Source organism: Martes martes (genome assembly GCF_963455335.1).
Source record: "Martes martes genome assembly, chromosome: 3".
NCBI lineage: Eukaryota > Metazoa > Chordata > Mammalia > Carnivora > Mustelidae > Martes > Martes martes.
The window spans coordinates 77039295-77146278 of record NC_137890.1 but is presented as its reverse complement, the minus strand read 5'-3'; the positions used below and the strand labels follow the sequence as shown (position 1 = coordinate 77146278).

Genomic DNA, 106984 nt, shown 5'->3' with positions numbered 1-106984 from the left:
AACCACTGCAAAAGAAATGAAGAAAGCTTTTGATGGGGTTATTAATAATTTGGACATGGCTACGGAAAGAGATCTCTAGCCACAGAGAGCTTGAAGGTATCTCAACAGAAACCTCCAAAACTGAAAAACAAAGAAAACAAAGATTGAAAACAAAAAACAAAATTGGAGCAGAATATCCAAGAACTACCGGACATCTACAAAAGGTGAAATGCAGACACACGTAATAAATATCCAAAGACGAAAAAAAGGAACATAAGCAAATATTTGGAACAATAATGTCTGAGATATTCCCTTGAATTAATGTCATACACCAAAAGTCAGACCCAGTAAGTTCAGAGAACACCAAGCAGCATAGATGTCAGAAAGACTGCATATCATTCTCAAACTATAGAAAGTCAAAGATAAAGAAAAATTCTGAAAAAGCCAGAGGGAAAAAAACAGTCTACCCAAAGAAGAGCAAAGATAACAACCACATTTGACTTCTCTTCAGATGTGATGAGGCTGAACAAGCAAGAGAAGAGTAAAGTGAAATAAAGACTTTTTCAGACAAATAAAAATTGAGGAAATTTGTTGCCAGTAGAGCTGCCTTGGGAAAAAAATGTTAAAAGATGCCCTTTCGAGAGAAGTAAAATGATACAGGTCAAAAACGAATCTACTTAAGGAAAGGAAGAGCATTGGAGAAAGAATTAGTGAAAGTAAAATAAAAACATTTTCTTATTCTTTATTGATGTAATAAAAAATATTTTGTTCAAGTATGTGTGTACACACACGTGTATGTGTGCATTTATGTATAATTGAAATGAAGGGGAGGACAGCAATGATTCAAGGGATGGGAGGGAGGAAGGAGGAATTATAAAGTACTCCCACTACCAAAAAAACCCCACAAAACTATGCTGCAGAGGAATATTACATAACAAAAATGTTGATGCTAATTAATGAATGAAAAATATGCTGGCTATAGAATGGTAAGATCAATGTGACTCTGTTTTGTAACTTTTATTTGTATAAACAAAAAGTTTACATTTTGGGGCACCTGGGTAGCTCGGTTAGTTAAGTGTCTGTCTTTGGCTGCGGTGATGATCCCAGGGTCCTAGGATCAAGTCCCACATTGAGCTTATTGCTCAGCGGGGAGCTGGCTTCTCCCTCTGCCTCTGTCTTTCCCCCTGCTTGTGCACTCTCTCTCTTTCTGTCAAATGAATAAATAAAAATCTTTTTTATAAAAAGTTTACATTTCTAGATGGGAGGATTGTGGGTGACTTTTTGTAATTCCTGTGTTTCAGTTTTTCTCAGTCTGAAGTGATTTCGCCCCTCAGGGGATATCTGGCCATCTCCGGAGACATTTTGGGTGATCACAAGTGGGTGCACGTGTGGAGAGTGGTACTGACATCTAGTGGGTGGAGGTTAGCTCTGCTGCCGAACATCCTACAGAGCACCAGACACCAACCCCGCCCCCCGCCGCACCCCCCCATAAAGAATTACCCAGACCAATAGGTTAACTGTGAAGAGGTAGAGAAGCCCTGCTTTGTGTCTCCCAGGGGTTCTGTAGTAAGCAATTTCACTTATTGTAACTAGAAAATGCTCTTTGTAAAACACCACCATCATTTTTACATCATCTTTCTTGCTGTGTTTGATGCTACAAAGGCTTACCACCTAAATTTTCTTCTCTAATTAAAAATTTGCCAGCATCTCATTATTTATTTATTTATTTATTTATATTTATTTTATTTTAATATTTATTCAACTTGTCTTGGTGTTGGTTTGTTTTGGTTTGTCTGTTTTTTGGTTTTGTTTTGTTTTGTTTTGTTTTGTGTTTCGAACGCCTGCTCTGCTCCAGACAGATTGCCAAAGCAAATACTTATTAAACACAGCAGTCTTCGTGGTGAAATTACTTACTCCTGTAGGTATATGTGAAATAAGGAGAAGATCAAGCCACCTAGACACCAGTGTTGGTACAGTATCTCATCCAAAAGAAACACAAATCCTGCTTTAAAACAAAACAAAACACTGAAAACTAATATAGCTCCTTACTGAAGATCTCTTGAGAAGATAGAATAGGGTGAATTATACTGAATAATATACATCAAGACTCCCTTAATAAAACTTCTTTGTATACTGTTTCTCCCACATTTTTTTGTCATTTTCCCTATTTCCTGTTCATCTGCAGTTTGCCCTCACATACCAGGCTATCCTCCTCCACTCTTTCCTCTTATCATTTCTCACTTTTTTCTCTTTTACCAATTTTCGCGGAGAGGTAATAACAGTAACTAACACTTACTAAGGGATTATCAGGAGGCAGAAAGTGTACCAAATGCAACACCTGTGTTATGAGGAAAATACTGTTCCTTTCCTCGGTTTAAAGATGAACAAAGTGGAATACAATGAAGTTAAGTATCTTGCCCAATATCACAGAGAAGTTAAAGCCTAGATCCATGATGTAAAGCCAGATAGTCTGACTCTAGAGTCTGTATTCTTTTTTTAAGAATTATTTTTATATAATGTATTATTTGCCTCAGGGGTACAGGTCTGTGAATCATCAGGCTTACATACTTCACAGCACTCACCATAGCACATACCCTCCCCAATGTCCATAACCCAACCACCCTCTCCCTACCTCCCCACTCCCCAGCAACCCTTAGTTTGTTTTGTGAGATTAAGAGTCTCTTATGGTTTGTTTCCCTCCGGATCCCATCTTGTTTCATTTTTTCCTTCCCTACCCCCACGACCCACTGCCCTGCCTTTCAAATTCCTCATATCAGAGAGATCATGTGATAATTGTCTTTCTCTGACTATAGAGTCTGTATTCTTAACAGCTATTCTATACTGATTTGTTTTTCAAAATCTATATATAAGTTCCACTTATGATAACATAATAGGCTAGGAAATGACCCTGTCTTTAAAAAAAAAAAGAATTAAAATAACAAAGTAGAAATCAAGTTCTGTAAAGCATCAGGTAACTGACAAGTTAGTGAGAAGGTACAAGAGCAAACTATAAGAAAATGTATACCTAGAGAGGTAAGCAGGATAGTGAAATTGTGGCAAAAGGGCCATTTCCATTTCTTACAGGACATGAAATTCAAAAGTTAAAATCTAGGGCCTAATGAATGGGGAGTCTAATGAGGTACTCTTCCTACATAAAGCCAGGGCCATATAAAAATACAACCAACCCAAACCATAGAATACATCAGAAAATTTGCATTGACATTGAGAAATTGCCTGTCTTGGATATATTACAACCACAAAAAAGTTAATAGATGGATTTGCAACCTATATTCTTACTACCTAAAAAACTTTTCCCAAATGTCAAGCTGTGCATATAATTGAAAGTGCTTGGAATTAGTAGTGCCTAGGAATCTTATTACAGCAAATACAAATACAAATACAATACAAATACAAATACAAATACAAAATACATCTTATTACAACAAATACAAATTCTTTTTGTATTTTTTAAATACAAACCTCTATGATAGGTTTCAAATAATTCTCACGATTAGTTTTCAAAGGAAAATAATTCATCACAACAACAAAAAAACTAGAACACAAGGAAACAATTCTCAAGAGATCATTGGCAGTTACAACCTGATGGCAATAAAAGATTTTATAATTATCAGGCTTTGTTTATAAAGCAACTGTTTTATTTAAAGAAATTAAAGACCTTTAAAACATCTGCAGTATAGGGGAAAATGATTTTTGAATGATACAGCAAATATGAAGAAGAACCAAATATAAGTTCTACAACTGAAATACAAAAATTGGAATGGAAAGCTCATTGGGTGAGTTTACAGATTAGACAAATTAGAAAAAGAATTAGAAATCTGGAAGTTCCTAAAAGAAGATTATCCGCAAAGAAAAGGAATACAGAGAGACAAAAAGATTATATGAAAAGAGGTTAAGAAAAATGAAGGATAGAATTAAAAGATCTAAAGCAAACTTGATCATAGTTTCACAAGAATAAGAGAGAAGGAGAACGACTGGGGCAAAGATGATATTTGAAGAGATAATGCCTGATTTTTTTTTTTTTCAGAATGCATGACAGACACCAATCCACAGAATAAAGCAACCAATGAATTCCAAGTATATTAAAAAGAAATCCATCTCTAGACACAGGTGAGTGAATTACAGGTTCACTATGGTGAATTCATTATGGCAACACCAAAGACAAAAATGGGGATTTTAAAAGCATCCAGATAGAAGTACAAATTACCTCCAACAGATCAACAGTTAAACTTCCAGTAGACTTCTTATCAGCAATAGAAGCCATGTAACATTGCAATGGTATCTTCCACATACAGAAAGAAACAACTGACAATCTCAAGTACTTTTCCCAGGGGCACCAGGCTGGCTCAGTCAGTAGGGCATGCGACACCTGATCTCAGAGTTGTAAGTTTGAGCCCCATGTTGGGTGCAGAGATAACTTAGAAAAAAAATCTTTCAAAAAATGAATATAAATAAATAAATAAATAAATAAATAAATAAAATACTTCTCCCAGGAAAAAAATATCTTTCAGAAAATAAGAGTAGGGGGGAAAATTCATTTTTCCAAAAAACAAACAAACAAAAAGATTGAGTTTGCCATGATCCACACTAAAGCAAATTCTAAATTTATACTTTAGAACAAGGAAAATGATCACAGATGGAAGATCTAAGCTACAAAAGAAATGAAGATTTTTTAGTGTAAAGAAATGAATAAATGGGGCACCTGGGTGGCTCAGTGGGTTAAAGCCTCTGCCTTCAGCTCAGGTCATGATCCCAGGGTCCTGGGATGGAGCCCCACATCGGACTCTCTGCTCAGCAGGGAGCCTGCTTCCCCCACTCTCTCTGCCTGCCTCTCTGCCTACTTGTGATTTCTGTCTGTCAGATAAATAAATAAAATCTTTTTAAAAAAAAGAAATAAATAAATGTAAATAAACACTGACTGCATAAAACCATAATAATAAAGTTTTATAAAATTGAAAAGCAATTTAAATATATGAGTGAGGACTGAAATAAAGTATCTTAGGATCCTTGTATCACCTTGGTAGAAAGTAGGAATGCTAGTTAACTTTAGTCTTAAAAAGTTGTGTTTAGGGACGCCTGGGTGGCTCAGTCAGTTAGAGCATCTGATTTTTTTTTTTTGGCTCAGGTTATGATCCTAGGGTTGTGAGATCGATCCTGCTTAAGATTCTCTCTCCCATTTCCTCTGCCCCTTCCCCCATATCCCCACCCTACTCTCTCCTTCTCTCTCTCTCTCTCTAAAAAAAGAAAAAAAAAGAGCTGTTTATATTTTTTAATTGCTAGGGAAACTGCTTTTAGAAACAGCATATAAGTTCCAATTTAATAGAAGATGAAAATGGAATTGTACTTGCCACAGTATAAAAATAATGTCAGATGTCAATGAACAAATTTAACAAAATATGTGTAAGATATTTATAGAGAATGTTATAAAACTCCATAAATGGATGGATGGAAAGATATATTGGGGTATATCTATCTCAATCTCTCTCACTCCCTCTGCCAACACACACACACACAAGACCTAACTAAATGGAAGGATGCACTATATTCATGGAATAGAAAACTCAATTTTAAAATATATCAATTCTTCCCAAACTAATCTATCTATAAATTCAATGTATTCCCAATCACTATCCTAACAGGTTGGTGTATGTATATATTTTGGGGGTGCAGGGAAATTGTCAGTATGTATGTGTAACAAGCTGATTCTACAACCTATATGGTAATGTAAAGGGCTAAGAATAATTCTGAGGAAGAACAAGAAGGCAAGACTTTCCCAAATTACAGTACTTAAGGTGGCATGTTGCAAGAATAGGCAAACAGAATGAGAGTCCAGAAATAAAACCACATATATCTGGTTTATGAAAAAATGTGATATTACAGATCAGTATGGGGAAACTCTCTTTTCAATAAATGGGGCTGAGAAAATTTGCTGTCTATATGGGTCAAAAGATGAAATTTGATCCTGACCCCACACTATGCATTCCTATGTTGATTAAAGACCCATATGTGAAAGGCAGCATTATAAACATTTGGAGGGTAGGTGAGAAGAGTCTCATGACTTTATTATAGAGAAAATTATTTAAAACAGACTATAAAAACATTGTAGATAATAAATTGAACAGTACTTAAATTGCACATTTCTATTCCTTAAAAAAAAAAAAAGACAACGATAAAGCAGTACAAGGACAAACCATAGAGTGTAAGGCAGGTTTTTAAAAAATATTTTATTTATTTTAGAGAGAAAGAGAGCATAGGGGGAAGGAGCAGAGGGAGAGGGACAAGCAGGCTCTGTGCCGAGCACAGAGCCCCACGTGGGGCTCAATCCCAGGACCCTGAGATCATCACCTGAGCTGAAATCAAGAGTTTGAGGCTTAACTGACTGTGCCACCCAGGCACCCAGAGTGTAAGGCAGTTTTAATACATATAATATACAAAGGATTCATATTAAGAAAATATAAAGAACTTCTACAAATAAATTAGAAAAAGGCAGAGGCTCCACAGAAAAATGGGAAAAACATTTAAACAGGACTTCACAAAATAAGATAGCCAAAAGTTCAGTAAGCATATGTGAAAGTATTTAGCTTTATTTTTAATCAGGAAAATTCAAAAATGTTGACACTAACATGTTTTGGCAAGGATGTATAACAGCATGGACTCTCAGACCATGGTTGCTGTTAGAGTGTAATTTGTTACAAAGCCTTTCAAAAACATTTTATCTTCCTCTTATCCAGTGGAACACATAAAAAGCCTAGGAACCATCAGCTTACTCCTAAACGTGGATTCTAGAGAATTTTAAGCATATGCAATAAGATACATGTATAATGTTTATAGCAACCCCATTCTAATAGCCCAAAACTGTAAACAATAGCAACAGTAAAATAGGTGTATGGTGATATAGTCATAAAACGGAATGCTATGCAGCAGTGGAAAGGAACAATCTTCAGTTACATATAACAAGGATAAAACTTAAACATAAGGTTGAGCAAAAGATGCAAGGCACGGGGCACCTGGGTGGCTCAGTTAGTTAAGCATCTGATTCTTGATCTCGGCTCAGGTCTTGATCTCAGGTTTGTGAGTTCAAACCCCACTCTGGGCCCCATGCTGGGTGTGGAGCCTACTTACAAAATAATTTCAGAAAAAGATACAAGGCACAAAATGCTGCATATGGTATGATTCCATTTATATTACAGTTCAAAAATAGGCAAAACTCAACTATGTTTAGGGGTGAGCATGTAGGTGTTAAAACTGTAAAGAAAAGTAAAGAATATATCCTTACAATAGCTAGGATAATGGTTACCATTGGAGTGTGATTGAGGAAGTCAATCACTAGAAGTCACTTCTTTTTTTTTTTAATTTTTTATTTTAATAAACATATAATGTATTTTTATCCCCAGGGGTACAGGTCTGTGAATCGCCAGGTTTACACATTTCACAGCACTCATCATAGCACATACCCTCCCCAATGTCCATATCCCCACCACCCTCTCCCGTCCCCCCTCCCCCCAGCAACCCTCAGTCTGTTTTTTGAGATTGAGTCTTTTATGGTTTGTCTCCCTCCCAATCCCATCTTTTCATTTTTTCTATTCCTACCTCCCCCAACCCCCCCACATTGCATCTCCACTTCCTCATATCAAAGAGATCATATGATAGTTGTCTTTCTCCGATTGACTTATTTCGCTAAGCATGATACCCTGTAGTTCCATCCACGTCGTCGCAAATGGCAAGATTTCATGTCTTTTGATGGCTGCATAGTATTCCATTGTGTATATATACCACCTCTTCTTTATCCATTCAACTGTTGATGGACATCTAGGCTCTTTCCACAGTTTGGCTATTGGGGACATTGCTGCTATAAACATTCGGGTGCACGTGCCCCTTCGGAGCACCACGTTTGTATCTTTAGGATATATACCCAGTAGTGCAATTGTTGGGTCATAGGGTAGCTCTATTTTCAGTTTTTTGAGGAACCTCCACACTGTTTTCCAGAGTGGTTGCACCAGCTTGCATTCCCACCAGCAGTGTAGGAGGGTTCCCCTCTCTCCGCATCCTCGCCAGCATCTGTCATTTCTTGACTTGTTAATTTTAGCCATTCTGACTGGTGTGAGGTGGTATCTCATTGTGGTTTTGATTTGTATTTCCCTGATGCCGAGTGATGCGGAGCATTTTATCATGTGTCTGTTGGCCATCTGGATGTCTTCTTTGCAGAAATATCTGTTCATGTCCTCTGCCCATTTCTTGACTGGATTATTTGTTCTTTGGGTATTGAGTTTGATAAGATCTTTATAGATTTTGGATACTAGCCCTTTATCTGATATGTCATTTGCAAATATCTTCTCCCATTCTGTCAGTTGTCTTTTGGTTTTGTTAACTGTTTCCTTTGCTGTGCAAAAGCTTTTGATCTTGATGAAATCCCAATAGTTCATTTTTGCCCTTGCTTCTGTTGCCTTTGGCGATCAGACAAAGGCAAAGAAGAAGTCAAACTATCACTCTTTGCAGATGATATGATACTATATGTGGAAAACCCAAAAGGCTCCACTCCAAAACTGCTAGAACTTATACAGGAATTCAGTAAAGTGTCAGGATATAAAGTCAATGCACAGAAATCAGTCGCATTTCTTTACACTAACAACAAGACAGAAGAAAGAGAAATTGAGGAGTCAGTCCCATTTACAATCGCACCCAAAACCATAAGATACCTAGGAATAAATCTAACCAAAGAGGCAAAGAATCTATACTCAGAAAACTATAAAGTACTCATGAAAGAAATTGAGGAAGACACAAAGAAATGGAAAAATATTCCATGCTCATGGATTGGAAGAACAAATATTTTGAAAATGTCTATTCTACCTAGAGCAATCTACACATTTAATGCAATCCCTATCAAAATCCCATCCACTTTTTTTAAAGAAATAGGACAAATAATCCTAAAATTTATATGGAACCAGAAAAGACCTCGAATAGCCAAAGGAATATTGAAAAAGAAAGCCAAAGTCGGTGGCATCACAATTCCAGACTTCAAGCTCTATTACAAAGCTGTCATCATCAAGACAGTATGGTACTGGCACAAAAACAGACATATAGATCAATGGAACAGACTAGAGAGCCCAGAAATAGATCCTCAACTCTATGGTCAACTAATCTTCGACAAAGCAGGAAAGAATATCCAATGGAAAAAAGACAGCCTCTTCAACAAATGGTGCTGGGAAAATTGGACAGCCACATGCAGAAAAATGAAATTGGACTATTTCCTTACACCACACACGAAAATATACTCAAAATGGATGAAGGACCTCAATGTGAGAAAGGAATCTATCAAAATCCTTGAGGAGAATGCAGGCAGCAACCTCTTTGACCTCAACCACAGCAACTTCTTCCGAGAAGTCACTTCTAAGTCGCTTGCAGTGCTCAGTTTCTTGATGTGAGTGGTGGTTACAATGTGGTGTTTAGAGATGAGAGTGTCTAGTTATACAGTACTTGTATACTTTGTGCATTCTTCTGCAAGTATGGTATTTTCACAATTGGGAAAATCTATGGAGTAGGAAATTTGAACTTTTTTCCAAAATAATATACAATGCTTTTAAAAGTTCAAGAGTAGCATAAAGCCTATAACAAAATTTGGTTATCTCATGCTTCATCGCTATTCCTACACATCCCCAAAGCACTCATTTTGATTTTTGCCTTTTTCTCTGTTGTTTTTTTCTTTTTTTTACTTCCATATGTCTAAGTAACTTAGTTATGGGACTCTTTCCTGATTTTTTTTTTTCAGTTTCAGATAATCTCCGTTTACTTCCTTCAGTAAAGGTTAGAATTTCACTATCTTACAACATAGGTACCTGCTCCCAGACTTATACCTGCTCCCTCCCCTTGTCCTCCAAGAGTTTTAACACTTTTTTTTTTTTTCCTGGCATCTACAAGAAGCGCTTAATTTTTCCTTTAGATTTCTTTTCTAAAAAAACAAAACAAAACAAAAAACAAAACTGAAACAAACTTTTATAGAGACAGTGCAAACTTCAGGTGATAATATTCAAGCATGTTCTTTTATTAAGCATAGGATGGGAGGAGAGGAAGGTGAAGCGGAAACATTCAAGCAGGATAACCTGGAGGCTGGGAGCCTCCACGATCAGGTTGCTTCTTGAAACTGCAAATGAGGAATGAGGGGAACAACTTTTTTATCCTCTGCCCCCACATGTCCTGTATAGTCTCTTGGACACAATGCTTCCTTTCTTGCCCGCCAAGGTGTCTAGGGAATGATCTGCAAAATTCGTTTGTAATAATCTATCAAGAATTTTTGGGCAGCTTTGGCAAGGGGGTTGGGCCAGCCCTTTGGGACCCACCAGCTGTGTCTAGCCCACCGATTTCTAAGTGTCACTTCTCTCTTGGCTGGCTGGAACAGGGGTCCCAGAGCTCTCTCCCCCAGTCACTGCTGTGCCCACTCAGGCTTGGTCAGGACGAGTTTTAACACTTTAAACAAATTAAATGTACATTCATATTGTCATGATTATTCTTATATACCGCTCACTGTTAATCCAAATTAAGTACACTACTTAGAGTTTCTTTCTTATACAATCAAAATTTTGTCATGGCTCAATGGCCACTCGGAGTAATTTGCTTAGCCTTCTTTGACTCTTGTGTTAACTAGTCTCACACTAGATCCACTATTCCTCATGGTTAACTCTGGCAGATAATCTTTCAGTTCCATTTTTTCCCCTTGAGACATCTTTCTAGATATCTCTAGGGAACTCTTCTGCTCCTGTTCCACTCTGGTCTAGTTATTCTCTGGGCCTACCAAACAGATACTATCTTTGGGACTCCCCTTCACCATCAGCGAGGGAAATGTCCTAATAAGTAGCACCTGGTTCTGATTTTGTGGCTCTCATATGGCTAGGTATGCGGTACAATAAAAATAAACTAATTTATTTATTCATTTTGGCTTCCCAAATTATCTCTATTCACTCTAGAGTCCTTCTAGTTTTGTTGTTTTGGTTTCTGACTTTCATGTCACAATTGTTCTCTAATATCTGATGATCTTTGACCATCCTTTCAAGATATACAATGTTAATTAGAAAGAATCTTTGTAGGAGAATTTGACAATTGGCAAACTAAACTATAGAGTGATGAGGTAGACGTTTTGTTGGGGATCCCCCATGTCATTATTTAAAGGGATTGTGTATTTGAGGGGCGCCTGGGTGGCTCAGTGGGTTAAAGGGACGGTGCATTTGAATGGGCACAAGGAGTTCTGGGAACAGATGTCTTGTTAGCAACAGTAGCAGAGCCTGAGTAGAAGGCCCAGTCAGGCACCACATGCAAAATCCAAAGAATCCAGGCCATTTGCTTCTTTGTCAGTAGCTCTACCCCTGGCGATTACTGCAAGAAACAAAGAGCGCTAATTCCTCTGTCACTACAAAGGGGTGGTTCACTCAAGGGAAATAAAGAGACACCAGAAAGAAGAGTTTCATTCATTTAGATGTGTTTTCTTATTAATGTTCTTCAAGCATATGGTCCAGTTTAAGAGGACTTCAAAGCACAACAATGTTCCTAAATCCTCTCTTTCCCTCAAAAAGTGGGAGCACAATAAAATTAATCAGATTAAGTATTCCCTGCTGTCTTCATCTTATCACTTATGTAAATAGGGCACATATAACAGTTATAAGTTCACCTTTAACTTCACCTTTCCAGTGAAGGAGTCAGTCCACTGAGGCTAACCCAAAGGAAGACCAGACAGCCAAGAAGAGATCTACTTTTTAGGGTTAATTAGACGGGTGAATATCAAAATACTAACTTGACCATGAGAAATAGACTTTAAAGCAAACAGTAATGAGGTCAACATATTCTCTTCCTATAAAGGTATGCAGATACTTTACAGTGGAGAAGTTTGCTTAGTTAGCATGAATTCAGAGCAAGGGAAAAAATGTTGTGGATAGGCTGTTCTCATTCAGCCAAAATCTTGATGCATCTGTAAATCCTATTGGGAGGAATGAACTGCAGGACAAGATAGTAGTGTTTCTGGGCCAGGGAAGCCTCTGGAGGCAGCCCTGAAGGTTCATTATTATAGGGGTATATCAAGTAGCCCTAATTTAGGCTTTATTGCTAAAAAAGCCTCCCTCTGAGGGTCCTGTTGTTTCTTTAACTATGCCATTTGGCCAACTAAGTTCCTATAAGTCATGGTCTAGACACCACACTGTCTTTCTATGGAGTCCTTAAATGTTAGTTCTTTGATTAGTTTTGTTTTGTTGCATCTAGTTATAACTTCCTTTGTCACCCAAGTTCTAGGGGACACCTAAATTTTTCCTTATATGTGCCAACAAAAACAACTTACAATAATGATGTGACTAGTTATTGGGTGACTTTAATGAAATGGCATTTTCTTAATTAACGATGGTAGTTTTTTGCATCAAAAATAACAAACACAATAAAGCATTAAATAAACAATCATGATGCTTTGAAATAATGAGGAATCAGAATCTCCTGCATTCCTTTCTCCCTAATGCTTAACGTTTGTTTTAACACTCTTAAAAAAAAAAACGAAAACACTTACTTCCCCTACAAAATGTGTGAGAGTTGTCTGAGACTATGATTGTCATGTGAGATAACATTTATATTTTAAAAGCAAATGTTGTTGCTTATAATTATGTTTACTATTTGCCACCTAATGAGATATTATAAGAGCAATTATATTTCTTAATTTGGTTGTTTCTTAAATAAACATAAGTCATTGAAAGAATAAGAATATTTCATTTGACTCCATTTCTTAACTTTTATTTTTAGGTATATTATTGCAGAAGATGAAATCTATGGTCAGAATTCTTTCTGGAATCAAAGCTATCTAAATTCAAACCTCATTTCTGCTGTTCACTATCTGTGTGAGTTTAGCAAAATTATTTAATTTCTCTACCTCTCGGTTTACTTATTTGTAAGTAGTAATACTTACCATCATCTTCTCCACTGAGTTATTTGTGTTAGTTAAATGGTGTAAAGAAGAGAAATGCTCAAGCTTAGTGGCTGGCCTCAATGAATGCTCAATAAATAATTGGTGTGAGCACGTGTGTTTTAAAAATGCATCCCAGAATCCCTGGAGATGTCTGCGTACCTGCTGATCCTCATTCTTCCTCTTCAGCCCTGAGTTTAGGAATTTATTTGGATCAGGCTGTGTTCATTTGAGGAGAATGGGTGACGGAATAAACATTTGTTCTTATTGGAGTGACTGTACCTTGTATGCAAGTGATCACACTCTGTATTCCGTACCTGCAGGTGAGGACGTGCACCTGGCCCAGCAAAGTGCATGTAGCCAAGTTAGCCGATATGCCTCAGTCTCATACTTGGAGGGAGAAATATTATATTTCCAGAGGTTAATATAACTCTCATTGTCTCCGGATTTGAGAGTTCGGAGGCTGGCTTGCTCCTCATTCTGTCTTAAAGAAAATTACTCATCATTTTTCAGTGTATCCTGATGGTGTGACTTTCTCTCTGAATCCTTTAGATGAGTAAATATTGATGATTTGCCCAAGTGGTATCCATGTCTGATCTTTCTGTCTGTTCACACTGGCTATTAACATTGGTGGATACAGTGGTCAGTCGTGCTCTATTCTGCATAATCCCTTCATTGAACACTGGATTCTTATGGGGTGAAACAGGCAGTAGCTTTTTCTTCACAGTTACCCTTTAAGGTTGCTTTGTTGGCTCTCCTTTTACCTCTCAGTAACTTTGTACTGATTACTCTGGGTTTTAGAAAAATCTTATTTTTAGGAGTCAAGAGTTTAGTTTAACATAAATATAAATTTGCCCCTCTATCCTATTCAAAGACTCTTTTTCCCTATACCTCCCTGGTTTGATAACAGTGGGGTTGATTTCCCACCACAGGGTGGGGGGAAATCTGTTCTGCCACGTTTGTTTTGCTTTCTCCCCATTTGCTCACTGGCCTTTGCTCCTTGAGAGCTGGGTCTCAGATTCTTGTGTGGCAGATGCCTGAATGCCCCTCTGTTTCCCTTGGGCACTCAACCAGTTAGTTAATCCTTCCCCCATCCTCTGGGACCTCCAGATCTTCTCAGTTCCAAAATAAGTGCAACTCTCTCCTGTTCATTTCCTATGAACTGTCTAGCTGTCGCTTTCTGATATACTTGAGGCCTGGCTATTCCTTTTCTTCTAGATTCACTTGAAACTTCTCTGTATTCCAAGTCTGTCTCCCATGTCTCAATAACAAGACCTACCAGTAACTCTGTCTTCCCACATCTCCCCGCACATGTACACACAGTTGTGCTTAAACTACTTCGAGAGGATTTCTATTCCTTGTAACCAAAAGAGGTCTAATCAAGCTGTGGGAAAACTGATCAAAGAGAATTGAGAGAAATTTTGTGCATGCTATGGAATAGTCTTATGAATGTATTTCTGTTTCATGACAGTGGATACTGAGTCCATCAGGTACAGTGAATTGTTTCGTTAAAATGTGAGAACAATAAATGGAGATACATTCTCCCTCTTTGGCTCCTGTGTTTTTAAGACTAGAACTCGACTGTGCTCTCTGCTAGCAGAATAAAATTAGATAACAGGATATTTTGTTTTTGCCTTTATCACTGTATTCCAGTCCTATAGATAATCTGGACTTTGGTTCATCATGGCTATTTCCTGTTTCTTCAGTAAAACATACAAAATTTATCTTTTAGTGTGGGTTCCTCCTTAAACTGGTATATTAAGTTTAGCTATGAATAACATAGACCCAACTATGATAACTTAACACAGAAGTTGATTTTTTCCTTTCATTTAAAAGAAGTCTGAAGGGGGAACTGGGTGACTTAGTTGGCTGAGCATCTGCCTTCTGTTCAGATTGTGATCCCAGGATCCTGGGATGGAACTCCATGTCAGGCTTCCTGATCAGTGGCAGAGCCTGCTTCTCCTCTCTGTCTGTCCCTCCCCCTGCTTGAGCACTCACTCTCAAATAAATTGTTTTTCCAAAATCTTTTTTTTTTAAGATTTCATTTATTTATTTGACAGATAAAGATGACAAGTAGGCAGAGAGGCAGGCGGAGAGAGAGAGGAGGAAGCCGGCTCCCTGCTGAGCAGAGAGCCTGATCCGGGGCTCGATCCCAGGACCCTGGGATCATGACCTGAGCCAAAGGCAGAGGCTTTAACCCACTGAGCCACCCAGGCACCCCTAAATAAATAAAATCTTAAAAAATAAAAGAAGTCTGAATGTAGGCAAATCATGGCTGATATGATAACTCAATTATACTATTTTTCTGCTACACCCTCCTTAGCATATAACTTTCATTCTTAAGTTTCTCACAGACCAAGATGGCTGTTGAGACCCAGCCACATGTGTAAGTACCAGGCAGCAGGAAAGAAAGAGGAGAATGGCAAAAGGGATGTATGGCAGCTACTCCTTTAAATGAGTCGGATTCATTCATGAGGTGAGTCTCATTTCAAGTTTCCCACATACACCTAATTGGCTACAGGTAAATGTTTCCCACAAAACCAGGATTTTTTTAAGGAAAAAGGGAAGCATGAAAATGAATGGCAACGAGATAGTTTCCCTTATTTATTTTATGCCAACATTGCCAAGTTTCTTTTCCCGGTTTTATTCTTATACATTATCATTATCAGCTCATGAAAGCAACCTTTTCATGTCCCATCATCCACACTCACCAATAGGAAGGACATAATTTCAAACCAAATGACCACACTTTAAATATAATTAGCTTCAGGATGCCTGGCTAGTTCAGTTGATAGAGCATGTGACTCTTGATCATGGGGTTGTGATTTTGTTTTGTTTTGTTTATTTGACAGAGAGAGAGAGATCACAAGTAGGCAGAGAGGCAGGCAGAGAGAGAGGGGAAAGCAGGCTCCCTGCTGAGCAGAGAGCCCGTTGTGAGGTTTGATCCCAGGACCCTGAGATCATGACCTGAGCCAAAGGCAGAGGCTTAACCCACTGAGCCACCCAGGTGCCCGGGGTTGTGATTTGAACTCCATGTTCATGTTGGGTGTAGAGATTACTTTAAAAATTTTCAAAAAAAATAAATAAAATTAGCTTCATGTAAGACTCCCTATATTGCTTTTTATTTATTTTTTTTTTCATTTCTTGGGTGATGAGTGAAAATTTTATCAGGAAACAGATCATTATTAGATCTATTCTTGGAAACTTTTGTTTTAGATTTAGGCTCCAATTTTTTAGTATGAAAAAATTCAAACCTATAGGGAAGTTGAGAGAGCAGTACAATGAACAACCATCTATCTTTCTCGTAGAGTCAGCAGTTATTAACATTTTGTCGCATTTTGACTATTGATCTAACTTTCTATAAATTTTGTTGTTGTTGGATCTTTTGAAACTTTAATAGGATTTTTATAAAAAGTTAGGACACTATATAAAACTTTAAAGTCAATAGATCCCCAGGAATAAATTCAAGACAGAGGTCAACTGATTATATATAGGCTTTAAATTATAATTTCTTTCTTGGATATTTCAGAGGATCAGACCATACATATTGCAGATCCACTTAAATAGACTTAAGATTCCAGCTTCCTTTCTATGTTAGAACTTCTCAAATGATACTTCTCGGAGTTATCCTGATCTGAGCATACCACGGAAACAAGCTTCTTTAGCCATTTCAATGCAAGTTTAAATTAATTTTTTTTTTACAATGCTATTGCCTTTCAGATAATTCAGTTTGATTCTGACATTAGCAACGTCACCATACAGCCAGTAAAACTGCAAAAGATGGTTTTCTTAGCATGATTCACATAATATTAAAAAAACAAGGGGAAGGAATGTGGTTTGTTACATAATTTAGAATCTGAATCATTTGCTTCATCCTTGGAAAGTGGTAATTCCCATAGAATTGATATATGGATTCAGGTCCATTCAGGTCCCCCAATGTCAAAGAGGAATATGTGAAACATCCTTCGGAATAGAATGTGTTATTCTAAATAAGGACAGTTAAGCCAAATGCTTGTGCTACATGGTTTTGCCTGGATGCATAGACTTTAGGCTTAAATAGGCATGAAATTTACATGGACATTTTACATCAAGCTTTCCATTTAATAACCACATTACTGGCTTATAGAAACTGCTTTCTTTGGAGTTTTATTTCTGTAGAATAAAGGAGATAAAGTGTTTTCTTTTTGCTAATATGAGAAGCAGAAGAAGTTATATGAGAAAAGGTCTTTGAAGTCCAGTCTTACACTCCGTGTATCTAGAACCATGTTATAGATTGTAATACTACTGTTCATTAAGTAGTCCACTTTCCAACCCTGTAGCCCTCCTCTCTGTGGCAGCTCAGGGGTTACTTCTGCACAATTTAAACTACTCTGCCAGATACAAGACAAAAATGCCATACTAAAACTTTTATAAAGTTAAAGGAATACTTTATCAATTTGAATGGCTCCCCCCAAACTCAAACTTTTATCTAACTCATATTTCTCACTACTTGCTTTTATAAACTTATTTATATTTTATTTATTTAGCTTTTTAAAAGTAGCCTCCACACCCAACATGGGCTTGAATTCATAACCCTGAGAATCAAGAGTTGCATGCTCTACCAACTAAGCCACCCAGGTGCCCCTTATAAACTTATTTTTAAAACTGTTTAAGATTTACAGAATGATTGCAAAGTTAATTCCTATATGGCCCACATCAGTTTCCCTTATTATGAATATATATTAGTCCCTACTACATTTTTACATGCACTTTCCTTCCAGCTAACCTTACATGTTTTATTAATCAACATATAAGCTGTATGTGCCAAGCATTTTTTTACAAGATTTTATTTATTTATTTATTTATGTGACAGAGAGATTGCGAGAGAGAGCACAGGCAGGGGGAGCAGCAGGCAGAGGGAGAGTGAGAAGTAGGCTCCCCGCTGAGCAAGGAGGCTGGTGCTGGGCTCCATTCCAGAACCCGGGGATCGTGACTTGAGTCGAAGGCAGACACTTAACTGACTGAGCCACCTAGGTACTCCTAGGCCAAGCATTTTGAACTTACTAATTTTATGTTGATATTCTTCAAAAGTTTTGGAAAGAATACACAATGGAATTAAAAGATGTAGGGAGCCACATTCTATCTTCCTCCAAAAATCATCGGGATCTTTTTTTTCCAGTCAAAATACCCTACATTTTTTCCTCATAGTCCTCTTATTAACCATCTTACAAGTTATCACTGATAATAGCATTTTCTAGATCACTGAAGCTCTAAAACCCTCGATATTTCATTTTTTTCCTAGTCCTGTTCAGTCACTATGAAATTTTTCTTTAAATTACGGTTCAAATACGTCACTTTTTAATTATCCTTATGGTGATGTCCATAATATCTAAAATGCTATTTAGGTTTTTTAATTAAACAAACACAGAGGTAATGTGTAAGTGCTCAGGCTGCCATAACAAAATACTACAGTCTGGGTGGCAACAGAAATTTCTCACAGTTTTGGAGGCTGAGAAGTTCAAGATCAAGGTGCCCATCAGCTCTCCTCTCGCCTAAGAAGGCTGCCTTTTAGCTGTATCCTCAAGAAATGGAGAAATAGAGGTCTCTAATGTTTCTTCTTATGAGGGAATTAATCCCATCATGAGGACCCCACCCTCGTGACCTCATCTAAACCTAATTACCTTCCACAGGCCCTATTTTCAAACACCATCACATTGGAGGTTAAGGCTTTAACACATGAATTTAAAGGGACAGGATTCAGTCCACAGGAGGCAACAATGCCCAACCTCAACACTAGAGAAAGTGCTGCATAAGAGGAGTTGTGAGGCCTGAGCTTAGATTTGTCTTACCGAGGACGAATACTAGCCTAAAGGGCCACTGGGTGTTTCATCAAGGCAGTGCAGTGGTGAGAATTATGTTTTAGGAGAGCAAATCTGGTGGTTGCTTATGGGATGAATTTTACTGGAAGAAATCACAAGTAGGAAAACCATTTGCGGGAGTAATTAACAATCTCTGAATAAAGACCCACATTATGATGACAGCACCTCAAATTGCACCAGACATGAAGCCTCTCCTGATGCTTCTACAAGAGGGGATCTCTTCCTTAAATCTACATTTTTCTTATGTTTAGGGGTTGCTCATGGAACTCTTAAATTCCGCACTATATTGTGCTTGTTTCTGTACTTAACCCTTCCACTTGGCAGTTCCTCTGGTAGGTAGCAAAGAGGCGTCAGAGCAATGCAAAACCCAAAGCCAGAAGGCAGCCATCGCGGGACGTCACGCGATGGGCCCGGAGACCCAGACTCCTACCCAGCAGGATACGTTGCAAAAACTTCGTGGACTTGACCACATCGTTTGACGTCCAGGGGGTTTGCTCAGCACCACCAACGGGATCGGCCACCCTCCACCAAAGGACGCTCTCTGAGCCTCTGGGGTGGCAACTCGCAATGACTGCGCTTAGCGGGCTCCAAAAGCTGTGGAGCGGATGAATGAATTGCTATCAGTTGATTTCCGAACTGTCAGGGAGACAAGCTACCCGTCCTTCTCCCGGAAGGGACGGCAGCCAACCGACGACTGAGCACGCCTCCTCTTCTCTAACAGGACTTGCTTGGACTGCTCAATAGGGCCCTCCCCACCTTGGGATTCCGCGCATCCCTTTTAGCAGTAGGGAAAGACATAAGCAATAAGATTCAACAGCCATGAAGTACAGATTACGTCAACACATATGCAAATACAGAACTAAAGGAAACGGTTTAGCTGTTTCTTAACGCCATGCGCCCACCGCTTAAGAGGGCTGGAGCCCCACCCCGCGCAGCCCGCCCCCTCCCAGGATGCCTTGCGCGGGCGCGATCCACCCCCCCCCCCCCATCCCAGGGTGCCTTGCGCGGCGGGCTCGCTCCTGGTGGGTTACGTACGCGCGGCGGGAGCCGGAACGTGCTCTCGGGTGGTTGCCCCACCCACCTCGGCCTTGTCTTCTCTGCCTCTAGGGCTTGAAGTTCCCGCCAGGTCGCGGCTGGGCGAGAGCGATGTTGTCTGGCCCGCCTTGGCTTTGAGGAGAGAGGAACGTCCAGACCCCCTGCAGCTTCCTGACGGCGCTGAGCCCCGGCAGCCATGTCCACGGGGTTCTCCTTCGGGACCAGTACGCTGGGCTCCACCACCGTAGCCCCCGGCGGGACCGGCGCAGGCGGCGGTTTCTCCTTCGGGACGGGGGCATCTAGGTAACTGTGCTTCTTCGCCTTCCCGGTCCGGGTCCTCTCCGTGAGACCCCCGTGGGTGGGCCCCTCCCTCTCCCTTCCCGCTGGGTTCCTTTCTAGCGGGTCTGGGAAAAAGAAAGACAAACTTGCGCAGCGCCAGCCTCATAGCCCTGCCGTTTGGGGGCCTAGTCGGGAGGATGGTCATAGGGTTGTGAGGTCCCCAGAATCCGCGATGGTTCACCTAGTGTCCCTGTCGAGTGGGGTCTGGCTGGGTGAAAGGGCCTGGGATTTCACGCTGAGCCCTAGCAGTGCGGCAGTCTGAGGCATAGAACGAATGAAAGACGTTGTGGGTCATTCTGGGGTTTCAGAAAAAGACAATAGAAAAATTTTAAGGGGGACAGTTACAGTTTTATCGCTGGTAATTCAGAATTCATTGCAGGATATACGGTTTTGGACATTCCACTGCTTTAATGATTTCGTGGTATTTTAAACGAGCTCACATCTTTGTACCCCATGGAACCCTATCCTTTGTTACTGTAGTTTTTTGTTTTAAGTACGTGTTGCAGCATTTCTTGGTGATAATTTTGAACAGTGTGCGTATTAGTATACGTGAGTGTTATGTTGGAATGACTCACATTGTCTTATAGTTACACTGAAAAATGTAGGTAGCATATTTTTCGTTTTTGTGCAACCTGCTAAACCACCGCTTCAGGCGGTGACGAAATACAGCCAGCAGAGGTTTAGAAAGAGACATTTAAAATAGTCAAAGGTCATTTTCATGGTGAGAGATTTAATTTTTAGAACTCAGTCTTTTTAAGGTAAAAGGGGAGGAGTTCATTACATCAAGAAGTGTGCATAGAAAATGTTACAAGGTATCTCCTGAAGCTTGAGGGATGTCATTGTAGAGTAAAAAGCCAAAAATATCTTCCTTATATTAAAAAGGGGAGGTACAGGGGCGCTTGGGCGGCTCAGTGGGTGGCTCAGTGGGTTAAGCCTCTGCCTTCAGCTCAGGTCATGATCCCAGGGTCCTGGGGTTGAGCTCCACTGGGGGCTCTCTGCATAGCAAGGGGCCTGCCTCCCCCCTTCTCTGCCTCCTTGAGAGCTTTCTTTCTCTGTCAAATAATAAATAAAATCTTAAAAAATATATATAATTTACCAAAAAAAGGGGGGGAGGTACAGACTACATAGTCAAGGAAAAAGTCTGGGAATTTCCCTTAATACCTCCTTTTCTCTCTCGCACCCTTAATCAGCAAGGCCTGCTAATTTTAATTACCTAGTTTCCATTTGTTTCACTTCCAGTGCCACCATCCTGTTGCAAGCTCTTGTCATTCATAGAACAAATATTTATTGAACACACTCCCATATAATGGACTCTGTTTTAGATGGTGTGATAAATAAGGGTACTGGCTCTTTCTTCCAGGTTTCCAACCAGTAACCCTTCTCCTATTTGGTGAAAACTATTCCTATTATCTCCTACTTGGATTAGTTCAATGGAATCGCAATTGCTGTCTCAAAAATCTACTTTGATGTCAATCTTTTTTAACACACTATAGTCAGAGTCATTTTTAAAATTCCCATTGCCTTACTTTAATGATTTTTCATTATCCTTGGAATGAAGTAAAAATAAATCTTACCATGATCCACAAGACCCAAATAATCTGGAACCTCTTCAGATTCATCCTGAGCCCATTTCCTCATTTCAGTTTGTTCCAATTCAGTAATACAGACTTACTGGGAAAGGAATTATTTCATTTCAGGTACAGGCAAAGAAATAACTGAAACAAAGTTTCAAAGAAAGATACTTACCCTTAATTTATGTGATGCACTTTGATATTTTCTGTTCTGTTCCATTTCATTTTTTAAGATGCCAGTTATGATCTGCTAAATTGATTTTATACTCCTGATGACTCCTAATCTTAGTTTGAAAAATACTGCTGTATCAACTTGGGCATTTTCTCAGTTCCTCAGGTAGGCTTGGCCAAACCCCTTCCCGCTTGGGGGCATTTCCCTCTCATTAGAATTCCCCTCCCACCTCCTTCCTCATATGCCAAGCTAGTGTCTACTGTTGGGACTCAAATGTTGGCATCTCCAGAGAGGACTTTTTAGATCTGCAAGTGTAGAGGAGGTTTCCATCTTCATTGTATCCTGTAACATAGCACTTATCACAGTTGTAATCAGTTCATTGCATTTTTTGTTGACTTATTTTCTGATCCCAGCAGTAGAATGGAAGCTTCACGAAGCTAAGACCTTTTCATACTTTTTTTTACCCCCAGTAGACAGTGGAGCTCTACACATTTTTTGAATGAATGTATGATTGATTAATCCCTTTCTTTCACTGACTAGAAACTTCCTGAAGACAGGATCTGAGTCTTAAATTTACCACTCCATCCTCTGTCCCTGTGACAGTTCCTGGCACATGAAGAGGGCTTTAATAAATATTTGTTGAATTACTGAGTAAAAAAATTATAGTGGTCAGCTAGAAACATGGACACAGTCTTTAGAAGGGCCTAGATAAAGGGCCCTTGGTTGGTTCAGTCAGAACAGCATGACTCTTGATCTCGGGATGGTGAAAGCCCCACACTGGGTAGAGAGATTACTTAAAAAAAGAAGGAAAGAAAGAAAGAAACTTTAGAAGGGCTTGGATAAATGAATGAAAGGGAGATACTGTCTTAATATTTGTCTGGTGGAGTACTGGTTTGGAGACCTGACTTCCCCTAGTGCCATCTGATGATTTGGTCTCTTTAGGTAAATCATTTTAGGGAAGTTACTCTCCAAGCCTCAGTTACCACATCTGGAACAGAGTTGCTGATGAGTAAAGTACTTAGCATCATATCTGGCACTTGGTAAGTGCTCCATAAATGTTACTTTCTAAGTCCACATTAGGGCATGCTGGAGAAGTTAAAACAATATTCCTGACCTATTGGAGTCAACTGTAACACATTCTGGTGAGCCATTGGCAGATAATAGTGGGTTGAGGCAAAACTTGGTCCTGTCTGGGGTAGCTTTTAAATAAATTTCTCTCCTGCAGAGAAATTTCTCTTTGGCTTTCTTGAGTAAGAAGATACCACTTTGATGTATTTCTTTGGTAATGTTTTCACATTTAATTATGAAACAATACCTTGTGTCTTCAGTTATCTTAAGTTGTCAAGAAATTTTAAATATTTTGTCTAAAAATACATAATTTCAGAAAAAATAAAAATACATAATTTCATTGTGCATCTTTATATATTTATGGAATAGCAGTAAAACCCAATGGGATCACTGAATTATTTGGGAGGGAGGAGAGCATAATAACCATTTCCTTAATTTGAGGTCTTCAGAATTTGCCAATAAAGTTTATTAAAATACCTTTTTAGCTCAGTTGATTAAGTGTTCAAAGTTTTGTGCTTTGCTGGTGAGACCTTGCAACCCTGTTTTGCCAACCTTCTGTACTTCACATACCTATGTTCCTGGAGATCATTTTAAAATCAATGATAAACTTAAAAAATAAAAAATAAAAAAATCAATGATAAACTAAGACACAGGGCACGCTCCCTTTTTTTTTGCCCTCCTACTCAGTGTTGATGACTGATTTCAAGTTCTGTTCCCCTCACAGTGATTGGCTGGCATAATACCGTATAAAATGTGTTTAGTTGAATTTATTAAGTTCCTAATGATGACAGTAATAACATTTATTAAGTGAAGTTAATTCACCACATATAATCTCTTAATCTTTTGCAAAAAATCTGTTAAGTGGGCACAGTTATTAACATTTTGCATATGAGGAAATAGAGGATCAAGAAGGCTAAGTTATGTCACACAAGTCCCAGGACATTGGAGAGCTGGTACTGGAACCCAGCCATAACACCGCTGCCTCCTTAAATTGCAGTGTCCCAGACGTAAGCTTTTTAAAACTGACCTTGGCTTCTCATGATTATGTCTGTTTGGAAGGGCAGGCAGACAGAATAAAGATACCTGTATAGGATGAATGGGAGCTCCCATTATGTTATGTGTTATAATCTCTTTTAACTCTCCTGTACAATTTTTGGAGTGTCAGGTTGTCAAGACTTTTTGTTTATTTTAATAATTTGTTCTCCCACTGTAGATAGCAAATATGAGCCCCTGAGTTTTGATAAGAACAGTTGAAAGTCGTGAACTTTGTTCACATCACTTGCTATTACCAGCTGTTCTTTTTAAGCTTTCAGAAACTCTGAAGAGAATTTCTGCTGATGAACACATAATCTGGATAGAGGGTAATTTTGCTTTGTATTTTACTCTTGCCAGGTTATGTTTAGTCCTTTTCTTCTTCTCACCCCTACCCCAGTTCTTAATGCTGTTTTGGTGACAAGAAAAGTAACTGTATCCCCCTGTCCCTGCCTAAATCCATGAATATGGTGATATAGCAACAGAGAGGTGGCAAAGACCACTTAAAATAACTTTTCTATTTCTGAGTATGTTTTATTTTTCTTTATTTAGTAGTTGGGAAAGAACAAATGTATTTAGAAATGTGAACTATACATGAGTCATCAAGAGGAAAATGATCCACATTCATAGGATTTCTCTGTGGCCATTTTAAAATATGCTAACTCTCAATAAAACTTAGAAAAGGAGAATATGTGATACTGTTTATGATTTTCTTGGGATCTGAAATCTTTTGTATGTGACTTATTTTTAAAGAGAACAGGAAAATATTTGAATTTGGTTGGTTAAAAATAAATTGTTAGTTCTTTTTGTATTCTATGGCAATATATTGAATATGTCAAATGAAAGAAGGTGTTTAACCTTGAAGAGTTAATTTTTATTTTTCTTAAGGAAATACTGGCTCTAGTAGACTTTATTTTGTGTTTTTTTATAAATAAGCAACCCTTCAGTGGGGCTCAATTTTGGAACTCTTGGAAGCACTGCAACTCCTGCAACAACATCTGCTCCTTCAGGTGGTTTTGGAACCGGGCTCTTTGGATCGAAACCTACCACTGGGTTCACTCTAGGAGGAACAAATACAGGTAAGGAGGATTGTCACATTTCAGGGAGTAGGTATGGGATATTCTTTTTAAGGTTCTGGTCTATATCTCTTCCCTTTATAGGGATTGTCATTGGTGTCAGACCTAAAAAATGGTAAATATTAAGATGAAAAAATATGTAGGGATGTGGAATTAAGGGCCAGTGATAGGCCTAACATTGGTTATGATCTATTTTTTTTTTAAGATTTTATTTATTTATTTGACAGAGAGATCACAAGTACACAGAGAGGCAGGCAGAGAGAGAGAGAGGGAAGCAGGCTCCCTGCTGAGCAGAGAGCCCCATGTGGGACTCGATCCCAGGACCCCGAGATCATGACCTGAGCCGAAGGCAGTGGCTTAACCCACTGAGCCACCCAGGCGCCCAAGGTTATGATCTATTTTAGTGTAAAGGAAAACACACATTTAGGGGTTCCTGGGTGGCTCAGTTGGTTAAGGGTCTAACTCTTGATTTCCACTCGGGTCATGATCTCGTGCTTGCAGAATGAGACCTTCTTTGGGCTTTAAGCTCCTTGGGGAGTCTGCTTGAGATTCTCTCTCTCTTTCCCTATTCTTCTGCTGTGTACTGCCCCCCCCCACCAAGCTCTCTCTCAAAAATAAATAAATCTTAAAAAAAGAAGAAAAATTTAAAGAAATGAGATTTTTAAAAAAAGATTTTATTTATTTATTCATCAGAGAGAGTGAGAATAAGCAGGGGGGAGCAGGAGGCAGAGGGAGAAGCAGGCTCCTCACCGAGCAAGGAACCCGTTGCAGAACTTGATCCCAGGACCCTGCGATCATGACCTGAGCTGAAGCAGCCGCTTAGCCAACTGAGCCACCCAGGCATCCCAAGATCTCTTTTTTTAAATAACTTCTTTTTTTGGTATACTTGACACAAAGAAGATACACCTCTTTAAATATAAAGAATTAATTTAATTTTTACATTAGAGTATATAATGCAGTGTTTTACCTTAGTGAAGATAAGTCAAGTTTACCAATTTAGACATTAATTTAATTTAGCATATGTGGGGCAGTCAGCATCCTTTCTTGCTATAGCATTATAATTTACCTTCCTAAGAGACGTTTTAAGTTTTTGTATTATTAAAACAGTTGTTTCGATGGGAAAAGGGCAAGAGGTCAAGGTTTCTGGTAGACATTTCAGTAATAAAAATTTGTTTTTTAATACTTAAAGATACTTGGTTATTATTAAGTTAAAAATATGTTTCAATAATGCTGCCATTTAAAAAGCTTATTTCCTTATTTACTCTTTATTCTCTACCCTCAGGGCCTCTTGGTCTCTGTTACCACTTTTTGCATTGACATTCCAGCTTTGATTGCAACTTTTCACAGCCACACATAGAAAATGTAAGAACTGCAGGAATGCGGGAGCTGCCAGTGAGCTCCTTGAAACAACTTTGTGTGCCAGTGTTTGCTTGGAGTAGCTTTTTTTCTCCTTGCCTAATGTTGTTACAAGCAGTAGTTGTTTGCATTTATAAATCGTATTCCCTATATAACTATATATAGCCTGTAGTATGAAAACCAGTGCTATAGGAAGAACGTTTCTATTAGCGGTTATGGTGGAAGATACTGGTTGTTGTAGTATCATATCCTGAGGATGACTCTAAGTCTTGCCCTTGTAATAAACCCCCCAAAATGTCATCTTCCATTGATGATTAAATTTTATTTCTCTTTTTGTCCCCAGGAATAGCAACAACTATAACTACAGGATTAACTCTGGGTAAGAATTTTTGAGGAAAGATCCCAGATCTGTGGTTTTCTACTCTTCTCTTTCTTAATATCTCACAGAGCTGGGGTATAGAAGGAAGCGTGTAAGGAACCTAATATAGATCACAGACACTGACTCATACAACCTTTCAGTATTGGAGTTTTTAAAAAAGTCAATGACTTTAATTCAGAAAAAAGCCTTTAAATACAAAAATGGTTTTTCTCTGGAGGTTTATTTTACATTGTATTTTTGTAGTCATTTGAACCCTTTTAGTGAAAAAAAAAAGCAACAAACTCTAGACCGGAAGTCTTAGAATTAAGCCCTGGTTGTACCTTCAAATCATTGTGAGGCCTTAGGTAGTCATGTAGTATTTGGCAGCTTTTGGTTATCTGTAAAACAAGGGTAGGACTGAAAAGTTTTTGGATTTCTTTTCAGCTCAAAAACGCCATAGTTCTCTGTAGTGATATGCCAAAGGGAATGTAAGTAGGATGATAGTTAATAATGTCAAAGGAAATGAATGAATGAAAGGACAGTGAGGAAACTCAGTTAAAGCTAAATTTATTAATTAAAATTTGAAATAAACTAAAGATTGGTGGACTTTCTTCATTTGGATGCTACTCACCTGTTACCAGCAGAAAGTGTAACACATCTGTTCACTACCAGAGTTTTGGACAGGATTGGCTTTGGGGCAAGCAGTTGGATTCTCTTATTTTCTGAGATTGTAGAACCCATACAGGATTTCAAAGCACTGTACTCTGGCAGGAATTTCTGGTTGTGGTAAGGGCAATCCAGAAGTTTAATTTCTGGCAGCTGCTTCTCTCAGTGCCTTTAGGGAAAGCCAAAATGCATTTCCTCATTTAATAGTTTTGAGCAGCTACTACTTCCTAACTCTGTGGCCTTGAGTATACATAATGCTTTGAACATTTAGTGTTAGCTGTTGGTGTGGTGATGATGCTGGTGGTGAGGGTGGTACTAATGATGTCAAGAGCATGAGTATGAGCAAGGCATTCAGTGGGTGATGAGGTGAAGGTGACTGGCAGGTATAGTAATACGTTCTTGTATAACCTGATAAGTGCTCTAACAGATGTATGAAAGGCACCAAGGGAAGTAGAGGAAGATAAGAGTAGGAGTTTATTTTGGGGGCAGGAAATATCATTCCTGATGAAGTGCAACAGCCCAGTCATAAGGGGATTCAGGGAAATAGGAAAAGTACTTGGTTAGAGTTTAGGATTCAGAAGTGGGAATGGTAGGGAGAGAGGGGGTGTGAAGAGCAGGTTGGAAATAGATAGGAAAGGTGGTTGTGTGCCACGCCTTTTGACTCTAGTGTAGAGATAGTATAGAGCTAATAAGAGCCTTCAGTCAGAGAGAATCACCAGGGTATTATTTTTTGTTGGTGTTCTCTCTTGTTTTTAAAGTAACTGAAATAATTCCAAGAATAGATTAAAGTTTAGAAGGACTGATAGCACAAAAAGAAATTAAGAGATTATAATTGTTCTTGAGAGGAAGATAACCTGAGCTAAAGGTTTTGAGGATGCTTGTAATCCAGGGATATTTCTGCAGGAGAATCAGCTGGATTTGTGACTAGTAGAATGCAAGAGAGAGAAGGGATGTCAGGGGTGATTATGGTTTCTGGCTTGAACAACTTGAGTGGACCATGGCAGGGGATTTAGGAAATTTTTTGTGTAGGGAGGCGTAGAGGTGCAAAGTGAAGGGACATCCTGGTAGAACTAACCAGTGGAGATTCTGGTAGGTATAGATTTAGACCCGTGTTCCCTGAGATTCTGTAGTTGGGAAGTATGGGAGCAGGCCTGGAGCCATAGGCGGTATCATTTAAGAACTGAACAGAGGAAGGAGATGGACAAAAGCAGACTGGAAGGAGTAGCCAGAGTTGACAGAAGAAAGGAAGAGGAAACAGTAGAGAACAGTGGTTAAATAGCCTTGGAGGGGAGGAATATTTTTCTATTGAGTATAAAGCAAAGGAAGGGTAAGTGCTATTTTAGGTAAATCCAGTTTTAGGTAAATCCAGGGGTAGAACTGAAATTGGATTTCAATATTACCACATTGATGGGACTTTTTCTTGCTTTTCCTAAATCATAGCATCCTCTTCTAAGTATTCACCATGATTTGGTTCCAACTTCTATATTTTCCTTTTTCATACCTACCCACATATCCTTCTAGCTACAAAAGTAGGGTCACGAACTCTTAGGGATCCTGACTGAAACTGGTATAATACATACACAGTTATGGTAAAATAGGATTTGTTTGTTTGTTTGACACAGGAACGCCAACTACTACATCTGCATCTACAACAGGTTTCAGTTTAGGATTCACTAAACCTGCTGCATCTGCCACACCATTTGCTCTCCCTATTACTTCTACCTCAGCTAGTGGTCTTACTCTTTCGTCTGCTCTGACATCAACTCCAGCAGGTGAGGCAGAATGGAAAAAGTCATGTTTTGTGGTTGAATTTTGTTTTGTTTTTGGCTAGTGAATACAGCTATCCACCTTATTAAAGATAACTTCAGTTTTGGAAAGTTTTTATTTTAATCACTCAGCAATTATGATCCTACAAAGATCATCATTGGCTTTAAAGCAGCAGGGGCCATCCTGAAAGTTGACCTCTATTTACAGAGCAAATGTAAAATGTAAAACTATTAATATTCACTTTGTTTTCAAGGAGCATATTGGTGACAAGAAAGGATAAAGAATTTGCATAAACCTTGCCTGCCTTAGGATTCATTCCATTTTGAAGGCGAATTTGGTGTCCTGGATTGAAAATTCTTTATTATTCTCTGGAATCAGTTATCTTATACCATTCTAGTGTTACCTAGAACTCTTATTTGTATCACTAGCATTTGCCTTAAGGTCTTATTTCTCTTTATTCTTAAGTATATGTAATTTTATCTTTAGCAAGTTATTTTTTAGGAAAAATTAGAGTGAATTTTGTCATGGCCGTGAGGGCTGTCTTTTTTGGTGGTGGTGGGGGAATGTTTTGTATTTTCTCCAGTGTTCTTAGAAATGATGTTTCCTTTTGAAGCCTTACAGTTTTACTTTTTATAGCATCTACAGGATTTACGCTAAATAATTTGGGTGGAACAACAGCTACAACTACTACCGCATCAACAAGCCTTTCCTTAGGGGGAGCCTTGGCTGGTTTGGGAAGTTCACTTTTCCAGAGTTCAAATACAGCAGCATCAGGTAATTGATGGTATTCATTTTCTGAAATAGTAAATATTTATATTTAAATTTACTTTATCTGTATTTTGACCTTTTGAACAGACCACTTTGTCTCTTTAACCTGAATGTTTTTGTTTAGTATGAAAACTGAATTATAAAATAATGGTTTTCATGCATAATTGGACATCTTAGCCATATTGTAGAAATAAATTTTTCTGCTTCTTAATATTGACTGACTATATCAAGAAACAAAGAAAGGCCTGTTTAAGGATCCTATAAGCTATCCTAGAGAAATTTATCAATAAATGGAAGTTGTAAAGAAAAATTAATAGACCCATAAATACAGAGAACTGATGGTTGCCAGAAAGGGTAGGGAGGGCAGACAAAATGGGTGAGAGGGGGTTGGTACAGCCTTCCAGTTATGGAATAAGTCACAGGGATGAATATAATCAGTGGTATTGTAATGAGGTTGTATGGTGACAGGGTAGTGACACTTGTGGTGAACATAGCATGTATAGACTTGTCAAGTCACTGTTGTACACTAATGTGACATTGTGTGTCTACACTTTAAAAAATTACCTAAAAAGTAAAGAAGTTAAAATTATATTATCCAGACTACATACACCATTGAATCCCAGCTTTAGACTTATTCTGTGTTATTTGCTTAAATCAATTATGAACAAAAATGGGATCCAAGTTGAAAGCATTTGAGAATTTTGGCCATTAAGGGAAAATCATTGTAAAGACTTTCTTTGTAAAATTTATTTGGCTTATTTGTAGGACTTGGACAGAATGCTTTAGGCTTGACTTTGGGAACCACAGCAGCTACTTCAACTGCAGGCAATGAAGGTCTTGGTGGTATAGATTTTAGTAGCTCATCAGATAAAAAGAGTAAGTAATGTTATGTTCTAACAATAACTTAAATTCCTATGTCAGGAAGGTTTTTAGTTATATGTTCAGTAGTAAAGTTTTTACTTTTAAATTTGCTTTATATCTCACAATTTTTTTGTGTGTTATGTATTTAAGATTTTATTTTTATAGAAAACTGAGTTTTGTATATGCATATGGTTATGTAGCTATCAATGTGTGTATTAATATATGTTCTTAAGTTGGGATCATGAACACATATATGGTATGTAAGTTGATACTTGAACAACATGCTTTGAACTGTTTAGGTCCACTTATATGTGAATTTTTTCCAATAAAAGTGGAGTACTGTAAATGTGTTTTCCTTATGATTTTCTTAATACTTTCTTTTCTCTATCTTATTTTATTGTAAGAATGCAGTTTGTAATACATATAACATACAAAGTATGTATTAATAGACTTTATATTGTCAGTAAACTTTCTGGTCAGCAGGAAGCTATTAGTAAAGATTTTGGGGAGTCAAATTATGTACAGATTTTCAACTGCCTGGGGGGTTAGGACCCTTAATCCCTGCATTGTTCAAAGGTCAACTATTGCTTTATAACCTGTTCTTTCTCTTATGTAATATCACCAATATTTGTCAGTTCATTAATTCTTTAGGAGTGTTTTATTGCTGCTTAAATCAGCTTTATGAATCGATACATCATTAATCAGCCATCATTCCATTATTAGTGTTTGTTTTCAGTTCATATATTCTAGGAAGTATCAACATTTTGAGCATCTTTATGGAGAGAGGCAATGTAGTATTGTAGCTTAAGGGGATGGACTTGAGCTGAAATCATCTGGCTTCAAATCCCCCCAACTGTTTACAAGCTCTGTGACCTTGTTCAAGTTATTTATCCCTCTGTGCTTTAGTTTCTTTATCTGTAAAGTGGGGGAAAAGAACAGTAACTACTTGACATTGTTGGTCCGAGGATTACAATTTATAAAACTTCAGTAGAGCCAGGCACATAGTAAATGCTTTCTATGTGTTTGCTTTTATTATAAATTTTCATTGATATTTTTGATTATTTTTTTTAAGACAAATACCTAGAAACTGAATCATTGGCTTAAAGAGAGGGAGAGTTTTGGAGACTCCTGGTAAATATTGTGAAATTACTTTCTAGAAAGAGTTTACCAATTTATTACCCACCAGCCAGTATGAAAATGCCCTTCTCACTGTGTTCTTGCAATGCTGAATATTCTTTTTAAAAATTACCAGTCCAGATTCATTTTGAAAGATGTTTATTTTTGTTGATTCCCTGTGCATGATTTTTTGTTTTGTTTTGCAATGTCTCTTCTGCCTCTGATGAAAGCATGTTTCACATATTGCATTGAATCCTCTGAAGAACTTAGAATGAGGTAACAGATGAAGGTGTCCATATATCTATGTAAGAATTTTTTATTTGGATATGGTTTTTATTATGTAGACATACTATTCTAGGGTGAAGTACTGTTTTAAAAGCTGGCTATCCTAAAATCCTTTTAAACTTAGGAAATTTAGGATAACTTTGAAAATGAAAATTTATTTTTATTTTTTACTTTTTTTTTTTTTTTCCAAATTTTATTTGACAGAGAAGAAGAGACAGCTAGAGAGGGAATACAAGTGGGGAGTGGGAGAGGGAGAAGCAGGCTTCCTGCTGAGCCAGGAGCCTGATGCGGGACTTGATCCCAGGACCATGGATCATGACCTGAGCTGAAGGCAGATGCTTAACAACTGAACCATTCAGGTGCCCCGAAAATTGATTTTTCAACATAGGGGTCTGTCTCTTGCTTTTACTTAGTTTTCTTTGTAGCCACATCAAAATTAGAAAAAATAATCTTAGATGTTTTAGCAGCTTATTTTTTTAATCAGCTGAAGCAGTCTGGTACCCTTGAACTACTTTGATTTTAGTTATGAAACTGGTTCTCTCTTTATTGTAATTGCTTTTAGGCTCCACGTGAAGGACCTAATTGAGGCAAAGGAGTAAGAGAAATATAAGGAGTTAATCTCCCTTCACTGCCCCCTCCATTTCCGCCTTCCCCCATTGTCTTCCTCTTGTGTTGTGCCTCAGAGTTGAACAAAAGGAGTATGTAGAATAAGTGCACATGACCTGATATACCACATCCAGTTCCTTTTAACCTGCTATACGTGTCAGGGGGTTCTTTATTAATCTAAAGGATTTCTCTGTTTCCCTAGCAGCTGCATCAGTTAGCCTGGCTCTGCTGTATTGGGTCTGATAGATGAAGAAGGGTAGGAAGCAATGTTCTGTAAGTGGGGGAAGCATGGAGTAAGATCTAGAGACGAGGATGATCTTTACTCTTTTGAAGAACTGCTGGAAAACCAGCGAGCTGCAGCATGGGAAGACTGATCTTCCAGATGTCATAAAGGGAAGGGCTGTGTGTGTCATCTTAAAATATTTTTTTTTAAAGATTTTATTTATTTATTTGACAGAGAGAGATCACAAGTAGACAGAGAGGCAGGCAGAGAGAGGGGGCGGGGAAGCAGGCTCCCTGCCGAGCAGAGAGCCCGATGCGGGACTCGATCCCAGGACCCTGAGATCATGACCTGAGCCAAAGGCAGCGGCTTAACCCACTGAGCCACCCAGGTGCCCTGTGTGTGTCATCTTAAAGAGTTTTGTAATTACACGGAGGACAGTTGAGACCCACTAGGGTTTTGATGTGAATAGTATGACATGAGATACGTGTTTGAAGAAGAGCATTCTGGGAGCCGTGTGGAAGATAATGTTCAGCAGGGCAGGAACAGAGATGGAGTGCTGACAGCGAGCTTTTATAGCAGTCCACAGGTATTACAGATGCAAAGCTAGATGGACTAGTCAGGGCCCACGGTAGGCTAAAAACAGGCCTAAGTTCTATATACACAGGTTTGTGTGTATATAAACTTCTGTGAATATAATAAAAATGGAATATCAAAGAAAGAGCAAAATAGTACGTTAATGAATAAAAAAGTTGAACTCTGTGGGAAAAAATTAAATCCTACTTTATCTTACTGTGTCTCATCCAATCAAAGGCTTCCATCTGTAGAACATGGATACCAATTTCAGAAATGTTAAATTATGAAAGAGAAATAGCAAAATACAAAGTAAGGAAAAATAAATTGTAGTTAGATTAAAAAGGTAAACAAAAGAAACCCTGTGGACAAAGGTAAAAGGTAAATGACAGATTGGAAGTAAAATACTTGATGTTTAGGTGCTTATTTTTTTTCACATTTTAACATCAGAAATTGAGATGTATCTTAAAATTAGGGTCTCATTTTAGAAAAAGACACATGAAGTATATGTATGAGACAATTAATATGCTTAATGTTGAAATAGCTCTTAGAAGTCAGTGAGAAACATACTTCAGAGATGAACAAATAGCCAGAATAGACCATTCACTAAAGGAGAAATAGACTTGTCTAATTAATATTTGAAATGTTTTACTTAGTACTGTCAGAAATACAAATTTAGATTATAATGAAGTGGCATTCTTCACCTATGTACTGTAAGTGATTGTTTTAGAAAAATGTACATTGTTGTTGAGGGTGTGATGGAAAAATTACTTATTCATAGTAGGTGGGAAGATAAATTGGAACAGTTGTCTTAAAGGATCAGTTTGATAATACGTCAGCTTTCCTTGATGTAATCTTTGACCTATAAATTTCTCTTTTTTTGGAATACAAACAAAGTCATGCCCAAGTATTTGGAGATAAAGACATTGACTGCAGCAGCATTGTTTATATAGTAAATGTTATATGTTAAGAAGAAGATTGGGCATAAAGGTTCTGATACAGCTATGTCATCAGTATTCTGTGGTCATTTAAAATCATGTTAAGTGACATGAAAAAGACTTAATTACAACATCCTGAGAAAATATGTTAACATAACTTATGGTCATCCTGATCATGTTTAAAAATGTGTGTGTAAGTGCCAAAACAGGTTGTGTAAGAGGAACCATTAAGGTTCTCTGAAGGGATGAAGTTTTGTGTGTTCCTGTATTTTCTTAATTAAGCAGGTCTTATTTTGTAGTGTGAAATAAATTCTGGAAAAGCAGAAAGTGAGTCACTGCATTTTGCTGATGGAGCATTTTTACTTTTCTACTTTTAGACATAAGCTAATAATGATAACCACTAAATAGGTGTTCATGAGAAAGTTGTTGATATATCTGCACACATTAAAAACATCATCTTAAACTGCTGCTTTTGTAAAATATTTAGAGACATCCAGGTAGTCTGACATATTTTAGTATCCTAAACTGATAGAACCTAAGAAAGCATCAAGTAGAACTTGCAGGAGTTAAACTGTGCTAAGCAAGAATATTTTTTATAGAAGATAGTTGAAAAAGGAAGATTCTTGCCCTTGAAAGAAATAGATACAAATCAGCTACATAACTATCTGTTTCTGTGTATACAAACATGTCCCCATAGTATGTTGTGTTTGGAGTTTGTGACAAGTGACCTCACATGATGTCTAAGAGTCTGTCCATTAAATGCTTTGAAGTTTCTGTTTATACCTAAGTTTGTATTAAATTAAAACTTGAATTTGGAATACATTGTTAAATGACCTGTTTTTACATGAAGCTTCTTAAATTTTCTAGGTGATAAAACAGGAACAAGACCAGAGTAAGTTTACAATTTCACTTTTAAAATATTTTATTTGAAGGATTTTATTTGTTAATTTATAGGCAGGTGATACCATTGGAAGTAAATGAAACTATGTAGACATTTAGAAGAAAAATTCTTTGAATCAGTTTTTGTCTAAAATAAAATAATAAACATATGCTCTGGAAAGATTTGGAAGGTCAGATCTTTAATTTTTAATCATTAGGAAAGTTTATCACCAATTCTTTCTGGAATACTTTATGCTCAGTTTTACATATATATACCTTTTATATATAAACTACTAGACCAGTCCCATTTATTTTCTGATGATGAAGAGGGAGAAAAGCCTCCATATACATCATATAGGTTTAAAGATCACTATTTTTACTACCACTTGTATTTTCTCATCTAATTTGCATTACATTAGATAAAACATTTGTAAATAAATGATCAAGTTCATGACTCCAAAATATCTTATGTGTATTTTAGCCCTATTACATAAATGAGAAAGCTGGAAGAGACTGAGGTTTGCTTAGGGTTATATCAAGGAAGTAGTAGCAGATCTGTGACTGAAATTTAACTCATAATTACATTATAGCATGCCAAATTTCACCTATTCCTATCCTCATTAAATATTTATGATTCCCTTAGCCTATCCCTAGGTTTTGTTTTGTTGAAGAATAAATTGAAATTATTAAAATTAAGTAAAATATAATGAGCATCTCGTTATGAGAAGTTTGTAGACTTTCTTTAATGAATGCTTTAATATTTTTGAACCGAAGAAAAGGTCAGTCATAGAATTTTTGAGCCAGGGGAACTTAGTTCAATATTTAATCTCTTGTATTTTCTAATTTTTTTCTTAAACATTTGGTCAGATGCATTTATGTGTACTTATGATAGATGCCAGTCTTTTTAGAAAAGAAATCTCCCTGTCAGATGAATTGTTAAAGCTACTTTAAAGGTCAGGAAACTTAACAGTTTTTTATAAAGAGATTTGAAATCAACCATGAGAGCTATAAATGGGGAATATTTGTTTTACTTCCTCCCCTTTAACACTTAACTGTAGTGGAACTCACCTGTCAGCTTTTTATAATCTCAATGGCTTTAATATATCTGTGGCATTTTTCTTAGGGATAGTAAAGCACTGAAGGATGAAAATCTACCTCCTGTCATCTGCCAGGATGTTGAAAACCTCCAGTAAGTGTGTCAAATGTAATTAGATATATCATGTTCAAGAATGTTAGAATCTATTTTAAGGGGAACATCTCTTCTTCCTCTTAAACATTTTAACTTGAGTAAAAATTTTAATACTTTTGTAAACAAAGCAGAATAATGGGAATTAAAATTCTGTTACTGTCATTCTGAAAAAAGCATGTGAACTGTGGATGAATTTTTAATATTTCCTTTTTAAAACACTAGGACTCTGACCAACCTATAGTAAATGTACTTTTTTCCTGTAGGAAACCAAAGGTGTATTTTTTTTAAATTCAGTTTAATGTATCTTTTTAGGAAATTTGTGAAGGAACAGAAACAGGTACAAGAAGAAATTAGTAGAATGTCTTCAAAAGCCATGCTTAAAGTACAAGAAGATATTAAAGCTCTGAAGCAGCTTCTGTCACTGGCTGCCAGTGGATTACAGAGGAACACCCTCAATATTGACAAGTTGAAAATAGAAACTGCTCAGGTAAACTAACTTACAGTAATTTTATTGTAGGGTTTTGTTTTGTTTTATTTAAGTAGAAATTATTATTTTATAGGTTAATAAGACTTGATACAGATATACTGTAAGAAAACTGTATAGCATGTGTACTTTTTAAAAAAATATTTATTTGAGAGAGGATGAGAGAGAGAGAGAGAGAGAAAGAGAGCATGAGAGGGGGGGAAGGTCAAAGGGAGAAGCTTGCTGAGCAGGGAGTCAGTTGCAGGACTCAGTCTTGGGTTCCAGGATCATGACCTGAGCCGAAGGCAGTTGCTTGACCAACTGAGCCACCCAGGAGCCCTAGCTTGAGTACTTTTAAGTTGCTATGATAATAGTAGTCACTAGTTTGTATTGAGTTCTTACTATTTATGAGGCAGTATTTTAAGCATTTTTTATTAGTCCAGTTTAGTTTTCATGACAGTTCTATGAGGTAGGCCGTCTTATCTTTGTTCTATAAATAAGAATATGGGCAGAGAGGTTGTTAATAAATGGAAGAGTTTGTCAGTAAGTGGAAGAGCTGATAGTCTTAACTAGTTTGTTTCCTAAGAGTGCTTGCTGGCTAAATTGCTATATCGTACAAGCGAGGCAGAAAAATATGTTTTTAAAAATCTGTCAGCCATTAAATAAAAACTATATTATGCTTTTTAAGTATTAAAAATTCTGATGACTTGCCAGTCTTAGTCTTAGTTAAAAATGTTAATGAGGCTCATGTTTTTTGCCATTCATGTGTACTTGTTTTTTCTTTCTATGGTATAATATGTGTAAAATATATAATACATTGTTCTTACCTACATTGTTGGGGAAGAATGATGGTAGATGATTTGTTTTATATTTCACAATTATAAAATATTCTTCATTGGATCATGACCATCTAGAAATCTTTCCCTAAAGTTTTCTCTCATCTGTTAAAGAACTTTATGTGAAACGCCTTTTTAAAGATTTATTTGTTTTTTAGAGGACACCCGCTCACCAGTGGGAAGGGCAGAGGGAGAGGGGCAGAGAATCTCCAGCAGACTCTATACTCAGCAGGGAACCCAACGCAGGGCTTGATCTCATGACAACTGCACCACCCAGACTCCCCTGTGATATGCCTTTTTAAAACATGGGCTTAGGGGTGCCTGGGTGGCTCAGTGGGTTAAAGCCTCTGCCTTCGGCTGAGGTCATGATCCCAGGGTTCTGGGATCAAGCCCCGCATCAGGCTCTCTGCTCAGCAGGGAGCCTGCTTCCCTTCCTCTCTCTCTGCCTGCCTCTCTGTCTACTTGTGATCTCTGTCTGTCAAATAAATAAATAAAATCTTTTAAAAAAAAATGGGCTTATCAGAGTGCTATGCTCTTCGTAAATAAAGTGATACCACGTTAAGTAAAAATTTGAAAAGTGCTTATATGTCCTTTTTATTGAAATATTGACATATAAAACTATATTAGTTTCAGGTGTGCAATGTAATGATTCAATATTTGTATATATTGCAAAATAACCCAACAAATCTGGTTAATATCTACTATTATACTTAGGCAAAAAAACTTTACCTGTTGATAAGAGAACTTTCAGGATCTACTCTCCTAGCAACTTGCGAATACACAATACAGTATTATTAACTATAGTCACCATGCTGTACATTAAATAACTAGGACTTACTTGATTTAAAATTAGAAGATTGTATGTGCTTATGTGTCTTCGAGTCAACTATTAGAGAATACTTTGTGATATTTTTAATAAAAATGTGTTATTAAGTAGCTATTCTAAACTATGAAATTTAAGAGGAATTCAAAGCCTTTATTGTCTGCTTTCAGATTTCCTGATTGCCTACAAACTTCCGTTAAATATGATTAATGTATTCTCTCATGTTTCTTTTCTACTTACTCCTTCTGTATACATCATCAGATATGTTTGTATCATCTTTCTAGGAGGAAGGAAATGTTAGTTATGCTTTTAGACAGTGGAGAATGTTTAGATTCTGATTAAACATTACATGAAATTACAAATTTCATGTGAAATATATTAAATTATATGGGAAGGTACATTAGCACAGTAATAGAGGACATTAGCACAGTAATAAAAGAAATAAATGCTATAATGGGATCCACTGTAACTCTAGCATTAGATGAGTCCATTCATAAATATTTGTTGAATACCTTTTTTTAAAGATTTTGTTTATTTATTTGACAGAGATCACAAGTAGGCAGAGGGGCAGGCAGAGAGAGAGGGGGAGAAGCAGCCTCCCCGCTGAGCAGAGAGCCCAGTGCGGGGCTCGATCCCAGGACCCTGAGATCATGACCTGAGCCGAAGGCAGAGGCTTTAACCCACTGAGCCATCCAAGTGCCCCAGTATTGAATACCTTTAATGTACCAGACTTGTTAATAGTCTTTCAGAGATAAAAACCCAACCCCAAAGATACTAAAAGACTAGTTGTGCAAATGAAATAATAAAAGATTGGGTGGAATATAATGGTGGCAAAAAGAAGAAGAGGATGAGTCAAAGAATGTTTTCATAAGAAAAAAGTCATCTAAATCAATTTTAGAAAGTTTTTACAGGTGACATCAAAGAAATTTGATCTAAGATTCTTCTAATTCAGGAATTAACTGCTCTACCCTCCGTTTAGTGAATTATCGATTGAGAAAATATTCTTACTCCCTTAGTGAGGTAGTTATCAGTATTCTTTAACCCTAAAAGTTTTTCTTCAAAGAAAGCCTTTTTGGGAAATAACGGGCAATTCTGAGGAACAGTGTTGTGATTGCAAAGACCAGAACCTTATGGAAGCAAAGTCTCTTAAATCCTTAATTTTTTGGTAACATAACTCAAGAGTTTAATTAAGAGTTTAAGTATTTAAAATTTCTTCTTTTTGGGTAGGGTAGGTGTCAGTGGTTTGTTGAGGTTGCACATAGTCAATGAACATTTTTAAGGATCTGTTACACACAGAGCACTTCAGCAGAAGTGTTCAGGACCAAAAGACTTAAAATATGCTAGGGGAGAGTGAGTTAAATCAATTGGGTAACATGTTCCAGGGACATGGTATGATAGAGGCACGAAGGGCTCAAGTGGGCACTTTTATCATCTGTCCAGAGTTAGGATACCTTTGTGCTGAATCTTGAACATGAGTGTTACTGGGCTGGTAGACTACCAAGCAGAGGAATAGAGCCATGAAATAGGTATGTTTGAGGATCTTTAAGTAGTTTGGTATCATAGAAGCACTAATTATGAGTCTTGGGTTGGCAAGAGGTAGGCAGGGTTCAGAGTTATAGTCCACAGCCCTCCAGGGCATTTGTCCTGAAGTCAGATAGGATGGAAGACTGAGATGAAGAGTGAAAAGGAGGGCGCCTGGGTGGCTCAGTGGGTTAAAGCCTCTGCCTTCAGCTCGGGTCTTGATCCCAGGGTCCTGGGATTGAGCCCCTCATTGGGCTCTCTGCTCAGCAGGGAGCCTGCTTCCTCCTCTCTCTCTCTCTGCCTACTTGTGATCTCTGTCTGTAAATAAATAAAATCCTTTAAAAAAAATGAAAAGGAAGTGGAAAGAACAGGTAGAGACTGTTAGAGACTTAGTTTGACAGTAAAATGAGGGCAAGAGCTTGCTGCAGGGAATATAAAGTTAAGGTACTTTTTTTCTTTTTTCTTTTTTTTTTTTTTAAGTAAGAGAACTTAAATAGAGATTGAGGTGTTAGCAGAGTGGGATGTAATGTGGTAAAACCAGAATACCAGTCTTGAAAAACCACTGGTTAAAAGATTGAAATTGCACTAAAGAACAATAGAAGGCAATGTAAGAATGGTTAAGTGTGTAAGCTTTAAATCGGGGCTGCTTTGATACAGTTCTCAGGTATTCCAGCTACATGGGTCTGGACAAGTTACCTCAAGTCCTTTTAAGTTCTCCTCTTCATTGGTATAAGGGAGATGTCACAAGGGGGATGTCATGTAGATTAGAAGATTGTTATTGAGGATAGACCATGATATAGTACACATAAAGCCTTTTAGCATAGTGCTTGGTACATAGTGAGTTACCAGAATTTTAACTGCTGCTACATCAGCCTCGACATTATTACTGCTGCTACCTTGCTTTCTTAAAACAGCATTTTCTATATTTGTATATTAAAGATTTATAAATAATAGCAGTCTTTTACTGTAGATGAATTACCTTCATGAATTTTACAGAAGTCCATAGTTCTTTTTTTTTTTTTTTTAAGATTTTATTTATTTATTTATTTGTCAGAAAGAGGGGGAGAGAGAGAGAACATAAGCAGGGGTAGTGGCAGGCAGAGAGACAAGCAGGCTGAGCAAGGAGCCCAGTGTGGCACTCAATCCCAGAACCCTGGGATCATGACCTGATCTGAAGGCAGTCGCTTAAGCCACCGAGGCACCCTGAGGTCCATAGTTGTTAAAGTAGATCAGCAAGTCGTTATAAATTTATCATAAAGTTTTTTTAAATACGTACTTTGTCTTGTTTGGGAAGAGGTTTTAACAACTTGTAAAGCAGGTTAAATATAGCATGTCCTCATAATGTGTGTGGCATTGTTTGAAATTTCAGTCCAGAGAAAATTTTTTTTTTAACTTTTTTGTTTTTGTTTTTTAAAAACTTCTGATCTATTAGGAGTTAAAGAATGCTGAAATAGCTTTAAGAACCCAGAAAACACCACCTGGACTCCAACATGAAAACACAGCTCCTGCTGAGTAAGTAACTGGATTTTCTCACTTTAAGAAAGCAAACCAATCCAATACACGGGCTAAGAATTTTTAGTTTAGTCTGTAGCAGACCTGGGTTAATAAGCACTTAACATGGATTTCTCCATTTAATTCTCATAATAACCCCAAGAAGGCAGTTCTTACCTTCATTTTATTGGAGGGAAACTAACAGCTAAGATGTAAGCTTTTAACCACTATTATGCAGTTATACTTTGTTTACCTGTTACTTACAGGGCCTATTCCACTATATTAAATTTTGCAGGTAGTAGAATCTTATATTTTACCAATAAGGACTTTTTAATTTAAAAATAATTTTATGATAGTCCCTTCTTAAAATAGGGCATTCTAGAAATAGTTGAGCCCTTTTACTTATTTGCTTAAAATGTTATGTTCACATAGGCATTAAGTCTTCAGGAAGAGCAATTAGAAAATGTAGATAAGTTAAAATTGAAAAAAATTCATCTGTAATCTCATTACCTAGGTTGTATATTTGTGAAGTTGCCATGTGATCTCTATCTTGTCTCTTCTTTATATCCTTTTGTGTTGCTAGAGATAATAATAGCTAATATTTATCAGATGCTTACCATATGCCAAGCGGTATGCTTAGCACTTTACCTGCTTTATCTCATTTTCCACAAAACCTCTACAGTTGTTATTCCATTCTTAGAGATGAGAAGCCTGAGGCATGAAGAGGTGAAGCCCTGAGCTTGTGAGTGGTATAGATCTGTCTGACTTCTGATCCCTCACTTTCTCTTTTAACTTTTTATTAGATATAATTTCAGGCTTATAGAGAAGTTTCAAGGATAAAACAAAGAATTCCCATATATCTCTTATCTGGTTTCCTTACATGTTGATATTTTTACTATGTATGTTTTGTTCCTTTGCTCTTTATGTGTATATACATATTTTCCCCCCTGAACAGTTTGAGTTATTTGCAGACATGATGCCCTTTATGTTAAAGTATTTTAGTTTGTATTCCTTAAATGTAATATTCTGTTATATAACCACAGTTCAGTGATCAAAATTAGGAAATTAACAAGGATAGTGATGCTCCTCTTGTTCAGATTGGCATGGTCTGTGCCTTCTCACTGGACTGCCTCTAATATTTTATTCCTCTGTCTTGTTCTCCATGCTGCCATCAGAACTAGTTTTAAAATGGGTGAATTGTATCATTTTCCACTGCAAAAAGCTTCTATAGCTCTCCATTTCTTACAGAATAACATTCAGCTTGCTTTGCATGCTATTATAGGTCCCTTTTTCTCTTTCTAGCATCATCCTCTGGTTGAATTTATCAGAAACCTAGTAGTACTACACATTCTTTCTGTAAACACTATAGTGTTTTCAGATTATAAATATAAGAACCTTAAGTGCTTCCCTGTAAAATCTGTTTGACAATTACACTCTTTTAAAAAAACTTTTTGGGGGCACCTGAGTGGCTCAGTGGGTTAGAGCCTCTGTCTTCAGCTCAGGTCATGATCTCGGGGTCCTGGGATCGAGCCCCACATCGGGCTCTCTGCTTAGCGGGGAGCCTGCTTCCTCCTCTCTCTGCCTGCCTTTCTGCCTACTTGTGATCTCTGTCAAATAAATAAATAAAATCTTTAAAAAAAATAAAAAATAAAAAAACTTTTTGTTTTGAACTTATTTTAAACCTTAAGAAAACCTGCAAAAATGGTAGTACAAAGAATTTCCTTATTTCCCTTCCCTTGCCAACCTTAACATTAACATACATACCATGTAACCACCAAGAACAGGAAATTAACCAAGAATAGAAAATTAATATAGGCATGATATTATTAACCAAGCTACAGAAATTACTTGAATTTTATTGACTTTGCCACTAAAGTGCTTTTTCTTTTCTAGGATCTGATCTGTTTTCTACCAGTGTACTTTTCCGATTCCAGGATCCTATTCACTTTGCATTTAGTTGTTATTTCTCCTTGATCTCTCCCAGTCTGTAACAGTTACTCAGTTTTGTTTTGTTTTGTTTTTTTAAGATTTTATTTATTTGACAGAGACAGACACAGTGAGAGAGGGCACAAACAGGGGTAGTGGGAGAGGGAGAAGCAGCCCTACCGCCAAGCAGGGAGCCCAATGTGGGGCTTGATCCCAGGAACCTGGGATCGTGACCTGAGCCGAAGGCTTAAAAGTTGAGCCACCCAGGCGCCCCAGTTATTCAACCTTTATTTGTCTTTCGTGACCCTGATTCTTTTAAAGAATATAAAGCTACTTTGTAAATTATCCCTTAATTGGGATTTTTCATGATTAGAGTAAGTGTGTGCATCTATTTGTGATAACCTGTTAGTTTTTCTCTCAATAATATCTGTGCTCTGTCATTAGGTTGTCGGACTGAGTCAAAGGCCTACTTAAATAGGGGCATATAGGGACGCCTGGGTGGCTCAGTTGGTTAAGCGGCTGCCTTCGGCTCAGGTCATGACCTCAGCGTCCTGGGATCGAGTCCCACATCGGGCTCCTTGCTCGGCAGGGAGCCTGCTTCTCCCTCTGCCTCTGCCTACCACTCTATTTGCCTGTGCTCTCACTCTCTCTCTCTCTCTCTCTAACAAATAAATTAAAAAAAAATAAGGGCATATATTTATTTGGTATTTTGAATGTAAGGAAAGGAATATTTTTAAAACTTCTATCTGACTCTGTAAATGTTTTCGTGTAGCTACTTCAGAATCTTGGTTCAGCAGTTTGAGGTACAGCTTCAGCAGTACAGACAGCAGATTGAAGAACTAGAAAACCATCTTGCCACTCAAGCGAATAACTCACATATAACTCCTCAAGGTAACATACTTTCTGTGGTGATTTTTTTTATTTTGATAGCACTATTTTTTGGTAAGAGAAGTTAAGGTGTTATTACATAGTAGATATTTTAAATAACTACTAGTAGTTGTCTTATGCTGCTGTAAGAAAATTTCCTTAAAGCCTTGATTAGATCTTTATTTTCTGTTAATAGAAAGTGCATTATTGTGAATTTTTACTACGCTAACCAGGGCAGAAGTCTCAGGGCCTCCTCCCTGCCCCCAATGACTGATGCAGACACCCCACTCTCAGTCTGCTCACTGTGCTGTCTTGTCTTATTCATGTAGTTTTCTCCTCCTAGACTTTGTACCAAAAATTGGACTCAAGTTACAGAAAAATAATACTGATTGTGTTACATAGATATTTGTGTGATAATATAATTTTCTTTTATAGATTTGTCAATGGCTATGCAGAAAATTTATCAAACATTTGTAGCTTTAGCTGCACAACTTCAGTCTATTCATGAAAATGTAAAGGTAAGTTTTCATTACCAGTTCACATATCTGTATATCTAGACCCAAGTGAAGTATTTGCTTATTTGCAGAGCATTCATGCCTATTATAGGACTAGCTAAAATTACATATAAGTGAAAAAAACTAAAACTAAAATAATCCATAATCATGCTCAGACACAATCACAGATCTGTTTTTTTCCCCCTAAAGATCCAATTATTCTATGCAATCAGCTATTTTAACTTTTTTCAGTAATACATTGTAAACAACTTCTTGTGTTAATACGTATATTTCTTCAACATCATTTTTAGTAGTTACATGGGATTTCATTGTGTATATGTGTATAGTTTCCTTACCCAATCCTCTTTTGTTGGACATTTAGGTTGTTTCCATCTATACCACTATAAGCAGCACTACAGAAAATAGTTCTTAGTTAGCAAAATCATTTTGCACTGCTTTAATTTTACATATAATTTAAATACTTATTGGTCATCAAATACTTAAAAATTTTCCCTTTTAAATACAAGAAACTACTTGTGTTTATTAAATAATAAAAATAAAATAATTTGTCACTGACTATTTTGTACCTTGTGTAATAGTTTTTAAAATTTAAGTGAATGTGGGGCGCCTGGGTGGCTCAGTGGTTTAAAGCCTCTCCCTTCGGCTCACGTCATGATCCCAGGGTCCTGGGATCGAGCCCTGCATCGGGCTCTCTGCTCTGCGGGGAGCCTGCTTCCTCCTCTCTCTCTGCCTGTTTATGATCTCTGTCTGTCAAATAAATAAATAAAATCTAAAAAAAAAAAAAAATTTAAGTGAATGTTAAATATAAGTATACTTTTTCCAACTAGTTGGGCAAATATAAATAAATCCTTTCTTGGAGTTATATAGTTAGAAAAATCTTTAAAATTCTAAGTATCCAAACCTGAGTCTAAGTAAATTAGTAACTGCGTAGAATAAAGTTTGAGATTACCATTGTTTTCATTTTTATTTTAATCTATTCATGGTAATAAATGTTTTAAAAAGTTAACCATTTAAATTATACCATGTTTGAAATGAGCATAATTTGGACCTTTTGCTTTAATATCTTTAAAATTCTAAACCAATTTTTTATTAGTTTTAGGGATGCCCGAGTGGCTCAGTCGGCTAAGCGTCTGCCTTCAGCTCAGGTCATGATCCCAGGGTGGTGGGATTGAGTCCATATCAGGCTCCCTGCTCAGCGGGGAGTCTGCTTCTCCTTCTCCCACTGCTCCTGGTGCCCCCTCTTCTTGGGCTCTCTCACCCTAGCCCTTTCTCAAGTTGATACATAAAATCTTAAAACAAAAAAGTCTTAAAGAATTTTTATCAAATATTCTTGAAATTTATAGGTCTGTAATAAATATTACTTTAGTTTTTTAAAGGGCTAAAGATGATTCCTTATTGCTGCTTTGAAGGCTGTGTTGTGCAGATTTCTTTTACTTAATTTTTATTGTGAAAGTTTTCAAATATACGCACATATAAGAAATAGGGCACTACTGTAATGAATGCCCAGCTACTCACCACTCAGCTTCAACCATTACCAAGATCCTGCTGGTTTTGTCTTATCAATTTTCCACAGAGTTGCTTTTCCCCTCTGGAATATTTTAAAGCAAATTCTAGATATATCAGTTGTAAGTATACATGCCTTTTTGGGGTTTTTTTGTTTTTTTTTTTTTAAGATTTTATTTATTTATTTGACAGAGAGATCACAAGTAGGCAGAGAGGCAGGCAGAGAGAGAGGAGGAAGCAGGCTCACCGCAGAGCAGAGAGCCCGATGTGGGGCTCGATCCCAGGACCCTAGGAACATGACCTGAGCTGAAGGAACATAACCCACTGAGCCACTCAGGCGCCCCAGTATACATGCTTTTTCAATGGCAGTTTCTCCTCTCTGGTTTGAAAACTACCCTTTTCAGTAACATAACCATAAAACATACGGATTCACACAAAATCTCCTCTGATCATGTTGGATAAACTAGACCTAACAACTTGACCTACTCTATTTTTTTTTTTTTTGTAATGCACATCCCTAAGAACCAAAGGATGTTCTGTGAGCAGATTCGCTATGTTGCCGTTTATTTTCAGCTGCTTTTAGTGAGCAAACTATAATTTCTAGACTGACTGACTTACAGAAATTTCCAGTGAGTTGGTTTTTTATTTTTGTTTCTTGCGTGTTGTTTTTTCACGAGATAATCTGCTGAAACAGGCTTAAACTACCTGAGCCAACCTGTCTTCAGGGACATTAACAAAATTGGACATTGTATCAGTAATTATATAAATCATGGCTGAGGTCAGTTCTTCTTTTTTTTCCCCCTTTTCCTGAAACCATTTGTCTTTCAAGTCTCAACGGCAAGTCATTATTTTCTAGTATAAGTAGAACTAAAATTTATGGGCTGTTGGTGCCAAACATTGCATGGGTATATGCATATATATATGCACAGAGAAAAGGGAGGATGGACTAGGGGAGATCCATTTTAATAAAATTATTCTTCTGGTATCACATACCCTACATCTGACTGGATTTCCTAGTTTTCAGTTCTTGGTAGGCCTGCTTCAATACATTATAGAGATAAGAAAGTTTGGAACTGGAACATCAAATACTGATGACTACACAAAATAGGGGATGGTAATGTTTAAATACTGCAAATAACAGTAAGATTTCTAAATATTCTTCATGTTAAGACCAAAAGACTAATACTTACTAATTTCTGCTGAGAATGTAGGAAATCTGAAAATTCTACATTTCTTCAAAACATTGTTTAAAACTGATCTAAATTAGATTAAACCTTTAATGAAAAAGTATTTAGTAATTCTGATGTGCAGTAGAATCGCTCCTATTAATGGCTTTAATCAAGGCAGACTTTGCACCATGTGAACCAGTCTACTTTATGAACTTGGTAATTTCTCTTTCTTACTCTGAAATTATAAGTTCACTTTCCCTGCCCCCGCCCCCGCCCCTGCCCCTCTGCCCCAGTTTGGTGACACAAGCTCAACATGAATCATTCTTATTGTAAAATAGTCAGATAATACTGATAAAGTGAAAGCTCTCCTTAAAGCCTCCAAGCGCTCTCTGCTAAGGACCTTTTATTTTAACCTGTGTCACCTACGCCTTTTAAAGAAGGATTTAATAGATAAATATTTAGTACATGTTTTTAGCCTTTTGAATCTCAAAGTTATCAAAAGGTTGGGTGTTGGAGAAATATGAGAAACTGGAGTATTGAAAATGGAATTTTAGATACTACTATGCTTGTTTAAAAGCTTTGCTAACTCATTTTTAAAGAGAGCATCATGGAGCCAGAATATTTCAGGCCGTTTATTGGAAAGACATGACAAAACGAGGGAAAAAAAATACTCGAGAGAGTTATAGAGCTTGCATGCATCACTTCCCACACCGTGCCCCACTTTGATTTGCACTTTAGGGCTAATGTATAAGATTGGTGGTGTCTCATCTGTCTGCGGACTTACTTCCTAGTTAGATTATTCATATAATGCCAAATTCAACAAAGAACTTGACTTATTAACCACCTCTTTTTTCTTTCGTTTAGGTGCTAAAAGAACAATACCTTGGCTACAGGAAAATGTTCTTAGGAGATGCTGTAGATGTGTTTGAAGCCAGGCGAGCAGAAGCCAAGAAGTGGCAGAATGCACCCAGAGTTACTACTGGACCCACCCCTTTCAGCAACATGCCAAATGCGGCAGCCGTTGCCATGGCTGCAACACTTACACAGCAGCAACAGCCTGCTACAGGTCTGAATGCATTCAAGTTATAGCTTCTTACTGTTCAAATGCAGAACATTGATGTGCATTTTTATAAGTCTTCCTTTTGTGTTAGCACTGAAGAAATTTCTATGAGTAGCTGTTCCAGTACAATCTAAAAATTGTGATGGACACAATTATAAACATACCTGATAAAAAATGCAGGGTAGTCTTAGCAATAATTAATACATCAATTAGATATTGAGTATTGTGAATTACTTAATGTTACTTGCTGTATTGCTATAAATGCCCTTTAGAATATGGTGTTTCACTACCGAATTACATTTAAGAATATTAGATTCTAAAATCGTGATTGTATCATTTATTGTTTTAAAGTCAGAGATAATCCAGCCATACTTTGCATTTTTCATATATGATACTGATAGATGGTGCATTCTCATTTCCTCATACATAGTGATTACAGAGTACCCACATTTAAGATGAAGTACATTGTTGACTGAAGGTGTGTTAAAGATCATTTGGTTGTTTTTATGCATAATGACTGGAAACAGAGTACAGGTCCCCTCTTAACCAAATTTGGAAGAAAGTACATGCTAGAATTATATGTACCTTTTCAGAATGAGCAGAACAGTAGCAAGAGCAGGAAAAAGATGTTTTGCGATGTTCTGGATTGCACATTAAGAAGTTTGAATGGGGAAGCTGGGCAGATGATGAAAATAATTGGTGAGATACTGGAGAGCAGATAATTTAGTCCTTGGTTTAATTCCACTTCTAACGAGAGAAACATTTTTGTGGTCTAGTTCTGCGTATGGAGTTTGGTCCTGTGTCTTTTCGAGATTATTGTCTTTGCTACAGTCTGTTTTTTTTGTCAGGCTTGAAGTGTGACATAGAAAATATAGTGTTAATGGATATTGATTTTTACTTTGCTCATTCATAAATTTTTGAGTAATGCTTATTATTCCATAGCATGTGTCTTTCTGAGAGTTCCATATAGTCCAATAGTAAATTACAGTACAAAAAGAGTAAAAAACAGGCGTATCTAGAGTGCATTCAGGCTGCCTCTACTAGGGAAGCATACTCTGGTTTTCAGTATTGGCAGTTTAAAAATTATTCTTCACATTTGGAGATGACAGAATTGACTTACCATCAGTGAATGGCTGATGATTGGTTTATGCCAAATCGTCCACATTCCATGGCTGGACCCATGTGAATAGTGACTCACAGTGGCACTCTGTAGTACTTCTCTAGCTGGCTGGAGTGTAGGATTCCATTCTCAAGTTATGGAGGGGAAAAAATCAGTATGTGACTGATTCCTATCAAGTCAGTATAGGAATCAGTCCCATAATTAATGATTATCAGTTCTGATTATTTAACCAGCTAATCAAACCAACATAGTACCAATTTACTTTTTAGAGCCAATATTAATCCTACAATAGATCAGATAAGCATGGGTTTTGGTTAAGTATTCTTTAAAACATAAGGGATTTCCATTTTAATAAATACAACTTGAGAAAGGTCAGTTCTTAGAGTGTCATGGCATAAATGAATTAATTATATTCTGTGATATACAACTAAATTTGAAGGAAAACCACTTGTCAGGGTTGTTGTTTTTAATTCTCTTATGTAGACAGTCTTGAGAGGTCATGCATTTTGGGCTCATGGACATATGAAGATATATGTTTGTTCTATAAATATGAGTGCCTGTTATGTGCTAGGCTCCCAGGATACATAGGTAAACAATATGAGTTGAGTATGATGTTTGCTCTCTGTCGTGGTGGAGAATGTTAGCTTGATTTAGAGTAATCATCTTGAGGAGCCTTTGCTCATTTAATTTTATTTGTGACTTTTGCCAGGCTTCAGGGAGACTTGACTGCGTTCTATGTTCCCTGCAGTTTTCAAACCCACATAAGGGCTTCCTCATCGGCTGGCAGGAATTATAATTTATCAACCTAAACAGTCTCACATTGTTTTCATTTTGAGTTGTGTGGATTTTTAGAACTGAGAAGCTGAATAGTAGTAATAATAATTTTGCATTATGTTTTCTCTTTTTGTTTCTTCGAAGGCCTCCCCAGCTCTGTAGTGCATTCCTTTATGCATCTTCTAGTCAGAATGTTAGTTATTCCAGTCGTGTTACCACTACAGGGAGATGGATGAGGTTTCTTAGATACCTACTGATTTCATGAATTATAGCCTGTTGAATTTTTGCAGTGTGCTTTGTACTCAGTGACTTCTTATTCTTTATGTTTCAAGACTTTGAGGATGTCTTTTTTTTTTTTTTTTTAAGTGACAATAACAAAATTTAAAGACCATCTAGATTCAGTTAGGTAAAGCTGGTGTGCTGTTTTTATACATCATTGTTGATCTGTGCAAGGTTTGAGTTGACAGGGGTTTTGCTTTTGATTGCATATGGGTTCTTGACTTTATTAATGTAAAAAGTGCAGATAGCCTCTTAGGCTGCTACCTTCTGAAGGTGGCTTCTGCATAGTCTTTCTTGGAGGTGGAGGTATGGATTTAAGTGACTTCTTAACTTTACTTTGGTGTTTTTTAATGAAAAAAAAAAAGTAATAGAGATTAGGCCTGCATGATTTATGGTTATTGCTTCTGAAGGTTGAAGAGAATTGATGAAAAACCAGCAGGCTAATTATGTATGAAATAAGCATCAATACATGGATAAATGACATATTAGTAGATCTTGAGTACACTTGTCCACCAGTGCTTTTGAAGCCTCTTAAAAAGCTTAAGACATTTACATTAGGATTATCAGTAAAATTTTAACTTAGGATAGATTGTTTTAAGCTAATGTGTTGGGATTAAGTTTTGCTGTTGTGTTTTGACACTTTTAAAAGTTCTTGATGTTTACACAATAAAACTATTCTCATGTGACTTAGCTGCTATTTTTAAGGAGAGCTGAAACATTTTGTTAGGAATTCCTAATTTCTAGCTTTTAGTGTAGGTTTGGACATTTAAGATGTAGTGTTAAATAGGAAACTTTAAGTATTTCATTTTAGTTTCTTGTAGTTTTGTGGTTTTGTTGTATTTAACAACCAAAGGAACATTCCCCATTAAATCAGTAAGTAAAATTTTTCAAATTGGGGAAAAGGCATTTTTTTGTTTCTAAGAAAAATTATTTTTAAAATATGACTTAGGAATAATCACACTAATTACATTAGGTATTTTGAGTAATTACTGAAAATTACTAAAAAATTTTAGCACTTTAGTCCTTTTCCTGTGAATGCAGTTTTACTTTTAAGAAAGTAGAATTTATTCTGGAAAATATGAATTACAGTGCTAAACTTGATTTTGTTGTGTGTGAATATATTATACGGTAACTTTTGTAAAATGTTACTCTACATGAAGATTTCACTTTGGGCAATTATTGGGATATATTACTACTAACTTGGTTTTATTTATGGAACTAAGCCTCTCATTGAATGACTATTCAGATTTTGAAACAGAATTCTTGAATTGTTTACGTGACTTTTGCCTGAAGGATTTAGATTCTGCTTTCTAATAGTGAAACTAATTTATATGGTGGCCAGAGTGTAATATATGCTAATACTTTGGCATGGAAGATATTTATCATGAGTTTTTAATATTAAAAAATGTTATACATTTGCCTACTAGTTTTATAAATGATGTTGCCTTCAGAATTTGTGTGAAGGTACAAAACTCAAAAGTATCATGTACCTGTTGTGCAATGGAAAGTCTTGTCATTGTCAGAGTTCTTGATTACCAATATCCTGAATATTGATGATTAGGGTTACTCTTAAAAACAGACCCACACACAACAAAAAGCATGTTATTTGAGTAACTCTTGCGACTTGTAGGGTTGAGGGCTGTGGTGTGCATTATTCTTTAGGGTCTTCCACCAGCAGTGCCTCCTATCAACATGTGACACTTAAGTCTCTCAGTGTTCAAGAAACTGGACGTGTGTTTTCTACGTATTATTTTTGTTAGAAGTAAGAGGGTAATATGCTTAGTTTCTTTTTCCTATAGTAACATTTTACAAAAGAGCTGCTAGGCAGGTATTTTATTCTCAAATTGATCTCAAACTGGATGTAAAAATTTAAATCCTTTTTTAATTTATTTTTTAATAATAGTATAAGAACTCCGGCTGCTATTAGTTCTTATTCTTTATTTTCTGGGTAGAAGCTATTTGAAAAGTCCAGTTTCTGTCCCAGTGTAGCAAAATGCAGTTTCCTCAGTTTTCTTTTTCTTTTTTTTAATGCTTTATAATTTTACACTACCTTTTGAATATACAAACCTCATTCTTCATTGAACAACTTGAAGGCTTTGATTTTTTTGAAAAGTTTAAATTTCAGTCTGTATATTACTTTGGCAGTTCCCTCAACTTTGAGATGCACTGATCACTGTGCTTGAAAAAGACAAGACTGAAGATTGTACTCTGAAATTTATTGAATAATTTTCATAAATTATTTATCAAATGAGAGATTTTTAGATTTTTGTATTCTGCTTAGTTAAAGAAAAAAAAGTAGTTAAAAAGAGAGGCTAGTAAGTTTGATGCTATTCTTGCCAAACAAACTCAGCCAAAATCTTTAAAGTAACAAATGGGAAAAGAATGACTAATTGTTCTGCATCTGAGTACATTTTCCAAAATGTTGGAAAGAAACTTCTGAATTGAAATCTTGAATGTATTGAATCTGTCAAGGTACACAGCGGTGCCTTTGTAAATGTTCATTATCTATCTTATTTAATCAGGTGATAAGTGGTGTAATGTAGCAGAGCTTAAAATAGAACTCAGTTATCACTTTTTGTGAACAAGTTGGAATTGTCATGTTACTGTGTAATTGATTTGCTTTAAAATGAACAATAAATTTAATAAAATAAAACATTGTCTTGTTTTTTATCTGCTTATTGCATATATCATTTATATTTCTTATTAAAAAGTGATGCCTAGTTTTTTGGTACTTACTCTTATGAAGTAACATGATAGTTTTGCCATGTTAGTGTCAGTCTCTTTGATCAGTTGAGACTTGACTCTAACGTTTTAAAAAGGAAAAAAATAAAAACCTTTACTGATTACACCAAGTAATTTTATCAGAAAACAAGCGGGGAGATCGAAAACCATTCTAGAAGTAAAACTAAAAGAATTATAATTTACAATACATTAAAGATTTCAAGTTATTTAGTAGATTAAATTAACATTCATCTGTCAGTGTGGTAAGCCTCTTAATTATGTGGCACAAACAAGTCACTTAAAAAGAATTTTTTTTTTTTTTTTGGATAGGTAAATCGGTTAGTATAGATAAATCAGGCTGGGGAGACATCCTGAAAATTGAGTTTTAGCGAATAGAATTTGTCAAAATTAATCACTGTTTATTTAAAAAATAATTTCATAAAGAAACTTTAATCTTGAAAGAGTAAGGCAAATTTGTTTTTTTTCCCCCCCATTTTTTTTGTTTTGTTTTTGTTTTGTTTTTGTTTTGTTTTGTTTTTTGTTATACCAGGGCCACAGCCATCTCTGGGAGTTAGTTTTGGAACGCCATTCGGCTCAGGTATTGGCACTGGCTTGCAATCAAGTGGCTTAGGTTCTTCAAACCTTGGAGGTACACTTTCACTTTTCTAATATTGCATTGGACTATTATACATTTGAATTTATACTAGCCTGTAAAAAATTTCTAAGAGGGTCTGCTATTTTGGAAGAGAAAGTTCCATCTGACAAAAACAGTTCTCTCCAAACATAATTAGTGCATTCTAGTATTAGATTTAGAACTTAAAAAAATCATTTCATCTTTGGTGAATAGTGAATATAAAAGAGTAGTAAAATTAATTGGTAGAGACGTTCATATTTTCAAAGCTATGTGCTAAAATGTGAACTTGAAAATTACTTAGTTTTAATAAATTTAATTAACTTTAAAAAATCGTGGTCTTAATAACATTGGTTTGGAGTCCAAACTACTTCTGGACATACATCCTACTAATCGTTATCTTCTTTTTTTTGTAAATGAACACTTTAAATGGGGAAATAATTTTATTATAATTGAACAGCATGACTTCTGTCTTTTCCTCAGCATTTTTGGCATATTTGCCTTATGCATACTTGTATATAGAGCAATTAATAGTTTTATAAGTTAATTCTAACTAGTAAGGTAATTCTTCTGCAAGTCATTATGCTAAATACAAACGTATTTGCAATTCTCTGGTATGGGTATTTGAAGGTAGAGTGTATTGTAACAAGCATATTGTCATATAATGAATAAGGTTCCCTTATTTCCACTAAAATACGTCATCATAAGAGGGAAGCCAGTGAGCAATCAAGGTAACGGTGTAGTAGACTCTATTGGAATTAGTAGAATTATGGCAGACAACATATTTCCTATGATCTATAATCCAATTTGCTATTATATTTCTTAGCATTATAGGCCATAACACTGTCAAACTCAGTATTTTAGATACACTATTGCAAAGTAGCCTAAGAATTTGAATTTTATTTTTAGGGCACTTTTAAGAGAATGGAAACAAAGTCTTTACTTAGAATCACCTCTTCATCTTTATATAACAAAAAATATTTATTTATTTAAATTGTACATAGTATTACTAAGAAAAACCATGATGCTCCCTGCTCCCGCTCTGAATTTCTCAATTGCTAACGTCGGCTGGTATGTGACAGGAGCCTACCGTTACTGAGTAGATTTAACGTGGTTGACTATGTTGTAATTATGCAGTTTTTTAATGGTAAAGGTTTGTAAGTGAAACGTTTTGGTAAAAAGCAGAGTAAAGTTACTTTTGGTACTTGGTGTTTAAATTGTTATGCATGCCAGGTTTATTTGTGAATTTAGTCCGTCTTTTTTTGTTCTTATTTTTTAATGAACTTCCCCTAAGTAGATAGGTTTATATCTGTTTGACATCATATTTGGATGGTTACTAACATTACTAGTTCATTTGGGAGAAGAAATACTAATATGATCTTATTCTTTATGGCTTTGTTCTTTTAAAAATTATGATGGGTCATAAATTTAGTCTAGATACATAAAAAAAATTTATTTCAGAATTAACCTGATTCTTCCAAAAGTCTTATGAGACAGAGTAAATCGCAGATTTCTGTAATAGCACTGTATTTGTTAGATCTTTGGTAATATTAGGTTTTACTTGTCACTATCCTTTAACCTATGTTTTACATACCATTGTATATTTCTCTATTACCCTTCCACTAGGATTTGGAACTAGCTCTGGTTTTGGATGCAGCACCACAGGGGCCTCCACATTTGGATTTGGAACAACAAATAAACCCTCAGGAAGTCTTAGTGCAGGTTTGTGTGTTTTTGGCCTGAATTTCAGGCAAATTTAAAGATACAAATTATTTAATTTAAAAGTATAAGTATTGTTATTTCCAGTATCCAAAAACAATCCCTGATTCAGTTTCTACCCCCTGATTGAAGCATGTAAGCCTAACAGATCACATAGTTTTATCTCTCTTATAAACTAAAAGTCAGATTTGTGAAATATTTCTAACAAGACTTACTAGTTTGGTATAAATTGTGTCCTCTTTTAACTAAGTAGAGAGTCTTTTAAACCCAAAGACTAGTTTCATGGTTAAACAAGTCTCTTCATTATTATAAAAATGAACCCAGCGTTATAAAGGTTTTAACCCATTTTTTATCGTTATTTATTTAGGAGAATAATTTTTCTCCCAAAGAAATGTTCTTTAGTTATCTGTCCCTTTGGTTTTAAGAACACCGGGCTTAGAGATGATTGATTGGTTTCTTTGTTCATTTGGGTATATAATTTTTTGAGTCTTTGAGGAGAAAATTCCAAACAACTTCTCCATTTTCTCTGTGTTTGTAAATAATGGCTTGTTTTAATTTTAACATGCAGTGCTTAGGGTTAAATAGCATTTCTAAAATAATGACATAATACTTACTAAGTTATGTTTAAATTGAGGGAATTTTAAGGAAATTCCATATAATATTAAGTGGCATTTAAAATCAGCAGTTCCAGAAGAGTAAAATAACAGTAGAATTCAGTGGTTTGAGGATTATAATCTAAATATGGTACTTTTAAGTAGGCGGTGATAGTTCTTGGCCTTAGTTTTACAAGAGTTCTTACAAAATCTGAACAATTGCTACTACTCTTTGGTATGTTCATTGCCCTGAAAATCGTGGGCTAACGCCTTCTTGGAGGATTTAGGATTATAGGAGTGGGCCCAAGGGTTGTGAAGTCTCTCTTCTACATGTTGGTAATATGTTTCTAGAGGGGCTGAGGAGGAAGGCACCATGGCATATTTGATTAACAGCAAAGTATCTGACAACTTGAAGTTTTGTGTTGAGTTCAGTTATTTGTGGTAAGGTTTCTCTTTCGGCCTGGATCACTAAACTTCTGTCTTTAAAGGTGCCTCTTAGTTGTTAGCTAAATTATTTTCCTGTAAAATTCCATGTTACAAATTTAGGGTTCTAAGATATTTGCTGTTTTTATAGATTATATATTCTTTTAGCTAGAAATTTATCTCTCATCCCCATTTTTTGTATTTGTGTTTGTGATTTAACTTCTGATATGAATATTTTCTTCCCTAAACATAAGGCTTTGGCAGCTCAAGTACATCTGGGTTTAACTTCAGCAATCCTGGCATCACGGCATCAGCTGGTTTGACATTTGGGGTGTCCAATCCTGCCTCTGCAGGTTTTGGAACAGGAGGACAACTCCTTCAGTTGAAGAAACCTCCAGCTGGAAACAAAAGAGGAAAAAGATAAACATATGGGTTGATGTGGTTGAGAGAATTCATAGCATCGTTCATTCTATGAGTCTATTTTTCTAAAATCGATGCAGTAATTAAATTGCATCCCAGGAGATTTATAAAGTTTTGATATTTTTCCCTACTCCGGAATCTGAACTTTGTTCTTGTTTGCCATGCTAAACATCTTTTTTCTTGTGAATTTGAAACCGAGTTGTGTATTTTTCATTATTTTGTCAATGTAAGAAATGTTCTGATTACATCACTGATTAGGTAAAACCTATTTAACCTAGTGTCATAGCAATGTTTTTGTTAATAAGGTTTACACGATGTGAATATATGCACATTTGTTTCTTATACAGATGGTATGAACTCTAAGTCCTATATTAGAATCAGTTTGTTCCTTGATAAAGGCCTTTTGAACTACACTGCAGGGCATCTTGTGAATACATGTGTAAATACATACAGAATAATACACACAGGTGTGTGTTCATATAAAATATATATTTACGACCTACAACTTTTGCCTCAGACTTGTTCCCCTTTTCTAAGGGTATTCTATTTTTCACCTTTTAAGCTTCAAATCCTCAGTGCTTGTAGAATGATGAGCTAGAGGTACCAGGTCATTGCAGTTATTTGCTTAAAGACTTAGTAAAATGATTACTGGTGTAAATATTTGACCACCTCCGCTTCATTGCCCCCGGTCTTTTCCATTTTTGTTTCCACCTTAACCTTTAGCAGCTACTCTGAATGAGGAGTGCTGTAAGAATCACTGATCAGACTTTAACGACTTTTATTATTCCATATACCCTCACATTGCCTATATGAGATGTTTTCTCATATCTGAGATGTACCTTCAAGAGCATATTTGAACTCCAGACTGGTGTCTGGGGGCAAAGAGCTATTAAGCCAAATTGATTCTATGCAGGTGAAGGATGCACTATTACTTTAGTGGAAACTTTTCTAGCTATTCCAATACAGAGTTCTTTCTTATAGGGCTATTGATATTGACACCAAATGGAGTGGTTTATCAGCCTCTTAATGTCTTAAGTAAGTGCTTAATTTGGAATAGAGAAACAATATATTTTAAGAAAAAAAAGTATTCTTTGTAGCAACTATTAACTATCCCATTTTAACAGTGAACCAGAACTCCAGGTAATAACACACAGGCATGTCAGATTGCATCCGTGTAATATTTGTCTATATTAGTATTAGTGACATAGAGTGGGTGAAAAAGAGGGCCCTTGGAAGGAGAACTGCCTTAGCCATGATTTCAGACAGAAACCATTAGGTAGACCTACTTATCTTTCAAGTACAGTTTTCAAATGGGATGTGAACATAGAATTTCATTGAAAATAGTTTAATTTTTTATATAGAAGGTTTTGTACATAATGTGCATCAAGTGAATATTTTCAGAATCATTTTCACCAAGGCACCTTTTTTTCTAAAATAGGTATTGCATATATATATATATACACACACACATATATATTTTTAGTATAATGTTAGTTGGGTTTGGTTATTAAAGTGTTGTTAAATCTGTTCTATTTATCCGCCTATAGCAATGATTGGCTTTTTGGAATTGAAACTTTTGCGCCTTGATGCATTAAAATAAGGAAAATGCTTTGTTTCTGAGCACTGAAGTTGTTTTTATTTTTGCATACTTCTCTAATACTGCAATCCCCAGATCCGGATTTTGGGGAAGGGTAGGAAAATGTAGGATTTTGTGTTTTGAATTACTGTTGGAATTAAATACCCAATTACAGCAAACTTTTTTTTAAAAAGGATGTTGCATTGTGTTGCAAAAATCTGAATATTTATATTTCTTATTTTTTCTTTATATATTTTACATTTTAATATGTTGAACCACTGGAAATTTGTAACAGATCATTTTGTGATAGGAGTTTAAACGTGTTGTCATTGTCGCCGTTGTCTTCACTCTGTCCAGAGCCTATCATTATGTAAACAATAAAATTTATTGTGTCAGTTGCTTTGAATCTTTATAGGTGTCAGTAGTTGCTCTTAATATGTAATTTTCTTTTTATTGCTCTTTTATTCTCTTTGGTCAGTTTTTAGTGTTTTCTTTTTACCAGGTTAAATATATTGCTTCTTTAAAAAATTGTAGAGTGAACACAAGATAGTAAGTTCTTTGTCACTTGCTTTTGTCCTCTCAAGATTACAAAAACACAGTTATTTAGAAGAATAGTGGGTAGAACGTGAAAGTCCCCTTCAACTCCCAGGCCTTAATCCCACTTTCTTCTCTTGAGTATCTACTCTTCATAGTTTGGTGTCTTTCCTTGCAGACCCTTTTAAAAAATGCCGTTTTCCACATAACATGTACAAATGTTCATTCTTTCTTTTTTTCTCTCATTTTTTCTCTCTCGTTTTCTCACATTTTATTATTCTCTCTTAGATCCTTTTTCTAATAAATGGGTTAAAATCTGTATGCCCTGTGATTTGCTGTTTTGTCCTTTAATGATAGAGCACCAGTGCTTTTCCATGTCAGTCCATGTAATTTGCTTTTTATGAACCATCCCATAACATATTCTCTGTAGTTGAGCGATTTGGTTTTTTCCAGTATTTCAGTTTTACAGAAAACCCTGCAGTGAATATCCTTGTATGTGGCTCTTTGAACTTACGCTTAATGTTTTTTGGGATTGATGCTTGAAGAGGAATTCCTGAAAAGGCATACAGATTGTATTTTTTAATACCAGATTGCCTTCCAAATTTGCTGTGTAAGTAATACATTTCTGCAGCATGAGTACCCATTTCCAAGTATTCTCTGTAACCCTAGATATTATCAACCCTAATAATAAGTATTTGTGAGGTTGAGCTTTTTAATATATCCATTTAAAAATATCCATTTGCATGTGAATGTAATTGCCTGTTGATATCCTTTGTCCATTTTTATACCAGGTTATTTAGTAGGGTTTTTTTTCTTAATCTCTGTAGAGAGTGGACACTAATATTTTTCTTGTGAGGTAGTTTGAATTCCTGGAGTCAGCTGAGTTCAGACCCTTGCCTTGAATCTGTGTGGTCATGGTCAAGTCATTCACTTTTCTAGACCTTAAGCCCTACCATCTGAAAAGTGACAATAATAAAGTTGGGTAGTTGTATTAATAATAGAATCTGTTGTAAAGCACTTGGATGGCATGAGCCCCTGATACTTTGCAGGCATCACTGCTCTTACTCCTTACCAGTACCTCACTGCTGGTGAATCACTAGAGCTGGGTGCTTTTGTATTGGTGCCTGATAGGGCCACTGCCCTATCTTACTTTTTTTTTTTTTCGTTATTTGTTTTTGTGTGTGGGGGGGGGCTATTTTAGGACACTTATTCTTTCAAATAAACTTGAGTACCTATATTTTCCTTTAAAAGATTTTATTGGGATTTTGATTGAGTTTTTACAAATAAAATAGATTATAAACCGGGGAGAGTTGACATCTTAATATGGATAGCATGATATGTGCGTTTATTAGGTCTCTTACTTTTTCAGCAAAGTTTTATAGTGTTTGTTAGATACTTGGTTCATTGTTTTCCCTAACAGCATCTTGATTTTAGTTCTGAGTGTGGATTTTTAACTTCACTTGGTACGAGGTCATTCGCATTATTACAGAAGCAGATTAACTGTTCTTCTGTGATGGCACAGTAAACCCAAGTTAATGTCTTCCTAATCTCAAATAGTGTTTTGTGGCAATAAGGGAATTTGAATGGTGCTTTTGGCAATATTTTAATGGGATTTTTGTGTGTGAAATATTTGAGTTTGAATGATTTATCATATTTGCTTTGGCATCCCCTTCCTCTGTGCCTTGTTCCAGTCTCACCATGTATAAACCTGGCTGTACTGTAATTTTTTTTGGAACTCACACCACAGAGTTATTACTTAGGGAACACAACCTTGGGACTTGGTAATGCAGGGTCAGTGTCCTGAAAAGTCTGAGCTGGAGGGCCTAGTTTAAATCTCACTCACAACGGCACCTTTGCCTATGGTATCTCCCATTTATTGAGTGTGTAGTGTGTTCCGGGTGCCACACTCACAAATTTTATATACTTTTCCCTGTTTAATCTCAATATTATCCTATAAAGCAGAAAACTCCCAATTTCTAGATGAAGAAACTGAGGCTTAATTTAAGCAGTTTACTGGAGGTTACATGGCTATGAAGTCATGGAGCTGCGGTTTCCTGTGGTAACAGGAATAGCACACTGATTTCTATGCCTGAGCTCTCCGAGGCACTGAGGTTATAACGACGTTACATGATTTATGTGGAGAAATTCCAAGAATACAATAAACTATAGATCAAGGCAAGGTAAGTACAAAGGGCTATGGGACTTGAGGGTAAATAATCCTATTGAGGATGTAAAGAGTGTTAGGAAGAGGCAGGGGCCGAACTCCCGTAGCCATCTTTTCCCACTGCTTCCCTACGAAGAGGCTCAGAGAAAAGCCAGTCATTCCAGCATGAGGGGTGCTCTGCTCACCTTGAAAATGGTAAGGGGGAGTAATTTGGGCTTTTTGAATCTTAGGACAGTAGGATGCTTAACAAGAAAGCCTTTTCCAGCAAGGCTTGCCTGACTCCTGGAGCCCAAGAGAGCACTACATGCTCAGACTACGTGAGACTAGATCTCTCCTTACAGGCAGATGAACCCCAACTGGCCCAACGAGACCATGGAAATGGGCAAGAAGCTGAGGTGCTCAGAGACAGCAGCAGATGGAGTAGGGACTCCTGGAAAAATTGGTCATGGTCCAAATTGTTTTTTGCCTTTTCCTACTCAATCTAATGCATTTAGATTAATACTCTTCTACTTAACCTGCCAATGAAGCACAACAGGAAACCTACCAGGCTCACAGAGGTTGCAGTGCTTAAGAGGGGGCTGTAAATGTAACTTTCGGAGACCTTGTTTTTGTCATGCTCAACCCCATTTGAATCCCCTTGTAGCAAGTCAGTTTAATTCAGTAAACATTTGTTAATATTTGCCGTATGCAAGTCACTGCTGGGAGTTTAGAGGAATATAAATCTGAGTAGGGTATTTTCTGTGCTCAATAATATCAGCTAACATCCAGTGTTAAGTGCAGACGAGGGCCTACTTTGAAGAGCTTTCCATATATGAACTCATTTATTTCTCAGTTGTATGAGGTGGATGCTGTTAATTTCTTTTTTACAAATGAGGAAAGAGGCACAGAGAAGTTCAGTAACTTAATAGGTTGCTAGTAAGTAGATGGGCCGGTAAGCCCCAGCTGTTTTTCTAGAGTCTAGGATTTTAACTCTTTCTACGTGTAAACAAGTATAATACAACATGAGATTATTAAGTGGTAGGGTAAATATACAAAGAAAAAATTTTTTTGAAGATTTTATTTATTTGACAGAGACACAGCAAGAGAGGGAACGCAGCAGGGAGCCCAATGTGGGGTTTGATCCCAGGATGCTGGGATCCTAACCTGAGCCAAAGGCAGATGCCCAACGACTGAGCCACCGAGGCACCCCTACAAAAAAAAAATATTGGGAACACAGAGAATATAATAATTTGGCTTGGGGAAACTTCAAAAAAATTTTTTAAGAAGGGGCTTTGAGCAATGACTGAGTATGATTTTTTTTTTAAGATTTTATTTATTTGAGAGAGAGAAAGAGTACATGAGAGCAGAGGGAGGGGCAGAGGGAGAAAAAAGTCTTAAACAGACTCTGTGCTGAGTATGGAGCCCAATGTAGGACTCAATCTCACAACCCTGAGATCATGACCTGTGCAGAAACCAAGAATCAGACACTTAACCAACAAGCTACCCAGGTGCTCCAGAACGTGATTTGTTTTTAATGAAGTATTAACAATTTGAATTTAAAGAACCAAATGTTTATTTAATTAAATATAATTTTGCATTTGAACAACAAAAGGGATAAAATAAAAGGCAACTAATATCACTTTGCAGAGGAAGTTTCAGTTACATTTCTTTTTATTCTGATACCTACTGTTTCTCTTCATAGCTGCATAGCATATATGTCCACATTGTGTTTAATAACCAGATCATTTTGGTGAATATTTAGATTGGGTTTTTTTTTTTTTGCTATTAAAAATAATTCTAGTAGGATAGGTGAAAATGGCATCCAGTTTTATTAACTTCTTTAATTATGAGACAGTTTGAACATTTTTGCATGGTATTAGCCATCTTTGAAAAAACTGTAAGAGCTCTTTGGATGTAATCACTTTCTATTTGTAAAGATGGTTGGAAAAACTAACAATTTTAAACCTTTAGTCTTGGATCCAAGACTTTTGGATCTTTTTAAAATGAAAATTATGTTTGTTCATGTTGTTTTCAAACTTTTTTTTTATTATGTTAGTCACCATACATTACAGCATTAGTTTTTGATGCAGTGTTCCATGATTCATTGTTTGCATATAACACCCAGTGCTCCATGTAATACATGCCCTCCTTAATACCCATCACCAGGCTCACCCATCCCTCCACCTCCCTACCCTATAAAACCCTTAGTGTGTTTCCCAGAGTCCGTAGTCTTTCATGGTTCGTCTCCCTCTCCAATCCCCACCCCCTTCATTTCCCCCTTCTAATGTCTTCCATGCTATTCCTTATGTTCCAGAAATAAGTGAAACCATAGGATAATTTACTTTCCCTGTTTGACTTATTTCACTCAGCACAATCTCTAGTCCCATCCATTTTGATACAAAAGTTGGGTATTCATCCTTTCTGATGGTTGATTAATATTCCATTGTGTATATGGACCACATCTTCTTTATCCATTTGTCTGTTGAAGGGCATCTTGACTCTTTCCACAGTTTGGCGATTGTGGGCATTGCTGCTATGAACATTGGGGTACGTGTGGCCTTTCTTTTCACTACATATGTATCTTTGGTGTAAATACCCAGTAATGCAATTGCAGGATCATAAGGTAGCTCTATTTTTAATTTTTTAGGGAAGCTCTGTACTGTTTTCCAAAGTAGCTGCACCAACTTGCATTCCCACCAACAGTGTAAGAGGATTCCCCTTTCTCCACAGCCTCTCCAGCCCTTGTTGTTTCATGCCTTGTCAATTTTTGCCATTTTAACTGATGTAAGGTGGTATCTCAATGTGGTTTTGATTTGAATTTCCCTGATGCCTAGTGATGATGAACATTTTTTTCATGTGTCTGTTAGCCATTTGTATGTCTTCTTTGGAGAAGTGTCTGTTCATGTCTTCTGCCCATTTTTTGACTTGATTATATGTTTTTTGGCTGTTGAGCTTGAGAAGTTCTTCATAGATCTTGGATACCAGCCCTTTATCTATAGTGTCATTTGCAAATATCTTCCTTGTTTTGTTGACTGTTTCCTTTGCTATGCAGAAACTTTTTATCTGGATGAGGTCCCAAAAGTTCGTTTTCGCTTTTGTTTTTGGAGCTGTGTCTTGAAAGAAGTTGCTGTGGTGGATGTCGAAGAGGTTATTGCCTTTTTTCTCCTCTAGGTTTTTGATGGATTCTTATCTCACATTGAGGTCTTTGATCCATTTTGAGTTTATCTATGTGTGTGGTGTAAGGGAATCATTGAGTTTCATTCTTCTGCATGTAACTGTCCAATTTTCCCAGCACCATTTATTGAAGAGACTATCTTTTTTCCATTAGATATTTTTTCCTGCTTTGTCAAAGATTATTTGACCACAGAGTTGAGGGTCCATATCTGGGTTCTCTATTCTGTTCCATTGGTCTATGTGTCTGTTTTTGTGCCAGTACCATGCTGTCTGGGTGATCACAACTTTGTAATATAGCTTGAAGTCAGGTAACGTGATGCCCCCAGCTTGGTTTTTCTTTTTCAACATTTCTTTTTCAACATTTTCAACAGTTTCATTTTTCAACAAAAGGATTTGCGGTCTTTTGGGATTCCACACAAATTTTTAGGATTGTTTGTTCCAGCACTTTGAAAAATGCCGTTGGTGTTTTGATCAGGATGGTGTTGAATGTACAGATTGCTCTGGGCAGCATAGACATTTTAACAATGTTTGTTCTTCCAATCCATGAACATGGAATGTTTTTGCATCTTTTGTGTCTTTTTCAATTTCTATCAGAAGTGTTCTGTAGTTCCTGGAGTATAGATCTTTGCTTCTTTGGTTAGGATTATTCCAAGGTATCTTATGGTTTTTGGTGCTGTTATAAATGAAATCAGTTCTCTAATTTCTCTGTCTGTAGTTACATTGTTAGTGTATAAGAAAACAACTGATTTCTGTACATTGATTTTGTATCCTGCCACATTACTGAATTAACATATGGGTTCTAGCAATTTGGGGGTGGAGTCTTTTGGGTTTTCCACATAAAGTGTCATGTCATCTGCAAAGAGAGAGAGTTTGACTTCTTTGCCAATTTGAATACATTTTATTTCTTTTTGTTGTCTGATTGCTATTGCTAGGACTTCTAGTACTATGTTGAGCAAAAGTGGCAAGAATGGGCATCCTTGTTGTGTTCCTGATCTTAAGGGAAACTCTCTCAACCTTTCCCCATTAAGAATGATATTCGCTGTGGGTTTTTCATAGATGGATTTTATGAAATTGAGGAATATTCCCTTTGTCCCTATACTCTGAAGAATTTTAATCAGGAAAGGATACTGTATTTTGTCAAATGCTTTTTCTGCATCAATTGAGAGGACCATGTGGTTCTTGTCTCTTCTCTTATTGTTGTGTTCTATCACATTGACTGATTTGGGAATGTTAAACCAGCCTTGCATCCCAGGGATAAATCCCACCTGGTTGTGATAGATAATCCTTTTAATGTACTATTGGATCCTATTAGCTAGGATCTTGTTGAGAATTTTGGCATCCATTATTCACCAGGGATGTTGGTCTGAAATTCCCCTTTTTGATGGGGTCTTTGTCTGGTTTTGGAATCAAAGTAATGCTGGCCTTGTAAAAAGAGTCTGAAAGTTTTCCTTCTGTTTCTATTTTTTGAAACAGCTTCAGAAGAATACGTATTATTTCTTCTTTGAATGTTTGGCAGAATTCCCCAGGGAATCCATCAGGCCCTGTAGTCTTGTTTTTTGGGAGGTTTTTGATCACTGCTTCAATCTCATTACTGGTTATTGGTCTATTCAGGTTGTCAATTTCTTCCTGTTTCAGTCTTGGAAGTTTATAGGTTTCCAGGAATGCATCCATTTCTTCCATTTATTGGCATATAGCTCTTGATAATTTCTGATAATTGTTCTTATTTCCTTGGAGTTAGTAGTGATCTCTCCCCTTTCATTCATAATTTTATTAATTTTGGTCCTTTCTCTTTTCTATTAGATAAGTCTGGCCAGTGGTTTATTGATCTTATTAATTCTTTCAAGAACCAGATTCTAGTTTCATTGCTGTGTTCTACTGTATTTCTGGTTTCCAATTCACTGATCTCTGTTCTAGTCTTATTTCCCTTCTCGTGCATAGGTTAGATTTAATTTGTTGTTGATTCTCCATATCTTTAAGGTGTAAAGATAGTTTGTATATTGGGGATTTTTCTGTTTCTTATGTATTGGCTATAGATGGCTATCTCTTTCCCCCTTAGGACAGCCTTTGCCATATCCCATAGGTTTTGGACTGATTTTTATTTGTTCTCATTGGTTTCCATGAATTGTTTAAGTTCTTCTTTCATTTCCTGGTTGGCCCAAACACTCTTGAGCAGGATGGTCTTTAGATCCCGAGTTGTTTGAATTTCTTCCAAACTTTTTCTTATGATTGAGTTCCAGTTTCAAAGCATTTTGGTCTGAGAATATGCAGGGAATAATCTCAATCTTTTTGTACTGGTTGAGACCTGACTTGTGACCCTGCATGTAGTCTATTCTGGAGAACGTTCCATGTGCACTCGAGAAGAATGAGTATTGTGGTGTTTTAGGGTAGAATGTTCTGTATGTATCAATGAGGTCCATCTGGTCCAGTGTGTCATTCAAAACTTTTGTTTCTTTGTTGATTTTCTGCTTGGATGATCTATCTATTGCTGAGAGTGGATTGTTGAGGTCTCCTATTACTAATGTATTATATCAATATGTCAATTTTTGGTTAACAGTTGGCTTGTGTAGTTGGCTGCTCCCATGTTGGGGGCATAGATATTTACAATTGTTAGATTTTCTTGTTGGATAGACCCTTTAAGAATGATATAGTGTCATTCTGTATCTCTAACTACAGTTTTTAGCTTAAAATCTAATTTGTCTGACATGAGAATTGCTAACCCAGCTTTCTTTTGAGGTCCGTTGGCATGAAAGATGGTTCTCCATCTCTTCACTTTCAGTCTGGATGTATCTTTAGGTTCATAATGAGTCTCTTGTAGACAGCATATGGATGGGTTCTGTCTTTTTATCCAATCTGCAACCCTGTGCTGTTTTATGGGAGCATTTAGGCTGTTCACATTGAGACTGATTATTGAAAGATAAGATTTTATTGTCATCATGTTGCCTGTGAGGTCCTTGTTTCTGCAAATTGTCTCTGTATATTTCTGTTCTATAACACTCTTGGGGTCTTTCTTCTTTTATAGAACCCCACCCCCACCCCCAATATTTCTTGCAGGGCCGGCTTAGTGGCCACATGTTCTTTCAGTCTTTGCCAGTCCTGGAAGCTCCTTATCTCTCCACCCAATCTGAATGACATCCTTGCTGGATAAAGAATTCTTGGCTGCATATTCTTCTCATTTAGTGCCCTGAATATGTCTTGCCAGCTCCTCCTGGCTTGCCAGGTCTCTGTGGACAGGTCTGACATTACTCTGACGTTCCTCCTTCTGTACAAGGAATCTCTTCTCCCTAACTGCCCTTAAAATGGTTTCCTTGGTTCTAAGATTTGCGAGTTTTACTATAACATGCTGGGGCATTGGTCTGGCCTCCTTGATCTTGGGAAGGGTCCTCTCTGCCTCTAGAACATGAATGCTTGTTTTATTCCCCAGATTAGGGAAGTTCTCAGCTACAATTTGCTCAAATATATTTTCTAGTCCTCTCTCTCTGTCTATGCTCCTCAGGGATCCCAGTAATTCTGACATTGGATCATTTCATGGTGTCATTTATTTCTCTAATTCTGTTTTCATGTATTTTAAGCTGTTTTTCCAGGCCTTCTCCTGCTCTTTCTTTTATATCAGTTTTCCTTCTAGATCACTAATTTGTTCTTCTGCTTCATTTACCCTAGTATTAAGAGAATCTAGATTAGATTTGGTCTCATTGATAGCATTTTTAAATTCTGCCAGATCAGCTCTCATTTCTGCCCTTAGGGAATCTATGTTGCCTTTAACAGTTTTTTCCAGCCTGTCTTCATAACTGCTACCCTGAAGTCTATTTCTTACATCTTGCTTATATCCATATCCATTAGGTCTGTGGGAGAGGCCATTGTCTCTGGGCCTTTTATTTGTTGGGAATTCCTCCTCCTAGTCATTTTGTTGTGTTGTGTTTGAGAGGATGTATAGCTGAAAATATCAACCACAATCCAGGCAAGGTGCAACCTGGGAAGGTTTGGAACAATGGAAGTCATCACACACACATGCACGCACACACACACACGCACGCACACACACCCCACCCCACCCCCCCAAAAAAGGCAAAAACAAAACAAAAACCCAGTCAAAATGAAACCCAAGAGTACAATTTATAAAGTACAAAAACAAAAACAAACGAAAAGACCAACATATACACAGACACAGTCACACGCACACAAACAAAAAAGGGAACCCAAAATAAAAGGGGAGGTGATGGGAAGGTGGTTATAATCCCTCAATGTGGGTGAAGAAGTGTATTTCAGTTCTTACTGAGTGTATTTTGTTCTCTTTGTTAGAGAACTCTACATCCCAGAGATACAGGGAAATTAAAACTGGTGTTTATATATAAAGGTAGTGCTGAATAGAGAAGAAAGGACTACATTGAAGCTCTTATCTATCTATCGATCTATATATATATATATATATATATATATATATAAAAAAAATATATGTGTGAAAAAGTTCAAGTTAAAAAGTTACTATAGAATATGTTGTATTAAACATCTAGTTGAAATGATAACTAGGTTAAAAAAAAAAGAAACATGAGAAAGAATTAAAAAAAAGAAGAGAGGTAGAAGTTGTATCTAAGAAATATACAGGCTGTGAGGCAACACCAGGAGCTTTATATACTGTTTTCCCCTGATGTTGGGGTTTTATAGTTTTATGGGAACCCAGTGGTTGGAGTCCTCTTCTTCTTTCAGACTGTCTTCTGGGGGAGGGGCCTGCTGTGTTATTTTTCAGTCAGTGCTGCTTGGGTGGAGTTGCCCTCTCCCCTATGAAGGGTCAGGGCTCTGTGGAAACCAGTTTTTTGGCCTTTTGTTCTCTGGGGGCTTTTGGGCCTTTTGGGAGGGTCAGAGCAAAGTAAACTGTCTGCACCCAGACCTCCACCTCAGAGCAGAGAAGCCACAGTCTGCTCCTCTCTGAATCCTCCTGAACACACAGTCTCCACCTCTGTAGGTGCTGCTGAAAACCACAGCCTCCCACAGGCAGTGCACACCCCTGGCGATCCTCTCAGCAGGGGATCCTGGCCCCTCACTTGTCTTTGTACCTCCATGCCACCAAAACTGTGGACAAGCCAGGTCCTGGTGATCCTGGTCCCTAGCAGCTGCCGTTCCTGGGACCATGAGCTCCAGTCCAAGCCAGGTCTTCTTCGGGTGCCAGAGGCAGCAGCGGCCACTCTGGGACAGCAGGCTCAGGTCAATGGCCATGGGGTCCCAGTGTTGGCCCCTTAAGCTCCTGTGTTCTATCTGAGCACTGTTATCAGTCCCTTCCCATCTCGCTGCCACCCCTCTCCAAGCTATCGCTGGTCCCCAGGCACAGGGCACTTTTGCACTGGGGTATTCTTTTCCAGTGGCTAGCTTTTGTGGCTCCCTCCCTCTTCTATTTGTCCTTGGATACCTATGCAATCACAACATCTTTTGTACCTCTGGACTGATGATCTTCTGCCCCCGTAGAGATCCAGACATACAATCTTACATCTCAGGATGATTTCATGGGTGTTCAGTGTGGCTTGGTAGACTGCTAGCTAAATTCAGGGGACCAGTTGAAATGGAGTCCCCCCCACCGCCATCTTGCTGAATATTCTCTGCTTTCAAACTTTCTTAATATTTTATATCATTTCTTATGTATTGCAAATGTTTCACAGTTAACCTTTCTCACCTGTTTATGGTTGTTTTTATTTTTGCTATGGAGAAATTTTAATTTTTTATGTTGCCAAAATTTATTAGTCTTTTTTCTTTCTTAATGACTTCTGGGAACAAGTGAGAAGCCAATGAGAAGAAAAAAAGGGAATTAAGACATTTTAAGTTATACAATTTATAGTCTTGTATTTATTTACCACTGCAACTTCATAATTGTATGAAGTTGCCTTTAGAAGACTCAGCGAGGTGGCTGGTGCCGGGTTATAATTAGAGAATGGCAGAACTGAAAGAAAACTTCGTGCATACCACTTTCTAGAGTGTGTTGGCGGTCGTGAAGTTTTCGAGCATTCCAGTAACATTAAGGTAGGTAATACCATTTCTCTTTTAGAGATGAGAGAAGAAACTAAATAATTTGCCCAAAGTGATGCAAGTCCTAATTGATGATGCTAAAGATTCAAACTCCAATATCCCAGGTGTTCTAGTCTTTTAGAAACCCATTATTAAATGATGGCACTTTCAGCTCAGTGTCATTTCCAAATTTAATGCCCTCTATATTGTTATATTGAGAAGGCAGAAGAAAAGTTAAATCTCTGTGGCCAATGTATTTTTTTTTTCTTTTTAAAAATGTTTCTCCTAGACAGGCATAAAACTTGATTCAAGGACACCAACTCTTAGATAAACAACCTGAGTTTACCTTACATGGTGAACTGTGTAGGTGTCATTATGGAAACTGGGATAAACTATCTTTTAATTGGACATTCTAGACTGAGACCTTGTTTGATAGAATTATTTTATCTTATTTTTGAAATAATCTGTTAAGTTTCTAGAAACTACCACTTTTAGAATCCTTAGGTAGGTAGTGTTGAGCCTATGTAGATGTGGTCTTACTTGCATTTTTTCCCCTAAAACTGTAATTGTGTGTGGGGTGTGTGTATCTGTGTGTGTCTGTGTGTATACAGAAATCAAAATCATTTGTATATAAATAAGATCGAAAATGTATCCTTGAAAGTCATCCTTATTTTTGATGATATATAAACATTAAAAATGTATCTTAATATATTTTTGTATATCAATATTATGTCCTTCTGACTTAATTATGTTTAGTGAATTTCTTACTCTTTTTTTTTTTTAAAGATTTTATTTATTTATTTGACAGACAGAGATCACAAGTAGGCAGAGAGGCAGGCAGAGAGAGAGGAAGGGAAGCAGGCTCCCTGCTGAGCAGAGAGCCCGATGCGGGGCTCGATCCCAGGACCCTGGGATCAGGACCTGAGCCGAAGGCAGAGGCTTTAACCCACTGAGCCACCCAGGCGCCCCGTGAATTTCTTACTCTTGAAAATTGAATTTATTTTCATTTTTTAATTTTTAAAAAAATATTATTTATTTTATTTTTAAAGATTTTATTTATTTATTTGACTTATAGAGATCACAAGTAGGCAGAGAGGCAGGCAAAGAGAGAGAGAGAAGGAAGCAAGCTCCCTGCCGAGCAGGAAGCCTGATATGGGGCTCGATCCCAGGACCCTGGGACCATGACCTGAGCCAAAGGCAGAGGCTTTAACCCACTGAGCCACCCAGGTGCCCATAATTCTTATTTTTTATCAAAATCACATGATACAGTTTAAAGAATCAACTGTTTCAATAAGCCTTGTTACAAAAGCAGCAGTCTCCCTTTTCTCCATTTGGAAGTGACTGTTTTTCACCTTCTGAAGCTTTTAGTCAATTCCGTTTTCAGTCCTGTCTTCACCCCTACTTGCAGAAGTATCAGTAGCTTTCTTGGGGTGCTTGGGTGGCTCAGTTAGACATCCAACCCTTGCTTTCAGCTCAGGTCATGATCTCAGGGTTGTGAGATAGAACAGGGCTCCATGCTGGGCTTGGAACCTGCTTAAGATTCTCCCTCTCTCTCTGCCCCTCCCCTCCCTCTTGATCTGCTAAGTCAGTTACTTTTCCATTCAAGTTCCTAAAATTCCTTTGCTATTAACCTTTTTCCTATTTTCATTGTTTTGGTGGTTTTAGACGATCTTTTATTTTTTAATTTTTATTTTATTTATTCATTATTTTAAAAATTTAAATTCAATTAATTAATGTATAGTGTATTATTAGTTTCAGACGTAGAGTTCAATGATTCATCAGTGTTATATAATATCCAATGCTCATTATATCATGTGCCCTCCTTAATGTCCATTCCCCAGGAACCTCATCCCTCCACTCATCTCCCCTCCAGCAACCCTCAGTTTGTTTCTTATGATTAAGATTCTCTTATGGTTTTTCTCCCTCCCTGACTTCTTGTTTTATTTTTCCCTACCTTCCCCTATGATCTTCTGTTTTGTTCCTTAAATTCCACATATGAGTGAGATCATATAATAATTGTCTTTTTCTGATTGACTTATTTCATTCAGCCTAATACCCTCTAGTTCCATCCATGTCATTGCAAATGGCAAGATTTCAAATTTTTTGATGGCTAAGTAATATTCCATTGTATATATATACCACATCTTCTTTATCCATTCATCTGTTGATGGACATCTGGGCTATTTCCATAGTTTGGCTATTGTAGACATCACTGCTATGAATACTGGGGTGCAAGTACCCCTTCAGATCACTACTTATGCATCTTTAGGGTAAATACCTAGTAGTGCAATTGCTGGGTCATAGGGTAGTTCTATTTTCAACTTTTTGAAGAATCTCCATGCTATTTTCCAGAGTGGCTGCACCAGGTGCATTCCCACCAACAGCGTAGGAGGGTTCCATTTTCTCCCCATCCTCACCAACATCTGTCATTTCCTGACTTATTAATTTTAGCCATTCTGACTGGTGTGAGGTATCTCATTATAGTTTTGATTTGTATTTCCTTGATGCTGAGTGATGTTGACCCTTTTTTTTATGTATTTAGACCATCTTTTAAAAATTTGTATCATTTTGGTAATTTTATTGAATATTCATTTAATTTTACATTTTGACTTTTTTTCCCCTTTGCAGAAGTTCTCATTAGTCCTTTAAAAACTATGCCTGGTCATTTTTTGATAGTCTTTTATCCTTAATTACACTCTCTTTTCTTTTCTTTCTTTTTCTTTTCTTTTTTCTTTTTTTTTTTTTAAGATTTTATTTACTTACTTGACAGAGAGAGACACAGGAAGAGTGGGAACACAAGCGGGGTGGGGTGGCAGTCAGAAAAGGAGAGTCAGGCTTCCCACTGAGCAGGGAGCCTGATGTGGGGCTCAATCCCAGAACCCTGGGATCATGACCTGAACCAAAGGCAGACGCTTAATGACTGAACCACCCCAGTGGTCACCCAGGTGTCCCTACACTTTCTTTTCTTTATGCATTATTCAATTCACTCATTTTATGTTTGTCATTGATAAGTCAAGTGTTTAAAGTCAATAAAGTCTGATTCTTTTTCCTTCTGACTTGTTCTATGTGAATGTCTTTCTCCTTGTGTGTTTCATATTTTTTATTTGTGAGCTCATACTTGATAGGAATTTATCATTGGGAATTCTTTGAGGCTGAAGATGTAGTCCTCCAGAGGATTTGTATTTGCTTTTGTTAGGCACTTGACCCATCTCCACTTCAAAATAACATCTCACTCTGAGGACTTTCTTAAGCCACATATATAGTGGGAATTGAAACCATAGTTGCTTCTGAGAGTCAGTTGTGAGTAATGAATTCTCAGTAGAATTTTCTTTCACTTGAGAGAGCCAGAGCTACAACAGGCAACTTTTCTTCATTAGACACTTTCTTATTTATTTATTTAGCAACATATTGATAACAGGTTGGCAAACTATACCTGTGGTCCAAATCAAGCCTACTTACTGTTTTTGTAAGTAACTTTATTGGAACACAGCCATACCCATTTGTTTACTTCTTGTCTGTGGCCACTTCTGGTCTGCAATGGCAGAGTTAACTAGCGGGGAGAGAGGCCATACAACCTACAAAGCCTAAAATAATCATTATCTTTTGGTCCATTAAATGAAAAAGGTGGTTCTCATTGTAGACATTTGGTGTTCCTGTTCTATAAGGTGTGGGGGGGGCGTTCTCTCATCTCCTTACTTTTGGCTCATATTACTTTGGATGCAGTCAAAGCTACTTTATTAAGAGACTTCAAAACACAGTGGCTTGAACAAGATAGTTTATTTCTCTTTCATATGATGGTCCAAGCAGCAGTCCAGGGTTGATGTGACTGCTCAGCAGACTCAGAGGCCCAGACTCCTAATAGTGTTGTTCTGCTCTGTGGAGAGTAATGTTCTTGTCTGCACAATGGAATATATTTGCATATCAGCTCTTGGGAAGAGGGAAAGCATAGAGAGAAGAACACCTTTTTCTTTTAAGAGTGTGATCTGGAAGTTGCGTATGTCACTTCTGCCCACATCACAGTGGCCAGAACCTGGCTTCAAGTGAGGTTGGGATATGTCTTTTGGTAGGTGGTCAGGCACTGAGCTAAAGCTCCTATTGGTAAAGAAGAAGGGGACAGTGTTTTCTGGGGACAACTGGTAGACTGCACAGGCTCCTGGGCTTTGGTCTGTCCCCTAAGCCACTGCTAAACCCTCTAAGATCATTGGCAACTACCAACATCTGTGCCCCGTCCCTTCCTCAAGTTTTCACTTCAATTTTTTTTTTTTTTTTTTACTTCTAAGAATTTGCCTTTTCTTACTAGCTCAGCTGTGAGTTTAGAAGGTATTTTTAGGGGTGCCTGGCAGGTTCAGTCAGTTAAGAGCATGGAACTCTTGATCTTGTGGTTATGAGTCCAAGCTCCACATTGGGCATAGAGCCCACTTAAAGAAAAGTGTTTAAAAAAATTCTACACATCATTTTTAGGTGTTTTGTAGTGGGAGTGTATTTTAGGAGATCTAATCCAAATATAGATTTTTTTTTTAAAGATTTCATTTATTTGAGAGAAAGAGAGAAAGAGAATGAGCAGGAGGGGCAGAGGAAGAGGGAGAGACAATCTCAAACAGACACCTTGCTGAGCACAGAGCCCCATGCTGGGCTCAATCTCATGGCCCTGAGATCATTATCTGAGCCAAAACAAAGAGTCAAATGCTTAACTGACTGTGCTACCCAGGCTCCCCCAAATGTAGTTTTAAAGGGAGGGCATTTACCTAATTGTTATGGGTCCATATTTGATTGACTCTATCTTATTCCTGATATGGATATAAATTGACCTAGATTGCATCTATCCCAGCAGTGATTTTATTCTCTTTTGTCTATAATCTAGTTTGCATTATTCTTTCTTCAAAATAACTATCCTTCACATAGCTTTTACTTTAACTCTGTTTCTGATGTTGCTCTTTCATTTGACCTTTTTTTAAAAAGGTTTTTGTTTTGTCTTGTTTTGTTTTGTTTGTTTTTTGAGAGCGAGCATGAGCAGGGGAAGGGATAGCAGGAGAGGGAGAAAAGCAGACTTCCCACTGACTGTGGAGCCCAACACAGGACAGATTCCATGAAATCAACACCTGAGCCAAAGTCAAGAGTTGGATGCTCAACCGACTAAGCCACCCAGGCACCCCTAATCTTGACCTTCTGTAACTGTATGTTCAGAGGTTGTGAACTAGAGACCTGCAACTTGACCTGTTTGGCCCACGGGATGTTTTTTGATTTTACATGAAATCCCAAATCTCTCTCTTGTGAACAGACAGTGGACAGATCTGGCAGCAGTGATTGGCCTCCCCACCTTCTCAGGGAGCTGTCCATCCAGAGTGGTCACTGACCCTCCAGTTTACTCTAGTCCCCACAGCCTCCTGCCATCTCTTATGTTCACACCACTTGTTGAATGACCTGCTGTGCCAGTATAATCATTTGCTCTGTTGCACACTGGCCTTGTCCATTACTTTTCTCTCCTTTAACTATCATAGGTGTCCTCTCTATAGTCTCCTTTACTGGTGCCATGACTGGTGGGGAAACCAACTGGCAGGCAGCCAGGCTCCCAGTCTTCCCTACTCACAGAGATGTGAGAGTGACGATAGTTAGTCTGCTCAAATAATCAATGGGAAGGAAATGTATTCACCATCTGGCAAATTTCTCGGTGCTGTGGAAATCCTTTGGCCATCCGTCATCACTTCGAATGCAGTGAATTCAGAATTGGAGCTCTGCAGAGACAGGCAGCTGACAGCAGGGGGTAGGGGAGATGAGGTGTAAGTTTCCTGACCTGTTGGGACTGGTGTTTTGTGTTTTACTACTTTGTAGGTACGTTAATAACAAAGAATAATTCTTTCTAATCATAATTTACATTTTCTATGTAGCTGACCAGAGGGTTGGTCTAAAGAAAAGTGTTCTTTCAAATAACAGCCAAAATAAATACTGTGCCGAGCATTTATTCCTCATGGTTTCCGGAAGAATTCCTCCCATCTTATACACGGCTTTATTTGCAGTTACTTTAGAATTAGTAATTCTCTATATTTTATTTTATTTTATTTTTTAAAAGATCTTTTATTTATTTGAGAGAGAGGGAGAGAGGGCATGAGCATGGGAAAGGTTGGAAGCAGAGGGACAAGCTGACTTCCCAAGTGGGGAGCCTGACTGGGGCTTGATCCCAGGACCCTGAGATCATGACCTGAGTCAAAGGCAGATGCTTAACCAACTGAACCACCAAGGTGGCCCAGATTCTCTATTTTTTAAATCCTATGCTTTCTGATAGTAACAAACATATTTAGAAAGAACATCTATGATAAGTCAAGCAGGAGTGTGTGGTAAGTCATTCTGCCTTGGTTCAGAATTAGTACTTCAACTGCACCGTCTAAAATGGTAGCCACTCGCCGTGTGTGGGTGCTGAGCACTTGAAATACGGCTAGTGTGACTGAGAAACGGAATTTAAAAATTTCATTTGAGGGATGCCTAGGTTTGCACCATCCGTTAAGCTTTGGACTCTCAGTTTGACCTCAGGCTGTGATTTCAGGGTCATGAGATGGAACTCCAGATAGGGCTCTGTGCTGGGTGTGGAGTCTTCTTGGGATTCTTTCTCTCTCTTCCGCCATCTCCTGCTTGTGTTCTCTCTCTCTCTCTCTAAAATATAAATAAGTAAATCTTTGAAATTTTTCATTTGAGTCAATTTAAGTTTGAAAATGGACATTCAATTGAAATATTGGGCAACATTTTGAAGCAACCTAGATAGATGAGTGTTTGAAGCAACCTAGATATATGAGTCTACTTTTAGATGGTAAATTTTATGAAATCTACAAGCAGATCAAGTTTAGCATCCAAGAAGCTTTTAGGTATAAAACCACACTGGATTTTGAAGTCTTGGCATGAAAAAAGGAATAAAATATTTCATTAATATTTTCATATTGATTTCACATTGAGATGATAATATTTCAGTTTAAATAAAATATTAGTTCGTGTGTTTGTCTTGTTTTAATGGGGGTCCTAAATTTTACTTTGATTTAATTTAAATTTGAAATTAAATATGTGACTTTCATTATATTTGTTGGACAGTACTGCTTTATTTACTTATTTATTTTTTATTATGTTATGTTAGATACCATAGAGCAATACTGCTTTTATAGTACTAACCATGGTCCTGGGACCACAAACGGCTTATAAACCTAAAAAAGAGAAATAAATTGCAAACTTTTCTTTTTAACATTTTATTTACTTATTTTTTTAAAAGATTTTATTTACTTATTTGACACCGAGAGAGAGAGAGAGCACAAGTAGGCAGAGCAGCAGGAAGAGGCAGAGGGAGAAGTAGATTCCCCACTGAGCAGGGAGCCTGATGTGGGGCTCGATGCTAGGACTCTGGGATCATGACCTGAGCCAAAGGCAGATGCCCAACCATCTGAGCAACCCAGGCACCCGAAATAACAAACTTTTAATTTGTTTCTTAAAAAGCAAAAAAATCGGGGCGCCTGGGTGGCTCAGTGGGTTGAAGCCTCTGCCTTCGGCTCAGGTCATGATCCCGGGGTCTCGGGATCGAGCCCCGCATCGGGCTCTCCACTCAGTGGGGAGCCTGCTTCCTCCTCTGTCTGTTGATGCCTGTCTCTCTGCCTACTTGTGATCTCTGTCTGTCAAATAAATAAAATCTTTAAAAAAAAAAAAAAAAGCAAAAAAATCTATGGCAATTGTGTTCTTTTTTTCATTTTTCAAATTTAATTTCAATTAGCCCACTTAGATTACATCATTCAATTCAGATGTAGTGTTCAGTAATATATCAGTTTCATATAACACCCAGTACTCATTATATCATGAGCCTTTCTTAATGCCCATTACCCAGTTACCCCATCCTCACACTCCCCTTTTCTCTAGCAACCTTCAGTTTGTTTCCTGTAGTTAAAAGTCTCTCATGGTTTTTCTTCCTCTCTGATGACTTCCCATTCTGTTTTCATTCCCTTCTTCCATGATCCTCTGCCCTGTTTCTTATGTTCCATATGTGAATGAAACCATATGATAATTGTCTTTCTCTGATTAACGTATTTCACTCAGGATAATGCCCTCTAGTTCCATCCACATTGATGTAAATGGTAAGTATTCACCCCTTCTGACGGCTGAGTAATATCCCATTGTGTGTGTGTGTGTATACCGTGTCTTCTTTTTCCACCTGTTGATGGACATCTTGGCTTTCCACACGGTTTGGCTATTGTGGACATTGCTGTTATGAGCATTGGGGTGCAGGTGTCCCTTCGTTTCACTACATCTGTATCTTTGGAGTAAATCCTTAGTAGTGCAATTGCTGCATCATAGGGTAGCTCTCTTTTTAACTTTTTGAGGAACCTCCAAACCGTTTTCCACAGTGGCCACACCAGTTTGCATTCCTACTAACAGTGTAAGAAGGTTAATTATTGTAACAACTTAACATCGACCATCTCTACCCTGGTCAGTGATCGGAATTCTTAGTTACCACCTCAAAATGCAAATAGGATAATGTAAATCCCATACGCTTTGGTGCTCTTTATTCCAAATGCATTAGTAGAATATACATGGTCCCTCACATCCAGGTGTCCCCTTCACCAGCCCTCTTCTGCCATGCTCATACACAAAGGCCATTCCAGGACACTATGTTCTTTCATACCACTTTGTGTTTGCAACCTCTGCTTCTTTTGTCTGGAATAAACAGCATCTTTCCTCACCATTTCCCATCTCCAACAAAGTTAACATGCACCTTTTGCTCTGGTTGGACTTTGGACCTTGTGCTATAGGCTTACAGTATTATATTGTTGTTGCTCAAGAATGTAATTGTCTCCCATATTAGATTGTGTAATTCCAGAACAAGAGCCCTGTCTCATTATTTTGTTTTGTGTTTGTGTCTTCATGAGATTGGACTCCACAAATGTTTATTAATTGAATGAAAACTGCAGAGGGCAAGGGTTCATTCAGTGACCCCCTGCGGACTTTTCTCTGCACAAGTGTTGGAACCATGTTGCTAGGTTTAGAATCTCTGCTCTACCACTAGTAGGTATATGACCTTGGCCAAGTTATTTCTGTCTTTTAAGTAACTCCTTAGTGAACTAGAGACAATAATACCTACCTTACAGGTTGACTCTGAGGATTAAAATGGGTAAGATGTATGAGGAGCTTCAATGTGAACCTGGGTCCAGTAAAGCATGCAATGAATGTCAACAATTATAACGGTCACAATACAGTCTAAACTATTTTTCTTTTTCTCTCAGGCAACAAATCACAGGTTTTAACTGGATTTCGAAAACCCAGTGTTATAGAAACCAATGAAGTAGGAAGAAAAATCCAGTTCTGAGCAGTCATTGAATCAACAAATATCTACATTGCAAGAAACTTCTGATTATCATTTTATGAACCTCGCTATTTAAGAATAGAACTATAAGGCTTAGAGTGAGTTTGGTCAAGATGTTTTGAATTCAGAGAAGGAAACTTGCCCTTTGGTTTTTAAGGATGATTGAATGGATCAGAAACCGGTTGCTGAGACTGTTTTACAAAACTGGGAAGTAGGCCACTAATTCAGTGTAATAGAAGGAACTGTGGAAAACTTACAGATGGAGTAGGAAAAGTGGATACAAATGCAACTGACCAAGTATAGTGGATTAAATATTTGTTAACTTTAATTATGCAACTCATCCTTTTTTTTAAAAAAAAAACAGCTTTACTGAGAATAATTTACATACCATACAACTCACCCATCTGAAGTATACACTCAGTGGTTTTTAGTGTATTCACAAAGGTATGCAATGCCACAATCTAGTTTTGGAATATTTTTGACCCCCCCAAAAGGAAACCCCATACATTATTATTACTTTCCCTTCTCCCCCAGCACCACAACTCCCACCCCAAGTCCTAGGCAAACTTTCATCTCCTTTTTGTTCACATATATATACATATATATATGCTTGCCTATTTGCCTATTCTGGACATTTCATATAAGTGTGACTGGCATCTTTCACTTAGCATAATGTATTCAAAGATCATCCATGTTGTATGATATCTCATTCATTCCCTTTTACTTCATTCCTTTTTACTGCTGAATAGTATTATTTTCATGGATATAATGCATTTTGCTTATTAATTCATTAATTAATGGACATTTGGGTTGTTTCCACTTTTTGGCTATTATGAATAATGCTGTTGTGAATATTTATGCACAGGTTTTTGTGTGGATGTATGTTTTCAATTCTCATGGGCGTGTACCTAGGGAAGGAATTACTGGGTCACATTGTGACTATTTAACATTTTGATGAATTGTTGAACTTTTCCAAAGTAGCTGTGCCATTTTACATTCTCACCAGCAATGTATGAGGGTTCCAGTTTCTTCATATCTTGTTATTTTCTTTTTAAAAAAATATAGCCATCCTAGTGGGTGTGAAATAGTATCTCATTGTGGGTTTGATTTCAATTTCCCTAATGGTAAATGTTGGCAATCTTTTCATATGCTTATTGGTCACCTGTGTATTATGCCCTTCATTCTTAGGAAGCATACAACATTTCTGTGTTCATTCTATTAACATGTATTTGTTGAGCAACTATTATGTGCTGGACACCTTTCTAAGTGTCAGAATAGTTAAGTAAATACATCACACAAAAATGGAACATATATTCTAGTTGGGGGCTGCAGATTATATTAAAAAATAATAAGGTAAATATGTAGAATGTGAGGTGGTGATAAACACACGGAAGAAATAAAGTGGGAAAGAGGAATAGAGTGCTGGGGATGAGGCTTACAATGTGAGATGAAGTAGCTGCAGAAGGCCTCACCTAGAAGATGGGGTCTGAGCAAAGCTAAGAGCTGATGATGCAGGGTCATGCAGAGACTTGGGCAGGAGCAGGCTGGGGAAATAGTGCAAACGTATCAGAGGCAGGAGGCTTCAGTGGCTCACTCAAGGAGCATCAGTATGGCAGGAAGGAAGAGAGGGAGGGGATTAGGAATCTATGGGAAGATCAGAGCTAAAATGCCATCGGACTGTGTAGGGCTCTGTAAACCATGAGGCGGGCTCTGGCTTTCAGTCTGGGTGAGATCTTGGGAGGATTTGTATGGAGGAGTACACAATCTGATCACTGCCTTTTAAAAAATATTAATTTTACAATATTTAGAGAACCCTAATAAAGTCAGAAGTGATTAATAGTTATACTTTTGGTCTTGAGGCAAAATAACATCCTGAAATTGATTTGATTTGATTTAAATTTTTATGGAAAGCATAAAGCTTGCAATGCATAAAATTTGGCCATGAGATATAGCTGCATATCATAAAGAATGAAATATGTAACACATTTAGCAAATTCCAGAAAGAAGATACATTTGAGAAATATTACCTTACTTATGAGAAAATTTTAGTAAGTTCAAGGAGCAATAGTTTTTTAATTGAGATATATTAGTTTCAGGTGTACAATGTATAGATTCAGTATTGGTATATGTTATGAACTGATCAACATAGTAAGGCTAGTTAACATCCATCACTACACATAGTTACAATTTTTTGTTCCTTATGATGAGAACTTTTAAGATTTACTCTTAGCAACTTTCACATTAATGCTGTACATTACATCTCCATGACTTATTTATTTTATAACTGGAAGTTTGTATCTTTTTATCAACTTCACTAATTTTGTCTACCTTCCCACACCCACCTTTGGGAACAACTAATCTGTTCTCTGTATTCTCAGGTTTTGTTAGTTTGTTTTTTAAGATTTCGCATAGAAAATAGAATTTGCCTTTCTCTGACTTATTTCACTTAGCATAATGCCCTCAAGGTACATCCATATTGTCAAAAATGGCAAAATTTCCTTCTTTTTCTGTAGCTGGATAACATTTTATTGTGTGTGTGTGTGTAATACACACACACACACACACACACACACACCACATTTTCTTACTCCATTGATGACACTTTAAGTTGATTTCATCTCTTGGCTATTGTAAAAAAGTACTGCAATGAACATAGGGTTGCCACATATCCTTTCAAATCAGTGTATTTGTTTCCTTTGGTTACATACCCAAAAGTGAAATTGCTAAGTTATCTGATAGATCTATTTTTAAATTTTCGAGGAGTCTCCATACTGTTTTCCAAATGGCTGCATCAATTTACATTCCCACCAACAGTGCACAAGAGTTCCTTTCTCTCTTTATCCCCACCAACACTTGTTATTTCTTATCTTTTTGATCATAGCCATTCCAACAGATATCAGGTGCTATCTCCTTGTGGTTTTGATTTTCATTTTCCTGATGATGAGTGATGTTGAGCATATTTTCATGTGCCAGTTGATCATCTGCATGTCTTCTTTGAAAAATATCTGTTCACATTCTCTGCCCATTTAGAAATTGATTTGTTTGGTATTAAGTAGTCTGAGTTTTTAAAAATATATTTTGGATATTAATCCCTTATCATATATATGATTTACAAATATTTTCTCTCATTCAATAGGTTGTCTTTTCATTTTGTTTATGGTTTTCTTTGCTGTGCAGAAGCTTTTTGGTTTGAGGTAGTCTCACTTGTTTGTCTGCCTTTTGTTGCCTTTGCATTTGATGTCAAATTCAAAAAATTTATCACCAAGACTGATGTCAAGGAGCTTACTGCCTATATTTTCTTCTAGGAGTTTTATGGTTTCAGATCTTATATTCCAATCTTTAATCCACTTTGATTTAATTTTTCTGCATGATATGAGTGATCCAGTTTCATTTTTTGCATGTGGCTATTCAGTTTTCCCAACAACATTTATTGAAGAAACTGTCCGTTACCTAATATATATTTTGGGCTTTTTGGGTGATAAATTAATTGACCATATATGCATACATTTATTTCTGGATTCTCTTCTTTGTTCCATTGAGCTTTGTGTCTGTTCTATGCCAATACTATACTGTTTTGATTACTATAGTTTTGTAATACAGTTTGAAATCAGGAATCATGATGCCTTCAGCTTTGTTCTTGTTTTTCAAGGTGGCTTTGGCTATTCAGGATCTTGTGTGGTTCCCTACAAATTTTAGAAATTTTTTTCTATTCCTGTGAAAAATACCATTGGAATTTTGACAGAGGTTACATTGAAACTATTGATTGCTTTGGGAAATGTGGACATTTTGACATTAATTCTTCTAATCCATGAGTATGAAACATCTTTCTATGAACTCCATCTTTCTAAGATTTTTTTAAATTTATTTATTTGACAGATCACAAGTAGGCAGAGAGGCAGTTAGAGAGAGAGAGAGAGGAGGAAGCAGGCTCCTCGCTGAGCAGAAAGCCCGATGTGGGGCTCGATCCCAGGACCCTAGGATCATGACCTGAGCCGAAGGCAGAGGCTTTAACCCACTGAGCCACCCAGGCGCCCCTCTATGAACTCCATCTTAACAGGAAGTTCAGAGATGCATTTGTGTGCAAACATATGGGTTAAGGGATGTTAGCTGTCACAATGACTGGGGACCAGGGGCGCTAAACATTTTGCAATGTACAAAATGTCAGTAGAAGGTGTGCTAGAAAACACTGGTGCAAAGAAACAGGAGATGAGTTGAGAGACTATTCCTGGAATCTAACTAAGCAATGAGAGTGATGTGAATCAGGCTGGGGCAGTGTGGGTGATAGGGAAGCTTGATGATTCCAAATATATTTTGAAGTTGGAATTGACAGGACTTATTGATAGATGGAATATGAGGTAAGACTAAGAGAAGAATCAAAAGTGACTTCAAGAATTTTGGGGGAAAAGGAGTTGGCATTCATTGGAAGAATAAGACTGACGGAGGAGTAGGTGGAGAAGGGATGGTAGAATCATGGCTATAGTCAGATATTTTAATTTTGTCATGCCTTCAAACATACAAGTGGACATGGTTAGTAGGCAGTTGGAAACATAAGTCTGCTATTAAAAAGAGTCTTGAGGGGTAATATAAATTTTGGAGTTTTTTTTTCTTTTAAAATTTATTTATTTATTTTAGAGAGGGAGAGAGAGAGAGAGAGTGCAAGTGGGGCTGGGGCAGAGAGAGAGGGAGACAAGCAGACTCCTGCTAAGTAGAGAACCCAATGTGGGGCTCGATACCAGAACCCTGAGATCATGACCTGAGCCAAAACCAAGATTCAGACACTTAATCAACTGAACCACCCAGCTGCCCCTAAATTTTGGAATTTTATGAGGCCAGGTAATCAACAAAAGAGTGAGTTAAAAAAGGGACAAACTTGGGCTTTCCAACATAAAAAAGTCAGAGTGGTGAGCAGGGACCTGCCAAGGAGACTGAAAAAGAATTTCCAGTGAGGTAGAAGGAGAAAGAAGTTAATTGTCAAGTAAAAGGAAATCTCTGGTCATGTTTAGCAGCACAATTGGGTGCAGTGGTGAGGAAGACCTGTCTTGAGTCGGTCAAAGGGAAGGAGATTCCTAGTCTGGTTATTATGTTCCTTCCCCTGATAGCACATCCTTCATGCTGATTACACATATAAACTCTGTATAGAACACAAAAATGCTACACAAAGATGTTGAAACATATGCAACAGAAGAGAGATTGTTGAACAGGGGCCAGTTTCCTTTTTTTTTTTTTTTGTCCCCCTTAATTCTTTTTCCCCAGGGGCAGGCCATAGTAGCTTATCAATGCACTTCAGATGGCTGAAATTCCAGTAGAAACTCCCCAGTCTTTTTGGCCGGATGATTCAGGTAAATGAGCCCCATGAACTGGAAAGAGAGTGTGTGTAGTCTGGTGAGGGGTGGGGGTGGTGAAGAGATAGACAGATCTGGGAAGGAAAAAAGAAGACAGAGAAGGGGATTCCTTAACTCTGTGTATGAGTCTCAGATTAACCCTGAACCACACGCGTGGAAGGCAGACACAAACCAAGGTTGCAAACTCTTAGGTGATTGAACTGAGACCTGAAACACTAAAGACAAAATGGTGTTATGGTCTGAGCTTAACCAGGACAGAAATAAAGTAAAAAGTAAAAACATAAAAAAAAAAAAAAGTAAAAAATCAACATTCTCTAGAGCATTAAAACAGAACTCAGAGCTACATGACTTAATATTTACAATGTCCAGGACACAATACAAAATTACGTGACATACAAAGAACCAAGAAAAATGTGATCCATTCCCAAGGGAAGAGACAATGCTGAGATACTCCATAGAGTGAAAGAAGACTCATTTGAGATGACTAAAGAAACCTCAATAGATAAATAAAAACTCTAATGAAAAAAAAAATGAAAATTTGTAACTGAAAACCACATCTGAAATACAAAATTCACTTTTGAAACTAATAGCAAAATGAAAATGATATAGGAAAGATAATGAACTTGGGAGATCAATAAATATGATAAAATGTGAAGAATAGAGAGAAAAAAGATTTAAAAAGATGAACAGAGCTTTAGGAACATGTGGTACAATCTAAAAGAATTTAACATACATCTAACAAGAGTCCCACAAGGAGAGGAGATAGATGGTGGAGTAGGGACAACATTTAAAGAAATAATAGAAACTTTCTGACTTTGATGAAAGGTATACATTCACAGATTCAAAAGGCTCACCAAACTCCAAACAGAACAAGTTATAATATACTATCCTGGGTATATCATAATCAAACTGTACAAGATTAAAGATAAAGACAAATTTAAAGTAACTATAGAAAAATAACAGTTTGAATAATCATGGATTTCTTGTCAGGAACCAAGGATGCCAACATTCTGTGGAAGAACATCCTTAAAGTGTTGAAAGAAAAGGAATGTAGATGTAATACTTGTGATAACTGTAACACAAAATTACAAAGTTACAAAGCCTTGGGGGAAGAATGACATGATCTCAATGGTTGCAGGATCTCTAAAATTAATGGAATTGAAAGTTTATGTATATTGTAATCCCTAGAGCAACCATCCCAACCAACAACAAAAGTACAAAGAGATATAATCCAAACACCAATAGATGAATTAAAATGGAACGCTAAGTGTGTTCAAATATTTAAAAGAAGTTACACAAGGGGAACATAGCAAAGCTTATGGGATTAAAGAAAATGTTCATTAGTTTGTGTACAGGTGAACACATATGCCAAGGTTTATCAAATTGTACACTTTAAGTACATGTGGTTTATTGTACACCAATTTTACTCCAAAAAAAGTGAAAGAGAGAATGGGAAGAGAGAAATTCAGAAATTCAGAATTTTTAGTAAGAAAAGGCAGAACTTTAGAGGAGATTGTTGAAAAGCAGGGTAAGAATTTGAGGGAAAATTAGAGCATTCTTTAAGATGTTAAAAATAATGGTGTGTTGGTACGCTGACAGAAAAGACCCAATGGGGAGGGAAAAATGGTGATGCAATTGAGAGAGAGAGGAGAGAATTGCTGGAATGATGTCCTTGGTTAAGTGAGGGGAGATGGGACCCATCTCAGGTAACAGAGATAGATGACCCATCATAACTCAAGGGAACGCACAACTTGTGGGTGTACACGTGGCGTGCGGGAAGATGTCATGGTAGAGCTTGTGAAAACTGTGTGTGCTGATGTGGGTGAAGGTATAGAGGTTTGAGAAGAAAGAAGATGTAAAATAGTCACCCTAAGGCAGTCAGAAAATGAATAGATTAGATTGCGAGGCAATACTTACTGAGTACCCTTTTGAGGTTGGCAGTCACTCAACAAGTCCAGTCCATAAGGTTGGGCATTTTTCTTCTTTCCATTCAGATAGTCAGATTTTAGTGTGTAGAAGGCAGAGACTTGGATGGAATCAGGTTTTAGGTTTTGCCAAGTAGGTACAATGAAGCTGGGAAATAAAAGGGGTTTGGGATTATAGAATTCAAATTATGTAAAGAGGGAAATTAATTGAGGAACAATTAAATAATTGTAGAATCAGTGGGTTTTCACTCCTATAGTGATGAAAAGATTATTATAGATGTTGTTCAAAGAATGTGGTAGAAAAAAAGATCGTAGAAAATGTGATGATTGAAATTCAAATTGGAGAGGAGTTTTCCAGTTACTTGTGTTGATAGAATCTACAGCTGTGTTTTCCAATACGATAGCCACTAGGCTTGGGTAGCTATTTAAATTTCAACTAACCAAAAGTAAACAAAATAAAAAATTCAGTTCTTCAGTCACACTAGCCCCATATGAAAAGCCACATGTGACAGATGACCACCATATTGAACTGTACAGATACAGGATATTTCCATCATCACAGAAATATGTTCTGGACAGTGCTGGGCATGTGACATTGGGGATGAATGTTAATGTTGGTGAAGATAAAAATCACTGGAGAAAAGGAAGTTAAGGAACCCTGAGGCCAGGGTACTGGGTGGATCATCCACACAGACACTGAAATCACTAAGAATCACAGGACAGGTAGCACTGGAAAGAGTGGGAATCAATCAGGAGCTAAAGTCTTCAAGGAAAAAGATAAGGAGGAATGGCCTGGGGTAGCCAGTGGTATAGTTAGATGGCCTGAGTATCAGATCTCAGGGATTTTTTAGAGAAAGAGGGAGAATGGCCTGGAAGCAGCAATGTAGAAGCAAGGAAAATTTCACCATCTCTTTGACAGCTGTATGAGAGATGTGAGAGAAGGCAGCAATCCTATGAGAAGGCTGTGAGGGCAGGAGTGTCCTTAGGAGAGAGGTTGCTTCCCTCCTTCCTTCCTTCCCTCCCTCCCTCTTTTCTTTTCTTTTCTTTTCTTTTCTTTTCTTTTCTTTTCTTTTCTTTTCTTTTCTTTTCTTTCTTCTTCCTTCCTTTCTTTCTTTCTCTCTCTCTCTTTCTTTCTTTCTTTCTTTCTTTCTTTCTTTCTTTCTTTCTTTCTTCTTTCTTTCTTTCTTTCTTTCTCCCTTTCTTTCTTAACGTATAATGTATTATTTGTTTCAGGGGTACAGCTCTGTAATTCTTCAGTCTTACACAATTCACAGCACTCACCAAAGCACATGCCCTCCCCAATGTCCATCACCCAGCTACCCCATCCCTCCACTCAACTCCCCTCCAGCAACCCTCAGTTTGTTTCCTGAGATTAAAGATTCTTATGCTTTGTCTCCCTCTCTGTTTCATCTTGTTTTATTTTTTCCTCCTTTCACCTATGATCCTCTGTCTTGTTTCTCAAATTCCTCATATCAATGAGATCATATGATAATTGTCTTTCTCTGATAGACTTATTTCACTTAGCATAATACCTTCTAGTTCCATCCATGTTGTTGCAAATGGCAAGATTTTGGATTTTGATGGCTGAATAGTATTCCATTATGTATATATACATATATACACAATGTATATATATGCACAATGCATATATGTGTGTGTGTGATATATATATATATATATATATATATATATATATCACTACATTTGTATCTTTAGGGTAAATACCCAGTAATGCGATTGCTGGATCATAGGGTACCTCTATTTTCAACTTTTTGAGGAACCTCCATACTGTTTTCCAGAGTGGCTGCACCAGCTTGCATTCCCACCAACAGTGTAGGAGGGTTCCCCTCTCTCTGCTTCCTCACCAACACCTGTCAATTCCTGGCTGGTTAATTTTAGCCATTCTGACTGGCATGAGGTGGTATCTCATTGTGATTTTGATTTGTATTTCCCTGATGCTGAGTGATGTGGAGCACTTTTTCATGTGTTTTTTGGTCACTTGGATGTCTTCTTTGCTGAAGTGTCTGTTCATGTCTTCTGCCCATTTCTTAATTGGATTATTTGTTCTTTGGGTGTTGAGTTGGATAAGTTCTTTATAGATTTTGGATACTAGCCCTTTATCTGACATGTCGTTTGCAAATATCTTCTCCCATTCTGTTTGGTTGTCTTTGGGTTTTGTTGACTGTCTCCTTTGCTGTGCAAAAGCTTTTGATCTTGATGAAGTCCCAATAGTTCATTTTTGCCCTTGCTTCCTTTGCCTTTGGTGATGTTTCTAGGAAGAAGTTGCTGCAGCTGAGTTTGAAGAGGTTGCTTCCTGTGTTTTCTTCAAGGATTTTGATGGGTTCCTGTCTCAGAGTTAGGTATTTCATCAATTTTGAGTCTATTTTTGTGTGTGGCATAAGGAAATGGTCCAGTTTCATTCTTCTGCATGTGGCTGTCCAATTTTCCCAACACCTTTGTTGAAGAGACTGTCTTTTTTCCATTCCTGCTTTGTTGAAGATTAGCTGACCATAGAGTTAAGGGTCCATTTCTGGGCTCTCTATTCTGTTCCATTGATCTATGTGTCTGTTTTTGTGCCAGTACCATACTGTTGTGATAATTACAATTTTGTAATGGAGCTTGAAGTCTGGAATTGTGATGCTGCGAACCCTGGTTTTCTTTTTCAATATTCCTCTAGATATTCAAGGTCTTTTCTAGTTCCATATAAATTTCAGGATTATTTGTTCCATTTCTTTGAAAAAAGATGATGGTATTTTGATAGAGATTGCATTAAATGTATAGATTGCTTTAGGTAGCATAGACATTTTCACAATATTTGTTCTTCCAAACCATAGGCATGGAACATCTTTCCATTTGTGTCTTCCTTAATTTCTTTCAGGAGTACTTTATAGTTTTCTGAGTACAGATTCTTTGCCTCATTGGTTAGATTTATTCCTCGGTATCTTATGGTTTTGGGTGCTATTGTAAATGGGATCGATGCCTTAATTTCTCTCTCTTCTCTCTTGTTGTTGGTGTTTAGAAATGCAACTGATTTCTGTGCATTGATTTTATATCCTGACACTTTACTGAATTCCTGTATGAGTTCTAGCAGTTTTAGAGTGGAGTCTTCTGGGTTTTCCACATAAAGTATCATATCATCTGCAAAGCGTGAGAGTTTGACTTCTTCTTTGCTAGTTCAGATGTATGTTATTTCTTTTTGTTGTCTGATTCCTGAGGCTAGGACTTCTAGTACTATGTTAAATAGCAGTGGTGATAGTGGACATCCCTGCCATGTTCCTGACCTTAGAGGAAAAGCTCTCAATTTTTCCCCATTGAGAACGATATTCATTGTGGGTTTTTCATAGATGGCTTTTACAACATTGAGGTATGTATCCTCTATGCCAACACTGTGGAGAATTTTGATCAAGAAAAGATGCTGTACTTTGTCAAATACTTTTTCAGCAACTATAGAGATTATCATATGGTTCTTGTTCTTTCTTTTTTTTAATTTTTATTTTTTTCTTTCTTTTATTAATGTATTGTACCCCATTGATTGATTTGCAGTTGTTGAACTAACCTTGCAGCCCAGGAATAAATCCCACTTGGTCATGGTGAATAATCCTTTTAATGTACTGTTGAATCTTATTGGCTAGCATTTTGGTGAGATTTTTTTGCATCTGTGTTCATCAAGGATATTGGTCTGTAACTTTCCTTTTTGATGGGGACTTTGGTTTTGGGATCAAGGTAATGCTGGCCTCACAAAATGAGTTTGGAAATTTTCCTTCCATTTCTAATTTTTGGAACAGTTCAGGGGAATGGGTATTAATTCTTCTTTAAATGTTTGGTAGAATTCCCCTGGGAAGCTGTCTGGCCCTGGGCTCTTGTTTTTGGGAGATTTTTGATGACTGTTTCAATCACCTTACTGGTTATGGGTCTGTTCAGGTTTTTTATTTCTTCCTGGTTCAGTTGTGGTAGTTTATATGTCTCTGGGAATGCATCCATTTCTTCCAGATTGTCAAATTCGGTGTATAGTTGCTGGTGTATAGTTGCTCATAATATGTTCTTATAATTGTTCTTATTTCTTTGATGTTGGTTGTGATCTCTCCTCTTTTATTCATGATTTTATTAATTTGGGTTCTTCCTCTTTTCTTTTTGACAAGCCAGGGGGTTATCAATCTTATTAATTCTTTCAAAGAATCAGCTCCTAGTTTCATTGATCTGTTCTAATGATCTTTTGGTTTTTATTTCATTGATTTCTGCTCTGATCTTTATTATTTCTTCTCCTGCTGGGTTTAGGCTTTCTTTGCTGTTCTTTCTCCAGATCCTTTAGTTGTAGGGTTAAGTTGTGTATTTGAGACCTTTCTTGTTTCTTGAGAAAGGCTTGTATTGCTATATACTCTCCTCTTAGGACTGCCTTTGCTGTGTCCCAAAGATTTTAAACAGTCATGCTTTCATTTTCATTTGTTTCCATGAATTTTTAAAATTCTTCTTTAATTTCCTGGTTGACCCATTCATTCTTTAGTAAGATGCTCTTTAGCCTCCATGTATTTGAGTTCTTTCCAACTTTCCTCTTGTGGTTGAGTTCTAGTTTCAAAGCATTTTGGTCTTAAAATAAGAAGGGAATGATCCCAATCATTTGGCACCAGTTGAGACCTGACTTGTGACCCAGGATGTGATCTGGAGAATGTTTGATGTGCACTAGAGAAGAATGTGTATTCTGTTGCTTAGGGATGGACTGTTCTGAATATATCTGTGATGTCCATCTGGTCCAGTGTGTCATTTAAAGCCTTTATTTCCTTGTTGATCTTTTGCTTGGATGGTCTGTCCATTTCAGTTAGGGGGGTGCTAAAGCCCTCTACTATTATTGTATTATTGTCAATGTGTTTCTTTGATTTTGTTATTAATTGGTTTATATAGTTGGCTACTCCCATGATAGGGTCATAGATATTTAAAATTGTTAGACCTTCTTGTTGGGCAGACCCTTTAAGTATGATGTAGTGTTCTTCCTCATCTCTTATTATTATCTTTGGCTTAAAATCTAATTACCTGATATAACCGTTGGCCTTCCAGGTTTCTTTTGATGTCCATTAGCATGGTAAATTGTTTTCCACCCCCTCACTTTATATCTGGAGGTGTCTTTGGGTCTAAAACGAGTTTCCTGCAGATAGCATATTGATGGGTCTTGTTTTTTCGTCTATTCTGATACCTTATGTCTTTTGATTGGTGCATTTAGCCCATTTACATTCAGGGTAACTTTCGAAAGATATGAATTTAGTGCCATCATATTGCTCGTAAGGTGACTGTTACTGTATATTATCTCTGTTCCTTTCTGGTCTGTTACCTTTAACCTCTCTCTTTGCTTAGAGGACCCCTTTCAATATTTCCTGTATGGCTGGTTTGGTGTTTGTAAATTCTTTTAGTTTTTGTTTGTCCTGGAAGCTTTTTATCTCTCCTTCTATTTTCAATGACAGCTTAGCTGGATATAGTATTCTTGGCTGCATATTTTTCTCATTTAGTGCTCTGAATATATCATGCCAGTCCTTTCTGGCCTGCCAGTTCTCTGTGGATAGGTTTGCTGCCAATATAACATTTCTATTATTGTAGGTTACAGACCTCTTGTTCCAAGCTGCTTTCAGGACGTTCTCTTTGTCTCTGAGATTTGTAAATTTTACTTAGGTGTCAGGGTGTTGACCTGTTTTTATTGACTTTGAGGGGGGTTCTCTACAATAAGAATTGTCTAGTATCTTCTATGCTTTTTTAAAGGTCAAGTAGCATGTTTATAATTGTCATTCTGAACTCTAGTTATGACCTCTTACTAATGTCAGTATTGATTAGGTCCCTAGCAGTTGGTGCTGCCTCTTGCTCTTTTTTTTGAGGTGAGTCTTTCTGCCTTGTCATTTTATCCAGAGAAGAATAGATAAATGAGAGAACAAAATGTTAAAAAGGGAAAATTCTGGGATAAAAATGACCCCAGAAATATATACACTAACCAAATCAGAAGAGACCTGAAACTAGAGGGATAAAAAGGAAATAAAATGATTAGACTGGTGAATAGAACAGAGTCACACACTCGATTTTGGGTATATTTTGGTCTGCTAGAAAAACTGCCTCCCAAAATTTTAAAGTAAAACTTACACACACATATACACACACACACACATACACACACACACACACACACACACATATGTGTGTGTGTGTATGTGTATATATATATATATATATATATATATATATATGAAAATAAGCATAAACACAATGATGGGATGGAATATGATTATTGAATATGATTATAAAGATGAAAATTTAAAAAGATTTTAAGAAAATAATTGATAAGAAGTTGGTTGAAAAAAGAAAAGAAAAAAATAAAAGGAAAGAATGTAATCAGGCTGGAGACTAGAACAAAGCCATATGCTAGATTTAGGTATATTTTGGTCTATTAGAAGAAACCATATCCCAATATTTTGAAGAAAGAAAAAGTCATATGTATACAACAAATAAGGTTAAATACAATGAAGGGAAAGAATATGACTGTAACAATGAAATTTTTAAAAGTTCTGTTAAAAGGTATTGATAAAATATATAAAATGGGTTAAAATAGGAAAGAGGAAAAATAGAAAAAGATAAAATTTTAAAAATTTAACTTTGAAAGACCAAAGAATCATGGGGAAAAAAACATGAATTCTATGTGTTGCATTCCCCTAACTCTGGAGTACTGCAGTTGTCATTGATCTGTAAACTTGGTCTTGGCTGGATGTTCTTGCTGATCTTCTGGGGGAGGGACCTGTTGTAGTGATTCTCAAATATCTTTGCCTGAGGCAGAATTGCACCACCCTTGCCAGGGACCAGTCTAAGCAATCTGCTCAGGTTCGTTCTCAGGAGGTTTTGTTCCCTGAACACTTTCCGTAGAAAAGATGATGGCAGCCCTCCAGTCTCTGGCCAGAGGAGCCAAGAGCTCGGGGTCCCACTCCTCAGTGTGCTCTCAGAGAAAAGCCATCAATCCCTCCTGTCTCCCTGGTCTGCGGCCGCACTCCATGTTCACCAGGCCTGTGACCCGAGTGTTTCTATCTCTGGAGCATAGCCCCATTTGGAGTCTCCAAACCCAGCAGATTCCTGCAGCATGCTCCTGCATGGCTCCTCCCAGAGGAGGTATGGGAGTCTCTCCAGATCTGCCACTTGTGGGATCCCTGCTCGAAGAATAGTGTCCCAACTGTGCCGGGAATCATGGTTTATGGCAACCCCAAGCTGAGAGCCTATTCCTTGCCTCTGTCTCTGTAGCTGGCTTCTCCACTCTGATACCTGGGAGATCTGCCACACTCAGACACCCTCTTTCTTTCTGTGATCCCTGAGGATCCTGAGACCATACTGACCCATTGAGGTTTTCACCACTTGTTTATCCACTGGAGGAATGTTCCTCCATGGAGCAGATTTCTAAAATTTCTGATGTTGTGCTTGGCTGTTCTATCACTTGCTGGGAGCTGGCCCCTCCTCCTGCAGTCTATCTTCCCATATATTGCCTTGGACTCACTTCTCTGCATGTTGTACCTTTCAGAAAGTGGCCACTTTTCTGTTCATAAAATTGCTGCTATTCTTTTCTTCGATGTCCTGTTGAGTTTGTAGGAGTTCAGAATGGTTTGATAACTATCTAGCTGAATTCCTGGGACCCGAAGAAATTTACATCTTGTCCTCCTCTGCCATCGTGCTCCTCCCTCTGAGAGGTGGGTTTCTATTGCAGCAAGGAGATGACAGGAGTGTTCAGAATTTGAGGCTTTAAGGGATTTTGCTGATGATTGACCTTGCATTGTGGACAACACATGATCTAAGAATTGAAGAAGGATAAGTGGTGAGGTTGCAACTCTATGCAAGGTTGTGTGGAGTTAGAATATGGGAATTGAGGGGTAAATGGGAAAACCTGGAGTTGTGTGGATTTGACATGCAGGTAAAGGGCATTATGAGCCTAGTTCTGATGGTGTCAAGGCTGGGGGGCTGAGTGTTAGGTGAACTGGAAATTTTACCTGGAGCATGCAGAGTTCCAGTGCCTCCCCTAGGAACTCTTAGCAGATATTTTGGGGTTTGGGAAAAGCTGTTCTTACTCTGAGCATATGGGATGCACTCTTGACTCTTGTACATGGCAACTTGGACCAAACTTACAGTTTTTTTTTTGTTTGTTTGTTTGTTTTGTTTTGTTTTTTTTTAATTTAAAAAGTGCCTTATATGCTGATACATATAAAAAAAAGAAGTATGGGTTATGTGGGATAACTGTAGGCATAATATATAAGTATAACAAAAACAAGCACATACTATATAGTAATCATATAATAAATATAACAAATAAGTATAATAACATAGATATGAATTATGAGTAATACTGATAAAACACTCATGAAATCATCATCCAATTTAGAATCAGAACATGATCAATATTGGTGAAGTTACCTGGGTGTTCTTACCCAATCCCATCTTCTTGACTCCCCATAGAACTAACTACTCTAAATTTCTTTCCTTTTTAAAAATTTTTTTTCAAAGATTTTTATTTGACAAAGAGAGAGAGAAACAGCAAGAGAGGGAACACAAGCAGGGGGAGTGGAAGAGGAAAAGCAGGCTTCCCACAGAGCAGGGACCCCAATGTGAATCTTGATTCCAGGACTCTGGGATCATGACATGAGTAGAAGGCAGACGCTTAATGACTGAGTCACCCAGGCTCCCCCATTCTAAATGTTCTAAAATTTCTAAATTTGGGGATGCCTGGGTGGCTCAGTTGGTTGAGTGCTGCCTTTGGCTCAGGTCAGGATCTCAGGGTCCTGGGATCAAGTCCCTCGTCAGGCTCTTGCTCAGTGGGAAGCCTGTTTCTCCCTCTGCCTGCAGCTCCCCCTGCTTCTGCTTTCTCTCTCTCTGACAAATAAATAAATAAAAATCTTTAAAAAATAAAAAAAAAATTTTTCTCCAAAAAATTTAAATATTTCTATATTTTCCTTTGGTGGTTTAAAAATAGTTTTTTTTAATCACATATGTACATTTCCCCAAACATCATATTTTGCTTGTTTTGAGTGTTACAAAAATGGTATTTATGAAAAAAAATGGTATTTATGTGTAGTGTGCAAATTGCTTATTTTCACTTAACACATTTCTAAGATTTATCTACCTTGTATCTACGTGTATCTAGGTTCATGAATGTTCCTGACAGCACATTCATTGTGTGAGATTAACTATCCGTTCTCCTGAGAGTGGGCACTTTGTAGTTTCTACATTGTTTTCTACTATGAACAAATGGTTGTGATGCATATTTCTGTCTGTGGTTCATAACATACCATGTAAGAACTTTTCTAGGGCAATGTTTTCAAACAGTGGTTCACAATTCATTAGTAAGTCATGAAAACAAATTTTTAGAATGCCACCAGCATCAACAGATTTCAACCCAAGGTACTATCTTTTAGTGGTTACCAAGATGGTGAACAGGGAAAAAGAGGAGGGACATGTTCCCTGGGCCTCACTGAAAATATGGGGTTGTTCCTTTGGTTACATACATGGAATCCACCAGAAAGTTGATACTGTAGGCATCAAGAGGATACAGCCTATTATTTTTTTTTTTAAAGATTTTATTTATTTATTTGACAGAGAGAGAGGTCACAGTAGGCAGAGAGGCAGGCAGAGAGAGGAAGGGAAGCAGGCTCCCTGCTGAGCAGAGAGCCCAATGCAGGGCTCGATCCCAGGACACGGGGATCATGACCTGAGCCGAAGGCAGGAATACAGCCTATTCTAAAAGGAAGGCCCTGCAAATGTTACTGTGACAAACCTGGAAAGAATCTAGAATGTCAAATACCACACTACTGAAATTGTTGGATCAAAGAAGATATTTACCAGAAGTACTGTGTGACTTGTGCATGTTATAAGATCTCTAATGAACTGAGGGAATTTACTGAAATGTGAACAAAAACAGAAGTCAACAGAGAAAGGCCTGGGGTTCTACTGGGATAGCAGCCTGCTCTATGTAAAAACACTGCCTTTATGAAGAGGTTTAAACTGCTGGGACTGACTCTATATAAATTCATGGCAGGGGGGTGCCTGGGTGGCTCAGTGGGTTAAAGCCACTGCTTTCGGCTCAGGTCATGATCCCAGGGTCCTGGGATCGAGCCCTGCATCAGGCTCTCTGCTCAGCAGGGAGCCTGCTTCCTCTTCTCTCTCTGCCTGCTTCTCTGCCTACTTGTGATCTCTGTCTGTCAAATGAATAAATAAATTCTTTAAAAAAAAAATTCATGGCAGGACTGGTATAAAAGAAAAAGACTTTCATATGAAAAGATAGAAAATGTCAGTATATCATGTAGAACACTATTTCCACTTATAAGCATGTTGTTGTACTGGTTTGGGATAAAAAATATATTATTGCAGTTGATAGTCACAAGATTTAAAGCCACTCTTCTATGGAGTATTTGAGTATGCAGATGTTTAAATTGTTTTTCACAGGAGTTGTATAAATTTACATTCCTACCAGCAGTGTTTGTAAGTCTTTCTTTCTGCATCCTCACTAACAATAACAATGAGGAATTCCTTAATTTTTGTCACTCTAATTAGTATTAAATGGTATCTCCTGGTGGTTTCAATAGTTAGTTACTAAATGACTAATAATGTAGAGAATATTCTCATATGTTTATGGGTCATTCATATTTTTCTTTCCAATTAAATACCAGTGATATCTTTTGCTCATTTCTTTTTCTATTGGGTTGTCTTTTTCTTACTAACTCATAAATTCCAGCTGTCCATCGTTTGTTGGTTACATGTGTTGCAAATGTTTAATCACAGATTGCGGCTTGTCTTTTTTATCTGGAGTGTTTTTTGATGAGTGGAAGTTCTTAGTTTTAATGTAGTTAAAATTATTCACGTTTTTCCTTTATGGTTTTACAGGTTTTTTGGGGGGGGTGGGTATTTTAAAAATCTTTCCCTGCTTAGAAGTCGTAACAGTTTTTGCTCTTTCCACCTTGAACTGACTCAGGGATGGTGTGAGAGACACAATTTCACTTTTTTTACGTGGAATCTCAGCACCATTTATTGAACAATCTATTATTTCCCCACCGCTCAGAGCATAGCCCTTGGCAGAGACCACCATTCGTGTAGGTGCACACCTTTTTCTTTCTATTCTGTTCCACTGGTTCTACTGACACTCTTCCAGCATCAATTCTGCACTGACTTAACTGTTACAAAAACTAAATTACAAACTTGGGTTCTATAACTTCATAATTGTCCAGTTCTCCTATTTTGTTCTTCATTTTGGACTATTTTGCTTGTTCTTGGCTTTCTTCTAGGAAGATGAAAATCTGCTTCTCAAGTTTCATGAAAAAATCTGTTGGAAATTTGTCTTAAGTTCCATTGAATCTATGGATTAATTTGTGGATAATTACATCATATAATACTGAGTTTTCCTATCAAGGGGCATGGTATAATGTTCCATTTATTTAGGTCTTTTTGATGTCTTTTAATAAAGTTTTATGACCTTTTTCCATAATAGGACCTGCACACTGTTTGTTAGATTTATTCACAAGCTCTTATTGCTATTCTAAATGGTATTCACTTCTTAAAGAAAACAATTAACATTTCTTATTGTATAAAATGCAATTTTGAATTCATATAATGAATTTGTAATCCTTATTCTATTTCTAATCATTTATCTTTATATAATTTAGACAATCTTTGACAGTCATATCCTCTGCAAATAATCCGTTTTGTTTCTTTCTTTGCGATCCTTTGATCTTTCTCCTGGTTTTCTTCTCTCCACCCCCACCCCACCTCCCTTGGCTGGGTTACAATTCTGAATAGGGGCAGGTATAATAGGTTTCTTGTCTTTCTCCAGGTCAGTATTTCACCTTTAAAGATTTTTTTTTTAAAAGTTTCTCTTTATGTAGGTAAACAAATTCCTGTGTGTACATTAAAAAAAGGTTGGGGAGGGGAGAGCGCCTGGGTGGTTCAGTGGGTTAAGCCTCTGCCTTTTTCTCAGGTCGTGATCTTGGGGTCCTGGGATGGAGTCCCGCATCGGGCTCCCTGCTCAGCGGGGATCCTGCTTCCCCATCTCTCTGCCTGCCTCTCCGCCTACTTGTGATCTGTGTCTGTCAAATAAATAAATAAATAAAATCTTAAAAAAAAATCAATAAGTATTGAATTTCTTCCCTTTCCTGCATCCATTAAGATGATAAAGGTTTTCTCCTTTAATCTGTTAATGTACTAAATTGTATTCATTTATTTTGTTAAACTACCCTTGCATTTATAGAATAAATCAAACTTGGTCATTAATATATTATCTTTTTTTTATAAATTACCTCCTCTGTGTGTGTGTCTGTGTGTCTGTGTGTCTGTCTCTGTGTCTCTCTTTATCTCTCCCCTCAGTCACTCTCCCTATCCCACTGGTGGTTTATCTATTTTATTAGTTTTTTGAAGGCATAAACTGTTGACTTAGCTGATACTCTGTATCATGTCTTTCTTACCTATTTCATTAATTTCTGTTCCTATCCTTGGACTCTTTTATCTTCTCTGTTGCTTTTTTCCTAATTTCTAAAAATGGACATTAGGCTAATTAATTTGGGGACTATTTTTCATTTCTCTTTTTTCTGACATGAACATGATGTCTCTAAATTTATCTCCTGTGTTGATTTAGCATTATCCTACAAATTTTGATCATTTTTATTAATGTTCAGTTCTAAGTATTTCTAGTTCAGCGTGCATTCTGCTTTGCCTCTTGAGTTACTTAACAGGGAGTCTCTGCATTTCCAATCATCTTCTTTAAAATACTCATATTTACTTTTATGGGTTTCTAACTTGTTGAATTGTGGTCATAGAATGTGGTCTGTACTCTTTTTGAAGGCTTTGATATAGCAGTTGCTCCATTTTTATGTGTGCTTGAAGAGAATACTCTCTGTTGAGTGCAAGATTTCAATACCTATGAAAAATCAAACTTTTTTATTTATATCATTTAAATCTTCTACATTTTATACATTAGTTTATTTGTTTTTGGTACACTTGATCTCTACAATGAAATAATGAGCAATTACATAGCACTTGCTATGTACCAGATGATGTTCCAGGCTCTTGGCATTAGTTATTAGGTAATTATTTTAACTACCCTTTAAGGTGAGTACTCTCAGTACCTTCATTTTACCAATGAGGAAACTGAAAGGAATTAAGTAGTTTGTCCAAGATCCCAGAGCAAGCAACACATATGACACTCTGGTTGCAGAGTGTATGCTCTTCACTAAATTAGACTATGTGTCAAGAACTCCCACAGTACTGATGATTCTGTTAATTTCACACTGATGTTCTGTCAAGTTTTCTTTATACACATTAACGCTATTAGGTGAATTGAATTTTTTATCGTTAGGCAGAACCCTTTACCTCTAGTAATATTACTATTATCTGTCCTTATTGTACTATTATATTATATACTATTATATTATACTATTGTCTCTTATTAACAGTCACTCTTGCTTTCTTTTTGTTAGTATCTGGATAATGTAACCATTCCATTCTTTGCTTTCAAACTTTCAGTGTCCCTATATTTTTGGCATGTCTCTCATACATAGCATTTAGCTTAATAATTTATTTTAGGGGCGCCTGGGTGGCTCAGTGGGTTAAAGCCTCTGCCTTCTGCTCAGGTCATGATCTCAGGGTTCTGGGATTGGGCCCCGCGTCGGGCTCTCTGCACAGCAGGGAGCCTGCTTCTCCCTCTCTCTCTGCCTGCCTCTCTGCCTACTTGTGATCTCTGTCTGTCAAATAAATAAATAAAATCTTAAAAAAAATTTATTTTAATTTTAATTTTTATTGGTATATATGTTTAAGACTATAAACTTTATCATTATCTTTAAAAGTATCTCATAGATTCTGATAGTGCTTTTCAATATCCTTATTCTGCAGGGATTTTGTAATTTTAAAAATTGCCCTTTCACCTGAGAGTTGTTGAATGTAAGGTTTTAAATTTGCACTGGAAGGAACTTTTCAAATGTTTCTTCTGTCAGGACTTTTTAAAGGGAAAGAAACATGCAGACACACATTCAAGACAACTGACTTTAATTTATTGGGTATGCTACAATTGGTTAAGCTTCATCAAATCTCCCAATAAAACTTTCAGAAGGGAAAAAAATTTGTATGTTGATCCCTCTAAAGTGTCACCTCATCAGTTTCACTGGAAAATCATAATTAACTTCAGCTTCACTTGTAGCCTAGCCAAAAATAACACAAATATCCTTTTAGGAACACATATATTTTCTTTTCTTTTTAAAAAATTTTATTTTACTTAATTTTTTCATCATGATAAGTGTACTCTTAAATCCCCATCTTTTATCCATCTCTGCCCCACTGCCCAGGTGCCCCTCTTATAACTCTGTTTGTTCTCTATAGTTAAGAGTCTATTTCTTGGTTTGCCTCCCTCTCTTCCCCCACTTTTTTTTTCCTTTGCTCATTTGTTTTGTTTCTTAAATTCTGCATATGAATGAGATCATATGGTATTTGACTTTCTCTGTCTGGCTTATTTTGCTTAGCATTATTATACTCTCTAGTTCCATCCATGTCATTGCAAATCACAAGATTTCACTCTTTTTTATGGTTGTATAATATTCCTGTGTGTGTGTGTGTGTGTGTGTGTGTGTGTGTGTGTATCTTATCCATTCATCATTCAATGGACACTTGGGCAGCTTCCATAATTTGGCTATTGTAAATAATGCTGCAGTAAACATAGAAGTGCATGTATCCCTTCATATTGGTGTTTTTTTTTTATTCTTTGGGTAAATATCCACTAATGGAATTACTGGATCATAAAGTAATTCTGTATTTACTTTTTTGAGGAACCTCCATACTCTTTTCCAGAGTGGCTGCACCAATTTGCATTCCCACCAACAGTGCATGAGGATTCCTTTTTCTCCACGTTCTTGCCAACATGTGTTGTTGCTTGTTGGATTTTTTAAAAAAAAAATTTTGTATCAACATATGATGTATTATTTGCCCCAGGGGTACTGGTCTGTGAATCATCAGGCTTACACAGCATTCACCATAGCACATACCCTCCCCAGTGTCCATAACCCAGCCACCCTATCCCTATCCCTCCAACTCCCAGCAACCCACAGTTTGTTTCATGAGATTAAGAGTCTCTTATGGTTTGTCTCCCTCCCGATCCCATCTTGTTTCATTTTTTCCTTCCTTAAACCCCAAAGCCCCCCCCACCCTACATCTCAAATTCCTCACATCAGAAAGATTATATGATAATTGTCTTTCTCTAATTGAGTTATTTCACTCTGTTGCTTGTGTTTTTTACTTCAACCTTCTAACAGGTATAAGGTGATATATCTCATGGTAGTTTTGAGTTTCCCTGGGGGCACATCCATTTCTCACTATGAAGTAGAACTCTGCTAGCCACAATGTAAATTCTAAATTTCTTGGACTTTAGACTGAGTTCTGTTTTTCAGAGTATAATTTCTCTACACTTATAAAGATTTTTTTAAGTCCTGATTCTAGCAAATCTATACTTTTCCTTCTTTTTTTTATTTTTTAAAAGATTTTCTTTATTTACCTGAGAGAGAGAAAGAGCAAGAGCAGGGGAAGAGTGGCAGCAGGAGAGGGAGAAGCAGGCTCCCCACTGAGCAGGGAGTCCGACGTGGGGCTTGATTCCAGGACCCCGGGACCATGACCTGAGCCGAAGGCAGACACTTAACAACTGAGCCACCCAGGCACCCGTCAAATCTATACTTTTCAATTATTGAGATGTACAGACCACTATTAACCCTTAATAATAGCTAGCGTTTACAGTTAATTGCTGAGTGCTCACAGTATGCAGGCAGTGAACTCAGTGATATACTTAATTTCATTCTCTTTAATTCTGTTACAGACTAAGAAAAGGAAGGTTATCATAGACAATTGCTTAAGCTCACTGAGCTGATAAATGGCAGAGCCTATGCTCTTAACCTCTGCACATTTGGTGTATTGAATAATAAAAATTATTCTGTTTGTATATTTTAGCTTTCATATCCATATTTTGTATCACAATTAAATGGTGATATTTCTAAAAAAAAAGCTTGTTACTAATTAACAGTTTTATTACACTGTGATGAGAACATTGATCATGTTATTTGTATTTTATGGAAGTTACTGATGTTTCTTTATTACCTAACATAAGTAAATTTTTGTGAGTGTTACATGTGCAATTGAGATAAAGGTATACTCTTTAGTATTAGTATGTGAAGTTCTTTATAAATCCCAGAAGTCCTACTTTATTGGTTATATTGTTTAGGTCTTCATTATTTTTATTTTTTGTCCACTTAACCTAGTAAGAGTGGTGTCTTAAACTCTCTTATTACTAATGTGTTTTTATCTATTGTTTCTTGTATCTCCTGTACTTTGCATGCTTAAAATTACTTTTCTGTAAGCCTTCAGCTTGGAAAAGTTTGGTTAGATCATTATTGGCTCACATTTTCTTTATATACTTTGATTCATGGTGTTTTTCCTTGTATTTCTTTAAAATGTTGCTCCCATGAGATACCACCTCACACCTATCAGAATGGCTAAAATCAGAAACACAAAAAACAGTAAGTGTTGGTGAGAATGTGGAGAAAAAGGAACCCTCCTGCACCATTGGTAGGAATGCAAATTGGTATAGCCATGTGGAAAAGAGTATGGAGGTCCCTCAAAAAATTAAAAATAGAATTACCATATGATCTAGTAATGCCATTACTGGACATAGACCCAAAGAAAATGAAAACACTAATTCAGAGGGATATACATGCACCCCTATATTTGTTGCAACATTATTTACCAAAGCCAAGATATGGCCAGCCCCAGTGTCCATTGACAGATGAATGGTTAAAGAAGATGTGATATATACATACAACGAATATTACTCAACCATATAAAAGGATGAGATCTTATCCTTTGCAATAAGATGGATGGATCTAGAAGGTGTAATGCTAACCAAAATAAGTCAACCAGAGAAAGACAAATACCATATGATTTCCCTTGAGGGTTTCCTTTTGTTCACATCCTCACCAGCCACTCTGACAGATGTGAGGTGGTATCTCCTTGTGGTTTTGATTTGCATTTCCCTGATGATGAGCGATATTAAACATCTTTTCATGTGTCCTTTGGCCATCTCTATGTCTTGTTTAGAAAAATCTCTATTCAGGTCCTCTACCCTAAATTATATTGTTTATTTTTTTGGTGTCATAGTTGTCTTAGTTCTTTATATATTTTGGATATTAACCCTTATCAAATATGTCATTTGCAAATATCTTCTTCCATTCAGCAGATTGCCTTTTTGTTTTGTTGATGCTTTCCTTTGCCGTGCAGAAGCTTTGTGTTTTGGTGTAGTCCTAATAGTTTCTTTCTGTGTTTGTTTCCCTTACCCATGGAGACATATCTAGAAAAAATGTTGCTGAGGCCAGTGTCCAAGAGACTGCTGCCTATAGTCTTGTTTTATTTTGTTTTTAGGAGTTTTGTGGTTTCAGGTCTCATATTTAGGTCTTTCATCCATTTTGAGTTAAATTTTGTATATGTTGTAAGAAAGTGGTCCACTTTCATTCTTTGCCTGTGCCCCTGCAGTTTCCCCATGTATGCTGCTTTTAGCTAGTAGTCGAATTCGCTTGCCCTTATTAAGTTATTTGAGTTTTTGCCCAGAGGCCATGGAGATTTTTTTTCTCTTTATCTTCAAGGTTCTAACAGTTGTGCCAGGCTACCTTAATTTTCCCAGATAGCTGATTGAGCCTCTCAGTAAGTGTCTTTGGCTTTTCTTTTACTTCATGAGCATTCTCCTGGAGTACAGCTTACAGATGAGTTCTGTTCGAGCGCTCTCCTCCTTCTCTTCTTCCTTGTCCCTCCTCCACCAACCCCTTTCCCTTCTTCTTTGTCCCCTTTACTCCCACGCGTCCCCTTTCTGGTCCTCCTTGTCATCCAGTGTTTATTCTTCCTATTTTCCTCTGTGAGGGAGTCTACGTACATCCAAGTTAGATCTTCTTTTCCCATATTGGGTGTCAACCATTTTCTCTTTAAAAATCTCACCTCATTTTTTTTCGTCTTTTACATCTCTTCAATGCACCTTAGTTAACTTTCATTTGAGTCTATTCTCTCTCAGAAACTTCGCAATTTATTCTTCATTTCTGATACAATCTTGTTTTTGCTTTCATTTCTTCCCTCATTTTAATCAAATTTCATTTTATTTCTTTCAGTTTTGGGATCCATTTCTTTCTTTGTTAAATAAAAATTCCTCACTAAAGGTATTTTTTTCACTTTCCCAAATGTTTGAGATGATTTAATTCTGTCTGGGGTATTGTGTTACACTTTCCCTCTGCTGTTTGCTTTTGCCAAGGAAAAGCATTTCATTGGGTTCATCAATTGAATGTTTTGATTCTTACTTTTGGATATTTTTTCCTTTTACAGTAGTTATGTGTAAAAGAAGACTGCTTTAATCTATGCATTTTAGGTGCAAGGTTGTTTGTTCATGATGTGTTATCTGTTGTCTTTTCTGTACAACAAAGCACTGTAAAACTTATGGGCCCAAAACAGTACTTTTAGTGGTTTGAAGTGTGTGTTGGCTACTGGTGGTTCTTCAGTTGTCTCACCTGGGCTCATTCAGGCAATCACATTTAGCTGATGGGCTGGCTGGGGTGGGTTCAGCTGGGGTGGACTGCTGGGACTCTGTTCTGAGTCTTTCATCCTGAAGTCAGTGTTCTAAGAGGGTAAGCATGCAAGGATTCTCCAGGTCTGGGCTCAGTCACCACCAGTGTAATTTCCATTGCATCCTACTAGTCAAAGCAAATCATGAGCTTAGCCCAGATATAAGGCACAGGGGAAATACAGTGCTAAATCCCATTGCAAAGAGCACATGCAGATGAATAAGAGGAATTTTTGCATCACTCTTGTGAATAATTTCTACAGAAAATCACTAATTCCAAGAGATCCCTCTTCTCTCTATGTAGCAAACTGGATATGTAAGATACTACTGTTTTTTAATGGATTTTTTTTTGAAGAAAAAAGGAGGCTGGGGGTGTGTGTCCCTCAAATGTTGTTTCACTTTTATCTTTGAGGAACCTAAAATTTCCCCTCTAGTTTATTTTTTTCCTTCACCATTAGGTCTCCAAAGGGGTCTTGCTTATCTTTTTGAGCATTTTTCCCCCCAGAAGTGATGTTTTTATGTACTGCCACCTTGATTTAGTAAATCTAAAAGTAGATTTACTTTTAAGTCCCGTCAGTACTTTAAGTCAATGCTCTGATGTGCTAGGACACTTTTTCAATATTTTCATTCTTGAGGTGGAGTTTCTGTGTCTTTGGGAGCTTTTAGGTAAATACTAAGTCCTTTGTTCCTTTATTTTCTCTTTTGTGGGGACCTCCAAAGCTCTCCACAAAATCTTGTGCTAGGAATTTGAGGTATATCTTTCTGGAAACCATAGTTTATTTTCCACACACAAATAATCTAAAGTTTGTTATCTCTGTCTTCTAGTTATGCTGATAGCACGGAATTCGGCCTACTTTG

General features: G+C 37.1%; 1 protein-coding gene across 1 annotated transcript; it reads left to right on the top strand.

Annotated features, from left to right (window-relative positions):
* The first annotated feature begins 19779 nt into the window (after positions 1-19779).
* On the top strand, positions 19780-59599 carry NUP58 (nucleoporin 58). Its single transcript, XM_080798614.1, has 15 exons — positions 19780-20118; positions 24934-25076; positions 29076-29225; positions 29857-29994; positions 30754-30864; positions 35455-35479; positions 36590-36655; positions 36968-37142; positions 41731-41810; positions 44488-44606; positions 45018-45100; positions 48634-48835; positions 54274-54372; positions 55981-56076; positions 57344-59599. Exons 1-15 carry the CDS (start codon positions 20012-20014, stop codon positions 57511-57513), a joined length of 1764 nt encoding a protein of 587 aa, XP_080654740.1. The 5' UTR covers positions 19780-20011; the 3' UTR covers positions 57514-59599.
* Positions 59600-106984: the final 47385 nt, after the last annotated feature.

Excerpts from the sequence above, each read along its gene's own strand:
- NUP58 (XM_080798614.1), top strand. The coding sequence starts at position 20,012 with ATGTCCACGGGGTTCTCCTTCGGGACCAGTACGCTGGGCTCCACCACC. Across the intron at positions 30,865-35,454 it reads TAGCTCATCAGATAAAAAGA|GTGATAAAACAGGAACAAGA; the intron begins GTAAGTAATGTT and ends TAAATTTTCTAG. Across the intron at positions 56,077-57,343 it reads CTCAGGAAGTCTTAGTGCAG|GCTTTGGCAGCTCAAGTACA; the intron begins GTTTGTGTGTTT and ends CCTAAACATAAG.